This window comes from Dipodomys merriami, unplaced genomic scaffold, assembly GCF_024711535.1.
Source record: "Dipodomys merriami isolate MVZ:Mamm:240054 unplaced genomic scaffold, mDipMer1.0.p SCAF_34, whole genome shotgun sequence".
NCBI classification, from domain to species: Eukaryota; Metazoa; Chordata; class Mammalia; order Rodentia; family Heteromyidae; genus Dipodomys; species Dipodomys merriami.
Window position 1 is genome coordinate 5,017,153 of NW_027204937.1, and position 131,683 is coordinate 5,148,835.

General features: G+C 38.6%; 3 protein-coding genes across 4 annotated transcripts in view; 1 reads left to right on the top strand and 2 right to left on the bottom strand.

Moving 5' to 3' along the window:
- Nucleotides 1-25,611, top strand: part of Hook1 (hook microtubule tethering protein 1) — a 50,769-nt gene extending 25,158 nt beyond the window's left edge. The window contains exons 9-22 of the mRNA XM_069987167.1: nucleotides 2,093-2,259; nucleotides 3,560-3,700; nucleotides 4,541-4,742; nucleotides 5,911-6,021; nucleotides 7,687-7,774; nucleotides 7,857-7,917; nucleotides 11,095-11,235; nucleotides 12,315-12,408; nucleotides 14,133-14,167; nucleotides 14,523-14,605; nucleotides 15,188-15,288; nucleotides 17,772-17,873; nucleotides 19,924-19,992; nucleotides 21,943-25,611. Coding sequence (XP_069843268.1) covers nucleotides 2,093-2,259; nucleotides 3,560-3,700; nucleotides 4,541-4,742; nucleotides 5,911-6,021; nucleotides 7,687-7,774; nucleotides 7,857-7,917; nucleotides 11,095-11,235; nucleotides 12,315-12,408; nucleotides 14,133-14,167; nucleotides 14,523-14,605; nucleotides 15,188-15,288; nucleotides 17,772-17,873; nucleotides 19,924-19,992; nucleotides 21,943-22,113 — 1,566 coding nt within the window. The 3' untranslated portion in view covers nucleotides 22,114-25,611. The remainder of the gene's footprint in view (nucleotides 1-2,092; nucleotides 2,260-3,559; nucleotides 3,701-4,540; nucleotides 4,743-5,910; nucleotides 6,022-7,686; nucleotides 7,775-7,856; nucleotides 7,918-11,094; nucleotides 11,236-12,314; nucleotides 12,409-14,132; nucleotides 14,168-14,522; nucleotides 14,606-15,187; nucleotides 15,289-17,771; nucleotides 17,874-19,923; nucleotides 19,993-21,942) is intronic.
- A 42,529-nt stretch (nucleotides 25,612-68,140) lies between these two features.
- On the bottom strand, nucleotides 68,141-89,594 carry Cyp2j2 (cytochrome P450 family 2 subfamily J member 2). Its single transcript, XM_069987047.1, has 9 exons — nucleotides 89,383-89,594; nucleotides 85,846-86,008; nucleotides 81,400-81,549; nucleotides 80,826-80,986; nucleotides 77,805-77,981; nucleotides 76,089-76,230; nucleotides 72,434-72,621; nucleotides 71,051-71,189; nucleotides 68,141-68,428 (listed from the first exon to the last, which is right to left on the bottom strand). Exons 1-9 carry the CDS (start codon nucleotides 89,590-89,592, stop codon nucleotides 68,250-68,252), a joined length of 1,509 nt encoding a protein of 502 aa, XP_069843148.1. The 5' UTR covers nucleotides 89,593-89,594; the 3' UTR covers nucleotides 68,141-68,249.
- A 3,969-nt stretch (nucleotides 89,595-93,563) lies between these two features.
- LOC138803319 (cytochrome P450 2J2-like) lies at nucleotides 93,564-121,597 on the bottom strand. Of its 2 annotated transcripts, XM_069987168.1 has the most exons (9): nucleotides 121,367-121,597; nucleotides 112,941-113,103; nucleotides 111,094-111,243; nucleotides 110,549-110,709; nucleotides 108,329-108,505; nucleotides 106,260-106,401; nucleotides 101,064-101,251; nucleotides 98,065-98,203; nucleotides 93,564-94,626 (listed from the first exon to the last, which is right to left on the bottom strand). In XM_069987168.1, exons 1-9 carry the CDS (start codon nucleotides 121,574-121,576, stop codon nucleotides 94,448-94,450), a joined length of 1,509 nt encoding a protein of 502 aa, XP_069843269.1. In that variant the 5' UTR covers nucleotides 121,577-121,597; the 3' UTR covers nucleotides 93,564-94,447. The 2 variants fall into 2 exon arrangements, with proteins under 2 accessions (XP_069843269.1, XP_069843271.1); XM_069987170.1 differs by lacking the exon at nucleotides 112,941-113,103 and having other exon boundaries at nucleotides 121,367-121,448.
- Between the last annotated feature and the right edge of the window lie 10,086 nt (nucleotides 121,598-131,683).

The window sequence follows — 131,683 nt, forward strand, 5'->3', positions numbered from 1 at the left end:
ATCTTACATGAAGGTCTCCATTTTAATTTCCTTAAACATACAGTATTGTTTGTAAGGGGGCCTCAAGTGTTTTTAATAAAATGACTAGATTTAAGTTTTTTTTAGTTGTGCCAGCATGTATTTTCATTTACATAACTCTGTGAACTTAATTACAGCTACTGAAATTAACAGAGTAGCAAACTTACCAAACAATATAATGAATGTCATTATAGATTACCATTCTAAAAACTAGGCTGTTAGTAAAATCATAAAATCTTGTCTTTGGAAAAGTCATACCTATAGTTGTGAAGTTTTAAAGATGTCTTAACTGAAAAAGAAACAATTGGAAGAGTAAAAATTTATTATATATTTCTTGTTATAAAGGTAGTATACAGGGGGGTTACATTACAGTTAGGTAAGTCAGAAAATGAGGACATTTCTTTCTGAACAGTATCACCTCTTCCCTCACTTTCTCTGTTTTTTCTCTTCCAATCTCCCTTTCCCACAAATTGTGCTGTTCATTTTCAACATAGTATCTAGTGAGTATCCTTGCTGCCTTTGTTCACTCTTTGTCCCACCATTTCTGTGTTGCCCCTTACCTTCCACAAAACAGATAAACTTGCATACATGAGAAAAGGTACAGAAATCAAAAGCAGTGAGAAAGGACAAAACAACCCCCCAGCCTCCCCAACATAGCAAAAAAATCTTGTTTCCATTTCTTGGAGTTCGTTTCGATAAACATCATTTTATATGATCACACGCACATAGCTATTGAGCCTTTGTGATCCTCTCCTAAGAATATCCTCCTTTGGTTTCATTGTGTGAATGTTTATTCTGTATTATTTGTCATGTCCAAATGTTATTTTTTGTCTTTTACCATCTGGTATGTTTATTTGTAGATTTGTAGGCGCATTCTAGTTACAACAAAGGAAGGAAACAAGGCAACCTATGCTTCTTTGGTTCTGGCTTACTTTTTTTGTATAAGTCTTTCCATTTCCTTACAAATGGGACAATATGATTCTTCCTGATGGAAGCATAGAATTCCATTGTGTATATATAGCACATTTTTTAAAATCCATTTGTCCACTGAGGGGCAAGATTCTGTATGTTGGCTAAAAACATGCTTATTTTAAAATTATGACTTACTAACTGGGGGAAAATGAAGGAAGGGGTTCTAGTGTCCAAAAAATAAATATATTCATTATCTGATTTATGAAATGTTAGCCCCTCTGTACAACAACTTAATAACAGTAAAATTATATTTTAAAAAGTTTAAAGTGTGACTTTAAAAATGCCATGAAGTGAAGATGTAGTTCTGCACTTACATGTATATTATCCATTTTATCCCATAATCAAACTGTTGCTGAAACTAATTGAAAAGAATTTACCTTTTTGTCATGGACTCATTAATTTTTGTCATGGACTAATTAATTATTCCCTGAAAATGTAATATAATGGATACAAAATTTAATGTAATGGATAATTTCCTACTATGAACTAAAACAATAAATTTGGCTGAGTAGGTAAACAGTACTGTGAAAATTATACCTAGATGTAGGAAATTTTTTTTTAATTCTACATATTAACTCAATTTTAGAGACTTAGAACTATTTTCTTCCCAAAACCAAGTAGGAGCCCTAGCATCCTAAGATAGTCTTGCTCTGTTCTCTTCATATAGGTACTGATTTGGTTTCTTTTGTAGTTGATTTGAGCCTTCCAAACTCAGAATACCAGAGTTGGAAGATCCTTTGAAATTACTGTTTTCATGGCCTACACAGAATTAGAATTCTGAACTCTGAATTCTTTTTTTTTTTTTTTTTTTTTTGGTCAGTCATGGGGCTTGAACTCTAGACCTATGCACTGTTCCTCAGCTCTTCAGCTCAAGGCTAGTGCTCTACCACCTCAGCCACAGTGCCACTTCCAGTTTTCTAGTGGTTAATTGGAGATAACATTCTCATGGAATTTCTTGCCCAGGCTGGCTTTAAACTGCTATCATCAGATCTCTGCCACCTGAGTAGCTCGGATTATAGGTGTGAGCCACCAGCGCCCGGCTCTGAACTCCTAACTCTTAAGAAGGTTTAATTAATGCTGCTTATATTCACATATTTTTTAGGTGACTGCACTTCAAGATGAGAAGAATTCACTGGTTTCTGAAAATGAGATGATGAATGAAAAACTTGACCAGTTGGATGGCTCATTTGATGATCCAAATACAATGGTTGCAAAAAAGTACTTTCATGCACAGTTACAACTAGAACAGTTACAGGAAGAAAACTACAGGTAGCATTGTAATAGAAATTATTTTATAAAATTACAACTGTTAAGATTTATACTTGTTTAATAACTGCATGGTACATAACTTGTTCCTGCCTCACACAGTTCAGTTGCACAGAAGGATGTGTATATAAAATTAAAACAATTTCACAATTCAAAGGACCAAGGTACATAGGCAATCCAGTAAAAAGATTGCAGGAAGGCCAGATGTAGTAGCTCACACTTGTAATTCCAACTACTCAAGAAGTAGAAATTAGAAGGAATGAAACTTGAGGCCAGCCTGAGGAAAAAGTTTGTAAACTCCTTTCCCTATCTCAACAAAAAAGCTGTGAGTGGTGGTGAAATGCACCTTGAATCCCAGCTATGCAGGAAGTGATAGGTTGGAAGAGTCTGAGACCAGCCCTGGACAAAAATCTGAGACCTTACCTGAAAAATACCTAAAGCAAAACAGGGCTGCGGGCACGGCTCAAGTGCACTTGTCTAGCAAGCATAAGACACTGAATTTGATTCTTCAGTACTGCAAAAAAAGAGATGGTTTTCATTTTAATGTTCTTATTTCATCTTTTCAAAGTCATCGTTCTTACCTTCAATGTACATTAGTGGTCTCTTACATGCTTAACCATGTACCATTGTACCATACATATTTTGATAACCATTTCATATTTGCAGAATGGATTGTAAGGTCAATTTCTTATTAGAGCTGGACCTTTTAACTATTGAATGTAAACTGTCCAATAAACTTTCCTATTACTTTCACTAAATACACGTGTGTGTGTGTGTGTGTGTGTGTGTGTGTGTGTGTGTGTGTGTGTATGTATGTGTGTGTATAGAACTGTTTTATGCCTTTTATACCTTTGCAGTTATTTTACAGATTTGCAGATTTTTTTTCCTGAATCATTTCTCTGAATGACAGGAGACATGCTTATTGACTTTGTCCTTTATACTTCATTGTCTATTTCCTAAAGACTAGTGCAATCTCTCATAAATCAGACTCTGGTCATAGAATCAGGAAACTGGTTACTGACAACGTATTATCTAAACCACAGATCCTATTCAAATCCATCCGTTGTCTCAATGCCTTTTTCATTCTGCTTCAAAATCTAACTCAAGATTATACATCATATTCAGTAATAGATTCTTACTCAATAGACTATAAATCACTATTTTTACTTTGTCATTTCAAAATGAAGATCCTGAAGATATCTTAATTATTTTAGGTTTTTTTTTTCTCTTTTGAATGAGATGCTAAAAAAGAAAGAATGATTGAAATTATACTATAAATCCTCACTTGCTTTTTCTGTTTCAGGCTTGAAGCTGCAAAAGATGATTACAGAGTTCACTGTGAAGAACTTGAAAAACAGCTGATTGAATTTCAGCATAGAAATGATGAGCTGACGAGCCTTGCTGAAGAGACAAGAGCCCTGAAAGATGAAATAGATGTCCTTAGGTATGGCTTGTCTAAATGTGATTATGTTACTTCTAACTTATTCCCATGCATCAGACATTGAACAGTTTTTATCCAGGCTCCTACTTGTTACTTCTTTTATGCTTATTAACTGGAATTGCAGTTTAAAGATTCTTGATTCTTGTTAGAAGAGTTTCACATTGGAACCCATAAACCCAAGTGATATCTTTCCCTTAAAATTATATAAGCATTTAGCTTGGTTGCCTTGTATATTGTTTATGTTTTGTAAAAAAAATTTTGGTGAGGAAATGAATTCTCACGATGGACATATTTTCACATAGATAAAATAGAGATAGATATAACTGAGAATTTTAATGTTTCAGGAAGGATTGTCTTTGGTAATATAAAATTTGTATTTAGCTTTTGTTTATAAAATATTACTCAAGAAACAAACCAGCCACACTATATTTTCTGTTAATTTTCACTTATCTTTGCTCTAGTACAACTGGTCAGGGAAGTGAAATTCTAAAGAGAAATGCTTTGCTAAACAAATTATGAATTGAGCCAACATTCCAAATATCAAACATTTTAAGTATAATTATGTTAAACGATATATATAAAAAAGAACCCCAGAATATGCCTATAAACTAGGGAATGGTTCAGAATTTTTCAGTTACACCAACAAAACCATCCTTTCAGGCTAAAAACAGTTTGATAATGTATCAGATTTGAAGCATTTTTATTTTTATGCGTTTATTACAAAAATATTAAAATTCAAATGGTTTTAGGTCCAGCTCTTTGGAAGATTCATTTTATAGCTAAGATAAAATTGTTGTGTATATACTAGTGTTTTTACAAAGTAATGCTTGATCATTATTATAGGGCTACCTCTGATAAAGCAAATAAACTGGAATCAACAGTGGAGATATATCGTCAGAAGCTGCAAGATCTAAATGACCTTCGTAAGCAGGTGAAAACACTACAGGAGACAAACATGATGTATATGCATAATACTGTCAGCTTAGAGGAAGAATTAAAGAAGGCAAATGCAGCACGAACACAACTAGAAACATACAAAAGGCAGGTAAGAAAATATCATAAGAAAATATCATGATAAATTTAAAGTTCAATTTGGTACTTCATTTAATCTGTAAAGAATGATAGTGTAGCATTTGTAAGCAAATAGAAAGACTAAGTAAGCCAGACCCAGAGAAACAGAGGCTACATGGTTTCCCTCAGTTGTGGTAGCTAGAATGTACCTATACATCTCTAAGTAAACACACTGGGTGGTAAAATTAAGCTGAAGTGTAATAGACTCTATAGAGAGAGAGCACACATAGTCTCACTCTTAAAATAGACTGTATCAAAGCCACAAAATAAGTCCCAGGAAATGGATACTTGCAAGAGTGGAGATTGGTGCTAAGGGGAGAGGGATAGAATGAAATGGGGAAGGGGAGAGTATGCAGGCAAGAATTCATTGTTGTATATGCCACAGAACTGAGAAATATAAGGGAAGGGGTGAGTTGAAGGAGGGGTAAAGATATTGAAGTGATGACACAGATCAAGATATTTTGTACTCATAAAAGGCAAAAAATTCAATACATAACCTAAAATTAAGATAAGTCAGGGAGAAGGAGTGGGTTTGGAAAGATGGGTGAGAATGTTGGAAGGGATGACATTGATCAAAATGTACTATAAACTGCTTTGGTGAATGGCCACTCCTTTGTACGACTACTTAAGGATAATATTATTTTTGATATATAACTAGGAAACATAGATGGTATAGACTGGAACTATATCGAATATATTTTGTTTTAGTATTTTCTAGTGATCCTAATGAAACCATTAGAATAGAAAGGATGGTTTGTAAAGTTATTGTATAATTATTAGTTGAATATTTTGCATTTCATATTCTTGTAATAGTTCAAAGATCAAGAATTTTTTCTTCCTAAGGCCATTTGGTTATTTCTAATATTATTTGTAGGTCATACAAAATTATCTGTACAGGTAGATAGGCCTTTTTATCCAATGAAAAACATATATGTCTGTCCTTTCTTGTACCAAACTATTTTGAGGCCTTTGTATGGCCTGAGGGCTAGATATTCCTCAACGCTAATGCTGTTTTCTAAGTATTTTGAATTAGACTGTAATTTTAGTAGAGACATTTTCTTTCCTGTATTTCATTCACTTAAAGTATGTGATTATTACACACTCTTCATTTTTGCTTCTTTTTTTTTTTTTTCCAACAAAAGGTTCAGGACCTTCACACTAAACTTTCCTCTGAATCCAAAAGGGCAGACACACTAGCATTTGAAATGAAGCGGCTTGAAGAAAAACATGAAGCTTTGCTGAAGGAAAAAGAGGTAATCAAAAATGTATTTGATGAGGGACTTTTCATTCTTTTAGAATGGTATTGATATCTACCAGTTCTTACTTTCCTGAAATAGAAATAAGAATTGGAATCAAATAGTTGATATAAAATGAAGTCTCAGAAAATTGCTGTTACCTCCTCATTTCATTTCTAAATATGTTTTTTTTTTTTTTTTTTTTTTTTTTTTTGTCGGTCGTGGGGCTTGAACTCTGGGCCTGGGCGCTGTCCTTCAGCTCTTCAGCTCAAGGCGAGCGCTCTACCACTTGAGCTACAGCGCCACTTCCAGTTTTCTGGTGGTTTATTTGAGATAGGAGTCTCACGGTCTCTCCTGCCCGGGCTGGCTTTGAACCGCGATCCTCAGATCTCAGCCTCCTGAGTAGCTAGGATTACAGGCGTGAGCCACCAGCGCCCGGCTATATGTTTTATTTTTAATTGGCATGTGTAAATGATACATAGGGTTCAGTGTGATATTTCACCACAGGCATACAATGTACACTAATCAAATTATTACTGTTTTTCCAATCCACATCCTTTTCTATTGAATGTTATTCTATGGTTTAACTTTCAGTGTATACAAAGAAGAGAACATGTGGTACTTGTCTTTCTGACTTACTTAACCTAATACTCTAGTGCCATCCATTTTATTGGTTCAGTATTTCGTGTCTGTGGTTGTATATGTATTTTTCATTTTTTAATCCATTCATTTGTTGATGGACATGGAAAGCAGGTTTCTAATGATTATAATAGACTTTAAGTTTATTTATAGAGTTCTCTAAATTAATAGACAAATTTTCTATGGTTTTATTGTATTTATGGGAGAGGAATTTTTGTAGATACTCATGTCTGCCTATAGTTATTATAGTGTTCAGAGATGGCTAGGGCATTTGTCAACTGCAACCTAAGGAACTCTTTAATAAGTTACCTTTACTTTTACATTGATTTAATGAACTTACAAGGTTTTGTTTACTGACTTGAAACATAATAATGTTTAAAATATGATTTTATATTTAGAAGTACTTTGTTGTCTTGGAATATAACATTAAGTACAAGTCTTTTGTTTACAAAACAGGTTTTGTCATAAGTGTAGGCTCTAAAATACTAAAGGAAATACTGTTATGCTATCCTTGGGAAATGGTGTTTTTCTGAAATTAACTTTCAGGATGATAGGAACCATTTCCTCGAGCAGAACTTAACAGTAATGGTAAAACAAATAACTCGTCTACTGCATGTTTTGCATGCCAGCCATTATTCTAGATTAACTTCACCTCAATTCATTAATTAGAACATCTTTTCCATGATTTTTTGTATTAGTGTTCAATTTTGAAGATATACAACCTAACACAAAAAAATTATACAAGTTGCTCAGGATAATACAGCTAAGAAACAGTGAAACTGGAATTCCAACTCTGATTGATGTGTCCTCAAAGTTGATGCTCTAAGTTGTTATCTATAATGAAAGTTACTCAATTGCATATATTTGATTCAGAGATAAATATGATGGTGAAGAAATCAAAGCCATGATTCACTGTGAGATACACACATAAACACACACACACACATGCATCTTAAAACTAAAACATTTTAAATTCAATAATTATTAAATTCAATTGTAAGCCCAAAGTGTTAACAGTGGCTGAAGTCAACAATTGTTTTTCAGAGGCTGATAGAGCAGCGTGATACTCTGAAAGAGACAAACGAGGAGCTTCGATGTTCACAAGCACAGCAAGACCACCTGAACCAAACTGGTGAATTCGATTTGATTTTTTTAAAAAGATTTAAAAACAATGATTGAATTACTGAAACACTAATCTATTATTTGTTGTTTAGATTCATCTGCTACAAAAAGTTATGAGAATCTTGCTGCTGAGATTATGCCAGTGGAATATAGGTAAATTTATTTCAATTGATTGATAATCAATACTCAGTATTAAAAATGTCATTTCTTTTTATTTTCAAATAACATGTGTAAACTTTTCATTTTGGGAATTGGTTTGATACTATACAAACTAATGCCAAAGGTTAAGTAACATGCTCAAGACAATACATCTAAGAAGCATAGAAAGAAATAGGAGATGAGATGCACAGAAAGCGAGAGGATTGAGTAAAAATTTAACAAAAAGTTAAGATGTTCCTTTTCACTGAACTTCTATCTTGGCCTTTAATGTTGTTTACTTCTAGACATTTTGAGTAATATACTATTTTATAGTTTTCTTGTTTTGTAGGAACAGTTTTATTTATTCAAAATTAGTCTACTCTTTATTTTTGTTGTTGTTTTCATATTTTAGCTGGTCCTGGAGCTTGAACTCAGGGCCTAAGTGCTGTCCCTCAGTTTTTTTGCTTAAGACTATTCCTTTATGGCTTGAGCCTAGCTCAACTTCTGGCTTTAAAAAAAAATTTTTTTTTAATTTTATTGTAAAGATACTGTACAGAGGGGTTACAGTTACATGAGTAAGGTAATGAGTACAGTTCCTCTTGAGCATTGTTACCCCTCCTTTGTTTTTCTTCAGTCATCCCTTCCCCCTCCACCTCACCAACTTCTCCCTCCCTCTCCCCCACCAGGTTGTAGAGTTGGGGTTTGTTTTGTTTGTTTTGTTTTTTGTTTTTTGGGGTTTTTTTTTTTTGCTTAAACTCTGGGCCTGAGCTCGCTGTCCCTGAGCTCTTCCTCAAGGCTAGCGCTCTACCACTTGAGCTACAGCACCACTTCCGGTTTTCTGGTGGTTTATTGGAGATAAGAGTTTCTCAGACTTTCCTGCCTGGGCTGGCTTTGAACCGTGATCCTCAGATCTCAGCCTCCTCCTGAGTAGCTAGGATTACAGTGAGCCACTGGTGCCCGGCTAGAGTTCGTTCAGCTCAGTAATTATAGTTTTATTTGTAGAGTTGGTTTTATCATCTGTGACTGTCACAGTTATCACTATCTCATTTTAGAACATTTTCATTACTTCTAAGACCTTATACTTATTAGCAGTCAGTTTTCATCCCTATCTTCCTGCTAGATTCTAGCCATATACAACCAATACCAACTTGCTTGTTGTGGATCTTTCATATACATAGAATCATATATGATGTGGCCTTCTTGACTGACTTCTTTTGCTTAGTGCAGCATTTTCAGGGTTGTTGATTTTTAGTTTACTTAGTTTTTAATTTGTTGTCTTAACAACAAATATGTTATTATAGGTTGTTTATGTTATATATTGATGTGTATAACTCACAAGTTCCTTGCATGCTTAACTAGAGAGTGACATGCACTTTTAAATTATTAATATCCAGTCATAATGGAATTACCCTTTCAGTTCATTTTCATATGCTTGTCAGTGACAAATTAAAATGAATGTCAATTTAATCTTTCTAAATCAGACATCTTAATTTAAAACATTTCAAAATTTTTCAGGAGCAAAAGTCCATAAACTCACTAGATGGCACTCTAATTTTAACCATGATTTTTCTTGTTTTTTTTTTTCTGTCATGGGACTTGAACTCTGGACCTGGGCACTGTCTCTGCGTTCTTCAGCTCAAGGCAAGCACTCTGCCTCTTGAGCCATAGCACCACTTCCGGTTTTCTAGTGGTTTATTGGAGATCAAAGTCTCATGGACTTTTATGCCCTGGCTGGCTTTGAACCATGATCCTCAGATTTCAGCCTCCTACGTAGCTAGGATTACAGGTGTGAGCCACCAGCACCCAGCTACCATGATTTTTTCTTGGTAGGTGGTAAGGTCATGTAGTATGTTATAAAAATAAACTAGCTGTATAAAGTTCATGTAGCATAACATTGCCTTTAGACTAGGTTTACCTATATCATTTAAAGTTTAAAAATTATCAGAAAACCAAAAACATTACAGCAGACAAACCTCTGATGAAGTGAATGTTAAATATGTAAGGTGTAAATAGCTACTTAGCTTTCTCAGTGAGGATTCAATCATTATGATAAAATTGATTTTAAAAAGAGCCATGTAAGCTTGTATTTTAGAGTTACAGTGCTGCCATTTATTGGAACAGAAGTTGGAACAGGTTGAAATAATTTGGGACAATATTGTTGGAGAGGGGAGAAAGTATTATTTTCCTATTTAATATCAAGAAGAGATTTTTTATTTTAATGCCTAAATTGCATTTTGAATGTATGTATATTGGAAGTGCCAGCCGTGAGTAAAAAGCCAAGTGAGGACACAGATTCCTGAGTTCAAGCCCCAGTGCCTGCATATACACAAAAATATGCATAAATCTTTAATTATCACCCCCAAAATTTTCTGATTACTGTCATGAAAGTATAAAAGTTTTAGCAAACTAATTTCTTACATTTATTGATTTTTACTTGCATAGTTTCTAAGAATATATAATTTCTTTCCATGAGTATTTCCAAGTTACTAAAGTCTTATTATCTAGGAATGTAATTATAATAATTTAATCATATATAGTGTAGTACTTGATTTTGAGGAATCGAATTCCATGTACATGATTTTTACTTGTTTCATTAATATTTATTTTTTATTTTTTATTTATTTATTTTTATTTATTTATTTTTTTTGTCGGTCGTGGGGCTTGAACTCTAGGCCTGGGCGTTGTCCTTCAGTTCTTCAGCTCAAGGTGAGCGCTCTACCACTTGAGCTACAGCGCCACTTCTGGTTTCCTGGTGGTTTTATTGGAGATAGGAGTCTCACGGTCTCTCCTGCCCGGGCTGGCTTTGAACCGCGATCCTCAGATCTCAGCCTCCTGAGTAGCTAGGATTACAGGCGTGAGCCACCAGCGCCCGGCATTCATTTATTTATTTTTTTATTTTTTTTAAGGTCGTGGGGCCTGCATTCTGGGCCTGGGCGCGGTCCCTCAGCTCTTCAGCTCAAGGCTAGCGCTCTACCACTTGAGCCACAGCGCCACCTCCGGCTTTTTTCTTTTTGCTTATGTGGTGCTGAGGAATCGAACCCAGGGCCTCAGGCATGCAAGGCAAGCACTCTACCACTGAGCCATCTTCCTAGCCCCTCATTAATATTTTTAAATGTTCATTATTAACAGGACTTTCCTTTTTGAAAAAGCATATAGTAACTTTTTTTAACTAAAAAATGTTTTCAATATTAGGGAGGTGTTCATTCGTCTCCAGCATGAAAACAAGATGCTTCGCTTGCAGCAGGAAGGGACTGAGAATGAACGCATTGAAGAACTGCAGGAACAGCTAGAACAGAAACATCGCAAGATGAACGAACTGGAAACTGAACAAAGGTAACTGCTTTTTTTTTTTTTATTGTGAGAATACCATACAGAGGAGTTACAATTACATGGGCAAGATAATGAGTACATTTCTTACCAAGCATTGTTGCCTCCTCGTTGCTTTTTTAATCATCGTAAGTCATGTGATTTAGTTACCTCTTCTCGAAATCAGGACCTATGTAAATGGAAATTATCTTTGCATTATTTAGAAGGAGTTTGGCAGATAATGGGGGATATATAGCTTTAATTTGCTGAAGAAGCCAATTAATGTATTTTATTAGAACATATTATTAGAACACAAAGTAATGTTAATAGGCTTGATTAACCAGGTTGCTTATTCTTTTAATTTTATTAGATAGCTTCATAATTGACAGAAAACCTAACAAAAGAATAAGTCACAGTTTGTTTCTGTAGTAGAGTGGATAGATAGGGCAGATTGTGAATCCCACTTCTGTATTACCTCGTTAACGGACTGTGGGAGAGCTATTCAAGCTCATCCTCACTGTCCTCAACTGCCAACTTCCTAACCCTGAACTGTACACTTACCTGTTACCAATTTGATGATTAAAATTATTTAGAAGATTGATGTAGATGATAAACACATGAGTACATGATTATCATGTTAGTGATAATTGTAGTAGTGAAGTGTTGTATGTAATGAACAGGAGTGTGTGTCAGTCATATCCACATGTAACATCTGTGTGCATGTGTATAGATGAAAAGTAGAACAAAATAACTTGCTGGTAAATTCTTGTGAATAACTCTTAAGAAGAGTTTTAAAAAATCAAACTTTGCTAAGTTAAAGTACATGGTAGTTTCCAATGTCAATTTGTTTAGTTTATATCAGAATCCATGAAATGATTGGAAAATTGTGACTTTTGTATTCTCTCAAAACACTGAAATTGAAACAGAAAAAGATGCCAAGCTTCTACTCATTAAAAAACCAAATAAAGGAAAATTGACTTGGTTTTCTAATTTTTCAACCAGTGAGAGTACAGTGCAGAAATATGTTTTTGCCTTAAATGAAAAGAGTTGGATATCTGTGCCTTCAAGAGAGAAATAAAAAGTTGTTAAAAATGTTTTGCTCATAGGCTGAGCAAAGAACGCATTCGAGAATTGCAGCAGCAGATTGAAGACCTCCAAAAATGTTTACAGGAGCACGGCTCCAAGTCTGAAGGCGAAAGTGTAAGTAATAGAAAGCATAATGGTTCTACTGTGTATTGTTTCTCTATAATTGCCCCATGTACTCAAATTAATCTCGCATTTGAAACTGCAGCCTTTATCCTTGAGGGTACCCCTAAAATACCGTATATATCTGCATAACAGATGCATTGATTTTGCCACTTGAAGCCTGTAGGTTGATCATATACATTATATGGTGATTTCTATCTCTCCTACTTAGTTACACCCACCTAAGTTCACGATAATTCTTGATTGGAAACATGGGACAGTGAGTCCTTTGCAAGTTTTGAATGGGCTCCAGTAGTTCTCTAGGAGATAAGTCCAAATGAGAGTGATCAACAATCAGAAGCCTTCTAATAGGAAAATAAATTATTATCATGACCCTTGAGAGACAGCACATCAGTACTCCTAAAGGCATCAACCCTTATTTCATACCTCCTTCCACACTCACAGTCTTGACAGACACTATGCCAGCAGACATTAGCAGACTTAGATGAATTCTAGCCTAAGTCTAAGTATGTCTTGAGAATTTTCTCATAATTAGAGCTTATAGTTTGAGCTCTAAATATGGGTAGGAAAGGAAATAAAATAACTATTGAAAAGAAGGGTGTATTTACTTTAAAATAACAAAAAGGGTGGGGCTGGTTTTATGTTGAGAGACATCAATTCTGATTAGGCAGGGTATTAGATACTGATGGGGGAGGAACTTGCAGACTATGTAGAGATGAGGAGAACAATTGAAAGGGTTGCATTTCCTTTCTATTTTTATATACTTTATATGATTTTCTCTTTTTTCCCTGGGGGCTTGGAACATAGAAATCGTCTCATGCATGGCGGCATCTCATATGTGCATATATACGGTATTGTACTCTCTAATATAAATATTTTTAAGCCACCGATCTGTTTGGGGATTATATTTTTAGATTGCAGTGTTTGGTTTTAAATTTCTTCATCTTTCATTTTAAATTAATAATTGCCCAAATTATATTTTTTAGCCTCTATATGTTTATCTTGGCACATGTACACTTACTGCAGAAGTGCCATTGCAATCTGAAGTACTGTGTGGTGTTTGTTTTTTTAATTTGTTTTGGTTTTTGCTCTTCTGACCCTAGATGTCACTACAGTAGCCTGGGTTGGCTACACACTCATCATACAGCCTAGACTAGTCTTAAACTTGCAGTTCTCCTGTCTCAGCCCTCCTGAGTGCTAGGATTATAGGAATGTAGTCAGATAAAGTGCTTCTATTTAAAACAGGGTATTTTACATTTAAGTTTGGTTTTTGAAAGAAATATAGTTATTTGATTTTTTATGTTAATATTTACATTTATAGTGATAAACATTTTTAATATGAAGGTAGAACTTAAAATTTGTAATAATTTTGAGTGATTCTGTAGAGACTTTAGTGTTTGATACTCCACAATATATCACATTCAGCTTGCATTTGCTATTCAAACTCAAATTTAATTTGAATTATGTTACAAAAATATGAGACATTTCTTTTTGTTACCAAAGTCTTTCATTTCCTATTGCCTTTCTTTCCTCTTTTAATGTAAAAAATACAAAATTTATGCTCTTGAAAGTATGCTTTTTACAAAATATACAAAATTCAAAAGCATGTGTAGTTTTACATAGTTCACCTTGAAAAGGTTGGTAAAGAAATTTTGATGTCTGGAAAATTTGCCTTTGTTAAAATAGTCATCTTACAGGAACTTTTTTTAATTTTGTAGTCCAGCAAACTAAAGCGGAAGTTGGAAGCTCATATGTAAGTAAAATTGATGTTTCATTTCAAATAGGAGAACCAAAAGGTTGTAGAAACTTCTGGAATTTGTGTCCTTTTCTGACTTGGTAAATTAAGGTACATGCCCTGATACAGAATGCTTACCACTGCTGTCAAACATGGAAATTAACATGTTCATGGCTCAGCCTGCCTGGCAGCCACCTAAACTTCTGCATTTCACAACCTCTATGGTAGATAAGTAGAATCCCCATTTCATAGGGGAGGAAATGAAAGAACAAAAAGTGGCCTTCTACAATTCTACCGATGTTACCCGGGTGTAGACCAGTTTTCATCCTTAGGTATGTTTTACTCCAAGCTCCATGCTCTTTCTACTACTTAGGGAAAAACTAACAGAGGTCCACGAAGAATTACAGAAGAAACAAGAGCTCATTGAAGATCTTCAGCCAGATATAAATCAGAATGGTAGGTATTTGTAAAAATTTGGATCAGACTCTTATCTAAAGATCTTTCCTTTCTAGTTAAAGGATACATGAGCTGTGTATACATCTTTGTACAATGTGTAGATACATATATTGCAAATAGGAACCATGATAGTTTTTGTGCTTAAGCTCATTAAGATATGTCATCTGAAAGCAATGTAAAACTAAAAACATCAACTGATTGGTATATAGGAGTATCAAACATTATAATATATTCTAGAATTAATATTATGGAAATTTGAATAAAATAATTTCAAAGAAAGTTTCAAACAATAGAAGTATGCTTTGTTTTCTGTCATAGTAGGGCATGCATTCAAAATCATATTTGTTCTTTATTCAAACTGTTGATAGAATAATAGCTGAATTAGAGTATAGGTGAAGAGTTACTGAAGATGTGCTTAGTAGCTCAAAAGTTTTGATAAGAATTCACTGCAAAGAAGAAATGAAGTTTCCTTTTAAGTTCTCAGTCTTTGAAAACTAAGTTTGATGTACATAGTATTTGGTGAGAATGAAATATGCTAAATAGGAAGTAATTATTTATGTTTCATTTTATTTTCACTGCAAGTCCAAAAGATCAGTGAACTTGAAGCTGCTCTTCAGAAGAAAGATGAAGATATGAAAGCAATGGAGGAACGATACAAAATGTACTTGGAGAAAGCAAGGAATGTGAGTGATTTATTTCACACAGCTCAAGCCTCTGTGCTCATATTTCAGTTGGTTCTGTTTCTCTGACTGTCCTGCTTTTGTGTCCATGAAGAGTCACTGCTCTGCACTAATTTGCGTGTCAGATACCTCAGGTGTCTTTTTGTCAAGCCTCAGAGTCAGATAAAATAAACACATTGCTTCAGGGGCAGCTTCAACACTAATTAGAGTAACTCACTAGAGAATGGGACTACTGTAACTTAATGGAGTTTCATTTGCTCTTGGCAAAATTTTATTTACTGGAGTCTTAGCACTTTTCTAAAAATAATATTTGCTAGAGTCCTAGTAAAGCTTTTGTGAAATTTTTAACTTTTTAAACTTGTTACTTTTTAAACTTGATTGAAATTATTTTATCCTTTTTTAAAGACTGTCTCACTGTAACCGAGGCTGGACTTAAATATTTTACCCTTTATACCACACAGTTCAATACTGTTCTGATGTTCACTTGATTAAATTCTTCTTGTTTCTTATATCATACTTTTTAGTAGGTATTGTTTTAGTTTCATGGGTACAGTTTACAAGTATTTGCTTAGAGAGTATTCATCTACTTTTTTTATTCATTGGATTAAAGGATTTTATGATGCACACATATGGTAATATATCTTCTTTTCTTTATAGTTGTTTGCATGTAAGCTGTAGGCAACATATTATGTGTAAAGTTTTCTTTTATTCTGGTTAGTGAACTTTTTTTCTTAGAAATAGAATTATGACATTCTTAAAGGGTATAAGAGAACAGTGATAGTAAATTCCTCTTTGGCCATAATTGAATATTATCACTTTAAAGAGAGTTTATTGCTTTGATGAATATGATTTTTTTTTCTTTTATTATATGAGACAAAGTTAAAGAAGTAGTTCGAGAGAAACAGATACCCAGAATAGGAAATTCAGAATATATAAGAATATCACAGGGGTTGGAGATGTGATTTGGTTGGTAGAGTGCTAACCACTGAGCCAAAGTGTCAGGTACAGAGTTCAAGTCCTGCTGGACCTAAAAAAACATGGCCATGATAGCCATACTTTTTATCATATAGAGATAGCATTATGGTTTGTTCTTTATAGCTAATTTAAATTTTTTTATGTGAGCTGAGTGCTGGTAGCTCATGTCTGTAGTCCTAGCTACTCACAAAGCTGAATCAACCTGGGCAGGCAGAAGACTCTTACCTTCAATTAACCACCACAAAAGCCAGAAGTGGACCTATGGCTCAAGTGGTAGACTGCTAGCCTAGAGTAATAATAATAATAAAAATAATAATAATAAAATCAAGGACAGGGCCCAGAGTTTGGGCCCCAGGACTGGCGCGCGCGTGCGCGTACACACACACACACTCTCTCTCTCTCTCTCTCTCTCTCTCTCTCTCTCTCTCTCTCTATGTACTGAGCTTTTATGATGTGAACTTCATGAAGGCAGGCCTTGCAACCCTGTGTCCCCAGCCCCCCACTGTATCTGCCATATAGTTGACACTCAGGAAGTGATTTTTTAATTCATTAACCCCAGCAATCATTTGGTATCATACCTCTGGCCTTTTCCTTTATAAATATCTTACCTCATTGAAAATTTGAAGTCTTTAAAAATAGAAAAATAGGGCTGGGAAGGTGGTTCAGTGGTAGAGCGCTTGCCTTGCATGCATGAGGCCCTGGGTTCGATTCCTAAGCACCACATATGCAAAAAAGAAAAAGAAAAAAACGGAAGTGACGCTGTGGCTCAAGTGGTAGAGCACTAGCCTTGAGCTGAAGAGCTGAGAGACAGCATCCAGGCGCAGAGTTCAGGCCCCACGACCGAACCAAAAAATAAATAAATAAAAATAAAAAAAAATAATTTTGCCTATAATTTATACGGATTTTTTAAATCAAATTGGTTTCTTGACAGAATGCTATCTCCATATTTAAAGTCTTCGTACAACATTCTTATCAAATATCTCCTTTTAACCAACTTTTAGTACTTCATCTAGGTATGTGACACAGTGCTCTTCTGTCTTCAGGTAGAATTATCAGTGTTGGTTAGTCTGATATAGTTGGTTACATATATAGTAAAGTGGTAATGACAGTAAACAAGACTTTACCAAGAGTTTGCTAAGAATTGCTTCATACCATTAGTCTGTAAAATCAGCAAGCTCTGTAATTTTCTTATTTTCCATTCGGAAAAATATAAAAGACTTACTTCAGGATCTCCGTGCTCAAAGGTTGGGCAGCAAAAAGGCTGAGCAACTCTCTGAGTATTGATACTTAAAAAAATTTGTTTGGATGGTAAGGTTCTCTCCCCTTTTGCAATGAATTTTTATGCTATTTCCTGACTATAGTAAATGATTTTATTGTAAATAAACTACCTTTAGCTTCTGGATGACTTTTTGGTAATTTTCTACTTCCATTTACAGTTTTTATAGAGTATATTCTTAATGTTTTTTGCACTTTAATAAAAGATATAGTAAATATAAATTTTCTTTTAACAGGTAATAAAAACTTTAGATCCCAAGTTAAATCCAGCTTCAGCTGAAATAATGCTACTTAGAAAGCAGTTAGCGGAGAAAGAAAGAAGAATTGAGATTCTGGAGGTAAAGCTTCTATCTTCTTTTATCTCTTACTTTTACTTTTGTCATATATTTACCATTAATGATAAGGCATCATCAAATGTTAGAAGTAGAAGTACACATTTATTACTGCTTCCCTAGCCTAGTAGGTTGGGGTAAAACAAGGTTTCTATGCCCTTTTTATTTGCTGGGTTGTTCTCTTGCTGTCTAATGGCCAGTCGTATGGCTATACTTGCCTTTTTGTAGAGTGCTGCTATCATGCTTCTATTAAAATTATGCAGAAGTGATTTCATTCAGAAAAAGAAGGAAAAGTAACAGAAAAAGAGGGGAAAGTAATTGCTTGCCTTCTCCACAAAGTACTGTCTGCCTTTAGTTATCTAGGTTTCTTGTCTTTCGTCTGAGCCTAAAAATCCTTAGCTGGGATGTTTTAGGAAAAGAAAGTGATCATGTAATTCCAGTTATTCCCTCATGAGCTAAAGTAGCAATCATGATTATTATTTAGAGTTCTAACAATAATGGCATGACATTAATTATCTCTGCAACTAAAGTAGCAATTACATAAAGTTATAGTAATATATAATGCATAATCTCAGTTTTGCTAATGGTTATAGTATTTTTATAAACTCTAGTATGTCAGTATGAAGTTGTGTGATCTTAGGTTTTGTAATTTTGTGTGCTCTAGTTTCTTTTGCAAAGTGTTTTTACAAAACTAGTAATTACTGGGGCTGCTCCTCAAGCCAATATATTCTGGCCTAGAAATGATTGCTGTTTAAATTAACTAGGAATATTCAATTTTAGAGAAACACATTGTGTTCATGTATCTTTTCTGGGTACTGTTCTTGAGCAAGGATGTATGGACTCTAGTGGAAATATTTCATCACAGCTTTGACATCATCTCTTTTGTACATCCAGAATATATACAAGCTTATGCGTGCTGTTCAGAACATGTCTGAAAGGCACCGGAAAGGATTGTCTTCATAAGAAATGCAGTTTATTCTTCTAGATCCAACTCAAATGTCTTTTCCTCTATAAAACATTCTATATAATGTTTATACAGCAGCAGTTCTAAATTCCACAGTGAATCAATGTACTTTAACTCCTGGATTTATCACAGAGAAATGGGTTTTATTTATTTATTTATTTTGGCATATGTTTGAAGTAGACAAAGCTGTATCTTCAGCATTAAATATTACATGAATCAGAGGTTATTGGCAACATATCTTAAAGTCCTCACCTTCCTACTATGGTCCTTAGTTTGTACTTCTGTAAAATAGTAAGGCAGCTGGATGATCTCTGAAGTATCAGTTGTTGTTTTCTCCACTGCAAATCTTTGAAGTATGTCCCCAAAAAGTACAATGATAAAATTTTTTCTCTTAAATGTAAAGTTTTAAGAAAAAGTATGTCTACATCATGTAAGTGTTTAGTTTCAGTGTGTTCATCTCTACACACTGCAGAAAGAGAAATACAATATAGACAGCAGGAGGCTGCCTGAACTTGAATGATGTGCTTTCTACATCAACAGCATCAAGCAAGTATTTCAAGAGTATAGGCCAACTCTATCAATGGAATTGCAAAATTAGCTGTGTTCAAGTAATTAAGAAAAGTATATTAGTATCTACACTGTTACATAAATATTTCTACAGAGAATACAGACCATCAGGAATTGAAAAAGAACTATTTATGCTAAGGATTGCAAGTGATTTTTATTGTATTCTTCCCACTTTTTAACTTTATTCTATTACTCTTTAGTCTTGACTCCTACACAAATGAAGCTCTGTCTTGATATTGAAGCCAAGATACAGGGAACCACAGTGTAAAGAGTCATTTTGTGTGTGTGTGTGTGTGGTGTGTGTGTGTGTGTGTGTGTGTGTGTGTGTGTGTGTGTGTGTGTGTGTGTGTGTAAGAGAGAGAGAATTTTATGAAACTGTTGTGACTTGGTTTGCATTTTGATTACTGCATTGCCTTACAAATGTACATTTCTTATTCTTTAATAATGAAACTGGATACATGTTTCAGTTTATGAAGTATTTAAGCATTTATGGTGTTTTAATGATTCTCATATAATTTTTCCCAGAGTGAGTGTAAGGTAGCAAAATTTCGCGATTATGAAGAAAAACTCATTGTTTCTGCCTGGTACAATAAGGTGAGTTGAAATTTAACCAATTATTTGAAGTCTAGGACATTGTTTATCAAACTTTGACCAGGAACAATACAAAGAGATATATCTTATGCCATAAAGTAGACTAATGTGTTTAAAGAACTGAAACAAAAGTTATTCTGACATTGTACACTGCATATTGTTTCCTTAAATGTTGATCGTAATTGATTAAGTTCATGACTTTTCAACCTTTAGTTAATACATATATATGCACAGGCATAACCATATTTTAATTGCTTTATTTGAGATGAAACATTCATTTGTATTCATAAAGGGTTTCTAAAAAATGCATAATGCAAATTCTTCAAGCAAAACTCTTCAATAATTATTCATCTGTCCTACCAAAAAGAAAATAGTATGAAGTAATTTGAATGTTGTGTTGTAATTATTAGCATTAGTAGGATATGGAGCTGTATTTCATGCTGGTCACTGGTTGCTCATGCCTATAATCCTAGCTATTCAGGAGGCTAAGATCTAAGGATCACCATTTGAAACCATTCCAGGCAGAAAGACTTGAGACTCTTACCTCCAGTTAACCAAGAAAAAAGCCAGAAGTGGAGCTGGGGATCAAGTGGTAGATTGCTAGCCTTGTGCCACAAAGCTTAGGGACGACATCCAGGCCAGAAGAAAAAAACAGTGTTAGATTTTGTGATGTGTGAGGTTTTCTTGAATAGTCTAATCTGAATAGGTAGTAATTTGTATTTGTTGTTTTGTGTGAGGATTATCAGTGTATACCCTTAGGTGGATGCTGAGCTTCAGCACATTGCAGTAGTGCTCTTTCCCTGACTAGTTAGCATGCTTCCCTTGCGCTCAGTGCTTTGCCCTCCTTTCTCTGTATGGTAAAATCTGACTTAATTTAGAAGGTCTGTAATTTTGGTGAGGTTTTCTCAGAACTGTTCCTTATATATTAACCACTCTAAATGAGATCAGGGAGTGTACCTTTGTTGTTCCTCTGTGGTCCTCTTATGCCTAAGTCAAAAAGGTATAGCACAGCATATTAACTAATTGTCATCATGAGCTCTAATGAGAGAGTAATGCCTTCCCTGATAAATAACCAGTAAATCCACAGATTGCACTTCAGAAACCATCGATTTAAGATTTTCTTTCTTTTTGGCTTTTTTTTTTGTTGATCCTGAGGCTTGAACTCAGGGCCTGAGCATTGTCCCTCAGCTTTTTTGTTCAAGACTAGCACACCCTAACTTGGAGCCACAGCTCCATGCCCAGTTTTGGGGTGGTTAATTGGATATAAAAGTCTTACGGAGTTTCCTGCCTGGTTTGGCTTTGAACCACATAATCATAGCTCAGCTTCCTGAGTAGCTAGGATTACAGGAGTAAGCCATGAGCACCTGGCCAATCTAAGCTTTTCTATGTGTTAGTTTGTTCATAGTTGGTGGAGTGATAGCCCTAACATAAAAATTTTGCTTTAGAATTTCTTCCTATTTCTGTAATTAAGCCTAATTCTTATGCTATTTTAAGCTACTCATTATAGTAATTTCAAGTTTAGTGAAAAGAAACTGGGTTTAGTGCTGCCTTACTAAAATTGACATGTACAGATTTAGTCAGCTTTTAGATTTTTATTTTTTATTTATTTATTTTTTGTCAGTCTTGGGGCTTGAACTCTGGGCTTGGGCACTATCCCTTAGCTCTTCAGCTCAAGGCGAGTGCTCTTCCACTTGAGCCACAGTACCACTTCCGGTTTTCTAGTGGTTTATTGGAGATAACTCTCATGACTTTCTTGCCTGGGCTGGCTTTGAACCATGATCCTCAGATCTCAGTCTCCTGAGTAGCTAGGATTACAGGCGTGAGCCACTGGCGCCCAGTGATTTTTATTTTATTGTGGGTTTCTATAGTTATTTTGAGGATTAAATGTGAGTTCTTTGCAGACTACCTATTTAGCCAAATTATTTATGTATATATGCTTTTGTTCCTGTCTAGAGTCTAGCGTTCCAAAAACTGGGGATGGAGTCTCGGCTTGTGAGTGGTGGTGGTACGTGCAAAGACTCTGGCGCGTGCACTCCTGCCCGGTCCTTCCTAGCACAGCAGCGGCATATCACCCACACCCGAAGAAATCTCTCTGCAAAAGTTCCTGCCACAACTTCCGATTAAACAGCAAAGGAAACCATAAACAAACAGAAGTGCCCTTAAAATGTTTGTACCTTTCAACAACAACAAAAAAGATTAAGATGCTTGACACCAGCTATTTTAAAATCAAAACACATCAAATTAATTTTGCCAGCTCACTTTAAGAACAAGGTATAGAATTGGCTATCTCTTTAGGGGGAGCACATTTGAATAATTGGAATATATAATTAAGCACATGTCTCAAAGATTTGTCTTTCAGGAGTATTTTTAATGTTTTTAACTATCAGTAAGTTAATTTGCACTTTTTAATCTGTAGTATGTAGTTTTGAAATGGGTCTAAATTCATTTTATGTTTTTGTCTATATAAAAAGCCTTGAGATAGGCACCTAGAGAATCATAAAACTAATTTATTTTGGCTTATATATAAGGTTTTACTTCTGCTACATCTGTCTGGGTATATTTTGTCATGCTGTGGAAGGTATAATGCTTGAAAGATTTGCCTGTTGTATTAACTTAGCTATAGTTAAAAAAGACTGAAGAGGTCACAGTTTCCTGTGTTCCTACTGTACACAAGGGCTTCTGAAGAGTTTGAAATGTTAAGGGTGGGAAACAAACTGACATTTCTAAGAGGTGCCTTTCTGATAGGAAGCAAATTGAAATTGTGTGAAAGATTTTCACACTCTTTAATGTAATTAATAAGGAGTTTAGCTACTCCTCTTAAGCATAAAACCATCATGGATTCTGCTTTATAAACGAATCATGATGTAATCATTTTATATCTTCATTGACAAGAGATGTTGCAGTGACAAAACAGCTTAGCATCAGTTTAATTTTTCTTTGCTTACTGAGGAGTTTGTCTTGGGCTGAGCTTGTAGTATTCATTTCTGCCCAAAGTTGGTATTTTCAAAGGTGTTACTTTCTAATTTAGGGTGTCATCTTTAAAAATCACAATATTGGAATGTTAGTGAAGTTGTGTTAAATCTCTGTTGTTCAGTATTGTAGCTACAGCAACATGTGGCAAGTTAAATAAAATGAAAAGTTGGATTATGTGATTGTATCAGTAACATCTTTAGCACTCAGCAGCCTCCTGTGAGAAGTGCCCACTGCAGCGGACATTCCAAATACAAATTGTGTTCATTGGACAATGTCACACTAAATCTTTTTTATAACCTGGAAATAAATGCTCTTTGACTTTGGATCAAAAAAATCGAAGAAATATTAACTATAGCAGATAAAAAGACAGACTGATTTGTGACATAATTAGTATCTTACATTGGGTATGGTTGAATACTGTATATTGTATCAACCATAGTTAATCTTTTTAGTGGTGGGCCTACCAACAGTTACATCTAAAGATCAAGAATCTTTCTTTAACTGAGTTTTCTTTTCTTTTTTTAATTAACTTTATTTATTTTTTGATTATATGGTATCAAGGCATTGAACCCAGGGCTTCATGCATGCTAGGCAAGCACTCTACCACTAAGCCACATTTCCAGCTCAAAGATCAAGAATCTTTTTTTGGGGGGGGGGAGGGTCCGGTCGTGGGGCCTGAACTCTGGGCCTGGGCACTGTCCCTCACTCTTCAGCTCAAGGCTAGCACTCTACCACTTGAGCCACAGCACCACTTCCGGCTTTTTTTCCTTTTTGCTTATGTGGTGCTGAGGAATCGAACCCAGGGCCCCATGCATGCAAGGCAAGCGCTCCACCACTGAGCCACCTTCCCAGCCCCTCAAGAATCTTTTCAGTGAAGGAACAGATGTAAAATGTTTCTCTGCTGTGTGAACTACATGATCTTTGTTGTAAATACTGTGTCCTTAGTGTGAAGGAAGGTGTACCAATATATAAACAAAATGGGTATGTCTAAGGTTCAGTAAGATGTTATTTACAACAGCTGGTTGACCTGTGGTCTAGATTTTTTTCCCAGCCTTTCTTTTCATATGTGAGTGTTGTCTCATTTGCAGTGTTACCATTTAGATAATGGGGTTTAAAATTTTTGCCACGTAATTTTCTTTTAACCACTGAAAACAAGAATTTAAGGTTTGTGTCTTTGAGATTCAGGAACATCTACTAGGATACTGTGTTTTATCAGGGTTACTTCTGTTGACTACCTCTGTAGGTGTTGATGTTTGTGTTCTTTTTCTATCTGTGAAGTTTTGTTGTTGAATTTTTTTGTATTTTCTTGTAGTGTCTGTGACTTGCCTGTGACTTTTAGTGAAATGAAGTAAGACAGTGAAAATATTCTAGCATGTTTCTTAAAATTTTCTAAATATTATAGCATTTTGGTATATTTTAGGTATATCTGCTCCGTTGGTGTTTCTATTTGCTACTAATTTAGATTTTACAAGCTCCTCAAGCTTCCCATTAGTGCAATTTATTGTAACAAATCAACTTCCATAAGTTAGTGTTTTCCAATTCAATTCCTCATTAATTTTTAGTTATACTTGGAATTTCTAAATCATGTAATTTTTGAGTAATGGCATGAAATTAAATTCCTTTTTTTTCTTAATAGAGGAAAAACAAGTCTGATTTTTCATTTTCCTAGGTGATAAGTTGAATTTAAAATGTTGGATATGAGTATTTATATAAAACTAATGTAAAGTTCTGTATTACTGTAATTAGTCAGAAATTCAGGAACTGATCAGAAGTGAGATTGTTTTCCACATCTGGTTAATAATGAGATTGACACCCTGTGGGTGGTAAAGCATTATAAATATTCATCACGAACTATGAGGTATACAAACCTGTGTTGTAAGGGAGGCTTAAATTGAATGCCCTGGTAATTATGAAGACAGACCACAGACCAATCTGGAAATGATCTTTAATTCTGAGCATTTGCTCTATGAATAGTCATTTCTCTTTTTAAAGTATAAGTATACTAGAGTGATGTTTATGCTGAGATTAACTTAATGTATTGAGAAATATTTGAAGTTTATTTTTTCAATGAATAAGGCTATGATTTAGTATAGTTAAGAATGTCTCATCTAGAAATACAAAATTGATTTCTCCCTCACAAGGCATCCCCACTTTGGGTAATCTGAATGCTATGTAATGCCTCCATACCACACTGTGTCTGTGCAGTACTCATCTGCAGCATGAACTCAGAGCGCCCTGTCTTTATTTGGTTCTCACTGGGCATATTTAATGAAAAACATTCCTGTGTAAAATGTGTCAATGTGGATGTTTGCATACATTCTTACTGTGAATCTGTACGTGGCAAAAAGGAATTTGGAAATTGTAAAGCACAATCTATAAAGCACTCGTGCAGTAACTAAGCTGGAGATAGCTTACATGTAACATTCAGTTTGTTAAAGGTCCTTCCTATTTTCTATGGCAAAGTCTTTGACACTTGAAAAATAGAAGCAATACTTGATTTATTTTTGTAAGTATCTAGAATATTATTTTAAATGATGACGATCCAATATAATAGTTGTGAAATGTATTAAGTAAATAAACTTTCTGCTTCTGTGTCTTTCAGTTGTGATTTGTTCTAGTGGGCACACATACACATTTATGTGCTGGAATAAATAGAGAATAAAAAGTATTATTTTATGAAGAAAAATAATTGCATTAATTGTTTTGCTTTAAAAACATTTTTGGAGGTAGAGTGTGTTTCTGGTGCTGTGGTTTGAACTCTGGTCCTTGGATCTTACTCAGCTTTTTCACTCACAGCTAGCACTCTACCACTTGAACTATACTTCCACTTTCAATGTTTTACTAAATGGAGTTTCCTGAATTTGTCTTACTGGGCTGGGCCTCAAATCATCATTCTGAGATCTTAGCCACCTGAGTAGCTATCATCATAGCCACACCAGGACTTGAATTTCTTTTAAATTTATGAATGAAAGATGTATAAAGGTAATGTTTGGTGTGGCCTTCTGTATCTCCAGTTTCACCACTGGAGTGTAGGCTTCTTTCATATGTGGACTCCAGAACATAGATACTGCTGTTTATCCCTTACTATCAATTCTTTCATTCTTCCTTTAGTAATAAAACCCCAATTTTTAGTTTGTTACATTATAATCCAGAAAATTTAAAAAAACAACCACGACTGAACCTTACTTTTCAGACTCCTTTATAACTAGGTGGTAGTGCATTTTACTGACTTCTGGGATTGTGAATGGTTCTGATATGTTGCATGCCACAATATTGGGCATCCTTGGTTGGGTTCATGTGGTTCACACTTGTAATCCTAGCTATTAAGGAGGACAAGATCTGAGGGTTACAGTTTGAGGCCAGCCCTAGCAGAAAAAAATCTGTGAGATACTTATTGCAGTATCTGTTGAGATGCTGCAATAAATTAGCAAAAATCCTGGAAGTGGAGTTGTGTCATTCATTGGTAGAGCATTAGCTGTGAGCAAAACCACCCAGGCCTGAGTTGAAGGCCAGGATGGGCAACCTCCTCCTCCCCCCTCCAAAAAAAAGGGACATACTTTCCCTAACCCTTTGCCTCCTAGTCTGGTGTGGCATGTGCTTGAAGCAATCTTTAGATAACAGTTAAGCAATAAGGAAGTTAAGTCCCAGAAATGAGTCTTTAAGCAGATCAGCTATGAATTTCTAGCCCAGGAATTATTTTATTAGCATATTAGTTGTATACAGGGGGAAACATGCATACAATGGGTTCTTTTTTCCAAGTAGTTTTATAAAAGAGTTGCTGCTTAACAATCATCTCCTGTTCTCATTTGCAGAAAGTAGCCCTCAAAGAGATGTAAGAAAGGTTGTGTTTCAAGGTGGGAAGGGATTAAAAAAGAGGGAATGAAGAGGTAAATGTGGTCAGAGTACTTTATACACATGTGAAAAGAAAAATAACCACAAAAAAACCTATTGAAGTTCCAAGAAGGGCAGGGGCAGGGAGTGGTGGAAAAATATGAGGGGGAGAGTGATCTGATTTCTCTTTGTTTAAACTTTTTATAAAAGTTATTTGAGGGTTCTTTTTTCCACCACCCTTACATCTTGAGATCTATACAGAATTGTTGAAATGGACATTGCAGTTGATTTTAGAAAAGGTCAGGCATTAAGAGCCCATGTTCTTGGAATGTATCTTGGGAAAGTTGAATTCCCACTGTTAAAAGATTATTCAGTATTTGTTTAAGGAATCTTTACATGAAGTTCCCACTGAAGATGTTCAAGGATGGATGGAGACAGGTCTCACTGTAGGTAGAACCTCAAGATCCCCCTCCCCCCAAAAAACTATCCATTTATATTTCCAAACTACAGCAAATTGTTTTGTATCTAGTTGACTAAGAATTCTCAAGAGGGTTCTATACTTGCCCTGAACAATAAGGTGGCTATTAATCCTGCATATTTAAATGATTTTTTTTTTTTTTTTTTTTTTTTTTTTTTGTCGGTCGTGGGGCTTGAACTCTGGGCCTGGGAGCTGTCCCTCAGCTCTTCAGCTCAAGGCAAGCGCTCTACCACTTGAGCTACAGCGCCACTTCCGGTTTTCTGGTGGTTTATTGGAGATACGAGTCTCACGGTCTCTCCTGCCCGGGCTGGCTTTGAACCGCGATCCTCAGATCTCAGCCTCCTAAGTAGCTGGTGGCGTGAGCCACCAGCGCCCGGCTTAAATGAATTTTTTTAACCACTAAAGATGGTATTCTTCAGACATTCTATCCCCTTTTGGAGTGCTCCATAGTTAAAGATGACTGAATTGCTGCAGTACTGGACAATGCAGACAATAGGACATCGCTTACAGAAAGTTGGAGTGGGCACTTTCAACCTAGACATCTAGCTTGAATATACTGTCTGAATAACTGCAATGAAATTATTCTGAGCCAAATATGATTACTGAGGCCCTGGAACATGGATTCAAATTACCCAGAATAAGGAGCTCTGAACTGGAACAATTCAATCTAACATTTGTGTTATGCTATGACATTATTTGTTCTGTTCAAAAGTCTGTGTGGGTTTGAAATGCCTCCTATAGGTGAGTGTCTATATCATTACTAAGATTTGGGAAATACTCTGCTATAATTTCATTGAAACGCCTTGTACTAAAGCTCCTCCTACCCTAGGAATTCTTAAGATCTGGTTTTCTGATTGTATCCCAGTGTTCCAGTAAGCAATTATAGCTATTTTTTTGTTATTGCCTGAGTGCAATTGGCTTCCCATTTCTGATATTGTTCTTTCTGTTAGATTTTGCCTGCTGATTATCCTGTTAACTGTATTTTTTATCCAATTCATTGACGTTTTATTTCTAACATTTCTGCTTTTTCTACACAATTTTCATTTTCAGCAACCATGTTGCTTTCTTAGTATAAATTGATTTTTTATTATTCAGATACTAATATTTATTTATTTAGTGGTCGTGGGGCTTGAACTCTGGGCTCAAGCTCTTCAGCTTAAGGCACGTGCTCTACCACTTGGGCCACAGCGCCACTTCCTATAAATTGATTTTTTAACGTCACTTATCCGTTTATTTGTATCATCTCTGAGGTCACTGATCACTTTAAATTAGACCTTTGAGTTGTTATCTGATGTTACAGCTACTTATCTTTACTGAGTTGTAAATTTTTGGAGACATATTTCCTTGCTTCATCACATTAAATGTATTTTTGTGTTGTGCTTCACATCTCTTTATGTGAGTTTTTACAGTTAATCATTGTTCATTGTGAGTACATTTCTTTTTGGACTGTCAACCCATCCCTCTTAAGTGTTTATTATATGAAAATTACTATCAGATTTTTAAAATTCATTAAAGAAGAAATGTTGCGGGTTCCTTGTTATTATAAGGGTGATGTACAGAGTGGTTTCCTTTTCATAAGTCAGGCAATCAGTACATTTTTTTTCTTTTTGTACAGTGCCACCTCTTCATTCTTTCCCTGCCCACAACTTGTATAATTGATTTCAGCACAGCATCTACTGAGTACCACTGTTGTATTTGTTCACCCTTTGTCCTTCCATTTCTGTGCCTCACCTTACCTCCCCAAAGACAGAGAAGATGAAAAACGTCTTGTTTCCATTTCCTCAAGTTCATTTCAATAAATATTTATTGTACAGAGGCAATTATTCAATACACAGAGGCATTGAATCTTAATGTTTCTCCTTAAGAAGACCTTTTGGTCTCACTGTGTCAATGCCTAGAGTCCTGTGTAATTTATTGTGTCCCATTGCATTTTAGCTGTAGCTTTAGCATATGAGTTGTGTGTATCTGAGCTTGTGTATCGCACAACATTTGTTCTAGTTCCATCTATTTACTCTGCAGTTGACATTCTTTCTAATGACTGTGTAAAATTGCATTTTTTGATCCATTCATCTATTGGAGGGTCTCTGGGCTGTTTCCATAATGTAGCTATTGTGAATAGTGCAGCAATGAATATGGATGCACAAATATCTTAGTGCTATTCCGGTTTGTGATGTTCTGGGTAGATGCCCAGTAGTGGTATGGCTGGGTTGTAGGGAAGATCTATGTTTAATTTTTTGAGGAACCTCCAGACTCTGTCCAGAGTGCTTTTATTACAACAGAGCAGTAGGGTTCCTTTTCCCCCCACATCCTCACCACCATTTGTTGTTTGAATTCTTCATGCTGTCCAATCTAACGGGTGAGATGGAAGCTCAATGTTGTTCTAATTTGATTTCCTTTATAGAGAGGAATGCTGACCATTTCCTCATTTGTTTATTTGCTCTTCTGAGAGCTCCTTTGCCCATTTACTGATTGGTTTATTAGTCTTTTGTGGGCAGGGGTTAATTTCTTGAGCTTCTTGTATATTTTGGGTATTAGGGCCCTCGTCTCATGTATAGCTGGTAAAGATTTCCTAGTCTTTTGGCAGCTTTCCAGTTTAGTAACTATGTTTTTTTCTGTGCAGAAACTTTTTGTTGTGATGTTATCCCATTTATCAAGTCTCTCCTATCTGCTGTGCCCCTGGGACTCTCTTCAAAAAGCTTCTGCCTATGCCTATAAGTGCAAGAGTTTCTCCTGCTCCCTTTTGCAGTTATTGTAGTTTCAGGTCTGACATTGAGTCTTTGAGCCACTTTGAGTTGATATTAGTGCATGGTGACACACAGGAATCACATTTAGTTTTCTGCATTTGGATGTCTAGTTTTCCCAACAATTATTGAAGAGGGTATCTTTTTTTTCACTGTATATCTTTGGCTCCCTTATCAAATATCAGATAACTGTATGTATTTGCTTTTATTTCTGTGTCTTCCCATCTGTTCCATTGATCTTTGAGTCTATTTTTGTGCCAGTACCAAGCTGTTTTTGTTGTTATAGCTTTGTAGTAAAGCTTGAGGTCTGGTATTGTGATACCATCAGAATTTTTTTTTCCCCGTTTCTAGAATTGCTTTAGCCATTTGACATCTTTTGTTGTTCCATGTGAAATTTTGGATTGTTTTCTCTATCTTGCTAAAGAACTTTATTGGAATTTTGATGGGCATTGGGTTAATTTTTGGCAGTATGCCCCCAAAACGATTTTTTCTCACAATATTGATTCTACCTATCCATGAACTTGGAAGGTCTTTCCATTCCCTGATGTTATCTTCAATTTCTTCAAGTTTTTATACTTTTTACTATACAGGTCTTTTGCTTCCTTGGTTAGGTTTATTTGCAAATTTTTTTTGAGGCTCTTACAAATGGAATTGTTTCCCTCATTTCCCTCTCTGCTTGTACACTGTTGCTATAAAGAAAGGCTATTGATTTTTGTGGGTTAATTTTGTATTCTGCTACTTTCTTGAAGCTATTGATCAGCTCCAAGAGCTTAGAAATGGAGTTTTTCCAGTTCTTTAGATAGAAGATCATATGATCTGTAAATAAGGATAATTTAGAGTTCTTTCCTTATGTGAATCCCTTTTATGTCTTTTTTTTCTTTGTTCTGGTTAGGAATTTTGGAACTATATTTAAGAGGGGTGGAAAGAGTGGACATCCTTCCCTTGTTCTTGATATGTGTTCTGTCGTATATAGCATTTATTATTCTGAAGTATGTTCCTTTTATTTCTACCACTTTCAGAGCGTTTAACATGAATTGATGTTGAATTTTGTTGAAAGCTTTTTTTTTTTTGGACCTTTTGAGATGATCATGTGTTCTTGTCTTTGGCTCTATTAATGTGATATATTACATTAATTGGTTTATGTATATTAAACAAAACTTGCATCTCTGGGACTAAAAACCCCTTGATCATAATGTGTGATTTTTTTTGATGATGAATTCTGTTGGCTAGTGTTTCTTTTCTTTCCTTCCTACCTTCCTTTTTTCTTTCTTTCTTTCTGTCTCTTTTCTCTCCCTTCCTTCCCTTTCTTTCTTTCTTTCTTTCTTTCTTTCTTTCTTTTCTTTCTTTTTCTTTTCTTTCTTTCTTTCTTTCTTTCTTCCTTCCTTCCTTCCTTCATTTTTTTTTTTTTGTTGTTGGATATGGAGCTTGAACTCCATGCCTGGGTGCTGTCCCTGAGCTCTTTTGCTCAGAACTAGTACTCTACCACTTTGAGCTGTGCACAGCCCCACTTCCAGTTTTTTGAATGGTTAATTGGAGATGAGTCTCACTGGTACTTTTGTGCCCAGCCTGGCTTTGACCAGACCTGAGATCTCAGCCTCCTCAGTAGCTAGTGTTGTTTTCTAGTTAGTTTTGGTTACAGATGTGAGCCACTGGCACTCAGCTATGGGCTAGTATTTTATTGAAGCTACTTTCATTTGTGTTCATCAGAGGGGTTGGTTTGTAGTTCTCTTTTTTCACTGGATCTTTCCTGTTTGGGGGTGAGTATGATCCTGGCTTCATAAAATAGATTTTTGGATTGATCCTTTCTATTTCACAGAAAAGTTTGAGGAGTACCGATGTTAGTTCAACTTTAAAAGTCTTATAGAATTCAGCTGTGAATGAATACACTGGGCCTGGGCTTTTCCTTGTTAAGGACTTGATTACTTCTTCAATCTCATTGCATTTTATGTGCCTGTTTCAATGGTTTATATCTTCTTGATTCAGTTTAGGAAGTTTGTATGTCTCTAGGAATGTATCCATATGTACCTGATTTTTCATCTTATCTAAGCATAGATTTTGAAAGTACTCCATAATCTCTTGGATTTCTTGGATGTATATTGTAATGTTTCCTTTGGTATCTCTTTGTTGATTTCAGTCCTTTCTCTCCTTTTCTTCGTCAGTTTACTTAGTGGTCTGTCAATTTTAGAGATCCAGTGGAGACTGTTCTCTGATCTCTGAGTTATAGGACCCCAGAGACTGTCCCTGGGGTTAGAGGCCCACCTCTTCCATTGCATTCCGGTGTTAAGGGATGGGCCAAGCTCATTCCCATTGTTAGAGGCCTCACAGAGACTTCCTGGGGTTAGAGGCCCTGCTGCATTGGGAATTAGGAGAACTACTGAGCCTGTTCCTTGGTTTATAAGCCATGGCACACTTTTGCAGTAACCTTGTGGAGTCGCTTTGTCTCTGAACATGACTTTCCTGGTGCACATTGCTGTGGCTGCCCCATCCAGTTCCAAGATTCAGCTTCTGGACTACAGGTATGTCGTTGCTGTTTGCTGGTGAGGAGTGGCTGGAGGCCAGTGAGGGGGGAAAAAAGAAAAGGGAAGAGAAAAAGCAAGGAGAATTGGCATGGCTCCCTGGCTGGGGCCTGTAGCTGCAGCATAGCTGTGCTGGGCACCTGCTTTGGGTTCTTTGTGTTTGTTTTTCTCTTGTAGAGGCTTCCAATGAATCTGCTTTGTTGGTGTCAAACTTAGATTATTTCTAGTTTGTTTGGTGTGGTCTCTAGAAGTGGAGTTCTGTGCTACACACATATACACACACAGAGCCAAATATTTATATTTAAATTTTTATTATCCTTAATTCTTCAAGGGAGTTGCCATTCAAAAAAGCTGTTTATGAGTACAATGTGTCTTGATCAATGTCACTCCTTTCATCCATCTCCCCATCCCTCCCAACCCTACTCCTTCACTCAATTTTGTAGGATATACATTATTTTTATGACTATATTCTTCCCCCTTTTTCTCTTCATTTTCCTACCCATTTTCTTTTGTTCCTCCCATTTCAAATACCCATATCCTGGTGTTTATTTTGGTGGATAGTGAGTTAGCTTTTCTAAGGAAGTAGAATGTTTAGATTCACTCTTGAACCTACCATATTTTGAGAAACCAAATATTGAAAGAAAGTAACTGATTGAAACGCACAGCTTCTTTTTCCATAACTGTAGTGGGACTCATGTTTTTGGAAGATAAACTGTGAGTTTAGCAATGGTTAAAATTATAGTTATTAAAAATTAAGTAATAGGAGTGAGGGCTGGGGAAAAAAGAAGTTAGGGAGAGATGGGGAAATGTATAGTAAATAGTAGTGTGAAAGCACTTTTATTATAGAGAAATACAAAGTATTTTCAGAAGTAGAGAACAAAACAAAGTGACAAAACTACAATTTAATGAAGTATAAGTCACAGGTGAAAAGCAGCACAAGCCAGTTGATTTTTCTTGTTAATGAGAGGTGAGGGTACAAGCTGGGGTATGTCCAGTTTTCCAGTGTTGTCCAGCCTTTGTTCTAAGTGATCTGTTTGGTATCACCTCAGAGTTCTCTTTTATGAGGGGCTCTTCCGAAAGTCGAGGTATCTTCTAGACATCCACTGTCCCCTGCAAACTCACTCTGCCCTGGATTGTCCAGGTGTTACCTGTGTGCAGTGTTTTCTGATCAATTAAGCTTCAGGACCAGGTTCAATTTATGAAGTGAAATGGGGTAGGTCCTGTGGAGAAGCGGCGATTCCCAAGGTTTTGGGCTGCTCTGAGTACTGATGGAGGTAAAGTGTGGCAGGTGAGGAAGCAGGGGATAAGGGGTGGAAGCTGAGCACACTCAGCTTCAGTCTTTAACTTTCTGTCCTTTCTTCTCATCTCCCTTAGGCATTGGTAAATGTATGCCTCCTTTTTCTTCATACTGTTTTCTTTGTTCCTTATAGCCAAAACGTCACTAAGCAGTTTTTAAATTAAAAATCTATTTACTAGATGCTGAGCACCAAGACAGGCATGAACACACACGCATGCATGTGTGCGCGCGCTCACACACACACACATAATTGCGGGCTGATTTTTCAGTTTGTGGATCCTTTTCTCTGCTTCACCAAATAGACTGCTAAGCCCCTTTAGTAATTTGAAACTTCAGTTATATTTTCAACTCTAGAATTTCTAGCTATTTGCTTTTGAAAATCGTGTCTCATTTAGTGAGAAGTCCTTATTTGAAAATAGTTTTTCATTTAGTGAGACATCAGTATTGCACTTAGTTTTACTTCATAGATATGATTTTAGTTCTCTTTATATGGGTAAGTAGAGTTTCTATCTAATAAAATCCAGTGCCTGGGCTTCCTCAAGGGCAGTTTCTACTACCATCGTTTTCTCTTTTATTACATGGTTAGTCATTTCTGGTTGAAAGTCTGATATTTTAAATAATATGTGCAAACTGCAGAACTCCCACAAACCCCCAGAATCTATTACTGTTGATCTAATATGACTTGTTTAGAAATTTGCTTGGGACTAACCCTATAAAACACACCCGCATCATCATGAACAGCTACTGGATTCTGTGTTCTGTCAGTATAGCATTCTATTGCTTTTAGACAAGTTTCCTTCGTGTTTCTCGAATTGATAAAATTCCTCAGTCAAATTTTTCCATATGACTTGAGTTATACCTTCAATCCTTCAGCTGAGAGCTTTATTACAATATCTTGGCCCTCATCCTTACTGACTCTAAAGCTTATAAAGGATGAGTGATAAGGGTTTTTGTAATTCTTTTCCTGGGCATGCACGGACTCCATGCATGTATACTGTCTGCTAGATTCCTAGAAATATGTCATTGAAATCCCAGTGGACATATCTTGGTTCTGTTTTCCTGTCAATCCCCTAAATGAGGAGCCGTATTAACCAGTATTAACCCAATATTGCCACCCCAGGTCACTGTAATATTTTGCAATAGTCATTGATTCACTTAAAGATACCCTCTATAGGGTGGTTTGCACAGAACAAGCTTGGAGTAGGTCAAATACAGTCATGAAAGTGAAGCTTCAAATAGTTCACATTTTCTTAGGCTGGAGCCTTTAGAGGGCCCTAAACCAGTTTTCTCCTTCCCAAAGCAGCTTAGTGGTTGATAGAGTTGCCATGCTTGTGAGATGGTTACTTCCCAGAGATACTCCAGAGCTAAGAGAAGAGCTCATTATACACTATTATAACCTGTGCTCAGAATATTATTAGACTTCAGCTGATATTCACAATCCCTGAGGTACTGACTTCCACTGTTTTTGTGAGTGTTCTCAGAGCTTCTCTTTGAAGGAGTAGAGTTTTGGAGAACTCATTCTACTCTTTCTTGAAGTTCCATCTATAGGCAGGTGTTTTAAAGTAGAATTGACTTTTTTTGTCAGTCATGGATCTTGAACTATGGGCCTGGGCACTGTTCCTGTGCTCTTCAGCTCAAGGCTAGAGTTCTACCACTTGAGCCACAGTTCCTCTTCCGGTTTTCTGGTGGTTAATTGGAGGTAAGAGTCTCATGGATGTTCCTGCCCAGCTTGGCTTTGAACCATGATCCTCAGATCTCAGCCTCCTGAGTAAGTAGGATTACAGGTGTGAGCCACCAGTGCCTAGCTAATTAGCCTTTCTGAACCATCTTCAAAGTCCATATTTCCATGAATGCAGAATGAAGGTGCATGGGTGTAGAAGGGTTTCTGCATAGTGACAGACAAATCTATGATATGCTTCAGTATTCATGTTACTTAGTTGCTCATTTAATATTTTCTGAGCATCTCCTGTACATGGAAAACTAAGTGCAGCACCTCTGTGAGCAAGGCACAAACGTCTCTAAAAAGCTCAGTTGAACTGTGAGCTATGTAAGCTAGTAAGTTTTTAGGAAATGGAGGGAGGAGCAAATGAGTTAGGGAAAATATTGAAAGTTGACATTTAAGCAGTTTAGCAGTCTGCACATATAACAAATCAATGTCTTGCTGTCAAGTAATTGTATAAAGACCTGATCTGAAAAGAGCTGGCTTATAAGTGAAGAAATGAGCTGAGATCAGATCACAAACATACCCAGCTCAGGAGCAAGCTAACTGTTCTAGCTGTGTAGCCTCTGGGAGGTCCACCTAGGTTATAGCAAATGCACCTCGGGGTTTATCATGTATCCGTCTGTCTAAGAGTTTTGATTATCCTGTAGTTAATGGGGAGGAGCACATATTGTTCTGTGAACCTGGGGAGGAAAAAGACAAGTTTACTTGAAGAAAAGCAAACTTAAATAACATCTCCAATAGCATAACAGTGCAACTAGAGTTATCTACCATAAACACAGTGACCTTATTACTATAATTTAATTGCAAAGCACAGCTATGAGATAGTGATTATGCATCTTATTTTTGATGATCAGAATCAGGATAAGGCAGGTGTTTAAGACAGCATGTGGTAGGTAACAGTGCAGTCATGAAAAAGTCTTAGTGGCTAGCCCCCCAAAAGATGTATTTTTCACATATTTTCATCTTGAATAAACCATGACTCTTACAGCTCTGTCATACTAGACTAGGCAGCAAGAGCGTTATTATCTAAGATGGTAATGATTTCATGGCAGAGGAAAAAATATATACGTGTATGTGTGTGTGTGTGTGTGTGTGTGTGTGTGTGTGTGTGTATATATATATATATATATATATAGAGAGAGAGAGAGAGAGAGAGAGGTATTAGCTAGCTAGGAGGTGGCTTGGAATGTTTACTTTCATTTTATTGATGGATGCCAATCAATGCTTTGTCGTTGTGTATAATCACCTCACAGGGAGTAGTGACACAGGAATAGACACTCTAGAGAGAAACTGGAGCTTTTAATCATATACTCTACCACATAAGGATTATTGATAATAGTTTGCAAATAAATAAATTCAGTCAAATAAATTCAGGAAACTAATATGACTAGTTCACTGCAACATGAATGGAAATAACTGATAAAACCAGCAATTGAATTCAAGCTACCTTAGGACCTCCAGTTCATCTGACTTTCTTTGAATTCTTCTCATGTGGTTTTATGTTCATGAGAGATGTGATATTTTTGTACTCTTGATGTATTTGAGCAAAGAGTGATTATGTTCTGACCCTAATAGCAGTTATAGGCATTTTCAATGGTTTGGCATCAACTCCTGAAAGGGATCTTTTGCAATGGGGCCTTTTTTTTTTGGCTTAGTTTAATTTCCTACCTATTTCAAAAAAAAAATAAAAAGTATTCAGTTTACCAGAGCAGTACCAATAGCTCATGGTAGATGCATGAAGACCAAATATCCATCCAGGGCACCTACCTGTTCTTGAGAAGTAAACATGGGGAAATGGGATAGGTGTGTCTCTTCCACAATGCCTGCTGGGACAGAAGACAAAGGGGGAACCAATGCAACAGCGATAATCACAAGACAATAATTAGAAATGATCTGTACAACTGGGGGAGGTGCTGGGGGAGGGAAAGAGGGAGAAAAATGAGGGAGGGCATAACAAGTTAGACAAGCAATGTAATCACTACCTTATGTAACTGTAGCCCCTCTGTGCATCACCTTGACAATAAAATTTAAAAAAATAAAAGACACACAAGTTCGGACTCCCCCATTGTGTTCCTGAAAAATTGTAATGGCTGTGAGCATTAGATCTGTTGTTATTGGGGTGAAATGACTAGGAGGAGGGAGTAGTGAAGAGGTCTGATTAGTGACCATGGGCCCACCCTAGCTGCAGCTCACAATCATTCTGCCTGTTGTGTTCATTATTATGGTTATTATTTTTTTCTTTTATGCTGATCTCTACTATGTTCCAGGCTTGGTAACATGAACATAGCTGAGAAAGAATACTGTTTCTGAACTCATGGTGTATAAATTGTATTTGGGGTGGGGCCAAAACTCCGAGGACTTTATTATTAGCAGCCCATCCCTTATAAGGTCATTATCTCCCCTCAGTGATCAGTGGAATTGAGCAAGACTCAGTCATTTTAGATGCTCTGAAACCAGTGGGTGGTGGAGGACTTCAAGAAGTAAACTAAAGATACAAATTTTTTCTACATTTGCTCCCCAAGCCCACTTCCTAGGTTTAGTTAACTGAGCTCATGCTTTACTAAGAACTAGTCAAGATACTTCTTTATGTAAATTATAGAAATGACTCCCATACCTGCCTGGGAATAGGGGTTATCCTTACTCTCTACTTCCCATAAGAGCATTCAAGGCAGTAACAAGGTAGACAGTAGACAGCACTAGCCAATGGGAAAAGTTTCACATCAACAAGTCTTCTGTTACTGATTCTTTTGGGTCATACAGACCCAAGCTGTTGCAACAGCCCAGAGGCAAATACATGTCTATGTAAGGTAGCAAGGAAGAGGTACATTGTAGCTTCCCTTTTTTGTTTGCTTCTGCTTTACCTATCATTTTAAATCAATTACAGCTCAGGATTCTTACCAGAACTCTCTTTAGGCAAGGAGTTCTCATTTTATTTTCACATTTCAAATGAAAGATAAATGACTGCATGAGTGATTCGTGCAGGGACTATAGGGAGGCCACAGACCTTCTGTTTCCCTCTCTCATCCTGCCCTGGGGATAGCATAGAGCCTGGCTGGGGCCAGGGTGACACGACCTCTAAAGTTCATGCTCAGCTTCTCATTCTGTGATGGTTTGGAAATGAATTATTGCACAAGAGAAGTGAAGACAATAAGAAGTTCATAACGAGCTAATTGTTCTCCAAGGGTAAGCTCACGTTTCTGCAAGACGGAGAAGGAAAGAGACAAGTTACCTTCACGGATGGTTTGGAATTTGTATCTCCAGTTACCACCTGTGCCATCTGATCAGACTACAGCAGCATGACCAACAATTTACATAAGTCTGACATCTGCCCGGATTCACAGCAGCACAGAAGTCAAATGCTTTCAGGGATGAATCAGTTTTGAGATGAAAGTGTGTGTTGGGATAAATCAGAAAGTAGGTGGCTTTAAATTTCATCTAACAAAGATGACAATATCCAGTTGGGCACTGGTGGCTCAAATCTGTAATCCTAGCTGTGATGGGGCTTTCTCCCAAAGCAAGTACCATCATTTCATGGAACCAAATGGACATGTTCCACAATTATAGATCTGATGGGTCAGCATCCTGCAAAACAAATGATTGCCCCCTCAAATTTCCCCTGAGGGGTGGTAGTTTCCTCCATTCAAACAAGACTTTGTATGACCAGAAATGAGAGACTAATCAACCAGATAACAGTTTGACCAAAACACTTGACTATATATTCATCTTGCTTGACTAAAGACACACTGAAATGCCCTATCTCCCCCATCAATTCATTTATATGGAGTATTAAATTACTTTCCTAGTTGTTGTAATAGTTTTTTCTATTTAATTTCCGAGACAAGTGGCTAGAGCTGACTTGCTTAGGGTCCCTAAGTATCAAGTCTGTGTCCTAGGACTATAGCTATTCACCATCTAACTATAGCTTGAGAAGACCTCAGTGACTTGGCTGTGCCTTCTTGTTTGAACTGCCTGGGCCTCTCTCCTTCAATGACTTCATCAATGAGGGCTGTGCTCCCAGTATGGGCCTGAGGCTGGATGCTATTTCCCACAGCCCACTCTCAGACTGCCCTGGCCACATCCCACTGTTCCATGAGACCACCTGGGGATTGACAGATAGAGATTCTGTTCAGGTTGAACAAACTAATTAGTTCCTCTAAGTACTTAGGACAGTGTGTCCATATTTGTGATAAAATCTTATTTTACGTTCTTTTTTGAACTGTACACTGAATCTAGATAAACCAAACAACAGTTTATGCAACAAAACAGTCTTTTAAAATAACACTAGAATAAGAATGAACATTCTAGCTTACATGTAATTGATCTAGTTTTTTCTTTAAAAATAAATAAACCTTTCCAGGCTCATGCCTGTATCACTAAGCTACTCAGAAGTCCGAAATCTGAGAATCATGGTTCAAAGCCTGTCTAGGCAAGAAGTCAGACTCTTCAGTTAACTATTACACAGCTAGAAGTGAGCAGGGAGCTGATGGCTCTATGCCTGTAATCCTAGCTACTCAGGAAGCTGGGATCTGAGGATCACAGCTCAAAGCCAGCCCAGGCAGAAAAGTTCATGAAACTCATATCTCCAATACACTACCCAGAAAAAGCTGGAAGTGATACTGTGGCTCAGGTAGTAGGGTGCTAGCCTTGAGTACAAAGAGACTCAGGCCCTGAGTTCAAAGTCATAGGACCAGTACAAATAAACTAATACCAACAACAAGGATTACAATTTAAAAGATGATCTTGGACTGGTGGTTCAACCTTGTAATCCTAGCTGCTCAAAAAGTGGAGAGTGATAGAATCACTATGGACAGCCTGGACCAAAGGCTTGTGAGAAATCCCTCTCAGTCAATAGTGTAATTACATATGCTTGCCATTCTGCTATTCTACCTTCCCAGGCCTAAATTGGAGAATTGAAGACCTGAATCACCTAGACATACACAGGAGCCCCTATTCCAAAAACAATTAACTTAAAAAAGTCTGAGGATGAGGCTCAATGTAGTGGTAGAGTACACACACACACACACACACACACACACACACACACACACACACACACACACACACACACACACACACACACACACACACACACACACACACACACACACACACACACACACACACACACACACACACACACACACATCACAACACTTTACCTTCAATTTTATTTTTTCATTAAAAATTGTTCATAATGCTAAGATTAAAACTCAGCAACATGTGCTTGTTATAGACACACTACCACAAGAACAAACCCTCCAGTCCTTTTTTATTTTTAGGTTATTTTTCAGGTAGGGTCTTAGGTTTTTGTCTTTTGTTTTTTTCCCAGGTAGGCTTCAGATTATGATTCTTATACCTATGCCACCTGCTTAGCTTTGATTACAAATGTATTCCATCGTTACTGTTCCCAGTTCTTATTTTGTATTTCCTTATATTAAAAATAATTATGAATAACTGAGTTTCCATAAGGTTTGTATGTTTGTGAGAAGGTTTGTTTGTAAATGAAGTCTGTAATAGACAGTGTGTAATACCATTCTCAAAACAAAGCACCAACTGGGCGCTAGTTAGCGTGCATCTGTAATTCTAGCTATTCACAAGGCAGAGGTCTGTGGATCTCAGTTTGAAACCAGTTTGGGCAGGAAAGTCTCCAAGTAACTACCTAAAAGTTGGAAGTGGGATTGTGGCTCTAGTTGAGCTATCCTTGAGGAAAAAAAAAGAGAAAGTAAAGAAGGGATAGCCCCCTGGTCCTAAGTTCAAGCCCCAGCAGTATTACAATGATTGTATTTTTATTTTTAAAAAGAAGAAGCATCAGTGAGTCAGTCTCTGTGGGATGCTATTTTATTCTAAAGACTGTGCAGATGGGGAACTGTTTTAAACAGATGTAGAAATAAAATGCCTATGGTGTGGAAGCGTTGCAATATGAAGAAAAGATATTCTCTAGTCATCGCATAGTTTCAAGAGCCCTTCTTCTTTTGAATGGATTTCTATTAGGATTCCTCTCATCCTAGTTGCAGTTACTCGATGAAATCCTTCTTGTGGAAAGCATAGTAGCACATCTTTCTAGCTTTTCAGCATTTCATGGATCTGATGCCAGAACCAAGAAAGAAAAGTCATAGTAATTGGAATACAAAGCTTAAACATTGTGCTGTAGGAGAAAATGTAAAAACTGTTGTGAACAAGAACTGGAAGGGATTACTATACCCTGTATCAACTGTTACTAAAGTGACTAAGACTCTTAGGAGAGGTACAGAAAGGTACAATGCCTATGTGCATCTGATTATCCAAAGTAATTTTGTTGTTGTTGTTGGTCATGGGGCTTAAACTCTGGGCCTGGGCACTGTCCCCCAGCTCTACCTCTTGAGCCATAGAGCCACTTTCAGTTTTCTGGTGGTTTATTGGAGATAAGAGTCTCACAGTCTTGCCTGACCGGGCTGGCTTTAAGTTGTGATCCTCAGATCTCAGCTTCCTGAGTAGTTAGGATTACAGGTGTGAGTCACCAGCACCCAGCCAAAGTAATTTCAATTGAACTCCAGGGAACAAAAAAACAAGAGGTTTTTCTTTCTTTCTTTTTTTCCTGTTTTTGTTTTTTTTTCCAGTTTGTTCTCTTTGTTTATATTGCTTTGGGAGTGTAAAGGAACACACAGAAGTGGAGGGACAAATGCGGCAATGGTACTCACTAAACACTATGTTAAAAAAGAACTATAGAACTTGTGGGAGGATAGGGGAGGGGAAAACTGGGAGAGAGCCAGGGAAGGGGCAACATTGTCCAAAAAGAAATGTACTCTTAGCCAGGTGCTGGTGGCTCACACCTGTAATCCGAGCTACTCAGGAGGGTGAGATCAGAGGATTATAGTTCAAAGCCAGCCCAGGAAGCAAAGTATGTGAGACTCTTATCTCCACTTAACCACCAGAAAACTGGAAGTGGCACTGTGGTTTAAGTGGTAGAGTGTTCACCTTGAGCTGAAGAGCTGAGGGACAGCGCCCAGGCCCAGAGTTCAAGCCCCAACCAACAAAAGAAAAAAGAAGAAGAAATATACTCTTTGTCTGACTTATGTAACTGTAGCCTCTCTGTAGATCACTTTTATAATCACCATTTGATAGAATCAATGACTAGTGCAATGTGTGCAAAGGTGACCTAGAAACAGCTGAAGGAAAACAAAGAGGATAAAACCAGGAATAGACCAAGCACATCAGGGCAGCACAGCATGGCAGCACACATGGCCCGGTAGAGCACAGCATGGCTGTGATGTTTTTCAACATGAGGTCCAATTCCATTGCTTCCCTTTCTGAGGTGTAGTCTCATCAGCAGAATATGATACTGCCTCAACCAATTAAGGTGTAGCTTATTAAGCTCCAGAGAAACATATTGTCATGCTGCCTAGGGTGTAGTTTCTGTGTAGCACTTAGTCATTTTCAAGAGATGGCGTTAGGTAGAACATGAGCAACAGCTTTGGATAAATCTGGTTGACTTGGAATCTGAGCTTTGGCAGATGAGTTTATTTTCTATATTTGGACAGCAGTTTGTTTCACGTCAGGTGACGTTGGGATGTATGCTCCACGAGGGCAGATAGTTTTCTTTTTCTATTTTGTTCATTCTCAGGACCACAGAGATGAAAGCTTGATACAGAAGAGATGTTCAGTAAAGATTTACTGAATTGAGGTTATCTTCTATAATCAGAACCACATACCTTATGGTTATATCTTGTAACTCGCAAAAACATTTTGCTGTTGATTTTTATCATGTTAAAACTAAGAACACCCTCTTGTAACTCTCTGGCTAAGAAACAGAAACATTTCCTGTGTCCATTCTCCTTTTCTGCCAGTTGCAAGCCACATTCATTTGCTAACTGGACATTAAAAAGTTAAAGTTAGAAAAGACAAAAAGACATCTTCAAGGAGTGTTTAGCTTGTCGGAATCCAATCTCATGAAGGCACTAGCATTTGGGGTCTAATGCCCTAATAATACATAGTTAGCTCTTTTCCCTTGCTACCTCCTTATTTCCTAATTGAAAATCAGCTCTATTTCTGTATGAATAGGCAGGCTTTACTAAATACATTTTGGAGTTTACAAACTTCTATTAGGATGGTGGAAGTCTGAACATCTTTGTGAGGAAAACCCAGGATTTGGGTTTCTTTTCCCCAGTGTTGTTGAAAATAGATCAAAGGAAGGAAATTTCCAGGAGGGCTAAAGATGGCTTAAGAAGTAGGCCTAATGTGAAACCATGGCTGATCCAGGGAAAGCTGGTCGGCAACTGTGTCAAAACGCAGCAACACTGGACAGGGTCATCTGGTGACATCTCAATGAAAGCCAAAGACTACAGGAGGGAGAGTAGGGTGAGGAACTCTGCTGTCTATTCATCCCAACTCACCCATTCAGAAAGGCAGAAAGGATTCTCTCTTCTTCAACTGTCCATTCTCCAGAAAATGCTGTGGCTCAAAGGTATCTGGAGTGGCACATGCTTTTGGGGTCCCTGTGCAATGCAGTCAAATGGGTAAAGATCATGGCCTCTAGAGAAGAAAACACAGTCAGAGCATGACACCGCTCCTCCATCCCACTCATGCAGAAGGGAGGATGTCCTCTAGCTTCCGTTCCAAGGTCTGCTCCTCCTCGTATGCTCCCATCTACTCCCCACTATCTGCTGGGCCCAATGCCCAGACCTTTGCCTTCTGTGCAGGGCACACATGTGAATGATAGATTGGAAGTTCCTGCTGGCTGAATGCATCTTCTATTGAGGCCCAGCTTGCCGTAGGGCTGAGAGGAGACATACCAGAATTCAGAGGAAAGAAGGTAAAGGGTGGTCACGAGCAATGTCTGCTCTGCTGCTCATGAAGTGTGGACCATGGCAACTTTACTAAAGGAATGCACTTCTTCTTCCTTTATTTTTTTGTCTGTTCCATTCTCTTCTAGACATGAAACCAATTACTGCTTCAGGGTTAATTCTAGATGAAATATTCAAACAAAGGAACCTCTTCCCCAGCAAGCACAGGCCTAGATCCCCAGAGCCACCAGAGTGAGTCTCTCCGTCCCTCCTCTACTTCAGCCAACCCAACAATGAGGCTGGTCCTTCATTACATCTGCCTTGTTCTCCTAGGGATTTAAGTTGTTAGTTCAGTCAGAGTCATACTAAAGGAGGAGGTAGAGTTGTAAATGAAAGTAGGTATATCTTGATATCAACACCATGGCTTTTAGCCTCTGTTGCATATAATCAGTTAGACTGATTAGAGGCAATGCTAAAAATCTATTATACAAGTAGTCTCTGCAGGTGGGTTGGATCACTGGAATTAATGGATGGTTATACAAAATGTAACAGCCTGTAGAATTCAGATGTCAACCTCTCAAGAAGCTCAATGAGTAAGGAAACATGCAGAAGCAGCATTTATAGTTCTGTAGTGACAGTCACTAAAGAATGTTCACTGGGTTTGTTCTGGTTCAATACCTGTTCCAAAGAATAACACATTCCGAGGGTAATAGATGAACGGTATCCACACAAGCTTACAAAGATGACCAAAAAGGGTCATTCATAGAAAGGGAAGTAATGTTAATTGTGCATTTTGGAAAGAGGACAGTAAGTGGCAATGGAGAGCCCTTGCAAACAGAGTAGTAGGTGGTCTTGATCAGAATTTAATGAAGTCAAAGAATTTAGCATTGGAAGTACAATGGGTAAAGCACTTACCAAGCAAGCTCAAAGCTCTAGGTTCAATCTCCAGTACCATAAGCTGGGAAAAGAGAGAATTTATCCAAGATAAATGCAGGAAAATTGAAGGGAGATTCCTTTTACGACCTAAGTAAATAAAGCAAGTCCTGTGGAGGTTCACACAGCACTAGTTCTAGATCCCAACTCTTGTCACTTCAAGATTCAGAAATTTCATGCAACCTTAATTTCCCTAAGCCTCAATTTTGCAATCAATAAGATGGGAAACACAATCTCTCTGAAAACTAAAACACAATCTCATAGTCTACAACACAAAATGATTGCTTAAAAAAGATTTCTAGCTGGGCGATGGTGGCTCACACCTGTAATCCTACCTACTCAGGAGGCTGAGATCTGAGGATCACAGTTCAAAGCCAGCCCAGGTAGGAAAAGCCCATGAGACTCTTATCTCCACTTAACCACCAGAAAACCATATGGAGCTTTGGCTCAAGTGGTAGAGCACTCGCCTTGAGCTGAAGAGCTCAGAGACAGCACCCAGGCCTAAAGTTCAAGCCCTACAACCAACAAAAAAGAAAGAGGGAAAGAGAAAAAGAGAGAGAGAGAGAGAGAAAGAAAGAAAGAGACAAAGAAACAAAGAAACAAAGAAAGAAAGAAAGAAAGAGAAAAAGAGAGAGAAAGAAAGAGAGAGAAAGGAAGGATTGAGTTCCAGGAAGATGGCGGAGGAGAAGCTGGAGGCTAAACAAGCTCTCACATAGAAAGCAGTTTTAGTGTTCCAGTGAACAGTCCTAAGCCAGAGAATCACACCAACTGTGCCATCACAGGACAGAGAGTTAGGCCAGAGAGGGAAAACCAGGTAAGGAGACAGATCTGAACACTTGCCAGCAGCTGTGGCTGGGCGGCAGCGGTGGCGACAGCGGCCGTAGCTGCCATACCTGCAACATAGAGAGTCTGGGACAAAGGCACCAGACACAGCGGGCGAGCAGATTCTACTCAACACCAGCAAGAACTGACAAGGAGCAGACATCTTCATCCTACAGTTCGCAGACCAGAGACAACCCAGGAACCAAGACTCCAGCGTGAATAGAAGCCAGACATCCTCACTCCTTCTCTGGGAGCAGAGGAGGGAAGGACACCCCTCCCCCTCCACTACCGGAGATCTCCATCTTTGATACTGACAAAGGCCAGGCTGAGCAGCTAGCTCCAACACAGGCCTTGGGAGAAAACAAGAGTCATTTAGCAGGTCACAAGAACCTAATATAACCTGCCAGGTTCAGCTCCACCCAGGGAAAAGTCACCCAGCTCTCGGGCTGCCAGTCCCAGGAGTGACTTTCTTCACTGGGCTAACAGAGCCAGAGGATGCCCTTCCCTACAGCAGCCTTGACAATCAATTGAAATTCAGTAAACATAAATCCTGAGAATGGCTCCAGGCTGGACTCTGTGAGTTTCTCAGAAGCTAGCTCCTCAGGGAAAAGCTGCTGTTTGCTGAAAGGCGGTAACTCTACCCAGAACCTAACCTCATCACAGCAACTCCAAACTTGAGGAAACAGCCATCTCCTTCTGTTGTGATACTCAAAGCAGATCTCCTTCCCATTGAACTAGCTTGGGAGGAGGATCACAAAATCCTGGGTAAAGCAGAGCATTTTTCTGCCTGCTCCAACAATCTGACTTAAGAAACCATCCAAGCCACAGGAAAATAAAATACCACAGCAGACCAGAGACTCCAACAAGAGACTGGTTACCCCATCTCCCCGCCCCCACCCCCAAAATCAAAGAACTCATTTTTTTTGTACCTTTTATAAAAAAATTTTTTCTAAAACTTTTTAAAAATTTTTTAACTTAAATTTTTTGTGTTTTCCATTAACTTTTTTTTTCTTCTTATAATTTTTATGTTAGGAGTATATGTGTGTGTACTTTTTTCTTTGATCTTTTTTTCTGTAAAAAAATTTTTTTGTTTAGCTCTACTGACCATTTGATCCTTTTTTCTCTTTACTTCACATTCTTTTCACTTTTTCTTCTCTTTCATACTTCTTTGCGTGACTTAATTGCTGTTCTACTCATCCTCAGATATACCCATAGTTGATTATTAGACCTTAACCCCATTGTGTACACACTTAATCCAGAAATTTATTACTCAATTAAAACCTCTTAGACTTAAATTCCTTAATAGCAGTATTTAATGTATTTCTTTTTTTTTTATTGTGAAAATACTGTACAGAGGGGTTACAATTACATGGGCAAGATAATGAGTACATTTCTTTTTTAAAAATTTTATTTTATTTTATTTGTGAACATACTGTACAGAGGGGTTAGAATTACATGGGCAGGATAATGCGTACATTTCTTACCAAGCATTGCAGCCCCCTCCTTTGTTTACCCTTCACATCCCTTCCCAGCCTCCCCCCTCCCCTCCCCTCCAATCCCAATCCTTCTCCTTCCTCCCCCTTCCCCCCCCCCCTGCACCGACGTTGTAAAGCTTGTTTTGGACATGACAACTTGTACTTCTCATTGTTGCAACAGGTCCACCTGTATCCTTAAACAGCAGGGGTTATACTGTGGGGGGGGGACATACAAAGCAACAAAAAGATAATCTCATAAATGCATTAGAAACACATGCATGAAAGAAGAAAACATTAAAATACATATCTAAGGGTTCATTTTCCTGACATCACATTATCTGACCTTTTCCGCTTGACTCATACATATACTAGATATTACAAATAAGGGAAACCATGGGACCTATGTTTCTTTGGGCCTGGCTTACTTCACTTGATATAATTTTTTCCAAGTTTTTCCATTTCCTAACAAATGGAGCAATGCCATTCTTTCTGATGGAGGCATAGAATTCCATTGTGTATATATACCACATTTTTTTGATCCATTCATCTATTGAGAGGCATCTGGGTTGGTTCCATATCTTAGCTATGGTAAATAATGCTGCAATAAACATAGTTGTGCTGGTAGCTTTAGTGTGGTCTTATTTGTAAACATTTGGGTAAATGCCCAAAAGTGGGATTGCTGGGTCATAGGGGAGTTCTATGTGAAGTCTTTTGAGGAACCTCCATACTGCTTTCCAAAGTGGTTGAACAAGTTTACATTCCCACCAACAATGAAGTAAGGTTCCTTTCTATCTACATCCCCTCCAGCATCTGTTGTTGTTAGAGTTCTTGATTTTTGCCATTCTAACTGGAGTGAGGTGATATCTCAATGTTGTTTTGATTTGCATTTCTTTTATGGCTAGGGATGTTGAACATTTCTTCATGTGTCTATTGGCCATCCTTCTTTCTTCTTCAGAGAAGTTTCTCTTTAAGTCATTAGCCCACTTATTTATTGGGCAGTTGTTTCTTTGAGGATTTGTTGTTGTGGGGTTTAATTTTTTGAGTTCCAAGTATATTTTAGATATGAGACCCTTGTCCGTTGTATGGCTAGTAAAGATCTTCTCCCAATCCGTGGGCTTTCTATTGATCTTGCTAGCTATGTCATTTGCCCTGCAGAAGCTCTGCAACTTCATGCAATCCCATTTGTCCAACCTTTCTTTGATTTGTTGTGTTTCCAGGTCTCTATTAAGAAAATTTCGGCCTGAGCCAAGGAGACCTAGGGTTTCTCCTATTCCATCCTGTAATGTTTTCAGGGTGTCTGCTTTGAGTTCAAGGTCTTTGATCTATTTGGAGTTGATTCTGGTGCAGGGTGATATATAAGTATCTAGCTTTAGTTTTCTACAAGTAGTTAACCAATTTTGCCAGCACCATTTACTGAAGAGGCTGTCTTTCTTCCATTCTATTGTTTTAGCTCCCTTATCAAAGATTAGATGGCTATAGGTCTGTAGGTTCATTTCTGGGTTTTCAATTCTATTCCATTGGTCCTGAGGTCTGTTCTTATGCCAATACCAAGCTGTTTTGATTATTAGGGCTTTATAGTAGAGTTTGAAATTTGGTATTGATATTCCTCCAGCAGTGTTCTTTCCGTTGAGGAGCGTTTTTGCTATTCGGGGTCTTTTATTATTCCATATGAATTTTTGAATTGCATTTTCTATTTCCTTGAAGAATGAGGTTGAAATTTTGATAGGTATTGCGTTGAATTTGTAGATAGCCTTGGGAAGTATTGCCATTTTCACAATGTTAATCTTTCCAATCCAGGAGCATGGGAGGTTTTGCCATTTTTTAAGTTCTGTGTTGATTTCCTTTTTTAAGATTTTAAAGTTTTCATCATAGAGGTCCTTTACTTCTTCAGTTAAGTTAATTCCTATGTATTTTATTTTTTGTGGGGCTATTACAAATGGAGTTGCTTTCCTAATTTCAGCCACACTTTTCTCATTGTTGGCATACAGAAAAGCCATTGATTTTGGGGGTTAATTTTATAACCTGCTACTTTGCCAAAGTTTTGAATCAGCTTGAGTAATTTGGGAGTGGAGTCTATGGGATTCTTTAAATACAAGATCATGTCATCTGCAAAGAGGGAGAGTTTTACTTCTTCTTTCCCTATTTGGATCCACTTTATGTCTGCATCTTGTCTTATTGCTGTAGCTAGGCATTCTAATACTAGATTGAAGAGAAGTGGAGAGAGTGTACATCCTTGTCTTGTTCCTGAGTTAAGAGGAAATGGCTTTAGTTTTTCACCATTGAGTATAATGCTGGCTGTAGGTTTGTCATATACAGCCTTTATTGTATTGAGGAATGTTCCATGGATTCCTAATTTTTCCAAAACCTTCATCATAAAGGGGTGTTGGATGTTGTCGAATGCTTTTTCTGCATCTGTTGAGATAACCATGTGGTTCTTATCCTTGCTCCTGTTGATGTGATGAATAATATTAATTGATTTGCGTATATTGAACCAGCTTTGCATCCCTGAAATGCATTCTGTTTGATCGTGGTGTATGATTTTTTGGACGAATTGTTGAAGTCGATTGGCCAGAATTTTGTTGAGAAGTTTTGCATCAATGTTCATCAAAGAAATGGGTCTACAGTTCTCTTTCTTTGATGAGTCCCTGCCTGGTTTTGGGATGAGGGTTATGATGGCTTCATAGAATGTGTTCGGTAGTGAGCTTTCTCTTTCAATTTCATTGAAGAGTTGGAGGAGTATTGGTGTGAGCTCTGCTTTGAAGGCCTTGTAAAATTCCACTGTAAAACCATCTGGTCCTGGACTTTTCTTAGCTGGGACATCTCTTATTGCTGTTTCTATTTCAATGCTTGATATGGGCCTGTTAAGATAGTTTAACTCATCTTGGTTTAGTTTTGGCGTGTCAGTATTTGCTAGGAAAAGGTCCATTTCTGTCAAGTTCTCAAATTTATTAGCATACAGTTTTGAGAAGTATTCCCTTATAATGTTCTGAATCTTGGTTGTTTCTGTGGTGATGTTTCCATTCTCATCTCTGAGTTTATTAATTTGGGTGTGTTCTCTTCTTTTTCTGATAAGATTTGCTAAGGGTCTGTCAATTTTGTTAAGTTTTTCGAAGAACCAACTCTTTGTTTTGTTGATTCTTTCTATAGTTGTTTTGGATTCTAATTCATTTAATTCTGATTTAATTTTGATTATTTCTTTTCATCTACTGGATTGGGGTTTATCTTGCTGCTCTTTTTCAAGGAGGTTTAGATGTGTCATTAAATTGCTAGTTTCAGATCTCTCCAATTTGTTGATGTAGGAGCTCAGAGCTATAAACTTGCCTCTGAGTACTGCCTTTGCCGTGTCCCAGAGGAGCTGGTAATTTGTGTGTTCATTTTTGTTGAATATCCTGAACATTTGAATTTCCTTTCTAATCTCTTCCATGACCCACTCATGATTCAGCAGTGTGTTGTTCAGCCTCCATGTGATACCGGACTTTCTTTGGTGGCTTTTGGTGTTGAGTTCTAATTTTATTCCCTTGTGGTCAGAGAGAATGCAAGGTATAACTTCAATGTTTCTGAATTTAGACAAGTTTGCTTGTGGTCTAAAATGTGGTCTATTTTAGAAAACGTTCCATGTGCTGCTGAGAAAAACGTGTATTCTGATGTTGCTGGGTGAAATGTTCGGTAGATGTCTGTTAAGTCTAGTTGATCTATGCAGCTGTTTAGATCTGCGGTTTCTCTGTTGAGTTTTTGCCGAGTTGATCTATCTAGTGGGGAGAGTGGTGTGTTAAAATCCCCAACAATTAATGTCTTTGGATCTATATGGGATTTGAGGGAAAGTAGTGTTTCTTTGATAAATTTGGGTGCTCCATTGTTTGTGAATAGATATTTAGAATTGTAATATCCTCCTGAAGGAGAGATCCTTTAATTAGTATGTAGCGACCTTCTTTATCTCTTCTCATGAATTTTAATTTGAAGTCTATTTTATCTGATATTAGGATTGCAACTCCCGCCTGTTTATGGGGGCCATTTGCTTGGTAGATTTCGTTCCAGCCTTTAACATTGAAAATATGTTTGTTTTTACGGGCAAGATGTGACTCCTGCAGGCAGCAGATAGCAGGGTCTTGTTTTTTAATCCATCAAGACAGTCTATGTCGCTTAATTGGAGAGTTCAGTCCGTTAACGTTAAGAGATAGGACTGAGAGGTATTTGGGAGTTCCTGCCATGTTATCCACCTTCTTGGGGGCTGCGAAAACTGGGTTCTTCCTATGGTTCTTAGATTCTCAGTTTGGGTGCAGTTTCTTTGCCTTTATTGCGGTCTTGTTGGTTTTCTATGTGTAGGACATCTTTAAGAATCTTTTGTAGGGCTGGTTTGGTGGAGATGTATTGTTTCAATTTTTCTTTGCTATGGAAGGTTTTTATTTGGCCTTCAGTTATGAAGGAGAGTTTAGCTGGGTACAGTATTCTTGGTTGATAGTTGTTTGTTTTTAGGGCATGGCATACATCATTCCAGGCTCTTCTTGCTTTGATTGTCTCTGCTGAGAAATCTGAGGTGATTCTAATTGGTTTCCCTTTATAGGTGGTTAACCTTTTCTCCTTGACAGCTTTAAGGATCTTTTCCTTGGTCTGAGTTGATCCTGTGTGGATTATAATGTGACGGTGGGATGTCCTATTCAGTCTGGTCTATTTGGGGTTCTAAAAGCTTCTTGTATCTGAATAGGCCTATCTTTTTGTATGTTTGGGAAGTTCTCTGCTAGGATCCTGTTAAACAAATTTCCTAGACCATTAACTTCTGTTTCTAGGTGCTCCTCTACACCCATTATCCTTAGATTAGGCCTTCTGATGGTGTCTTCCAGGTGTTGGATAGATCTATCATATTTCTTGGACTTGTCTTGGATGGTTGTATGTTCTTTCTCTATAATATCTAAGCTGTCTTCAATCCCTGAGATTCGATCTTCTGCATGTTCTAACCTGCTGTCAAGACTCTCTACTTTGTTTTTTATCTCTTTTCCTTCTAATTGGTCAGCTTTGATGGCTTCAAGTTCTTTGTTGAAGCTCTGTTTTAGATCTTGTATGAATTTCTTTACTTCCTTAATTTGGTGTTCAGTGTTTATTCTCAAATCACTTAGTTGATTGGTTATGGTTTCTTTGGACTCCCATTCCTTCTGTTGGGTTCCATTCAGCATTCCCTTTGTGGTGTCCCTGACTTCCTTCAGCTCTTTGTTAATGGATTCCATGAATGCCTTTAGTGATCTTTGTGTATTCTCTACCTGGTCTCTCAATTCCTGAATTACTCTTTGATTAGCTTCCTCCCATTCGTGGGATTCCTGCAATTCTCTTTCCTCCCATTCGTGGGATTCCTGCAGTTCTCTTTGAGTGTTCTCAGCCTGCTCACGCCATTCCTCCCTTTCTCTTTGAGTATTCTCAAGTTGTTCATGCAAATCCTGTATCAGTTTTTGAGTAGCTTCCTCACGCTTATGATATTCCTGTATAAATTTTTGGGATGCCTCCTCTCTCTCCCTATCACGCTCATACCGAGTCCTTTGTAAGTTGTCAGACTTCTCATTTATCATGTTTGCCAGCAGTGTTTGTAGAGCTATTTGGGAACTCTTCTCTCGATTATTCATTATGTGTTCTGACCCCTGATTATCAAGATTGGGAATTGAGATACCCGGATTTGCCATTTTCTTGTGTTTTTCCGGCTTACTCTGCCCATTTGAGATGAAAATAGCACCAGTTTTGTGCTAGAACACTATCTTAAGGCAACCATCAACCAAAGTTTGCATTTGTACAGTCAATTGTACAGATACAATCTAGTTCAACAGGTACATCTATTCAACATCAAACAACTAGATGTTAATGGGCTTCGAACCGCAGAGAAGAATTTGGAAAACCAGAAATTTTTAGGGTTAGGGAGAGATGTGGGTAAAAAATAGGAATAGATTGGTGTGGGCAGGCCCAGGGAGAGTTAACTATGGCCTAATCTCAATGTAGGAAATAGGTTGGGTAGGATGCAAGTAGAGAGAGAGAGAAAAAGAAGAAAGGGAAAGGGAAATGAAAAGAGACCAGAAAAAAAATAGAAATGTAAAAATTAATATAATTATGGAGATTAAAAGACCATCTATTTAGAGAGGAATGTGAATATGAGAGAAGGGGAGGGACATAGAGGAGATGTGAAAAACTAAAAAAAATGCTTAAAATATTGTATAGGTATAAAGAGGTAGTACTGCTATCAAGGAATTTATGTCTCAGAGGTTTTGAATTGAGTAATAAATTTGTGGATTAAGTGTGTACACAATGGGGGATAGGGTCTACTAGTTAACTACGGGGTTATCTGAGGATATGCAGGACAAGAGTTAAGTCATATAAAGAAGAACAAAAGAGAGGAAGAGGTGAAATGGATAAGAAAGGGAGAACAAAGATCAGAAGTTCAGTAGAGCTAGACAAAAAACAAAAAGATAATTAAGAAAGAAAGAAAAAGAGAAAGAAGGCAAGAAAAGAAAGGAAAATGCACATTCACGTATTCCTAAAATAAAAATTATAAGAGGAAAAAAAAAGTTACTGGAAAACAATTATTTTTTCAAAAAAGGCAAAAATTAAAGATTAATAAAAGTTTTAGAAAAGGAAAAAAAAATTTTATATATATAAGATACCAAAAAAAAAAAAGAAAAGAAAAAAGAAAAGAAGAAGAAAAAAAGTTCTTTGATTTTTTTTTTGATTTTTTTGGGAGGGGTGGGAAGAATCCTGTATCTCCCTTTTGTCTGTAACCAGCCTCTTGTTGGAGTCTCTGGTCAGCTTGAGGTCCTGTGGCTTGATTGGTTTCTTAAGTCAGTTTGTTCGAACAGGCAGAAAAATGCTCTGCTTTACCCAAGATTTTCAGATCCCCCTCCCAGGTTAGTTTAATGGGAGGGTGACCTGCTTTGAGAATCACAAAAGAGGGGGATGCAGTGATGAGGCCAGGTTCTGGGTAGAGTTGAGGCCTTTCAACAAACAGTAGCTTTTCCCTGGGGCTATTTTGTGAAAAACTCACAGAGCCCAGCCTGGAGCCATTCTCAGGGTTTCTGTTTTTCAATTGATTGTGGAGGCTGCTAGAGGGAGGGGCAGCCTCTGGCTCTGGTTACCCAGTGAGGAAAGCCACTCCAGTGGCTGGTGCCTGAGCTGGGTGACTTTTCCCTGGATGGAGCTGAGTCTGGCAGGTCACTTCACCGTTAAGTGCTTGTGACCTGCTAAATGACTCATTTTATTCTAAGGCCTGAGTTGGAGCTGGCAGCTCCTCCGAGCTTTGTCGGTATCCAAGATGGAGATCAGCGGTGCTGGGGGGGGGGAGGGGTGGCCTTCCCTCCTCTGCTCCCTGAGAAGGAGTGAGGACGTCGGGCTTCTACTCATGCCGGGTCTTGGATCCTGGGTCGTCTCTGGTCTGCAAACTGCAGGATGAAGATGTCCCCTCCTTGTCGGTTCTTGCTGGTGTTGAGTAGAATCCGCTCGCCCGCTGCGTCTGGTTCCTTTGTCCCGGACTCTCTGTGGCTCAGGTATGGCCGCAGCTGCAGTCGGCACTGCGACCCTGCCGCTGTGGCAGCGGCTGCTGGCCAGCGCTCAGATGTGTCTCCTTGCCTTGGCTTCCCCTCAATGAGTACATTTCTTATCAAGCATTGTAGCCTCCTCCTTTGTTTCCCCTTCCCATCCCTTCCCATCCTCCCCCTGACTCCCACCTAATCTTCCCCACTTCTCCTCCCCCCACCCCGCACCAAAGTTGTAAAACATTTTTATCTTTAAAATTTTCACATCTTCTTTCTATCCCTCCCCTTCTCTTATTCTATCCACATTCTTCTCTGAAAATTACATTTTCAAATTTGCATAATTTTAAGTATTGCACTTCTTAATTTTTAATTTTTGTTTTTCTATTTTTTCTTGTCTTTTTTTACTTTCTCTTACTTCTTTTTTTCTCTCTCTCTACTATCATTCTATCATTCTATCTATTTCCCACTTTGAGATTAGGATTTAGTTAACTCTTCCACTGCCTTTCCACATCCCTCTATGCCTATTTTTACCTACATCTCTCCCTAAACCTAATAATTTCTGTTTGCCAAATAGTTCTTTGCAGTTCGTAGTCCATTAATACATGGTTGTTTGATGTTGAATAGGTATATCTGTTGAACTAGATTGTATCTGCAGACTTTTGACTGTGCATCTACAGACTTGGTTGATGCTTGTCTTAAAATAGTGTGCTAGCACAAAACTGGTGTTACTTTCATCCCAGGCAGGGCATCCTGGAAAAACACAAGAAAAATGGCAAGTCCAGGTATCTCAACTCCCACTCATGATAATCAGGGGACAGAAAAGATAATAATCCAGAGGAGAGTTGCCAAAAAGCTCTACAAACACTACTGGTAAACATGGTAAATGAAAAAATTGAAAACCTGCAAAGGACTCTGTAAGAGTGTGATAGGGAGAGAGAGGAGGCAAAACAAAGGTTAATACAGGAATATCATAAGCGTGATTGATTGATACAGGAATTGCATTAGCAGCTTGAGAATACGCAAAGAGAAAAAAAGGAATGGTGTGAGCAGGCTGAGATCAGTCAAAGAGAAAGTCAGGAATGGCGTGAGCAGGCTGAGAACATTCAAAGAGAACTAGAGAAACTGCATGAACGTGAAGAAGCTAATCAAAGAGTAGTACAGGAATTGAGAGAGCAGGATGAGAAATCAAAAAGATCACTAAAGGCATTCATGGAATTCATAAACAGAGAGCTGAAAGAAGTCAGGGAGACCACAAAGGGAATGCTGAATGGAACACAACAGAAAGAATGGGAGTCTAAGGAAACCATAACCAATCAACTAAGTGATTTGAGAATAAACACTGAACACCAAATTAAGGAAGTAATGAAGTTCATACAAGATCTAAAACAAAGCTCCAACAAAGAATTTGAAGTCATCAAAGCTGACCAATTAGAAGGAAAAGAGATAAAAAACAAAGTAGAAAGTCTGGATAGTAGGTTAGACCATGCAGAAGGTCGAATTTCGGGGATTGAAGACAGCCTAGATATTATAGAGAAAGAACATACAACCATCTGAGACAAATACAAGAAATATGATAGATCTATTCAACATTTGGAAGACACCATCAGAAGGTGTAATTTGAGGATAATGGGTGTAGAGGAGCACCTAGAAACAGAAGTTAATGGTCTAGGAAATTTGTTTAACAGGATCCTAGCAGAGAACTTCCTAAATATGCAAAAAGATAGGACTATTCAGATACAAGAAGCTTTTAGAACTCGAAATACACCAGACAAGAATAGGACATCCCACCGTCACATTATAATCCACACAGGATCAATTCAGACCAAGGAAAATATCCTTAAAGCTGTCAAGAAGAAAAGTTCAATCACCTATAAAGGGAAACCAATTAGAATCACCTCAGATTTCTCAGCAGAGACAATCAAAGCAAGAAGAGCCTGGAATGATGTAAAGATAAACAACTATCAACCAAGAATACTGTACCCAGCTAAACTCTCCTTCATAACCGAAGGTCAAATAAAAACCTTCCATAGCAATGAAAAATTGAAATAATATATCTCCACCAAACCAGCCCTACAAAAGATTCTTAAATACGTCCTACATATAGAAAACCAACAAGACCACAACAAAGGCCAAGAAACCACACCCAAACTGAGAATCCAAGAACCATAGGAAGAACCCAGTTGCTGCATCCCCCAAGAAAGTGGATAAAATGGCAGGTACTCCCAAATACCTCTCAGTCCTATCTCTCAACATTAACAGACTAACTCTCCAATTAAGTGACATAGACTGTCTAGTTGGATTAAAAAGCAAGATCCTTCTATCTGCTGCCTGCAGGAGTCACATCTTGCCTATTAAAACAAACACATTTTCAATGTGAAAGGCTGGAACAAAATCTACCAAGCAAATGGCCCCAATAAACAGGTGGGAGTTGCAATCCTAATATCAGATAAAATAGACTTCAAATTAAAATTAGTGAGAAGAGATAAAGAAGGTCGCTACATACTAATTAAGGGATCTCCCCTTCAGGAGGATATTACAATTCTAAATATCTATTCACAAACAATGGAGCACCCAAATTTATCCAAGAAACACTACTCAAATCCCACATAGATCCAAAGACATTAATTGTTGAGGACTTTAACAAACCACTTTCCCCACTAGATAGATCAACTCGACAAAAACTCAACAGAGAAATCACAGATATAAACAACTGCATAGATCAACTAGATTTAACAGACATCTAATGAATATTTCACCCAGCAGCATCAGAATACACGTTTTTCTCAGCAGCAAATGAAAAATTTTCCCAAATAGACCACATTTTAGACGACAAAGCAAACTTGTCCAAATTCAGAAATATTGAAATTATACCTTGCATTTTCTCAGACCACAAGGGAATAAAATTAGAACTCAACACCAAAAGCCACCAAAGAAAATCCTGTAACACATGGAGGCTGAACACACACTGCTGAATCAAGAGTGGGTCATGGAAGAGATTAGAAAGGAAATTCAAATGTTCAGGATATTCAACAAAAATGAGCACACAAATTACCAGTTCCTCTGGGACACAGCAAAGGCATTACTCAGAGGCAAATTTATAACTCTGAGTTCCCTACATCAACAAATTGGAGAGATCTGAAACCAACAATTTAATGAGACATCTGACCCTCCTTGAAAAAGAACAGCAGGATAATCCCCAATCCAGTAGCTGGAAAGAAATAATTAAAATTAAATTAGAATTAAATGAATTAGAATCCAAAAAAATAGAAAGAATCAAGAAACGAAGAGATGGTTCTTCAAAAAAAAAAATAAATAAAATTGACAGACCCTTAGCAAATCTTATCAGAAAAAGAAGAGAACACACCCAAATAAATAAACTCAGAGATGAGAATGGAAGCATCACCACAGAAACAACCAAGATTCAGAACATTATAAGGGAATACTTCTCAAAACTGTATGCTAATAAGTTTAAGAACTTGACAGAAATGGACCTTTTCCTAGCAAATATTGACACGCCAAACTAAACCAAGATGAGTTAAACCATCTTAACAGGCCCATATCAAGCATTGAAATAGAAACAGCAATAAGAGACCTCCCATCAAGGAAAGGCCAGGACCAGATGGTTTTACAGCGGAATTTTACAAGGCCTTCAAAGCAGAGCTCACACCAATACTCCTCCAACTCTTCAATGAAATTGAAAGAGAAAGTTCACTACCGAACTCATTCTATGAAGCCATAACCCTCATCCCAAAACCAGGCAGGGACTCATCAAAGAAAGAGAACTGTAGACCCATTTCTTTGATGAACATTGATGCAAAACTTCTCAACAAAATTCTGGCCAATCGACTTCAACAATTCGTCCAAAAAATCATACACCACGATCAAACAGGATTCATTTCAGGGAAGTGAAGCTGATTCAATATACGAAAATCAATTAATATTATTCATCACATCAACAGGAGCAAGGATAAGAACCACATGGGTATCTCAATAGATGCAGAAAAAGCATTTGACAAGATCCAATACCCCTTTATGATGAAGGTTTTGGAAAAATTAGGAATCCATGGAACATTCCTCAATACAATAAAGGCTGTATATGACAAACCTACAGCCAGCATTATACTCAATGGTGAAAAACTAAAGCCATTTCCTCTTAAATCAGGAACAAGACAAGGATGTACACTCTCTCCACTTCTCTTCAATCTAGTATTAGAATGCCTAGCTACAGCAATAAGACAAGATGCAGACATAAAGGGGATCCAAATAGGGAAAGAAGAAGTAAAACTCTCCCTCTTTGCAGATGATATGATCTTGTATTTAAAGAATCCCATAGACTCCACTCCCAAATTACTCAAGCTGATTCAAAACTTTGGCAAAGTAGCAGGTTATAAAATTAACTCCCCCAAATCAATGGCTTTTGTATATGCCAACAATGAGAAAAATGTGGCTGAAATTAGGAAAGCAACTCCATTTGTAATAGCCCCACAAAATTAAAATACCTAGGAATTAACCAAAGAAGTGAAGGACCTCTATGATGAAAACTTTAAAAACTTGAAAAAAGAATCAAAACAGAACTTAGAAAATGGGAAAACCTCCCATGCTCCTGGATTGGAAAGATTAACATCGTGAAAATGGCAATACTTCCAAGGCTATCGACAAATTGAATGCAATACCTATCAAAATTCCAACTTCATTCTTCAAGGAAATAGAAGAGGCAATCCAAAATTTCATATGGAAGAATAAAAGACCCCAAATAGCAAAAACGCTCCTCAATGGAAAGAACACTGCTGGAGGAATATCAATACCAAATTTCAAACTCTACTATAAAGCCATAGTAATCAAAACAGCTTGGTACTGGTACAAGAACAGACCTCAGGACCAATGGGATAGAATTGAAAACCCAGAAATGAACCTACAGACCTATAGCCATCTAATCTTTGATAAGGGAGCTAAAAAAATAGAATGGAAGAAAGACAGCCTCTTCATTAAATGGTGCTGGCAAAATTGGTTAACTACTTGTAGAAAACTAAAGCTAGATACTTATATATCACCCTGCACCAGAATCAACTCCAAATGGATCAAAGACCTTGAACTCAAAGAAGACACTCTGAAAACATTACAGGATGGAATAGGAGAAACCCTAGGTCTCCTTGGCTCAGGCCGAAATTTTCTTAATAGAGACCTGGAAACACAACAAATCAAAGAAAGGTTGGACAAATGGGATTGCATGAAGTTGCAGAGCTTCTGCATGGCAAAGGACATAGCTAGCAAGATCAATAAAAAGCCCACGGATTGGGAGAAGATCTTCACTAGCCATACAACAGAGAAGAGTCTCATATCTAAAATATACCTGGAACTCAAAAAATTAAATCCCCCAACAACAAATCCTCAAAGATACAACTGCCCAATAAATAAGTGGGCTAATGACTTAAAGAGAAACTTCTCTGAAGAAGAAAGAAGCATGGCCAATAGACACATGAAGAAATGCTCAACATCCCTAGCCATAAAAGAAATGCAAATCAAAACAACATTGAGATACCACCTCACCCCAGTTAGAATGGCAAAAATCAAGGCTATCTACAAATTCAATGCAATACCTATCAATATTCCAACCTCATTCTTCAAGGAAATAGAAGAGGCAATCTAAAAATTCATATGGAACAATAAAAGACCCCAAATAGCAAAAACAGAAAGAATAGTGCTGGAGGAATACCAAATTTCAAACTCTACTACAAAGCCATAGTAATCAAAACAGCTTGGTACTGGCACAAGAACATACCTCAGGACCAATGGAATAGAATTGAAAACCCAGATCTTTGATAAGGGAGCTAAAAAAATAGAATTGAAGAAAAACAGCCTCTTCATTAAATGGTGCTGGCAAAAGTGGTTAACTACTTGTCTATTGTAAATAGTGTGACAGTGAACATGAATGTACAGACATCTTTATTTCAACTTATATTCCTTTGGATATGTGGCCAAGAGTGGTTTAATTGGATCCTGTGGTAGTACTAGTTTTATTTTGTTGAGAAAACTCTGTACTGATATTCATAGTGGTTACACTAATGAACATTCCCACTAACAGTATAATGATTTATTTTTCCCCACATCATTGCCGGCATTTATAGTTTTCTTAATGATTGATTATTATACTGATGGACTGAGAGAGAATTTCAATATCTTTTTAATTTGCATTTCCTCTATGGCTAAGAAGCTTCACTTCTCCAATAGTACCCCTTCTGTTTAAATGAACTTGTCCTTGTTTGGCATGAGTATTTAGGTAACTTACTGGCAAGTGGGTTTTGATTATTTTTAGTGTAATTCTTATTCATATCACCTTTTCCTCTCCCTTAGAAGGGGAATGACTGGGTCAAATGGGAGTTTTATTTTAATTTTTGAAGAACATTCATATTGATATCCATATTGGCTGAACTAATTGCATTCTCATCAACAATGATTAAGGGTTCCTCTTCTTCTGCATCTTTGCCAGCATTAGTTGTATTTTTCCTTTCCTGTTTAGACTGCAAATCTGCTCACTCTTGAATCTAAGGCTATTTTTCTGACTCTCTCTCTCTCTCTCTCTCTCTCTCTCTCTCTCTCTCTCTCTCTCTCTCTCTCTCTCTCTCTCTCTCTCTCTCTCTCTCTCTCTCTCTCTCTCTCTCTCTCTCTCTCTCTCTCTCTCCCCCTGTCTCTCTGTTGCTGCCCCTGCTGCTTCATTTCTTCCTAGATCACTTGAGGACGGTTTTCTCTGTCCCTGTTCTACTTGCAAAAGCCCTCTGTGTCCTTTTTCTAAAAAGACTGTTCATGACTGAAACGTCAATGCCTGTTTTCTTCTTTCTTTTGTTCCTGTCCTAGGCTCTGTGGTTGCCTGCCCTTTGCCTGGTTGGGCTTTCTGCCTGCTGAAGCAGTCCTTTCCTTCTGTTTGGTTTTCCAAAGCTGTCCACATTCTTTTTTTCTTTGTCCTTTTCTTTTTTGTAAGTATGTTTCTATTGGTTTACTACTGAAGCCTTAATGAATTCCACTGCCATCAACCTCAAAGATAAGTGGCATGCTGGCTACTCCCAGGTACCTTATTGGAGATGTCAGACATAGGTAGAAGCCATTAGTCAACCATCTTTCTTTAATCTCATCTTATTGTTTTATGGCTGGCCTCAAATTCACCATCCTCTTGTCCTCTTCCTTCAACCACTCAAGTGTCTGCCACCATGCCTGTTTTTCTTTTTTTCTTTTTTCCAATTTTAGAGTGTAGAATTGAATAATGTTAACTTATTTACCTTCTAAAGCTGTAACCCTATATCCCCTAACACTGCATTTTTCTTCCTACCAATCCAGTTTTTGTCTCAACAAATGCGATAACTCTAGACAATCACTCATTTCAATGGAATACTACAGTATTTTTGCTTTTGTTACTGACTTAACTTAGCACAATGTCCCAGAAACTGAACCATCTATTGAATGAATGAGCATTTCACTCTTTTACGGGATAAGCGGTATTCCTTTTGCACATGGTAATTTTCTGTTCATGATTTATAAACATTTGGGCTGATTTGACCCTTTGGCTATTTGAATATTGCCACTAAGAACATGGGTTTAACTTATACCACTGTAATCCATTCATACTATAAAGTCTTTGTTTCAGAAGCCATGTGGTATATTCAACTCATCTGCTTTTAAGTTTAAAATCTTGGGTAAAAGCACATTTTATGAAATGGCTCAAAGTGCATATACACAAATTCTACAGTCACATGAAGTATGTATTTATGTATCTGTACAAAAAAACCAAAGCATATCCAGAACATGATAAATTATACAGGGCTCTGGGCACTCACACACAGTGAGACCAAAGGAGGACACTCTCAGGGGAGGAACATAAAGGTGCCATGCTCTGTGCCTCAGATCATATAAGATAAAATTTATTGAAATAAACTCCAGGAAATAGAAACAAACAAAAAGTATAATAAATATATTGTTATACATAAGAAACACACTGATCTTCTCAATTTTATTTTTATTTCATGGCAAAAATAGTTGGCTGTGAACCTTTTTTTTGGTCATGAAGCCTGAACTCTAGGCCTGGGCACTATCCCTCAGCTCTTCACCTCAAAGCTAGTGCTCTACCACTTGAGCCACAGAGCCACTTCTGGCTTTTTCTGCTTATGTGGTACTGAGGAATCGAACCCAGGGCCTCATGCATGCAAGAAATGCACTCTACCACTGAGCAACCTTCCCAGCCCACACATTTGAATCTTTATACCACAATAGTATTCAATCTCTTCTAGCATTTGTAGGAGGAAACAAAGCTAACAGCCACTCTGCTTAAATGGACAACAGTCTGTAGGGAAGATATAGATAGATAGATAGATAGATAGATAGATAGATAGATAGATAGATAGATAGATAGATAGATAGATAGATATAGATATAGATATAGATATAGATATATAGATATACATAAATAAACCTAAATATGGATGTGTTTAAATATAAATACATATGAACATGTACATATAAATACAAATATGTATAAATTACATCCACAGCAATGAAGGTGTGTTAGAGCATCTCTGGTTCTCTAGCTAGTGTCTTCCTGGAGGAATGGGTAGGAAAGACATGAGGGGATTTCCCTATGAGAACTAAGGACTTACCATATAGAGAAATTGGGATAGTGCCCTTCTAAATACAGGGAAACACAAGTGTCGTGAACTAGAAGCATAGGAATGATATCAAGAGAGCACAATGTAAGCTGGGCACCAGTGGCTCACGTCTGTAATCCTGGCTACTCTGAAGGCTGAGATCTGAGGATCATGGTTCAAAGCCAGCCCAGGGAAGGAAAGTCCATGAGACTTTTATCTCCAAGTACCCAACAGAAAACCGGAAATGACATTGTAGAGAGCTTGCCTTGAGCTGAAGAGCTCAGGGATAGCACCCAGCCCAGAGTTCAAGCCCCAAGACCAATGAGATGGATAGAGATTGTGGGGAGAGAGAGAGAGAGAGAGAGAGAGAGAGAGAGAGAGAGAGAGAGAGAGAGAGAGAGAGAGAGAGAGAGAGAGAGAGAGAGAGAGAGAGAGAGAGAGGAGAGAGAGAGGAGAGAGAGAGAAAGAGAGAAAGAGAGAGAAAGAGAGCAAAACCAGCATATAAGGTGGGTAAGGCAGAAGCTAGCCAGGTAGAAGAGAGCACATTGGAAAAGCATGCAATGAAAACTTAGAATGCCCTACTAAAGAAGAGAGAAAGGCATGACTAGATTTTTTTGGGGGGGGGTCCGGTCATGGGGCCTGAACTCTGGGTCTGGGCACTGCCCCTCAGCTCTTCAGCTCAAGGCTAGCGCTCTACCACTTGAGCCACAGCGCCACTTCCGGCTTTTTTCTTTTTGCTTATGTGGTGCTGAGGAATCGAACCCAGGGCCTCATGCATGCAAGGCAAACGCTCTACCACTGAGCCACCTTCCCAGCCCTGCATAACTAGATTTTTTATGTGAGACTGTAAATCTTTCCTGGAACCCATCACAATTTCAATGGATTTCACTGTTTTCTTTCTTGATATTGACCAGGAATTCTAGAATATTTGTACCACCAGGTGCCGTTGATCTCCTCAAAGAAATGTGAACAATGTGCCCATTCCCAAATGCATATCACTTCATGACTACTATACCTATAACATTTTTGTCATGCTGTACTGTGGTCCCCATATGATCTGTATTTTTCAGAAGCACTATACTGTCCTGGTCTATACACGCTTACCTTGGAATTCTGGGTTAATAACTATATACAGCAGACTCCATGTAGCATTGAAGAAGTTGTTTCAGTTGCAGCAAAGAAGAGATCCAGTGTATTGCAGATGAGATTTTCTTCAAGGAAAGTTGTAGAAGCCTTGTCCCCATACTGGATAGGTCAGTGTATTTAAAAATATATATATATGTTATCGAAACAGAGATATTTTGCCTTAAGGGAAATTTGGTAAGAAAGATCTTCATGAAAACCAATTTTCCCTTGGGTTCGTTAGAATCAGCAATAACTTTGGATGTCATCCTGCTCAGAATTCTGAAGGTTGACAAAAGTTTCAATTACTTGGGAAGATAAAAATCAAGTTAATGATTTTCTTTTTCTCTTTTTAATGATTTTATTAGCATATTTTAATTGTACTTGGGGGAGGAGATTCATGGTGACAATATATCCTATCAAACACACCTCTTCCATCTCTTTCCTTTATTCATCTTGCTCTTTCATCAAATAATTTCAACAGGTTTCACTGCATGCATATTCAAGTATATTAAGTACTTAGACTATATTCACCTTCATTTACCTGGTCCATTGGCCTTCCTTTCTTCTGATGTTACCCATCTCCCATCTTACCCTGTTCAAAACAACTGTTTTGTTATGCCTATAACTTGGAAGAAGCTATCAGTACAGTGAAAAGAGAAGAGATGGTGAATGAGGCCAACTTGTCCCAATCATACCACTTACTAGCTCTTTGACCCAGGGCAAGTCACTTTACATTTCTCTGCTTTAGTTTTATAAAATAAGAAGGATACATATATCTTATGATGACTTTATCTACATGTGAGATGAAAATCTACATAAATGCTAAATAAATGTTTGCACCAATACCAGAAAGAACAGAGTAAATTCATCTATGTACAACCATCTCCCCATTAACTTTTTCTACATGAATCCTTTCTGATTTCACTAATCAGACAGTCATATGGGTATATGATGACACAGACATGACTGCGTCTTATTAATTGCTTGTGGCCCATCTGCCTGCATTGCTGCGGTGACCCAGGGAACAGTCATTGGCAGGTAGGCTGAGAGTGTGGAGCTTGTGAAAGTATTAGCATACTGTTTTGCCAAACTCCAGCTATCCAATGACAATGAGATGAGATGAGATGTAATGAGATAATTTCTTAAGACACAGATTACTTTGCCTCTGATGGTTGAGGATGTTGTTCACTTACTTATTGGTGGACATGATAACTACAATCTATCAATTATTTATATGTTCCTCATCAATAGCCCTCAAAAATACATGTCAATGATTAGGGAAATTATATGCAGAGAAAGGACTTCAAGAGTTGATGATACAAACATTGGATAGGTTTAAAATCCAAGATATATAGCTTGAACAGTGATCAAAGCACAACAACAGTGTCACTGTCCATTTTCATTCATGGGTTAGCCACAGAATTTGACACTCAGGAAGAACTGCTGTTTTTGGAAGCCATGGATGACACAGTAATAGATGAGGATGTGTTTGCAAGACTGGTTTGATCAATGAGGAAACTTGAGCTAACATTTGAAAATATAAGTGTCCTTACTATGGACAGAGGTCCAGTGGTGTTCCAGCTGGTTTTATTGTGTGTGACAGCATCACACACCAAGTAAGTTTCTGTGCTCAGTTGTTGCTCTTCAGCAATGTGATCTCAACAGTAGTATCATGTACTAATTTTGTCAAAAGCAGAGGGTTTAACAGCTGCCGTCTTAAGGAGTTATTGAATAATCTTGACTCTGTGAATGGTGATCTTATTTATCACTGTGAAGTGTGATGGCTGAATCATGGGAATATATTTATGGACTGAAGGCTTAATTTCCATAATAAATAACTAAAAAAATTAAAACACAATATATAATAAAATGAATTAAGTAGACACTTTTCATTAAATGCAAAAGTACAAATGACCAATAAACTTGGGAAAAATGTTCAATATCCTCATTCATAACAAAAAAATCAAAATTACATTGTGGTTCTACCTTTCCCCAGTTAGAATGGCTATCACCAATAAAACAAATAGCAGAAAAGTATTGGTTGAAAAGCAAGCTCTTACTCAATTGTGGTGGGAATTTAGCTTAGTATAGCTACTATAGAAATCAGTTTAGAGGTTTCTCAAAAAAATTGGAGGGGCTGGGAAGGTGGCTCAGTGGTAGAGTGCTTGTCTTGCATGTATAAGGCCCTGGGTTCGATTCCTCAGCACCACATAAGCAGAAAAAGCTGGAAGTGGTTCTGTGGCTCAAGTGGTACAACACTAGCCTTGAGCTGAAGAGCTGAGGGACAGTGCCCAAGCCCAGAGTTCAGGCTCCAAGACCAACAAAAATAAAAAATAGAAGTTGAACTGTCATATGACCCAGCCATGCCAGTTCCTATTATATATCTAAAAGAATCAAATAAGTTTACTATAGAACTATGTGTACTCCTGTTTACTGTGGCACTATTCATAATACTGAATTTGCAGAATCTCCTTAGTTACCCATCACTGGAAGAATGGATAAACAAAACAAGAGAAAGGGCCAAGGCCATGAAAGTAAAATTGGGATTATTTGGGAGGAGAGGAAGAAGGGAAAGTGGGACAGAGCTAGATAGTATAAGAGAATAATAGAGGGAGTGAATATAAGCAAAATGCATTATATATGTATATGGAAATGACATGATGAAACTCTTTACTATGTACAATATAATGCCCAAGAAAGGGAAGAAAAGTTTTCCACATTTGCTTCTCCAAATATATTCCTTACATCTGGTAACTGGAGTCACATTCTACTGGACCCTGAGTCCATGGCCATAGTCGTGCTTCCTTAGAAACTGCATTAACATGTGCTAATGAATAGGAATCAACCTAACTTGTGACTTCCTGAAGAAGTATGCAAGTCAGTAAAGAAGTAATTTTGTACAGTTCTAACAAGGGGAGAGCTTACAAGGCAGAATGCTGGGGATTCCGCAAAATCTTATTTTAACTATGTTATATCTTTTCACTACTTTGACCTGATCTCTTTCAACAAGTCAGAAGGAAATACATTGCTATGAAAGGCAGAAGAGAAGGAGGCATATAGTAGCTTACATTTTATGCAACACTTTAGGATTTGCAAGCCATGTCAAATGTATTATTTATTTTGGCTGTGAGAGAATTTTCTTTCTTTCTTCCTTTTTTCTTTTAGTCAGTGTGGGGCTTGAACCCAGTGAGAGAACTTTGCTTAAGGAAGGAATTGTCTTTCTTTTTTCACAACTTGTGTGAGAAGATAAATCCTTATCACATAAATAATTTGTCCAGGACCAGTTTGGAGGAAGTAACAAAGCTGGGATTCGCATTCCGTTTCTTACTAGTCAAAGAACTCTGATGGGTGCTCAGAAATATTAGCTTTTATTCTCTCCCCTGACACAAAGACAGGCCCCAGTGGTTTCAGAACCCATGCCTTTTCTTCTCGCCTTTCAAATTCCTTTTCCAGCAGCATCATGCCCTCAGGATTGCGCAAATGAGGTAGCTGGGAGGAGAATGGGGGATGCTCATTCTAGCTTTCAGGCTCAGCTTCTCATTCAGGGGGGGTTTGAATGTAAACCTTTGCAGAAGAGAAGTGAAGAAAATAAACAGTTCAGATCTTGCCAATTGTTCTCCAAGGCAAGCTCTCTTTCCTGCAGAAAAAAATTCAAAACATAAATTAGATTCATAGTGGTTTCTAGGCATTGGTGTTCTTCACTACCTCCTTCAAAACCTAAGCAGACCCTGGGCTTTACAGCCTGCCACTTGATCTTAGTCTGACATCCACCTGGCTTCACTGCAGCACAGATTGTTGATCACCAGGTGTCAAATTCCTTCAGGGGAGAGGCCATGCTGGGGTGAAGGGCAATGGGTATGTAGGGCAATGGATATGAGAAGCTTGAGTCGAGTGGGGGCATCTCCTCTACAGTTGTTCAAACGTCATTCCATGGACAACAATGAAATGAACAGACAGTAAAGCAGAAATAAGACTGCATGGGTTCCTTAAATGGAACTCCAATGTATACGCAATGGAATGTCAGGTTCCTAAAGTATAAGTTACCTTTTTCTGTGCCTATTTCTAACAGAGACATAGAGATGACTTTTTTTAAATTACTGACTTCTCAGATAGGTCTAATGGACACCTGAAAACTAAATAAGGCTTGATGTCTCTGCCTTCATTTCATATCTCTCCTCTTTTATTGATTTTGAGTTATATTCCAGTTCAACTCTGCACATAGACCTGTCAGTCATTTAAAGAGTCTAAAATGGATAGTCCTCCTCATTCATGTGAAGACACCAACGCATTTGTAACTAAGATATTTTCAACAAATTGACAAATGCTATCTTTTACAATGTCCTCTGGCCTGTCCCTGAAGTGGCACCAAGAACTCTTTAATCATTTCCTGATAGCCTCCAAGAACAGAGCAGTCTTGTGGGCAGATTTCATGAGGCAGGAGCTTCTTCATGGGAAACAAATGAAACCCTTCCAGGGTCACAGGTACAAGAGCAAATGAAGATTGCCTCTTGATAGAGGATGAGCAGAAATGCAAAAAGAACTTATTGTTCTATCTCATATTAGCCTAGAACAACTATCAGCCAGCTGACCCTCTAACATCTAAGACAGACCAACCAAAAGCAGCAGAGCCATGTGTCTGACCTCTATGCTTGTGAAGAATCACATGGTCTTACTAACACTTAAGAAGCTTTTACTTGTTTGTAATACAGCAACGTAGTGCCTCTTACATATGGAATAAACCAGTGAAACTCAAAGCAGAAGGGTGGTGTATGAGAAGCTGTGGTTGTCCTAGAAGATACAAGACACAGACTAGAAGTACACAAACTTGAGTTTGGCCCAGTTGTACCAGGTCTTTGGGCATATGATCTTGTAAGGAACAAGTTCTGTCTTACTTTGAGTTAGCTGGTATTAAAGGAAGAAGATAGTAGTCATTTCTCCCTATAATTATAAATGATTGGCTTGCTATGGGATAGTATGAAATAGTTTATTTGCAATGTAAGTCTGTGATCAAGAAGGTGACATACAAGTCTCATAGACACAGACCAGCAAAGACCTTTTGTTATTGATGTTGCCATCTACAAATCACAAGAAAGGTTGCAGTTGTATCTACTCAATTTTTTAGTTGCACACCATAGACATGGACTAACTAGGTATTTTAAACATAATTAACATTAGAAAGGATGGAAGGATCTCTTTAGGAAGTACTTATAGGTCAAAACTGGATCTAGTTAAGCTACTGGCATTTAGTCATTGTTGCATGCCCAAATGGTAAGCAGGTAGTCTCTTTCCTTTGCTGCATCCTGATCTCATTAAAATCAGCTCTATTTCAGTGTAAGTGAGCAGCCTTTAAAGCGAACTTGGACCAGTTGCTGGTGGCTCATACCTGTAAGTCCTAGCTATTCAGGAGGCTGACATCTGAGGATAGTGGTTCAAAGCTAGGCTGGGCAAGAAAGTCTATGAGACTCATCTCCAATTAACCACCAAAATAGCCAGAAGTGGAGTTCTGGCTCAAGTTGTAGAGCACTAGCCTTGAATGAGAAAGTTTAGGGACAGTGCCCAGGCCTTGAGTTTAGATTCAGGAACCAGGACTGGCGGAAGGAAGGAAGGAAGGAAGGAAGGAAGAAAGGAAGGAAGGAAGGAAGGAAGGAACGAACGAACGAACGAAAGAAAAGAGGGAGGGAGGGAGGGAGGAAGGGGAATGGAGGGAGGAGAAAAGGAAGGAAGGAAGGAAGAAAGAAAGAGAGAAAGAGAAAGGAAGAAAGAATGAACAAACAGAGGAAACAGAAAACCTCGAAAAAATCGAGGCAGGGTGGAGTGAGCCTGTAATTCCATTGTTTGGGAGATGGAGACAGGAAGATCCAAAGTTAAAGCTCAGCTTGGCATACATTGTAAATTCAAGGGCAGCCTGGGAAGCATAGGAATAACCTATTTCAAAGATTTAAAGCAAAAACAAACTAAAAACTCTGTAAGGATGGCAGGTGTTCAACTTCCTTTGTGAGACTCAATCAGCGATTGCTGGAAAGAGAACAAGGAGGTCATCTCCATGAATAATGAAGTGTGACAGATTGTAAACTGACTAAGAAGTGAGGCTGGCATGGTCCAAAACAATGTCCAGTGCAAGCAATGATGGTCTGTGACCAACAGCAAATTGGGCGTACTGGACATGGCCATCTGGGGACACCCCAATGAAGACTACTGAGAGAAAAGGAGAGGGTGAAGAAAGAGCCCTGCAGTTTTTCTCATGCCCATCACAACTCACCCATTCCAAAAGGCAGAAAGGCTTCCCTCTTCTTAAACTGTCCATTCTCCAGAAAATGTTCTGGAGTGAAGGTGTCTGGGGTAGCCCACTCCTTGGGGTCCCTGTGTAGTGCAATCATATTAGGGAATATCACAGTGCCCTAGAAGAGGAAGAGGAGAATTAATGCTTGATGCATGGAGCTCACTCATGCAAAGGGTTGGTGTCCCTCTGGCTCTAAAGTCATACCCTGAATTCTCTCCATCCTCATTTTCTGCTTAAATGATTGACCTGCTAGGACCGAATTCTTTTGCAGGACAACTTAGAAGGATGGATTGGAAATGCCTGCTTAGAATCATACCAGGGTAATTAGATAATTGATTCCAGAATGAGTCTTCTCTATAGGTAGTAGAGTAGAAAAAGTATGTTTCCTTCATTCTTCTTCTTCATTCCTTCCCCTCTGGGGCCAAGGACACCATTCCCAGTTGCCATGACAAGTTTAATAGTGCATGCAGATATCTGTCAAAAGGACCTGCTCTTCATTCAGGAACATGAAAAGATTCACAGAGTCACCAGAGTAAGCCATTCCCTCCCACTGCCTCAGCCTATCCCATCAGCAAGGTGGTCCCATTGCTTCACACGTCTCTTAATTCCATCTCCTCAATTCCTGTTTCCCCCTGCTACCCAGTGCATGCACCTCGACAGAGTCCTGCAAGAACCTCATGCCACACAGCCTGCTCTACACAGTGAAAGCAGGTAACTCAGTCAAGTCACTGCAGCCACCTACTCACACTTCAAATTTGGAACACTGTAAAGGATTCCCATCAGTTTGACTGCAAAGTCTCATCAGCCAATCTGCTAGGGACAGTTTTCCCCACTGTATAGGGGGAATTGTGGCAGATTAATTAAAACATATAGAGCTGCTACCTCAACATGGAATCTATGAGTTGGGTTTAAATGCATCTTAGATAAAGACATTAAAGATTTCACATTTTAGTACTCTTGACAAGAATGTCAAGCAGAACTTCCTAAACAGAGCTTGCCAGATCTCACTAGTTTTCAGAGATGCTCTACTAGGCAAACTAAAAAGGGTCTATGGCAAAATCTGACAGAGAATGGCTACCTGCTCAGTACCCTCAGAGATTCACAATGCACTATAGAGTAGTAAGAATACCCAGAAGGAAGACAGCAAAAATATCTCATCTTTGCTGACTGTATTTGACCTGAGAATCTTCCTTCCTCCACAGTGTTAATATCCAACTAAACACATGGAAGAAAACTTGAATAGTGTGAATAAAAGTCTATCACTTTTCCCATCGAAGTTATTTCTTCACACAGGATTACATACAACGTTTCAAGTTCATGGTCTTTGATGAACTCAAAATCCACTATGAGAATGGGAGTTACCCTTGGCAGTTGGTATCCAGTCAAAGTAGTATCCACTGTGACTTCCCTGGGAGCGCCCAAGGGGAAGATATTGCCCATTCTTAGCACCTCATGGATGACAGCATTGGTGTAGGGCATGGACTCTCTGTCTTTCAAGGTAGGTTGCTTCCATGGGCCAACCACTTCATCAATCTCAGCTTGTATTTTTTCTGGAAGGAAAGGGAAAGTCCTTTAACCCTTTCCACTTGTGTGCTTTATTATAGTTTTGCAAGAACATATTGTAAGATCTCAATTGTATTGCAACTTGTGTCCAGACTGCCAAGAAATAAACTAGACCTCAACCCTTAAAAAAACACTGTTTATTACAATTTTCCCTGAGCTTGGTTACAGAAGAGTAGAATAACCAGGATCAGCATGGGAAGCTCATAGTAGGAACTTACTATTTCATGCTTCTATAGCATCATATTGTAAATTGGGTGACTTGTAACTAGTACAAGTTTAGTGGTCATCATTCTTATGCATGGGGAGTTTAAGAATAATTGCCTAGTAGATATGATATGTTGCCTGGTAAGAACCCTCATTTTTACTCATAAAAGTCCTCTTCTTGCCATATTCCCCCAAACTGAAGGAGCAATATAGGTCTCTGATTGATCTTTAATATGGGTATTATTCTTCATATGGGCCAGACATACCACCAAATCTCCATCATTACTCTGATAATTAGATTTCAATGTTTAAGTTTGGTGGCAAGGTCTCAAAAATTCACACCATGGCAGACCTAGAGTCTCAGTTCTCAAGGGGATATATAAGAATGTAAAGTGGGCAGCAAATTTTTACACTATGTTATTCGCTCTACATTATTTTGCACTAAATTATTTCTGTACATTATTTAATTTCATTTTCCTCATCTGAATAGAGCGAATGCATTTACTTCAGCTCAAGGATGTTTTGAGATGTGTGGAAATTGGGATGATGAAAATAACAAATGACAAAATTTGTTAGCTCTTCTCCTATGTTTTCTTCTTTTTTGGGGGAATATGGTAACACAGCTGACACCTGTATTTTTCAGATGGCTTTGTGATATGCATGAAAATATAACTAAGTTCTAGTCAATAGGATGTAAGAAGTGAAGTTTCATTCTTTTTTTTTTATTTTTTTTTATTTTGGTCGTGGGGCCTGAACTCTGGGCCTGGGTGCTGTCCCTCAGCTCTTCAGCTCAAGGTTAGCACTCTACCACTTGAGCCACAGCACCACTTCTGGCTTTTTCTGTTTATGTGGTGCTGAGGAATCAAATGCAGGGGCTCATGTATACGAGGCAAGCACTCTACCACTGAGCCACTTTCCCAGTCCCTGAAGTTTCATTCATGAAGCAAGACTTGAAAAGCAGGATGCTGATTTCCTTCTTTTTTCCCCCTACTGCATGTGGAAATGTAGTTGTCCTGATGAGTCATTTTAGTGCCAAAGGGCATTGTTCTAGACTCCAGAATGCCACATTGAATCAAGATTGAGGGCTGTAAAGAAACAATTCAGATGCTTTTTCCTGAGAGAGAAATCTGTGTCTGTCATTTGCTCTACCTTGAAATTGCATGTCTCATAATTTTTCTTGTTAAAAACTTTTATTTTTGCTGCAGGTTCTCCCAATGTACCTCTGGCTATCCCCAAACCCACAGTCCTCCTGTAATAGTCTCCTAAGTATTAGGGACTCCTGCCCCAGAGGCAGAGACCAACATATGTACCTTGTCTTAACCTTTTTTGTTGTTTTGATTAAAAGAAAAACATCTGGACATGTAGCTCAGGTTAGGCTCAAACTCAGTCCCAACTCAGTCTCCTGAATATTAAGAATCAGAACACTGTTCATTTGAACTATTTTTAGTCTAGAGTTCATATATGTTCACAGAGTTGTACAGTAAACACCAGAACTTCCTCATCTTGTAAGAGTGAAACCTTATAGCCATGAAACAATTCATTTTCCCCTCCACTAACTTGTCACCCTTCTATTTTCCATCTGTATAAACTTAACTATTCTATATAATTTTTTATAGAACTGGGTTTGGTCCTCAGGGCCATGTGTTTGTTAGGCAAGCACTCTATCATTTGAGCCACAACCCTAGCCCTAGATAACACATTCTAGTGGAATACTGCAGTATTATGCTTCTTTGATCAACTTATTTACTTTAGCATACGGTTCTTATGGTTGATTCACAGTTAGCTTTTAACAGTTCGCTACAATGAATATTGCTCTGTGAATATGGGTGTAAACTTCCATCATTCAGAATGTGGAGACTTTATTCCAGAAGCTTGGTATATATCCTAATGTTTTAAACTCTAAAAAATAAATCTTTAGACAAAAATGCATTTGATATCATAACCACACAGGTAAATATACAAATACAAATTATAAAGGGTACATTTATGTGTGTATGTGTTTGTGTGTGTGTGTGTGCGTGCACACACACATACACACAGGTATGCATGCGTGCATACGGTAGTGGAGTTTGCATTCAGGGCCTCATGCTCTCAGAATTTATGCTCAAGACTGGTGCTATACTACTTGAGGCATACCTCCACTTCAGCTTTTTCCTGGTTAATAAGAGATAAGAATCTTACAGACTCTATTGTTTGGGCTGGTGTTACATCTCAATCCTCAGAGTTCAGCTTCTTGAGTAGCTAGGATTACAGACATGAGCTACCAGCACCTGGCTGTTTATGCTTTACATGTAAAAGAATTGAAGCATTATGAACAAATTTATCCTAACTGAGTGGGAAGTACTCTAATCTTCTTGATTCTATTTTTTATTTTAGGGAAAATAATTGGCATTGATCTCCTCAGTGAATTATGACTTGTTAGTAAATTGAACAGCTTGAACAGCTGTGCAGTTACAGTTCCAATCTACTGTCTGGTCAAACTGTTCTAGAACCTGAAGAAAGAAAAATGTTGGGGAATAGCTATTCTCTTTGGAGGAAAGAGGTGTATATAATGTGTGATACACACAGCAATGGAAATGCATTAGGGAAGGACTAGAGGAAGAAAATGCTCATCACTGTTAAGCTCTTAACTTCTTGTAAGAGTGGAGAAAAATCTTAAGGGGGGTATAACTTGAACAGATTTCTGTAGAAAAGGGATAAATCTACTATATGGAGAAAAGGGGAAAGTAAATTCTTGGTTAAAAGGTAGGGATACCAAAACATAGAGGCAGAAATAGGGACAATATAAGAGAATGACATGTAATTTGGAGCTGTCATGTAGAATGGCTAAGGGTAAGGCTAGACAGCACTAGTCTAGGGCATATCAAAGAACATGATAGAACAGACTTAAGAGTTTGAACAGAATGTAGAGGATAATGAAAAGCCATTGTTAAAGGGAGGGGAAAAGTCTAAGTACTTACGTGAGAATGTAACTCTTCCTTGGAAACCTTCACAATACCAATGGTGAAATTACTTCTTTCATGGCTTCTTTCCCTCTCAAGTCTGGGCTTCTTTTGAGCAGGGACTCTCCAATATATATCCTTATCAAAATCCTCATAGAAAATGTGAGGAATTTGGAAATTCCAAAATTCACATCACTCCATGAGTATTATATTTCCCTTCCACTATGCTATTCTTTGTCATATTTCTGAGCGGTGTGGTCCAAGAGCGCCATTCTGTCCTGACCCAGGTACAGTTGCTGCACACATACCTTGGACTTCTTGGTAGAAGCTGACAAACAGAAGACCCCAGCGCAGTATCATGGATGTTGTCTCAGTTCCAGCAGTAAAAAGATCCAGTGTGCAACAGATGAGGTTTTCTTCATGGAAGCTTGAGGTGTTCTTGTCTGTGTGCTAGATAATACAGTGAAGTGTTGATTGGTGCAGTGTATTTCTCATTGCTTCAACACACAGGGGCTTTGCCATTTGGAGAGAATTTGGAAGAAAAGAGCTAATGAAGAAATAATTGAGCACCTTAGGAAACAACACTATAATGCATAGTTTGGGGGTCCAAAGTCTGACAAAAAAACTTCCCTGTGGGTGGATGCAAAGCATGGCTACTATGTTTTTTAAATGCACAGTTTGGAATAATCTATTAGTATAGATGAATGAGAATGGGATGTACATGAGACGGACATGGCTTCCAATTTTAGCAACATTATTTACTAGTTCTTAGACCTAGGATAAGTCATTCCACATTGCTCTGCATCAGTTTATAAAATAACACAGACAGTCATCTCTAACAATGGTATTATTCACTATAGGAGATGCTAAAGACATATAACAAATAATCAACAAATGTTTGTGCTGATACCAGCAAGGATAAAGTGAATTCTTTGATGTAAAACCATTCTGTTTCCCCATTAATCATTTCTGCTTAAAACCGGCATCATTCCATCAATCATGTCTCTATCATTTCATATTGTTTTCCAAAGCTTCATTTGTTAACATTTATCTATGTTCATTGTTCCACATCTATATACCTTATGCTGGTTAAATTTCCTCCTTTGAAGATAAAACTTAATTAATATGCCAGTAGGGTAATAAAAGAGATGAGAGAAATTCTCTATCCTGCCCAACAGGAGGAACTCATAAACTCATGAGCCAAAGATGACATTGATTCCGTGTTGCACATTAATTAGCCAAAAAACCATTAGTCTCTTAGATCTATTTGTTTTCCTCGGTGGGAATTGAGAACTAAAGTGGGTACTTGGCTTCCTACCCAATAATAATAAAACAAAGCTCTAAGACTCCTGTGATTTTTCTGTGTGCATATAAGAGCAAAGAGGAGAGGAGTGGATGATTTCTTTTTTAAAAAAAGGTAGCACCACAAACAAAATGCCTATCAGTCTTTATCATTATTTGGAATAGCTTCAGCAATTTTTAGGTAATGGTATTCTGAATTTCTGAAATTCTTACCTTTTAATTTGAAATTCAAACTACTTTTAGTAATCATCCACAAAAATGTCCACACCCTGTGCATGTTACCTGATATACCAAACAGGACTTTGCAGATATGATTAAGTTAAATGTCCTACAATAGGAATTATTCTTATAGGAGTGAGGCAAGTTAATCAGAGCCAGAGAGAGAAGACACAAATGAAATCAGAGATTAGGGAAGAGAGAAGGCACTATACTACTACTGAAGAAAGAATGTGAGCTAAACCAAGGAAAATCATCTTTGAAGCAAGAAAATTAATGGAACAGATTCACCATAGAGCTTCCGAAATAAGCTACTTGACCAATGCCTTAACTTTAACCTAGTGAAACGGACTTTGGATTTGGTTACCTGGTTTGATAAGAAAACAAATCTGTGCTATTTTAAGCAACTAAGCTAATACTAACTTGTTGCAATTGCAAGTAGAAACTAACATAGCACTATTTCTTCTTTATGAATAAAATTTTGGAAACATTTGTTTTTCACCCACTTTTGCCATTTCATTGAGGTAAGCATCAATGAGGTCTCTCGGTTCAGCAGGATTCCAGTCTTCTTTGTGTTTTTCAATCACACGAGAAACAAACAATTTCAGTTTTTCCCAGTTGGAGAAGAGAGTCTGGTGTTGTCCAGGAAGGAATTTCATTATCCATGGGAAGATATCATAGAGCTAATTGGGGAAGAAAATGAAACAAAATCATGCACTATGGTACCATTTTCTACTTTTAAAGACAGAATTCTGCCTGTTTTACTAAACTGTCTAAACTTTAGAGTAATCCTTGATTTCTCTTTTCTCACTTACTTCTCTGTTAAACATTTGCGTTCCCTCATGCCAAATATACTGTGCTTCAGACTACTTCTCCACACCCCAGTTGCTCCCCTCATCTCTGATCTGGATGCTGTCTAGTGTTCATTGGATTCTTGATTGGATTTGTGATGTTATCACAGCTTATTTTCTATTGGGTTTTCAGAAGAAGAATAATATAACCGCAGGACTTCCGTTCTTGACTCATAATCCTCAATGACATTCTATCATACTTGTCTTATATCATTCTTCATGCTCATAAGCCCTTGATAGCATGTCTCTGAGGACCTGTCACCTCCTTTCTGTCATTTTTATGCTGAATAGTTGAACCACCTTGGTTGTAGATCACACTGCTGACCGTTTTAGGACTTTGTGGTTGCTATTAGTTACCTCTGAAATCAGTATGACAACATGGGTCTGTCAGTAAACAGAATACTTCATTTATTGTGTGTGTTTGTTATATTGCATCTCACCTGACTTATTTATGCACCTACATCTACGTTTTCTTCCTCCTGATCTGGTTCTTCCGGTCTTCCTGGGTATTTGGTTTTATAGACAGCTACATAGAGGGATGCCTCAAAAGTAAATTAGAAGAAATCACCCCATGGCAGGGGTGGGAGGAAGAGAGAGAGAGAGAGAGAGAGAGAGAGAGAGAGAGAGAGAGAGAGAGAGAGAGAGAGAGAGAGAGACAGAGAGAGACAGAGACAGAGACAGAGACAGAGACAGAGACAGAGACAGAGACAGAGACAGAGACAGAGACAGAGACAGACAGACAGACAGAGAAACAGAGAGACAGAGAGACAGAGAGAGAGACAGAGAGAGAAAGAGAGAGAAAGAGAGAGAGAGAGAGAATAGAAGAGGTATGGGATTTTTTTAAAGTAATGTTACAGAAAATAACCGAGCAGATGAAAACTTTGAAAAATAATTAGTGACATTTGTTTCAAAGTACACTTCAGGAAAGAAAATATCATTAGACTTCAGAAAAGGAAATACTACTGGACAAAAAGACTAAGTTTTTATAGATATTCCTTTTCATTAGAAAAACATCAATGTAAGTGGGTATTCAAGTAGAAATGTAACTATGTCAAGGTAAAAATTGAGAGAAACGTAAGAAGCAGCATCTACCTCCCATCTTAGCAGGAAATATCAAACCTGAAAAATCTTGCCAGAACAATTACAATTTAGATGTCTTAAATTTGCTGCAAAAATGGAAATGAAAAGCAGTAGCACCACAGAGAAACAAATGAGGTAGGGTTAGCTGTGTGCTATACTCACAGTATGGGAATATACTGTGAGTGATTCAGGACTGTGTTTTTGCTACTTTTATATATATTTACAACTTTCAAAACTAGTGGGTCCTCTCCTAACTGAAACAATGTTTTTAATAATGTACAGACAGTGATTCAAAACTGAACCTCCTAACCAGGATTAAAAAATATGCACATGTGCTGGGCGCCGGTGGTTCACGCCTGTAATCCTAGCTACTCAGGAGACTGAGATCTGAGGATGGTGGTTCAAAGACAGCCCAGGCAGGAAAGTCCATGAGACTCTTATCTCCAAGTAACCACCAGAAAACTGGAAGTGGTGCTGTGGCTCAAGTGGTAGAGTGCTTGCCTTGAGCTGAAGAGCTGAGGGACAGCGCCCAGGCCCAGAATTCAAGCCCCATGACAGACAGAAAAAAATCCACATGTGTGCATGCACCCATTTACACATGTCCATATGGAAGTACTGAGGTAGCTTCAGTCACCAACCTAGTGAAAGAAAAAGTCCAGAGGGCTAAACTCAGTACTTGACTTCACTTTTCCTATAACAGTGTTTTCCAAATTGAGTAATGTAACTGAGAGAAAAAGAAACTGAGTAGAGTTTTATTTATTTTATTTTTAAATAATGAGATTTGAACTCACAATTTTGTGATTACTAGATAATACTCTACTGTTTGAGCCATTCCTCTAGCTGGTTTTGCTCTGGTTATATATATATATATATATATATATATATATATATATATATATATATATATATTTATTTATTTATTTTTGTTCTGGTTATTTTTGACATTTTGGTCATGCTTTGTATCCAAATCTGGGCCTTGATCCTCCTATTTATGCTAGCAATTGCTTCTGAATCACTGGCATGAACCACTACTGCTTAGTTGAGTAGAGTTTTTGATAGAATAAAAATTTTTAATGTATATAAATTAAGGTATAGGACCCATCAATAAGTGTGGTCCAAGTAGAGTGGCACATTTTACAATGTACTTCTAGTCTACACTAAAAATCCCCATAAAACTAGTAGAGATCAATTGTAAAATGAGTTGCTGAGCTAAGAGTTCACTCAGAAGGTTCATGTGGAGAAGGGGGAAACAAATGTTCCAAGGGTCTTAGAGAGAGAATCGCAACCAATAACCATATTGTTCTTTTTAAAACACCAGTCTAGGTGAATATAGATAGATCCTGTAAAAAAGCTAGCATTTCTCATGAATATTAGGAATGCTTTTGGTAGTCATAATTATTCAATGAAATTATAAACAGATGGATTTTTACAAAACTCTGTGTTCAATTCAATTTTAAGATATTTAATTTAGGTTGGAAAACTCCCCATTTCCCCAATACCCCTAGCCCCAGCCCCAGCAAACAAAACCCAGGAAAAACCTATGTCTGAATCAGCAACAATATCCTTCATCAAGAAGTAGGAAGACAAACTACTTACCTGGCAGTGCAGTGATGCCTCCAAACACATGATCTCATCCAATGTCTTCAGCAGCTCCTGAAACTGATCATCCTGATAGTCAAATCGCTCCCCAAAAGTGATGGAACAAATTATGTTGGAAACTGCATTGTTGACCATGAAGTGTGGGTCAAAAGGCTGTCCTAGACAGAATAAGGAAGAGATCCATTACATTGGGTTTTTGTTTCCATTCTTTATAAGAATCTCGTCTATATAAGGGGTACCTATCAGAGAACCACGTAAGAGGTTCTGGCCGTAACACATTAACAGTATCTGGCATCTTGTAAGAACTTAGTCAATGCTAGTCAAGTCAAATTGATGCTTGTTTTTATAAGTGCATTCAGCAGTGCATTTAATATACTTTTAATGTGTTTAATATTAACAATCTCAGGACAGGATCACTGATTTAGATGTTCATGTTTCTGTCTTCAGTATCTAGCTCACTGTCAGATACTAGGACCTGCGCAGTAAGTTTACTAACCAAGGCAGTAAATATGTAACGGTTCAATGAATGGATGGCCAACAATGGCCTGCACCTGTTTTGTGGTATACTCACCTTTCTCATTTTCTATGGCTTCACCAAGGTGCTGGGCTTCCTCCTGAATGCGTCGCTCCAAGCTTTTCTTTCCTAAACCAAAGTTCCTTAGTGTTGCCAAGGTGAATCTTCTTTGTTCCTTCCATATCTGGCCATTGGACATGATCAATCCTGGGATAAAGAACACCAACATTATAGCATATCAATTCTGGTGTATCATTGGCAAAGCCAGGTGCCAGTAGCATGTGCCTGTAATTCTGGTTACTCAGGGTGTTGAAATCTGAAGATTATGTTTCAGTGCTAGCCTAGACAGAAAAGACCATGCCACTCTTCTCTCCATTTAACCAGCAAAAAGTCAGAATTGGAGATGTGGTAAAGTGCCATACTTGAGTAGAAAAAGCTCAATGATGGCAACCATGCCCTGAGTCTAAGCCCCAATATCAGCACAACAGCAACAACAACCCTTACTCCTCCTACCAAAAAAAAACAAACAACCCTTAGCAAATTAAATATAAACATATGCCAAATGGAAAAAGAGGGGCTATAAGGGACCTAAAACAATTCAGAGAAATAATGACTATGCACATAATGGCTAACATTTACTGGCAGCTTGCAACCTAGGGGTTTTTAGTATTTTCATTTCTTACTTAAGTCCATAAAATTCTACAGGTTAATTACCACCCCAAGGGCACATTTTCTCTAATGATAAAATTGAGGAAAGTGATTGTAGAGTAATATAAACTTCACTAGTGCATATACTTAGTAGCTAGCTAAGTAAGAGTTCAAATCCAAGTCTCTGAGAGTTTTGATTAGTGGTCACATAAGTATAGTTTATTGTTTATGTTGATTCAAACACAAGGGATGGAGGCACTCATGAAGCATTACCTTTCAAATCATTACCATTAAGGAGGTATGGCAAGGCTTTCTAGGAGAGATCCTATCTAAGGAAGACCTTATACACTGAAGATATAACTCAAGGAAACAAGAAGATGAAGATTTCAAATAGAACAGCTGAAAAAATGTGGAGGAACATCCTGAGAAGCTCAGCCAATCATCATTTGTTCCATGGCCCAGATAATACGAAGCTGCTTCTCATTTCTTTATTTTGAGAGCACTCCTTGATACCTTTAAACATCTTCCTGGGCCTATATGATTCCAATAAAATGGGATTTTTATTAAATACTTTTTTATTGTAAAAATAGTGTCCAGCGGAGTTACAGTTACATGAGTAAGGTAATAAGTACATTTCCTATCAATCATTGTTACCTCCTCCTTTGATTTTCCCTTACCAACCTTTCCCTCCCCACCTCCCTAACTCCTCCCTTCCTCCCTACAAGTTGTAAAGTTCATTTTCAACAGAGTGTCTTGTACATCTCATTGTTACAATGAGTCGACCTGTATCCCTATTTAAGCATTTTGTTTTTTCCCTTCCCCTCCCCAAATTAGAAAAGTGTACATACAAGATGCAGGACACCAGAATCAAATACAGTGAAAACAGGAGTTATATCATAGGAGAAGAACATACAAAAGAAACAAAAAAATCACATAGTTCATTATAAGTATTTTAAAAACAATAGCAAGAAAAAAACCCACTTATGTTCCTGTCTTGGGGTTCATTTCACTTAACATCATCTTATATGGTCATATGTAAATAGCTTTTGACCTTTTCTGCTTATCCTAGACACATACTAGTTATTGCAAATAAGGGAAATCATGGGACCTATGTTTCTTTGGGCCTGGCTTACTTCACTTAATATAATTTTTTCCAAGTCTTTCCATTTCCTAACAAATGGGGCAATGTCATTCTTTCTGATGGAGGTATAGAATTCCATTGCATGCATACACACACACACACACACACACACACACATTCTTGATCCATTCATCTACTGAGGGGCATCTGGGCTGGTTCCATATCTTAGCTATGGTAAATAAGGCTGCAATAAACATAGTTATGCTGGTAGCTTTAGTATGGTCTTGTTTGTGATCACTTGGGTAAATGCCCAAAAGTGGGATTGCTGAGTCATAGGGGAGTTCTATGTGGAATCTTTTGAGAAACGTCCATATTGCTTTCCAAAGTGGTTGAACAGGTTTACACTCCCACCAACAATGCAGTAAGGTTCCCTTTTGGCCACATCCCCTCCAGCATCTGTTGTTATTAGATTTCTTGATTATAGCCATTCTAACTGGGGTGAAGTGGAATCTCAATGTTGTTTTGATTTACATTTCTTTTATGGCTAGAGAAGTTGAGCATTTCTTCATGTGTCTATTGGCCATCCTTCTTTCCTCTTCAGAGAAGTTTCTAAGTCTTTAGCCCACTTATTTATTGGGCAGTTGTTTCTTTGAGGATTTGTTTTTGGGAGATTTAATTTTTTGAGTTCCAGGTATATTTTAGATATAAAACCCTTGTCCGTTGTATGGCTAGTGAAGATCTCAATCCATGGGCTTTCTATTGTTCTTGCTAGCTATGTCCTTTGCCATGCAGAAGCTTTGCAGTTTCATACAATCTTATTTGTCCAAACTTTCTTTGATTTGTTGGGTTTCTGGGTCTCTATTAAGAAAATTTCAGCCTGTGTCAATGAGCCCTAGAGTTTCTCCTATTCCTTCCTGTAATGTTTTCAGGATGTCTGCTTTGACTCTGAGGTCTTTGATCCATTTCGGGTTGATTCTGGTGCAGTGTGATATATAAGGGTCTAGCTTTAGTTTTCTGCAGCTGATTAACCTATTTTGCCAGCACCATTTGCTGAAGAGGCTGTCTTTCTTCCATTCTATTTTTTTTTTAGCTCCCGTATTGAAGATTAGGTGGCTATAGGTCTGTGGGTTTATTTCTGGGTCTTCAGTTCTATTCCATTGGTCCTCAGGTCTGTTCTTGTGCCAGTACCAAGCTGTTTTGATTATTACAGCTTTGTAGTAGAATTTGAAATTTGGTATTGATATTCCTCCAGCACTGTTCTTTCTGTTAAGAATCGTTTTTGCTATTTGACATCTTTGATTGTTCCATATGAATTTTTGAATTGCTTCTTCTATGTCAGTGAAGAATGACGTTGGAATATTGATAGGTATCGTATTGAATTTGTAGATCGCCTTTGGGAAATGGCCTTTCTTATTAAACCCAGAAAGCCCTATCTAACTCACATCATGTGTTCCTTCAGAAACTTTGGAATCTCTTTGTAGAAACACTCAATTCTGATAGAGCTCAGGATCACATATTTCCAGATTTTCTCCCTAATCCTCTACCACCAACCTTTCTTATTTCTGCTAGTTAGTTTTCTTACATAAAATCTTGAAATGATGGAGATCTTTTACATTATGTCCAGGCAATGGGGCAAGGTGATGGATGAGAAATGTCTACCATTTCTATTCTGAGAATGAGAAAAGTTTGGTAACACAGGAGAAATTAGATTCATTAGAGATACTCTGGTTCCCTATGTTGATGGTTGGGTGGGTTAGTGCCCTCATCCCAAAACTCTCTCTTAAAAGCAAAAATAGGCGAACCCAAAATTAGCATACAGAAAGAAAATTTTAAAAACCAAGACAGAAGTTAATGAAATGGAGTCTAAAAAAAAACTGTACTAAGAATCAGTGCAACAAAAGATGATTCTAGTGGCATACACAGCTGGAATGGTGTGCCACCAGACACAACATACTGGGGCCACTACCACCACATTTTGTCACCACTGCCACCACTGCAACAGCCATGAGCACAGCGAGCCTTGAGCTGCTAGCTTCTGATCCAGTTGCCCCTAGTCGTGCTCTTCCTACCTGCACAGACCCTCAGGCCCACTCAGCTCTACCACCATCATAAATGCACAATACCCAGTGTCAAAATGGGACATGGAGTATCCTAAGGCTAAAAACTCTCTCTGAAGAATAATTAATAAGCAAAAATGACTTCAGTGGTAGAGGTTCTAAATCAAAACCCCTGTACCACACACACACACACACACACACACACACACACACACACACACACACACACACACACACACACACACACACACACACACACACACACACACACGAAAAAGAAATAAATAAAAATAATGCTTAGGTAGATGATCAGAGTCTTGGTTCCAGCTTTTAAATGTGTTACGTTATTTCATGGTAGTTTTAAGTAGTCATGCCAGTCTGTTCTTGCATGGACTGCAAGGCTGGAATTCCCTGGGTGGTGAGGCCATATAAACAGGGAATAAATAACTAGAGACGACAGAAGGAAGCAGTCACAGATTCATCTTCTGAGAGAAGAAGCTTGGAAAGGGAAAGAAGAAGAGAGAACCTATTCCTCCCAATAGAACTGGGTAATACGGTTATTTCCTCATCAAAGTATGCAGAAGGATTTGGGGCAGGACATAGATGTCCTCAGCTGGCAGCTGGGAGCTGAGGATGGTAGAGAACTATAAACACAGACGTGCTCTTAACAGATCATAGAACTTCCAGTACACGCTTTACTGTGACAAAGAAGCTTACCGTACTTATGAAAGGTACGTTCTCTGTGAGCGGAGATAGGACGGTTCACAAAGTTTTGTTCCATGTGACCACATACTTCTTTGATTAAGGGCAGTCCTGTTATAACCACGGAAGGTATAAGACCCAAATCCAGGCTTAAAAGGTTCCCATATTTTTTCACGTACTGAAAAATAGTAAAATAGTAAAAACTGAATGTGTTTATATCTTATGTTCAAGGATAGTTGTCAGGTGTGTAGCTAAAGGAGCTCATGTTGTGTTCATGTGTGTGTGGAAGGGTGCACCTTAGTCTCATTCAAGGCTGTTTGAACACAATTATGTATGATCATGTGCACATGCGTGTGCTCCTGCTCACAATAATGGCTTTATAAATATTCTCTTTAGAGAGGCTAACTGTGCAGAAAAATGGGTAAGGCATAGCAGACAATGACAATTACTATAGTGATGGTGTGGTAGAATTTAAAATTTTAAGGGAGGGTACTTTATCAATGAGCCTCCAGAAATGGTAGAATTAAAGAAATTCTACCAGAGCCAGAGACCAGAGTGGGTGATAGGTCTGATAAAGCATGTCTGACACACAACCAACATCTGGTACAACAGCTGGAACCTAGCATTTACATGTATCACAACAATTAAAAGTCAGGCAACATTGGCTCATGCCAGTAACCTTAGTTACACAGAAGGCTGAAATCTGAGGATCATGGTTCAAAACCAGGCTGGGCAGGAAAGTTCATGAGACTCTTATCTCCTACTAACCACCAAAAAGCCACAAGCAGAGCAGTAGCTCAAGTGGTAGAGCACTAGCCTGGCGCACAAAAGCTCAGGGACAGCACCCAGGTTGTGAGTTCTATTCCCAGGACTGGCACACACGACTGTGTGTGCCTGTATGTGTGTGTGTGTGTGTGTGTGTGTGTGTACATAAATCTGATGGAAGGCCTATCAAGTTTTTAGTACTAATATGTCCTAAGTGAAAGAATATAAATTTAATTGTAATTAAATTAATCATTTAACTCAATTTGCTTTACAGTAAAAATTATAAAAATGCAGCAGATGAGGGTAGACCTTTTTAATTCTACTCCCCTGTAGTACCAACAGCACCTTATTCTGAAGGCTTCTGTTTTATATTTTCATTACTCCTGTGAGAGTGGCTTACACAAAGTATAGAGTCCCAGGCTAGCTCTATAGAAGGCTAATAACCTAGAGCAGACAGTCAGAAACTCACCAGGCTACCCGATAAAGGAAAAAATATAGACAGTACCCAGAGACAGTTCCATAACATGATATACAAAATATCCAGTAGATACTATAATCCAAAATAAGTCTCCTTACTGTGTAATAGTATTGGAGCATCTATCTTAATCAGACAAAACACAGTTTGGAATTACAGGATAATAAATACTTTAATAATGAATAATTAAAGTAGCTGTTTTTAAAATGTTTTAATAAAAATTGCTGAAACAATTGAGACAAAATGTTTCTTCTCAAGAAGAAACAAGATACACAGATGAGACAAAAGGAAATTTAGAGCAGAAAAATACAATAAACTAAGCACTACAAAATAGCTCAATAAAAAGTAGTAATGCCAAATATGAGTGAAAGTGAAGAGAGATTAATAGAAAATATCTGATCTGAACAACACAGAGAAAATGAATTGGAAACAACAGGGTCTAAGCCTGAGTGGTATTTGTCCCAATATTAAGAAATCTCACAGTTGTGCTCATAGAGTACAAAAGTTCCATGAAGAATATAAGAATAAACATTGTGTGTGTGTGTGTGTGTGTGTGTGTGTGTGTGTGTGTGTGTGTGTGTGTGTGTGTGTGTGTGTGTGTGTGTGTGTGTGTGTGTGTGTGTGTGTGTGTGTGTGTGTGTGTGTGTGTGTGTGTGTGGTCCTAGGGCTTGAACTCAGGACCTGTGTACTATACCTGAGTACAAAAGTTCCATGAAGAATAAACATTGTGTGTGTGTGTGTGTGTGTGTGTGTGTGTGTGTGTGTGTGTGTGTGTGTGTGGTCCTAGGGCTTGAACTCAGGACCTGTGTACTATACCTGAATTTCTTTAGCTCAAGGCTAGCTCTCTATTACTTGAGCCACAGCTCCATTTCTGGCTTTTTAATTTTTTTAAAAAAAATTATTGGAGATACGAGCCTCACAGACTTTTCTGTCAGGGCTGGCTTCGAACCATGATCCTTAGATCTCAGCTTCTTGAGTAGCTGGGATTACAGGTAAAAGCATCTAGTGCCTGGTAGAAAACTATTATCATGCATCATTAAATGAACCTTGATATATTTAAAACAATTGAAATCATATGCAGTATATTTTCTGACCATAATGAATTATACTAGAAATCATTAACAGAACAATAATAGGACAATATCCAATAACATTTTCATGAGCAAGGCAGAGTTTTAGGAGTTTAACTTTATCATTCTGTGAATAATTCTTCAAGTAGTACCACCACTGACTGTTTCTGTCCTCGTGGGATAGAATGTTGTCCCTGCATATGCAAAGACATTGGCAATGTTCAAAACACCCTGTGCCTTACTAGGGATAGGGAACCATTACTGGGTCTTGCACAGACTCCACCCTGTTGAATATTTCCTATTGAATCTTCCTAAACATCAGCTAATGTCTCTCCAAGATGTTGGTGCTGAGAGGCAGAATGGTCAGCTGAGGAATCTTGAATACATTTAGATGTTTGAGAGAGCATCAAAGAGTAGGTAGGAGTCCTGAGAGATAGGAAGTGCTGGGCTGGAGATGTTTATATAGGGGGATAGAGGCTAGGTAAGAAGGGTCCCAGCACTGCTAAAAAACGTGAACCCCACTTGTAGGCAGTGTGTATGGCACTGAGAAAGTTGTAGGTTAGGACTAATTTTCAAGTGATTTCTTTCTTTTTCTTTTCTTTTCTTTTTTTTTTTTTTTTTTTTTTGGTTGGTCATGGGACTTGAACTCTGGCCCTGGACACTGTCCCTCAGCTCTTCAGCTCAAGGTGAGCTCTCTACCACTTGAGCCACAGAGTCACTTCCGGTTTTCTGGTGGTTAACTGGAGATAAGAGTCTCATAGACTTTCCTGCCCAGGCTGGCTTTGAACTGTAATCCTCAGATCTCAGCCTCCTGAGTAGCTAGGATTACAGGTGTGAGCCACCAGGGCCTGGCTACAAATCACTTCTTTCTTTAGGAATCACTGCAGAGGGGTCTGGGGAGAGGCCAGAGGTCTAGGGGCTCAGTCACTGGAGGGAAATAATTCAGCTGAGCAATGAGAGGATTTAGATATCTCTCATTTATAGAGGGTGGAGCCCCGCAGAACAAAGTGTACTTAAGGATAATAACCTAGGACGAGGTAATCACATTGTAAGATGAGTCAACACAACACGGTTTAGCAAGATAGCACACAATTAAGGGCCTTAAAGGAAAGAACATATCTGTCAGACTTAAATAGTAAGCACAGAATTCCAGAGCAGCACTAGAAAGAGCAGGTAGATCCATTGACAGGCCAGGAAGAGGGGGCTCCAAGCAGGTTCGCAGGTGGCCAGTCGCCTTCCTACCTGCTGAAGTTGCAATTCCACTTTCTTCAAGTCTAAGTGAAGTAAGTGGCCCACAAAAGGCAGGCGCCTGGGCCCTGGTGGGTAGTTTTTTGGTCGCTGGCTCTTGAGGAAGTCAGCAAGGAAAAGAAAGATGACAGTCCCCAGCAGGAGAGTCTGCAGATGGAGAGTGGCCCAGAAGGCAGCCACCAGGGAGCCCAGGCCTGCCAACATGGCTGTGAAGTCCACAGGCTCCTCTGTGTCTGCCCTGTCACCACCCAGGAGCTCCTAACTTTTCCTCTTCCACTTCTGGCCACGCCCCCTCTATACTTAGCTTCTCCCCACCACACCCCACCTCTCACAGCCAAGCTCCTCTGGCCTTGCAGGGTCCATGTCCTCCTGCCACTCCAGTTGCTGCTGTCTGCAGGGCAGCCTCCTCCCATTTGTCCTCAAGCAGGATTCTCCACTCCACCATGCATTGCATGGGCCTGCTCTGGCCTTACCCTAGCGCCCCAGGACTCTCTGAACCTTCTCTTTTTCTTTCTCCTCCAAGGTCCTCCTCTCCCAACAGCATCCTGTCTACCTCTCTGCTTACCAGCTCAGTCCTGTATTTTGTATCCCCAGGAAGAACCCACACTGAGCCCCGAAACGCCAACTAAGGGATTGTTTTGATCGAATTGACTGTCCATCTTTCTCCCCAACATTGCGGTGTATGACATAGGACATAAGATTTCCAGACATCTCAGATATTTCAGTTGCTTTTTTCCAATCATCATCTTGCTCAGAGATTGCAGTCTGCCTGGTGACAACAGATTTTTACATCAATCAGCCCCCCTACAGCCCCCCCCCAATTACACATCTCAGGAAAACAGAGGTTAAATCTGGAGGGCAGCATACAGCTACAAGCCCAATACTTAGGAGATGAAGGTAGGAGGATTTCAAGTTCTACACCATCCAGAGCTCTTAACAGTATTCTTACAAACAAAGAAACATTACTTTTTTTAAAGAATAGAAAAGGAAAGAAGAAATTGGGAAACAGGTTCAATATTAAGTAGTATATGGTGGTGAATTTGTGGGCAGAAACATCCCAAGAGGGGCTGTGATTCGAAGTTTTTTTTTCAAGATTACAGAGCATTGCATTAAAGTCTCCACCAGGCTTCAGGGTCTTTACTAAGGAAGCAGCTCCTCAGAGAACATCAGCATCACATTGCGTAGTTACACAGAAGGCCCGGGGCTGTGAATAAGTCTCAGTGCAGTGTGGGAAACTTTGCGACACTTAAGTGGCACACAATGTAACACAGAGGATGAAGTTGTGGTTGGATTGGACTCTTAATCAGGCTGGGGTTACTTATGAGTAGTATCTGTTCTTTACACATGATTAGTTAATTCATTTGGGCTTATGATTTTTTTGTTTGGGAAATGCTGCTGATTTGTCTATAAGTATTCTATATCTATGCAGATTAGCTATACTTAAGTCAGTGTTGGTGATTTTCAGTGTGAGTGATTTTCTTTTTTAAAGACCTTTATCATTTCCTCTGTTATGTTGTTTTAAAAATATATTAATTCATTGTAATTCTTTTTCTCTAAAGAAGGTCATTAGTGGTGTCACCCCTATATTCCTTATCTTTGAACTCTCTTGTACTTTGAGTTTCTATTCGGTTTACCTAAAGTTTTCCCAATTTAATATTTTTTTCAAAGAATTAACTTTTGGTATTCCATGTGTATTTTTTTCATTTCTCCATTTCATTTATTTCTTATTGAATTACTTATTTTTATTCATTTGTATAATTTCCTTTCTTTCATGAACTTCTTAAATGTAAAATGATAGACAATCTTTTTAAATGTACATGCTTAAGATAATATGTTTAAATAATGTTAGTTGATTTCCACAAGTTTTAATACATTGTGCTTTTATTTTAATCATGTCAGTGTGTTTTCTAGCATACTTAATGATTTTGCTCGGACTCACTGGTAGTTTTGGCCTTTTTTTTTTTTTTGTCAGTCGTGGGGCTTGAACTCTGGGTCTGGGCGCTATTCCTCAGCTCTTCAGCTAGCACTCTACCACTTGAGCTACAGCGCCATTTCCAGTTTTCTGGTGGTTTATTGGAGATAAGAGCCTCACGTACTTTCCTGCCCAGGCTGGCTTTGAACCACCATCCTCAGATCTCAGCCTCCTGAGTAGCTAGGATTACAAGCATGAGCCACCGGTGCCCGGCCCTTGGCATTTCTTATTTACTTCTAAATTATTATTTAGGATCTTTTCATTGTTTAGTAGTTAGTAAGGGATGAAAGACACCCATTTGTGTGTCTTATAGATGGGCAGTGTACCAATAAATTTTGTTTTTGTTTTTCTGTGAGTGTCTTCATTTCCCTAGTGTTCTTTTTTTTTCTCTTCTTTTTTTTTTTATTGTGAAAATACCGTACAGAGGGGTTACACTTACATGGGCAAGGTAATGAGTGCAATTCTTATCAAGCATTGTTACCTCCTCCTTTGTTTCCCCTTCCCAACTCCCACCCCCCACCCCAATACACACCCCCTCTCCCCTGCCAAAGTTGTAAAGTTCGTTTTTTGACATAACAACTTGTACATCTCATTGTTGCAATGGGTCCACCTGTATCCCTATTTAAATGATTTGTTTTGCCCTTCCCCTCCACAGATTATACCAACATCAAATACAGTGAAAGCAGGGGTTATACCGTGGGGGGAGGGACATACAAAGCAACAAAAAAATAATCTTATGAATATGTTCGAAACAATCACAAGGAAGAAAAACCTTTATTGAGTGCTAACCTTGAGCTGAAGAGCTCAGGGACAGTGCCCAGGCCCAGAGTTCAAGTCCCATGACCAACCAAACAACCAACCAACAAAAACACATGCCCCTTGTGTTCTTATCGCATAGATTTTCTGGGTATAGGACTGTTAGATGCCTGCATTGTTTGAACACTTTCAATATGTCATCCCACTGTGAAATAGTTTCAAGTGAGCATTCAGCTGACAATCCTAACACACTTCTTTCTTTATGTTTTCAATATCTTCTAATTGTCTTTGGATTTTGACATTGATGCTGGTATATCTAAGGGAAGATCTCTTTAAATTTATCCTAGATGTAATTTGTGGACATTGCATCTGCTGGTTAATACTTTGCATTAAATGTGGCTATTTGGGGCCCATTGTTTCCTGAGATAAAATCTTTCAGCTTCCTATCCAGCTTTCTTTCTTTCCTTTTTTCCTGTTGGTCGTGGGGCTTGAAATCTGGGCCTGGGCACTGTCTCTCAGCTCTTCAGCTCAAAGCAAGCACTCTACTACTTGAGCCACAGCATCACTTCCAGTTTTCTGAGTGATTTATTGGAGATAAGAGTCTCACGGAGTTTCCTGTACAGGCTGGCTTTAACTGAGATCCTCAGATCTCAGACTCCTGTGTAGTTAGGATTACAGGTGTGAGCTTATCCAGCCTTCTTATTGTTTCCTCTCATGCACTTCTAACACATTTAATGACTTTCCATAGTCTCAAAAGGCTCAGCATGGAGCTGGGAAGGTGGCTTAGTGGTAGAGCGCTTGCCTTGCATGCCTGAGGCCCTGGATTCAATTTCTCAGCACCACATAAGCAAAAGCAAAAGACCAGAAGTGGCGCTGTGGCTCAAGTGGTAGAGTACTAGCCTTGAGCTGAAGAGCTGAGGGACAGCGCCCAGGCCCAGAGTTCAGGCCCCACAACCGGACCCCCCCCCCAAAAAAAAAGCTCAGCACATTTTATTTTCATTTTTATTTCCTTTTGTTCCATAGACTACATGAATTCATCAATCAATCTTGAAGTTTACATTCTTCCTTCTGCCAGTTCAAACACATTGCTAAGTCCTTCAAGTAAGATAGAAATTTCTGTTATCACATTTTCAACTCTAAAACTTCTAGTTATTTGCTTTTGACAATAGTTTCTACTCTCTCATTATGATTTTCCATTCAGTGAGAAATCATTCTGACACTTTCTATTCTATAAGCAAGGTTTCTTAAAGTTCTTTAAGCATATATATTAAAAGCTTCTATCCAATGACTGGGGTTCTCCAGGAGCAGTTTGTAATAACTGCTTTTTCTTAACCTTATGAATGAATTATGGTTTCCCTTTCATTGCATGGTTCATAAGTTTTGTTGAGAATTCTGGAATTTTAAATGATATGTCAAACTCTAGAAATGAGACACAGCACACATTAACTTAAGAGCTATTATTTTTATTGCTTCATGTTTAGAGACTTTAAGTTTGTAAAAAAAAAAGTCCCATTTTTCGTCACAATCAATCATTGGATTCTCTGTTCTGCTAGCATACTGTTCCATGGATTTGAGTCCATTTTTATCACATGCATTGAACTCTTTTATCATGCATTCTCTCCCAAAATTCAAGGTGTAGGTTGGCTTATACCATTTAATCTGCAACAGAAAGCTCATTGTTCTATCTTATCCTACAATTCCTACTTAAACTTTCAAGGTCATCTACAAGTGAGAGACGAAGTCATTTTAGATCTTTTTCAGTCCATGCATGTATATGGCCTTCCAGATTCTTAAAAATATGTTGGAGTTTGGAAGCTTCACTGGGCATCCCAGTCAACATCAAGATCATGTGTGCACAGCTCTGAGACATAGGAGAGGCCTTTTGGCAAACTCTGGATTTTCTCAAAGTGCCATGTCTGACTCATTGATTCCTTTTCAGCATGTTCACTCGAGCTGTCTGAACACCTACACACAAATACATGTCTATGCAAGAAAGCATAGCTTAGTTTTATGATGTGATTATGGTTTACAAACCACTTTAAATCTAATATATCCCCTGATTCTTGTAAAAAAAAAAAACAACAACTTTGTTTCGTCAAGAAATCACGATTCTCCTGTCACCTCAGAGATTTAAAGATAAAACACAGACCACATAAATGATTTGCACAAAGCTGATAGGGAAACAATAGTAGTGTGGAAAATGAGACTCTGTATACTTTGACCCAATTCCTCTTATCTTTCTTCTAACCAAGCTTCATTTTCTCCCTTTATATCTGATTGGGCACACACCATTTTTTCTTGGTCTCCTTTCAATTTCCTTCTCCTACAACCTCATGGTCTAGGGATGGCACAGATGCGGTGGTTCACTGGGGAAAGTGTGAGGCCGGGTCTGAACTTCAGGCTTAGTTTCTCATTCTTTGGAGGTCTGAATGTAAATTTTTGCACAAGGGATGTGAAGAAGATAAAGAGCTCAGACCTAGCTAATTGTTCTCCAAGGCAAACTCGCTTTCCTGAAAAAAAAAAACAACAAAGAAAGATGAGTCATTTTTACAGTTGCTATTGGAGCCTTCAGGGACTTAGCAAAAATTCTTTTTCTGCCTTTTACCATTTTCTTTGCTGTTCAGTGTGTGGTATGAGCGACCATATATCCATCTTGAAAACTCCTAGACTCAAGTCTCTGATTTAGAAATCTGGTTACTCATTATCTTTCATTTTGCAAGGTCTCGGGGTCACAGGTGAAATTGCCTGTGGCAAATTGCCTGTGATCCCAACGCAGTCTTGAATATGGAGCCTCCTCCTCTCAGCTCATACCCAGAACTGCCTTCATCATATCCTGCTTTGTTACATATGCAGATATATGGACAGAAGGAAAGAGATACTGCTTAGCTTGGTCAATTTCCCTACCATGTGTCCCTGTTTAAAATACAAGTTATTTTTATTTTTTATACTATGCAGGATATATGTCTAGCTCTGTCATTTCTCTTGGCTTTATGCTGATCGTACAGTTGGAACTTCAGTCACTCCACTGGAATGCTTGAATGCCTACCCACTTTCACTGCACCTTGGAGTATGTACTTATTATACTTTCATTTTTACCAGGGCTCACAGTGAACTGTTTGCCTTGAGACTTAATGCAGGCTTCAGAGTTAGACTTTTCTAGAACAAGATATATGTTGGTTATTCCTGCAGCTCAGACAAATGCATATTTCACTCTGAGATGAATTTAAGGTTTTGGGAGACAGTGGCAGAAAGCTACCCTTAGAAAGTTCAAGAAAGAATGTTGCAAAGTAGTTGAATGTTAAAAATAAGAATGTGGTAGAAAACCCAGACAGCAGTGTTGACCATTTCTTGATGCACTGAATTTTTTTTTTAGGTTCAGTTTTACTGTTCAATAAAATAGGTTCTATTCTTCCTCAACTTCTTTAGGATTTCCAAGGTAATTGCTTTCCATCTCTGCATTTAATTCTTTTCCATCAGAAAGAGAGATGACAGCAAAAGGGCTCCAATTTCCACCTTGCCCCAGGTAATGTCATTTGTGGTATGATTTCAGAGCTAACCCCCAAACCCCATCAGATGTAGGATTTTCTCCTTCCCTTGAACTGGGGCTGGACTTATGACTTGAACTGGCCACAAGAAGACAGTGGAAGAAATGATGTGCCAGTTCCAAGCTTGGATATCAAGAGACCATGGAAACAGCCAGGCTGGCTTGCTAGAGGATGAGAGTAAATGTGAAAAGAGTATCACTTGTCCAGCTTAGGTCATCCTCGAATAGCTTCCAGTGAACTGGCCCTCTAATATAGAAGACAGGTAGGATCAGTAAAGCTGCATATCTGACATTCATGCTTGTGTGAAATAATGCATGCTTCTTAAATAATACTGTTTGGGACTATGTGTAATGCAGCAATGTAGTATCAACATATATAGTATGCACTCTGTGACTTTAAAGGGGGCCTTAAAGAGTTAGGCAGGTCTGGAATTGTCATGGGGAGAGAGAATTAAACTAGGAGTATAAAAATTCGAGATGTACACACCCTGGTCTACCAATCCATGACATTCGATAGAAACAACTTTGTCTTATTGAGTCAGCTTACATGAAGAAAGAAGAATACAAACCTTTTTTCTGTCATTATTAACCACAGGGTGCCCAGAGGAAAGTATGAGATTATCTAAGGCAATTGAATCTGAATTTGATTCTGCGAAGATTCCCCTCACCACAAATGCAAGAGACAGGAGGTAAAAGCATTTCTAGGGTTTCAGTGTTTCACAACCTAATGCAAGAATCAAGAGGAGTAGTAGTAATTGAAGTATATTGAAATATATCTGAAACTTTAGGCTTTAAATACAAAACTTGAAATTGTTGTCAGCGCAAAACTGGCACAAGTTCCTTCAACTTCTATCAGCCTTCTGATTAGAATGAGTTGTGCAACAGGAACCCAGAGATAACTTAGAAAAAGATGAGGAAAGAAAAAGAACATATAAATAACCAGGACAGCCAAGCACAGGGTCAAACTCCATACAGTCAAATTGCAGTTACTCCCCGGCCTGAGTCTAACATTCATTTGCAGCAAATGAGACTGCTTCATAAAAGTAAGGTATAATTTAAATTCTAGATAAGTACATCATCATCAATCCCACTGTGAGGGTTCCAGATAAGTTTTATTTATCACAGAGACAGTGCCAGGTAGATGATAAGATATAGCTTTTGATACATTTGGTTACTATGGAGTCTTAGCAATGTTACATAAATTTATTAGTTTACTTTCCTTTTTTGCTTACCTTAGTTTCCTTATCTCTAAAGTGGTTTTTGTAATTTGAACCTTGTAGGGTTACATGGCTCTACATAGTCCAACTTTGATTGATTTCTGTTTCATTGACTAATATTCTTCAAAGATGACTTCTTATCATATAATAGTTGCTCAGTAAATAGTAATGGCAGTAATGATTGTGGAAATTACTGAAATAATCTATGCAATATGTCTAGCATAGTGTCAGGAGTAGGAAAATGCATTTTGTTATTTATTTCATGATGTTATGGCTTATGATACTCTCACAAACTAGATGGCTCAAAAGCATAATAGAGAGTTCACTGTTTTCACTCTATATTATGCATGTATATGTATATATACATATGTATACAAATGTAGGTGATAGAATTCTGGGTGCCAGTGGCTCATGCTTATAATCCTAGCTACTTTTGAGATCTGAGGATCATGATTTGAAGCTAGTCCAATCAAAGAAGCCATCTCCAATTAATTATTCAAAAACTGGAAATGGAGCTGTAGCTGAAAGTGGTAGAGCACTAACCTTGAGCAAAAAGAGCTCAGGGACAGCGCCCAGTCCCTGAGTTCAAGGCCCATGACCAAAGAAAGAGAAGGGGGAGGAGTTATATCTTTCAGGAAATAAGTACAGGTTTGAACCAAATCTAGTTCAGGTTCATTTAGAGGCAGCATTAGACATACTGCCTAATGTCCTAATGGCACATAGTGTGCCCCTATCTTTGTAGTCTCCCCAATGACTCTTTAAAAAAACATTAAAATTATTTAAAGTTGATAAATTTAGGGGTTGGAAGCATCACTCTGTAGTATTAGCCAATGGCAAAACCATCAGGGACCAAGTTCAAGTCCTGGATTCGGACCTAAATTTATTTTTAATATATAATCTTAAAAGCTATAAGATTCTTTGTGAGCAACATTCAGGGTTTGGATTTCTGTTTGAAGTGTGGTGGAGATCAGACGCAAGGGGGGAAAAAGTCTCCATGAGAGGAAAGAAGGAAGCTTTGAAAATGAGCCTGGTCAGAAGCCATGCTGGACTCCCAACTACAGCAAGATGAAATTGCCCTGGGCAGGATCATGGGATGATATGCAAGTAAAGCAGAGGACTGCAAGAAGAAGAAGAGGGGAGGATGTGGGTGGAACTCTACTGCCTCACTCCTGTTCATCACAACTCACCTATTCCAAAAGGGAGAAAAGATTCCTTCTTCTTAAACTGTCCATTCTCCAGAAAATGCTCTGGATTGAAGGTGTCTGGGGTGGCCCACTCTTTGGGGTCCTTGTGTAGTGCAGTCAAATTGGTTAGGATCATGGTCCCCTGGAAAAGGAAGCACAACGTTGGATACCTTGGAACTCACACAAGTAGAGCGGCAGTGGTCCTCAGGCTCTGTTGTCCAGGATTGCTCATATCCTGAATTCCTCACATGTATCTGCTTTCAGCTGATCCCAATACCACAAACTCTCTGTTTTGTACAGGACCATGTAGAAAGAATGTGACAGGTGGTCAGTCCATATATGATCAAAATCAGTTATGCTGCTTGTGATAGGAGGCCCATTGCAGTTAGACAATGGCTGCTTCTCCATCCCTTCTCCCAGAGTTGAGGATGCTGTACCTAATATCATCACAAGCTTCCCAAAAGAAACAGATGCTCAGGGAAACAAACATTGATGAATGCAAATTGCCTGGGGTGAGCAGAGTCAAGCTTTTCCTGCCACTGCCTCAGTAAAGCAGTCTTTCTTTACATAAGGCTGGTCCTCCTTTATATCTCTCTGGATTTCATCACCTAGATTCTTCCAATTGTTACCTGAGTTCAGGCACCTTGCTCTCCTAGAACTTCCACTTATGTCCTCATCCTCTACTTCACATGCTAAGGACAAAGTTCTATGAATGGTATTTAATTATGTTGCCTTCCCTTCCATTCTGCAATGTCTTCCTTCCACTCTGAATGGAAAAATGTCTCTTTACCTGAGACACCTGTGCCATTCTTCCCACTGTCCAAGCTCCTGCTATGGTTGGATTAACAAAAAATAATAACCATCATTATGAATATGAAGCTCCACGTGTTTAATGTCATTTCACCCCTCCATAGATCCAGTGAGGTGGATTTAAATGCCTTTTGGAGATGAAGTTCAGGCTGTTAGAGGTTGAGTAATGTCCTCAGAATCACAGTGTGATTAAACTGTCGGGTTGAACCATCACTGGAAATACATGTTGAGTCAAAGCCATGGCTCCTAGCCTGCATTTCATATTCAACTAGATTTCTCAGTGCCCTGGATGGTTATTAAAATGGAAGCAAAATTTTTTCAGTAGGAGTTTTGTAAAGGAGAGGTGGATCACTGGAATTAAATGAATGGTAAACACAAACTAAAGAAAGCAAAAGCAGCTGAAAAATTGCTTCCCCCCCACCCCCCCGAGCCTCCAGCCCGAGCGGCTCAGTGAGTAAGGCAACAGAAGTTGTCACCAAGCAGTCTGCTGGGTTTGCTCTTCTGCTTTTAGCTCTGGAGACTGTCCCAAAGAATGCCATCCAGAGGGTGTTAAACAACTAGACCCACACAGGCTGACCAAGAAGATCAGAAACAAGGGAAGATAATGCAATTTCACACTTTGGAGAAAGATACTAGACAACCCGTGCTCTCTACAGAGATCTAGAGGACACTAGGGCACCTGTGAGAGCTCTCTATGGAAATCTTAAGGGTCCTGTCTGTCAGGGATCTGTGAAGTGTGGAAATATTCCCATTCATGGGGTTATTTAAAGGAATGTAAAGTCTTTAGCTTCCCTTAAGTGTGGTTAGGCTAAGGAGTGGAATAAGAAGGTCATTATGGCCTTGATCATACTAGCATCTTATCTTGCTCAGGATTTGGTACAGCTCAACTGACTATTTACCTAGCAAGTACAAGGTCCTGGACTCCCCCAGTATTGTAAGGAGGGAAAATACAAAACAACAAAAACAAACACACACACACACACACACACACACACACACACACACACACACGCACGCACACACATGCACACACACACACACACACACGCGCGAGCGCACGCGCACACACACACACACACACACAGCTTCTTCAGGGAATTTGACAGGAAACAATGCAGAAAAATGGAAAGGAAATTCATTTTAAACTTAAAGAAAGACAAGTTTTGTTTTGTTTTGTTGTTTGAGAAAGTACCGGGAACTCTTTTATCTGCCAAGAGCCATTTTCCATGTTTATGTTTGATAGCACTGATGCTCATGTTGTTATGAAACAATGCTCCTATATTTAGTTTAGTTCAAGTCTCATCTGAGGTTGCTTTGGCAGAGTCAGATCAATGATTTTTGTGGGCCACTGGAGTAGACATTCCCCAGTTCTTAGCTTGTGAAGGATAGACAGGTTGGTTCTGTATCTTTAATCCCCTGAATTTGAGGTGGAGAGCTCTCATGCAAGCTTAACTTACCTGAGCCACAAATTCCTGGTCAATAAGATAGGAATCATAATCTTTGTAAAAACAAACAAATAAGCAACTAAGTAAGGCAATTTATATGAGGCTAATAGTCTACAGTGCAAAATGATTACTTAAGGAGTATATGTTCCTTTCTCACCATTTCCAATAATTAATAACACAGAGCTTAAACCAGTTTCCTTTGTGAGAAGAAAGTGCCCACCATGGGCACTGCTTTAAGAGCTGGAAAACTCCCCGTGGCAACTTTATAGTAGAACCACTGTCATCAGTGTGTCATTAGACCCAGCAGGTCTCCAATGCAGAAGATCCTACACAGAAATTGGCAGTACTCTGGTTCTGAGAGATGCTCTAGCTGTCAAAGAAAAGTGTTTTACATGGCAAAGTATGATGGAATGGTTGACTGCTGTCTGCTTAAGGAGAGTCACAGTGCACATTAGCATAGTAACAATGCTAAGAAGTCACATAGAAAAAAAAACTAAAGAAAGAAAATGGAAAAAAAAGGAAAAAAGAAACAAATCCAGGATTCCTCTAAGCATATTTGGCCCAGGAATATTCCTTTGTCCTTTTCACATAATAGTTAAACATGTGGCACACAAGAGCAGATAAAACAATCAAACCCCTCATTTAAGTGATTTCTTGGAACACAAAATACCTGTCACTTTTCAGTTTCAGGTTCATTTTGATGAACTCACACAGAATTAGGATCTGACCCTGGTAGTGCCTGGTTACCTTCGGCAGGTGGTACCCGGCCAATGTGGTATCAGTTGTCACTTCCCTGGGCACATTCAAGGGGATTATGTTCCCCATTCTCTGTATCTCGTGGATGACAGCATAAGTGTAGGGCAGGGATTCTCGGTCTGCCAAGCTTGGCTGCTTCCCCCGGCTAACCACTCTGTCAATCTCTGCCTGTACTTTCTCTGGAAGAGAATAGGAAGTTCTGTTACTTTTACAATTTTTATTTTGGTCATGGGTCTTGAACTCTGGACCTGGGCACTGTCCCTCAGCTCTTCAGCTCAAGGCTAGTGCTCTACCACTTGAGCCACAATGCCACTTCCGGTTTTCCAAAGGTTTATTGGAAATAAGACTTTCCTGCCTAGTCTGGCTTTGAACTGTGATCCTCAGATCTCAGCCTCCTGAGTAACTAGGATTAGAGGAGTGAGCCACCAGCACCTGGCTTCTTTTACAATTTATTCTTTCTTTCTAGAGTGGTCTTCTAGATCTCACTAATGGTACTTCAAAAAAAAGGTGACCAGATTGAAAATAAACAAAATGATCCCTAACCCACTCATTGGCTTATTAAAAAAAAGTGTCACATCTTTCACTTTCGTAAGCAAATGAAGTAACAAGGAATGAAGGCTCAGGAATGAAGTAACAAGGATCCGCATGGCTAAGCTCACAGTAATAGCTTATCTTGTTTGAGCTGCTATATCAAAATGCCTTGCACCCAGTGGCTTGTAAATAGCACAAACACCACATCACTTGTAATTCTGGAGCTTGTGAAGTCCTGTCTCAATGCACCAGCAGATGTGGTGTCTGGTGAGGACCCACAGTCTGCCTCACAGATGACCCCTCCTGCTGTGTCCTTACATGTTGCAAGGAACAAAGCACCAATCTGATACCTCCTCAGTAAGATCACCGATCCTCTCTTATGAGGATTAATCATATCCCAAAGACATCACCTCCAAATGCCCTCTTGTAATCCTAGCGACATAGAAGGCTGAGACTTGGAGGATTGTGGTTCATAGTCAGCCTGGGAAGACTAGTGCATGAAATTCCAGCTCCATTTTACTAGCAAAAAGTCTTGCTGAAGTTAAAATGTGTTTGTGACTTCAACTAATACCACTGTCCAACAATACTGTGAAATTTGTGAAATTTATGTAATCACTTAATCTCAATAAGGAAAGAAAAAAGAAACAATTAAGAATCACTATTCAAAGCTAACTCAAGACTCTTATCTTTAATTAACGACCAAAAGTCCAGAAGTGAAGCTGTAGTTCAAGTACTAGAGTGCTAACTTTGGACAGCTCAGGGACAGCTCCCAGGCCCTGAGTTCAAGCCCCTCTGTACTAACAGAAAAAAATCATCCAGGCTGGTTGTATGGTTCAAGTGGTAGGGCACCCACTTAGAAAGTTACCAAACCCTAACTTCTACCCCCATTACGGCTAACAACAACAAAAAAGTGTCACAACAATCCTAATGTTATCATGTTTTTAAAAATAAAACTTTATTGGAACACACACACACATCTTGCTGAATATGTGGCTCAGGTAGTAGAGCACCAGTTGTGTGGAAAAAGAGCTGAGCAAGAGTGAGGCCCTGAGTTCATAGCCCATTACAAACAAACAAAAAATGAAAGAAAGAAAGCTAGATTGAAAGAAAGAAAAATAGGAAAAAAGAAGTCTCTATTCGAAAGTAGTCTATCGACAGATAGAAGAAAAGAAATGAAGGGAAATAACAGAATAAAATGGTTTAAATAATAAAAGGGGATGAATTTCTAATCCTCTGTGCATGCCATTAATGTGAGCTCAGAGTTGCCTTTCTCTGACCTATTTGGCAAGCTGGCATCCAGTGGGAGCAGTTCCCCAGTTAGTTTGGCTCCTTCTGCTTTCCTTTGTGCTGTTTGCCTCCAGTCAGAGAGTGAGTTTTAGGGGTGCGCTGGTGGTCATTACTTTTCGGAACTGGACTGGTTAGGGCAGATTGTAAACAGACTGCTAGACTAATCTCCAGAGACTCTTGAGTGTCTGGTTCTGGGACAAGGACACACAGCTGCACTGGAATGCTTTGTGACTCTCTCCTTCTCTACCAGAGCTTTACATGAATATACTTCCACTCCTCTCAACAAACTAGAGTCACTTTTCTCCAAATGGAATTACCAAGTCTCTGAGTCAGACTTTTCTCTGCAGCTCGCCAAGTTTTCCTGGTGAAACAAGCTCTTGGTGAACAAGTACTAGGCAACCTTGCTGGATATTCCCAGAGACAGGTGACCACAGAATGTTGATGTCTTATGATCTGTGCTGCTATTATTCTGACTCAAAGTAATTTCCCAACTCTATCCTGTGATCAAATAGGGTGAGGATGAGAGAATCTTCACCATGTATATAGACTAAGTGGTCTCTAAAACCCTGCCTGGCTCCTGCTCAGTATTTAACACAGTGTTTTCTTTTTAGTCTTTCTTTCTACTCCCTCTGTCTGGACAACACTTGGGCCAGAACACTTACAGGATTTTGTTGTTCTTTTTCCATTCTGTCCATTCAACTCTGGCTTCTGATTTCTTTTTAAATAAGACTATATACAATGGAAACTTCAGTGTGTGTTTTCTAAGGCTTCCTTGCCAGGCTGGGCTCCTGCCTGCAAAAGCTGTTCTTCTATTTTTAATTAAGGTGTAGACTATTTTCTAATGAATATAAAGATAGTAAAATAATTGTGAAAAGAATAAAAATCACTTGGATGTAAAATGGTTATTATACTGGATATAGGCAACTAAATATTCAGTAAGCAAGATTATGAGTCACATTTGTTTCATAGTGAATGGGTCTCGTGGTAGAAAATAGGCAAATTAAGTCATTAGGAGCTCATACTTGATTATTAAGTCCTCTTCCCAAATGTTGGGTATATAGGTGTCTTCTACTATTCCTGGCTTATATTAATCATTTTTAGTGTACAGTTCAGCAAAACAAATCACCAGAACTTTTTGGTCTTATAAAACTGAAACCCCATTAAATAACTCTTTGCTCTTTCCTTCCCTAGCATGTAGCCACTAACATTTTACCTTCTGTCTAAGTAAATCTGACTGTTCTAGATCATTCATTTCAATGGAATATTACAAGAATACTTCTTATGTGATTGGTGTATTTAACTAGTATATATCTTCAAAATTGATGCATGCTATAGCCATGAATGGGGGTTTGATTATTTAGTCATTATTATTTAATGTCAGTATTCCATTTCATGTGTATTTCATATTTTGTTTATGAATTTATAGTAAATTAATACATGGACTGTGTTGGTTATAGTTAACAGGAGTGTGAACTCCTAATACTTTAATCCATTCACATTAGAGAGCCTTAGCTCCAGAAGCCAATCTGTATTGAACTCATTATCTTCTAAACTTAAAAAAAATTTTAGGTAGAAATGCATTTTAAAAACAACCTAAGATGAGGGGCTGGGAAGGTGGCTCAGTGGTAGAGTGCTTGTCTTGCATGCATGAGGCCCTGGGTTCGATTCCTCAGCACCACATAAGCAAAAAGAAAAAAGCCGGAAGTGGCACTGTGGCTCAAGTGGTAAAGCGCTAGCCTTGAGCTGAAGAACTGAGGGACAGCGTCCAGGCCCAGAGTTCAGGCCCCACGACCGGACCCAAAAAAAACAAACAAACAACCCAAGATGAGGGGCTGGGAAGGTGGCTCAGTGGTAGAGCGCTTGCCTTGCATGCATGAGGCCCTGGATTCGATTCCTCAGCACCACATAAGCAAAAAGAAAAAAGCCAGAAGTGGCACTGTGGCTCAAGTGGTAAAGCGCTAGCCTTGAGCTGAAGAGCTGAGGGACAGTGCCCAGGCCCAGAGCTCAAGCCCCACAACCGGACCCCCCCAAAAAAACCCAAGATGAATGTACATAAATATATATACATAAAAGCAGCATTTATGTTATGATTCAATATATGAAAGAAGGTATCATGGGAAAATTTATCTTTAGTACCCAAGAAGCACTCTGATCTTTTCTATTCTATTCTTAGCCTAGGGAAAAATAGTTGGTCTTGATAAACTAAACTACTGTATGCCTCATTAATAAACTTTTTGACACATTTTGAAAAACACTACAATGATCATTCCCCTCCCTACCTCTACTTGCTCAAAATGATCCAGAATCCAGAAGCAGACATATGTTGGGAATGGCTGTTCTCTTTGAAAGGATGATAGTCTATGGGGAAGATATAAAAATAAAATGCAATTTGCATGGCATGGGGTACATTAGGGAATCTCTGGAGAAGAAAATGCAAATGAATTCCTAGCTAGCAATTTGCTGGAGGAGTGTTAAAGTGTCTTAGAGGGGTAATATTTGAGCAAATTCCCTTAAAATAGATAATGGGTTTACAATATGGAGTAATTTGAAATATAATTTTATCAAAGTCACTCTGTAGGGAAAGGGATGTTGATGTTCATTACAAAGGTAGAAAGGACATTGTTAGGTCCACCCCAGAAAAATGGCTCCTTCTCCTGTTTTCACTCCATGTGAAACCCCAAGAAGACTCCTCCCACTTTGTTCTCCATGCAAGACTACAAGTGCTCTCCCTAGAAGTCCCTGCCCAGCACCTGTAACCCAGGTACCTGGGGTACCGGGGGGCAGTGGAGGTCCCCCAGGCTCTGAGGTCACTTCCTCATCTACTCCAGTTACAACTCCTTCTCATCTTCCCCTACATAATCTCTCCCCACTGTAAGTTCTCTCTCTGCATGAGAGATACGGTACAGGCCAGTGATTTGGTTCTCCTAAGGAACGCTCTTCTGCCTGATCCCCATGGAAGTCTTCTTTCTCTGATCCTTACAGACATATCAGAGGGTATCATGTACCAGACTAAGAGGACTGAACAACATCTAGGAGGAAGTGGGAAGATTCTACTAAAATGAAAGGAAAGCAACACTAGCTTTTCATATGAATGTGTAACTCTTCATGGGGAATCTGTTTACAAAGTTAATTCATTTCACTCTTCCCTTCTTTGACCTTGGGGTTCTTGCAGGTAGGGAATCTCATATTCATAGCTGCAGAACTGATCACCATCTTCACAGATCATCTGAAGAACGTGCCCATTATCAAGTGTATACCACCTCATGGGTATTTTACCTACATTTCATGCTAGCCTCTGACCCCCATCTGAGCCATGTGTTTCATGAGCTCCATTCTTTGCTGGTCTAGGTACACTGGTTACCTGCTCACCTTGGATTTCTGGGTTTAGGGCCATGTACAGCAGACCCCATCGCAATGTTGTAGAAGTTGTCTCAGTTCCAGCCAAGAAAAGATCCAGTGTACTGCAGATGAGATTTTCCTCATGGAAACTCGTAGTATTCTTGTCTGGGTGCTACAAAGTACAGTATGCATTGGTTTATTCAGAGCATTGGTATTTTCTACAACATACAAGGGCTTTTACCCTATGGGAAGAATTTGGAAGAAAAGGTGTGGAGGAGAAACCGGTTTGTATTCCTCAAGAAGGAGCAATATAGTGGAGCTGTGTCCTGCCCCACTGCTAGGGGACCACAGACAGCTCCAAGCACTCGAGTGGATGAAAACTAAACCAATTCTTAAGCTTGTAGTTTGAGAGAAAAATTTCATTAGAGAGGCAGGAAAATAGGATGCGAATCAGACAAACATGGCATCCGATGTCAAGCATGTCTGTTATTAGGCTACATTATGTGAGATGGAAAAAAGAACACTTGGAAAATAATGAATACATGTATGTATTGATATCCATAGTGAGTAAGAAGCAATATAACCTTTCTATCTCCTCATTCATCTTGCCCAGTTGCAACTTCTCTGTCTCCACGATTCATTGTTTAGGATTTTCCATCATCTTACCCACCTTCTTCTAGACAGCTCATTTTTGTCAACATTGTTCTTAATGTGAATGATCCCTCACACTACACTATATGAGAAGTGAAGTTTCCTCCTCCAGAAGGAAACAATGCTTCTATTAGTATGTCAGTCGCATAAAGAGAAAGAATGAAAGAAATTCACCAGCTTGCTTCCTGAAGGAGGAACTCATCATCAGAACAATCAATAACTGTGACACAAATTTAGTATGTTCATTGGCCAGGGGACTTCTGTGCTCAAAGACAACTCAGTTTGGCTGTTTTCTGGTTTATTGCTGATGACGTTGAAAAGTGTGTGCTATAGGAGCTATCGCGCACACTGAAGTCCCACTGAGACCTTTATGTGAAACTCTGGTATCTAGCTCAACTTTACTCATAGTCTTAAGTGTAGGATGAGAGAAGGCTAATAGATGGCCTCAGGCTGAAGTGATAATAAAAAATGAGCACTGAGGCTCAATTGCTAATTTTTCTTATGAACAGCTCCTTCAGATGTAAGGGCTAAAACATGGGGGATGAAAAGGTAGAATTTTTATTCTCAGGGCCTTTTGCAAAGTGTAAAAAAAATCTCTTATTTTGATTTGTCTTCATATCCCAGAGTTTATGCTATCTTGCACTTCTGAAATAGTACAGATAGGTTTACTCGATGTGGTAGGATAAATCATGATCGCCAAAATGTCCACATTTCAATCCCTGGAATTTGTGCATATTACCTTATGTGCATATTACTTTAGTCAAAAAAGGGACTATGCATGTATGATGAGTTTCAGGATTGTGAGATGAGAATATCATCCTTCTAAGGCATCAACAAGAGGGTTAAATCCAGTTACAAAAGATGCAAAAAGAAAAATACAGATTAGAGGAGAGAAAATACTGTACTCCTATCCTTAGAGATCTAAAAAAGAGCCACCGGCAAAGAAAAAGTAGAGTCTGGGAAAATCATGGACAAATTCATCAAAGAGCTTCCAAAATGAAGCTAATACCTAGAATTAAATGCAAGGGAATTCATTTGAAGCTTCAGTCATCCAAAACTACTTAAGAACCAATTGATGTTATATTATTCCAGCCTGCTGGTAGTAACGTTGCAGCAGCAATTGGAAACTGAAATCTTACTATATCTTCTTCTTCTTCTTTTATTTTTGTGCTGGTCCTGGAGTTTGAACTTAGGGTCTGGGCATACTGTCCCTGGGATTTTTGCTCAAGGCTAGCACCCTACCACTTGAGCCACAATTTGACCACTGGCTTTTTAAATGGCTAATTGGAGGTACGAATCTCATGATTTTCCTGCTCAGGCTGGCTTTGGACATCTATCCTTAGAACTCAGCCTCCTAAGTAGTTAGGATTACAGGTGTAAGCCACCAGCATCTGGCTACTTCTTTTTTTTCTTTAAGAGTAGAACCCATGAAAGATATGTGTGCCCACCTTTGCCATTTCATTGAGGTAAGCATCAATAAAGTCTCTTGGTTCATCAGGATTCAAATCTCTCTTGTGTTTTTCAACCTCATGAGAAATAAATAATTTCAGTTTCTCCCAGTTGCTGAAGATTTTTTGGTGTTGTCCAGGAATGAATTTCATTATCGATGGAAACATATCATAGAACTAATTGAAAAAAAATAAAACCATCATGGGGTAATATAGTACCACTTTTTCTATTTTCAAAGATAGTCTTTTCTTCCACTTCCTTCCAATTCTTAGCTTGAAGTCATATAGCACCATATAAAACCTGGCAATTCTCACACACTACTGTAACAATTTTCATTAGTTTTCCTGATTGAATTCATTACACCATTATACCCTATCTCCTAATAACTTCCCAGAGGAATCATTCAATAGAGCAACCTCGAGGCTTCGGTCCTTGACTCCCAGTCCCCACTGACTTTCCATTATGTTGAATTCTCTCATGATTCTTTAGCCTATAAGCCATCAACAACTTCTGCAGAACTATCACTGTTAACTTGTGCGTTCCAGCCATAGCAGCTTTCTATCTCTACAGCTTGTTTTCCGATTCTTCTCTGTGCATTGCATATTCTTCCAATGCAATGCTCTACTAAGGGCATTGTAAAAATGTGCCTCTGCTTGTTGATCCATTTGAGCTGTTTCTCCGGTTTTGATGTTATGAATAAAGCTGAGTAAAACTGAAATAAATATTCTTCTTGTCCCATTGTTCAAGTAGACACATGAATTCACTTGTCCTGGTTATATATGGACATAAAAGTTATCTGAAGATTTCAAACTGATGGTTGTCCATCAGTACTTGGCAGTATCAATCTTCTGATTTCATAAACTATAGCATTTTGAGATTAAATTTTTATACAAGTCAATATTGTACAATTCTAAAAATGTTGAGTCTGTGGAAATATCTATTCAGTTTCTTGGTCTCTTTTTCTGGAATTTGGGAGACACTTCTAGAGAGAAATTGTCCCCAAGTGCTTAGGTCATTGTTCTAGGCTTCTTTCTTTTACCAGTTCTGTACCTAAAGCTTTCTCACTACATTCACATATATGTTCATTAGTTTGTGGTGTATTTTTTTTAATCCTGCTATCTTCAATATAAGATTTGGCCTCAAATTGCTCATTCTACAATTACTGAATTGTTTTATTGCTCCCATGAGGAAACAATGGTCTTCACCTTTGAAAGTTGCACAAATATGTAGAGTGCATGTAGTCATGAATCACTGTGTGCCATAATCCAACATGTATCAAACATGGCCAATCTTATTTCATCAATGTTCAGGCCCTACTATTTATTGCCTTATACCCTTGAATTTTTGAACAAATTATAGTCACCTAAATTATAATTATGCAGACAATAGTACTCAGTAAAGTCCCTTACTTGATATAACTAATATAACTAATAAAAATATTTTTTAAATAAGAATGAGAATATTTTCTTCTCAAGGTTATTTTGCATTTCTGGCTCTTCACTCCTGGCTATGCTAGTCTACAGTTCAACAATTCCACCTTTTTTCCTGCCCTAAGAGAGCAGTTGAGAGGAAGGAAGATTCTGTGGATACCCAGATGACTTCTGGCAGTGTATTGCCATTGTGGCTGGAATGCACAGGGTAACAGTGACGGTTCTGCAGGGGCTGTTGATGGCTTCCAGGAATGAAGAATAATGTCAGACTTGAACATCTGGAAAGCCATTGAGAATTGGGAGTCAAGGACCAAAGCCTCGAGGTTGCTCTATTGAATGATTCTTCTGGGAAGTTATTGGAGAATAAGGTATGATAGTATAATGAATTTAATCAGGAAAACTAGTGAAAATTATTATAGCAGAGTATAAGAATGGCAAAGCTTTATGTGGTGATAAATGATCTCAAGCTAAGAAGATGCCTCTGAAGGAGGTAGAGATGGGTATGTTGGGGGGAACTTGGAGAGAAAAGACTCAAAGGCAATGGCACTAGTGTTGTTCATTTTAGACCAACCCAGAGGCATAAAAACATATTAAGTGAAACATCAGACTTTGTATGTAGTACACATTTTCATCTTATTTAAAAAGTGCTATAGGTGGGTTTCACATAAAATTATCTCAACTTTAAGTGAATTGATTTTAACTTGAAGAAAAACTTAAAAAGAAGTAAGAACCTATCAGAGAGTCAGCCCCAATATTCTTCTTCAACATCTGGAAAGACAAACTCCTTACCAAGCCCATTATGGAGGCCTCCAAATACACAATCTCATCCAGTAACTTCAGCATCATCTGAAATTGGCCATCTTGGTACTCAAAACGCTCCCCAAACACAATAGAGCAAATGATGTTGGAAACTGCATTGTTGATTTTGAACTGAGGGTTAAAAGGCTGTCCTAATTGTGGAAGAGAGAAGAGATCAGTCTTTGTAGGTCACTATTTTGTTTCTATTTTCTATAGAGTCTAGTGAGGACATACTTACAGAGAGCCACCGAAGAGTCTCTGGACATGACACTTTGAACAGTGTCTGACATACCACTAGATCATCCAATGCCAGGAAAGTCAAAGTGATGATCAATGTTAAATTCAATGGTATGTTTAGTGCTTTTTTATGTACTTAATTCTAGCACTCCTTCAGAAGGTTTGTGTTTGGATGTTTATTATTTTATCTTGAAGCACAGTATTATGGCCGGACAAGGACTTTGATAGCCTGTCAGCATTAGGTCAATGAACAACAAATGGGCCACAATCTTGTAGATCTATACTACAAAAATGCCTACCTTTCTCCTTTTCTATGTCCTCAACAAGGTGCTGAGCCTCCTCCTGAATGCGTTGTTCCAAGCTCTTCTTTCCTAAACCAAAGTTCCTTAATGTTGTCAGGGTGAACCTTCTCTGCTCTTTCCAAATCTGGCCATTGGACATGATCAGTCCTGGGAAATGAAAGTTAGCATTGTAGTATTCCGACGATTTATGTAAATATATTGCAAATGGATACTAATGTGTCATATTCCATAGTCGTGTGTATGAAAGCAGGAGGGACATTAAAGCATATGAAAATTTCAGAGAAACACCTCTGCAGGTGACATGAGTGACATCAGTGGCTTTCAATATTAGTCAATTATAGTAAGCATTTTTCATGTCCTATGAAACAGAACACAAAATTCTATAGGTATATTACCATCCCCTGAGTGCATTAGTGGTAGAAAAACTGAAGATCAGGGCATAAAAAATAAAGTAACCTTTGGAAGATCACACAGTTACTATCAACTAACCAGATGTTCAAATGCAAATCTCCCTTATTTCAAACCCATGATATTTATGTGAAGTTGAATATCAGGCAAGGAAGATCAATACTCTTAAGAAGTCAAAGAAAGATTTTTACGAGAGGTCTTATCCCCAGAAGCCATAAGTCACTCAAGAAAGGAGGAAAGATTAATATTCCATATGAGCATGCCACACAGGGAAAGGTGAACATCCTGCTATGCTCAGATCGTTGTTTGATTCCCAGCACAAGGAGTGCTAGGTTACTTTCAATTGCTTCTCCTCCCTTTCCATCCCCCTCCCTGCCCTCCCCTGCCCTCCTGTCCCCTTCTCTCTCCTTCTCTCCCCTTCCCTCTCTTACATCTTTTTTTTCATTCTGTCACATTCTCCTACTCTCTCTTTCTTTTCCTTTTTAATTTTTGGCACTATTAGGGACTCCACACATGAGTTTGGTAGCCCATGCCCCTACTTTTTGCTTTTATGTTGTTTTTGAGGTAGGATCTCATCAACTTTTCCCATGCTGGACTTAAACTCGTAATTCTCTTACCTCCATCTGTACAGAAGCTAGGATTGCAGGCATACGTCACCATCACATTTAGAGCACTTCTGATTTCTATCTTAGCCTTTATCTTCCCAATGAAATGTTTTTTATTTTTATTTTTCAAATTGAGAGAGACTTTTCAACCTAAGATTTGGGATTTTAATTTCAACTTTTTGTTGTTGGTGATGGTGGTCATGGGGCCTGAACTCTGGGCCTGGGCACCATCCCTCAGCTCTTCAGCTCAAGGCTAGCGCTCTACCACTTGAGCCACAGTGCCACATCCAGCCTTTTCTGATTATGTGGTGCTGAGGAATTGAACCCAGGGTCTTATGCATGAGAGGCAGGCACTGAGCCACCCTCCCAGCCCCGATTTCAACTTTTAAATGTGTAAATTTATTTAATGATCATTTTAAGTATCTAAGTCAACCTGGAAGGTTGGAGAAAGCCTATGTTTCCAAGCCCTAATGACAGAACATAAGAAACTAGAGAGAAAAGAGCAGCAGAAGGAAATATATCTGCATCCCTAAAGGAAGAGGTCTGGAAAAGGGAAAAAAGGAAAGAGAACACACTTTATCCTAGTTACAGTTGGATGATGGTGTTACTTCATAACCAAGAACATGTGATTTCTCCCAAATCTCTATTCAGAAAATCCTGCTAATCTGCTGAGGGGTGCTTTCATAGGAAAGGTAGCCATCCATCTTCCTTCAGCAGATGGCATTTCATAATGGGGCTGGCTTCTAAGAAGTTTGGAAATGATAGTCACAGAGACACTGTTACTTGACCATAAAAGTTTCAAGCACTGTTTCTAGTGGTCAAGAAACTTACCATTTTCACCAAAGACGCGTTCTCTGACTGCTGTGACGTAGCGGTTTATAAAGTTCTGGTCCGAATGAATAAATATTTCTTTGATTAAGGGCATTCCAGTTATAAGAACTGAATTCAAGTTACCAAAATCCAGGCTTAAAATGTTTCCATATTTCTTCACAAACTGAAAAGGAGTACAGTAGTCAAAATTGAGTGTGTACATCTCTGTGTGTCCAGGAATGGCAGGTACATATAAGGGAAGATCTTATCCTGGGATGTATGAGCTCATATGTGTGGGAAGGGTGCACTTTAGTTTGATATGAGTATTTCTGATGTTTTTTCTTCTTGCCACTAAAACACATTTAAATTTGTGTCTACATTGTAATAGATTCATTTACATATTCGATGGGTATGTGTGGAGTGTATACCATGTGTTCATAGAATAAGGCATAAGGATATATAAATATGTGGAATAAACAGGGTCTCAAACATGAAGCATCAATCAAATGTCTATTTTGCCAAGGAAATACTTGCTAGGAGTGGAAAATACAGTGAAAGGTGGAGAAGAGGTGTGGAGAAATCTCTGCAGCTGAGTTAGGTGAACTAATTGAAAGGAAAATGAGTTGAAGCTAAAGTAAAGTAGCCAAAGAGACAAAACTTTCATTTGGGAGCAGAATTTACCAGGTATTAAGTTAGATTTGAAAAAAAGGTATGAATTTGAGATGGCCCTAGGACCTCAGAATTTTTGTAGATGTGGGAACAGAGGAGGATGAGAGGAGATTGGAGAAGACAGAAAGGATAGAGAATAGAAGAGCATGCCCCAGAATATGCACAAGTATGAACGTTTATGCAAAGATGGATTGAAGGACAGCATATGATCAGTATTCATAGCTTTTAATAGCCTGTCTGTCCAAGAGACAGCCCTGAATAGATCCTTCCTCTGCTTTGGTGCTTCTGGATCATGTCTAGTTTCAACCATGCATGGTATCAAACAAGAGAGCTCAGTTCCTCCAGGTATCCATGGTCCTCTTCTCATCTCCATTCCCATTGACTCATACCTCCAACTTGCACTTGGATTCCTGAACCTAAGGGCCCATCAGAGCAGAGGAAATGAGTCCGCGCCACACACACACCATGTTCCACTCACATTAAGAAGACCAAGCCTGAATTCACTGCTTCCTTTTTGACTCAGAGTCCTCTGTTAGTTTCATGTCTAGCACATGCTGTCCTAGCTTGCTAGTCAAGGCAAGGTCAAGAAGCAAAAATCCTTTCTTCTAAGAAATTTCAGATCAAGTAGAATTTTCAATTCATTTCATAAAGCCTGGATGAATTTTTACGGCTCTGCCTACAGGATTTCTTGATATTTTTAGTTATGCACTAAAGAACAGATGAGAATCTCAGATTAAGATAAATGACTCCTAACAGGTAAGGCATACAACCTAGAATGTCAGATTATACTTGGAAGGCCTTCAGTAGTCTGATTGAATTTCAGCCTCCCATCTTTACCACCTGTCATTTGTTTAGTGTATTTCTAGACTCACAGAACTGGTCAGCATAGATAAATGAAATGACCACCTGGAGCCCTAGCAATCCTAAAATGCACTGGATCTTCCAGCCAATTACTTTACATGGATTGTGACCCTGAGATATCTGAGAAGATTTACGAAGGCAGAGCACACTTTTTAATGTACGAGATTAAAAAATTGTTTCAATTTTCTAATAAGCAAAGTGTAGCTGGGTGTTGGTGGTTCACAACTGTAATTCCAGCTATGTGAGACACTTATCTCCAAATGGTGAGATGCTTATCTCCAAGTAATCACTGAAATAGTGGTGGCACTGTGGCTCAAGTGGTAGCCTTGAGCAAGGGGAGTTTAGGGATAGCACCCAGGCCCAGAGTTCAAGCCCTAGCATGGGCCAAAAATAGAAAAAAAAATTTAAACGAGTAAAAATAAAAAAGCAAAATGTAAGGAAGATAAAACAAGATGGTTCAGGAAACTAAAGCAAGCTTAAAATCATAAATAATAATAGAAAAAGGAAGTGAAAGGATTAAAATGTGAGTTATGAATGGCAAACTAAAGCAACAGGAGACAGAGGAATTAAAGTTATAAATGAAACTCCACATCATGAAGTGTTGAAAAAAAGTAAAATGAAGGTGTAGAAAAATAAGTTCTTATGAAGTTCTTATGAAGACTGTGCCATAAAAACCATGTGATGAAGCATGAGAGAGATTTCACTTAGTACAAGTGGTTAAACTGAAGAAAAAAACAGAATAAAGACAAAGAGATGAAAAGACTGTAGCAATTTACCCTCCCACGAGCAGTAGATTAAAGGCTCTGTTACTATGAGTTTACCCTAGCATTGAGCAATGTATGTGTATAGAACACATACATACTCAATATTATTTGTACTTAAAAAATTATGATATAGCCAGGTGCTGGTGGCTCATGCCTACAATCCTAGCTACTCAGGAGGCTGAGATCTGAGGATCACAGTTCAAAGCCAGCCTGGGCAGGAAAGTCTGTGAGACTCTTATCTCCAATTAACGACCAGAAAACTGGAAGGGGTACAGTGGCTCAAGTGGTAGAGTGCTAGCCTTGAGCTGAAAAGCTGAGGGACAATGCCCAGGCCCAGAGTTCAAGCTCTATGACTGACAAAAAAAAAAAAAAAAAGATACATTGTTAAGTATTTTTTGTATAGGATACTCTTTTCCCTATTGATAAGCTACTCTAGATACTGATAGATGAAAGTCTAATTGAAAGTTAAAAATATGATTTCAGGGATCATTATCTGAAATATTGAAATAAAATAAGCAGATCCCATTGCTCATGTGTGTGTGTGGGGGGGTGTGCACATGAACCCATGACTATGTATTCATAGCAGAAAGCACAATGAAGGATAAAATTCTGCCTCTCTTATTAAACTTCATTTCAAAATATCTTTCTGTGTACATATTTATGCTTAAGACCAGTTATATCCAATAAAAAGGAAATCAACCAAGGGAGATGAAAATAAGCTATTACAATAGTGGCCCTTAATAATTGATGAATGACAGAATCTTTAGATGATTCAGTATATGTCATGGATCTCTTCTCTAAGAAACCTTGCATATATCAACAGAATTATCCAAGACTGTGTGCATATCCTTGGAAGTCACACAACCTGATTCTGCTTCCATTTCTTTGTGTAATTGGAGACAAATTATTGAACATTTCTTTGTCTTAGTTTCCAAATATAGAAAATGGAGATGTCATTAGTTTCCATCTTTAGTTATCTTATTGTAAGTAACCACGATAATATAATAAATGCTCAACCCATCATTGTTACTGATATTAAAGGCATGGGAGCTCTGATTATAGTAAAATGAAAGTTGTGGAGGAGCAGAGACCATAGAGTGGGCTTATAGGTATAATCTACTTCATAAATCATGGCTAGCATCAAATCAACATCTGGGTTATGCAAGTTGTAATACAGCATGTCTTTTAAGAAGGAGCATAGATGAAAAATATATTCACAAGTAATAAGTATACCAGGTATCCTGGAAGTTACTTGATATTCATTAATGGGTTTTATATTTATAATAAGCTATTGATTATTGTCATTTTTGAGATGAAGTGTCAGAGATATAGCACACAGCTCCAGGCTCTTTGCAACACACAGTAAGTATCATCCATTACAGAAAGGATGAGGATGTTTCATTTTTATCCTGAGTGGCGGGGTTGCCAAAGTATTAGCTGTTCACATGACTTCCTAATTTCATAAAGCACAGTTCCCAGCCTCTTTAGGTGTAACCAGTGGCAAGTAAGTATTAGTTATATATGTACCTTCTGAATCACAGACTAATGAGAGCTGCTCACTCACTGCTTGCATTTCACTTCCTATAGATCAGAACTTCTAGAATACAGCAATGGTGGACCACCAGGGCCAACCTAGAAGGAACAGACTTTTAGTAAAACCACAAGGAGTCTGGAGACAGAATTCTGATTTCTACCATCCTCCTTTAGAAAAATAATGTGTACTGCTGCCATCCTGTAGATGTGGGCAGAATTTCGATTTCTATCCTTCTATGGTAAATATGTGTTTACCTTACCCTGATTGCTGTCTCCATTTCCTTCTTCCCAAGCTGTGCTGATGATAGTGTGTAATAATCTGTAGAAGTTGTTAAAAAAAAAAAAGTATAGGATTCCAGAATAGCTTTATACATGAACTTACATCTGGACAATAGCGCACAAAAGTGAGCTCTTGTAACTTCAACAAGCTACCTACTCAAGTTAATGATGAACACTAAATCTAAAGTAAAAGACTTATAACATAATATACAGTATGTCCGGATGTAGTCCATAATTACTCATCTGACCAAGAACCTGGAGAATTTATATTTGACTAAATGCCAGTCTTGGAATTCTAGCATAGTAGATATTTTGAAGTGTCTGGACTCAGTGGTTCAAGCCTGTAATTCTACTGCAGCTACAGTTCTCAGAAGACTGAAAACTGAAGGATTGTAGTTTGAAGGCAGCCATAACAGAAAAGTCTTCAAGATTCTCTGTCCAATTAAACTGCAAAAAGTTGGATATAGGTGCAAGAAAGCCCAGCAATGTCAGGCCCTGAGTTTACTCCCCAGTACCAATTACCTCCCCTGCAAAAAAAAAAAAAACAACAAAAAAAAACAACTCCAATAATTATACAAACACTCAATAAGAGAATAGGAATTTGGGGCAAAGAAAGAAAATATGAACACATGAACCAGAGGAGAAGTTTAGGAGAGAAACCAACAATGAGGTACATAAAAAGTCCACTGAAGAGCTCAGTAACAGTAGTTTTGTCATAAGAATCTACAGAACTGAGAAAGCATCTGATCTAAGTAGCACAGAGTGAATGGATTGGAAACAAAGATTGAGCCTCAGATCTTGTGGCCCAATACCAGAACATCTCACATTTGTGCCATCAGAGTCCAAGAGTTCCAAAAGGACAGAGAAGTATTTGAGGAATGAATGGATGAAACTCAGCCATCTGGCTAAGTATAATTCTTCAGACTGAAGATTCCTAACAGCATAAACTTTCAACAGTGTTGAAATAAAAATAAAATTTCTGAAAAGCAGCAGGGCGAAAATCTCCTTACTGCACTCATGAAAACTAAACATATAAATCACAACTGAGATTTCATCAGAAACCACAAAGGGCAGAAGGGATTAGCACAAAATGTTCCAATGTTGAATGTGTCAATATTGAGTGCAAGAGATTGTCAAGCTAGATTCTTAAACCCAGTGAAAATATACCACAGAAATGAAGGTAAAATTAAGACATCTTTAGGTTAAAGAGAATTACGATATTTTCTCCTCAGAATTCCTTTATTAGATGAATCTCTAAAGAAAGTTCTTCAAATTAGAAAAGAAATTATAAGCTTGGAGCATTAGAAATGTAGAAAGCGTGATGGAAAATATAGTAAGTGAGCAACTATAAAAAATTCTTCCCTCACTGTTTTTCAAAGTTACATTTGAATTTAAAGCAAATTATAATACTGCTAATATGCTTCTCAGTGTATTAGAAATACATATTTTAATACATTTATTAAGGGGATAATAAAGAGTTCTAAATATTTATAATATATCTGTAGGTCATTTGAAGTGAGCTTGCAAAAGTTCAGTAAGCTTCATATGGCATTGTAATACTTAGCATAGTCCCAGAAAAACTGATACAAAAAGTTGTGCTCCAATTACTATGGACAAATAAAAGTAGAATTATTTTTTAAGTGGCAAAGTAGCCTATGAGAAAATGGTAAGTGGTAATGGTACAGAAATAAAATACAGAACAATAGAGTTTATGAACTGAAATCCTTACATATGCCAGGTACTGATGTCTGTATTCCTAGCTACTCAGGAAGCTGAGATCTGAGGATTGCGGTTCAAAACCAGCCTGGGCAGGAAAGTCTGTGAGACTCTAATCTCCATTTAACCACCAGAACACCAAGAGTGGTGCTATGGCTTGAGTGAGTGGTAGAACACTTGCCTTGAGCTGAAATGCTGAGGGACAGTGCCCAGGCCCAGAATTCAAGCCCCACCACCGACCAAAAACAAAAAAAGAACAAACAAACAAATAAAAACCTTTACATATCAATAAGCACATTTCATTGTATTATTCACATCTCTTAATAGGTGAGACATAGATGAGAGCAATATTTTAAGTTACATATTTTAAAATGTAAGTTATACAAAGGAGTTACCATTTGACAAATCAGTTTACAACTAAAATGTATCTTGACCTATTTCACCATTTAGATGAGAACAATTTTTAAAATGACCAATGCATATTATGTCTAGAATTATTCATTTTAAATCAGATGATATAAGCTAGATAGAATTAAAGAATGAAGACATGTCATTCACATACAAACCAGAAAAACTTGGCATGCCTAAATTTGTCACATTTGGAAAGAGAAAATTACCATGGAAAAATTAGGGACATTAAATAGTTAAAGGGTTGGTTTTTCAAAAGAAAGTGTTAATCTTGAATTCATACTATCCACAAAAAGAGGGCTTTTTCAAACATGTGAAGGAAAAGCTACCTGAACTGAAAGGAAAAAGAACTGAATGGAGAACTGATCATTTCACATCAGAGGGAGAACTTCAATGTATCCTTTTCAGTAATGGACAGAGTAAGAAGTCAGCAAGTATATCGAAGAAGTTGCTATTACCCAGTGAGATGGAATTAACATCTACAGAATACTCCACTCAAGCAGAGTAGAATATACATTTTTAAAGCCATATGTAATATTTACCAAGATAAATTTTTATTTTCTTAATTAATTTATTTTTAACAATCCTGAGCCTTGAACTCTGGGCCTGGGTGCTATCCCTAAGCCCTTTGCTCAAAGCTAGCACTCCACAACTTGAACAGCACTACTCCTTCTAATTAATCACTTTTGTGATTAATTAGAAATAAAAGTCTTACAAACTTTCCTGCCTGGGCTGATTTTGAACTGTGATCCTCAGATCTCAGCCTCCTGAATAACTAGGATTACAGGTATGAGCCACCAGCATCCAGCCAAGACAAATTCTTACATCATCAAATTGACCTTGATATATTTCAAATAATTGAAATAATATGCAATATATCTCCAAATCCTAATGAAAGCATACCGGATGCCAGTGTGGCAGCACACATCTCTAATCTCTAATCATATCATTCAAGAGGCAGAGGCAGAAGGATTGTAAGTTTGAGGACAGCCTAGACTACATAGAGAGAGAGAGAGAGAGAGAGAGAGAGAGAGAGAGAGAGAGAGAGAGAGAGAGAGAGAGAGAGAGAGAGAGAGGATTGTGAGTTTGAGGACAGCCTAGACCACATAGTGAGAGAGAGAGAAAAAAAGAGAGAGGGAGGGAGGGAGGGAGGGAGACAGAGAGAGAGAGAGAGAGAGAGAGAGAGAGAGAGAGAGGGAGGGATTGTGAGTTTGAGGACAGCCTAGGCTACATAGTGAGAGAGAAAGAAAAAGAGAGGGAGGGAGGGAAGGAGGGAGAAAGAGAGAGAGAGAGAGGGAGAGAGAGATCATATACTGGAGATGGGTAATAATATAAGGATAACAGGAAAGTTGACTTTTTAACACAAACACAGATTTGGTGCTTGCAACTTGTTTCACAGTTTATGACTAAGTCTATCACTTGTACCACCATTGAGTGTTTCTGTCCTAGAGTGTAAATGCTGTCCCTTTGTTCTGGAATCAATAAGCAAGTATTTAAAACACCCCAGGCCTCAGTAGGAAGGAGGAAACAATTACTAGCCATGCCTGAAGTCTAAGCCATTTTCCCTGATGATCCACTGTTTTATTTAATGTCCTTAGTCACCAGCCATGGTGTTCTCTCTCTAAGCTGCCTGTGCTGGGTGTCAGGGAGTCAGCTGAGGACTCTTGAGACCATTCAGATGTTTGTGAGAACAAGAATGCAAAGTCCTGAGAGACTGCAAGTGCTGGCCTGGAGATGCTCATAGAGGTGGACAGAGACTGAGCAAGGAGGGTCCCAGGGACTGATAAAGAAGGTGAAAACCACTTGTAGGCAGTAAGAATGACTAAGAACGTTTCAGCTGGGGATTGACTTTTAAATCACTCCTTTAGTGAGACAGAGGAGACGGCGGGGGGGGGGGGGGGGGGGGATAATGCAGCCAAGGAATGAGGAAGGTGTCTCTACGTGTGCACAGGCGGCGTAGCCTGTTGATGGATCATAACATAAAGGAATCGCATTTCAATACCGTCTGCTTAGCAAAATAGCACAAGTTACATGAGTGAAGACCTCACGTCCTATTTATATTGAACTCATTTCCAGCACCGGGAAGGGCAGGCCCACCGACGGCAGTGCCAGGTAGGGGAAGAGAGCCCAGGGGTGTTACCAGATCGCCAGCAGGACATCTGATCCCGGATGCCCCTTGCCCTGCAGGCCAGGACAGGCACCCTGGTCAGCTCCTACCTTCTGAACCTGGACGTGCGACTGCTCTATGTCCACCTGAAACATATTGCCCACGAAGGGCAGGCGCCGGGGTCCTGGTGGGTAGTTTTTAGGTCGCCAGTTCTTGAGGAAGTCAGCAAGGAACAGAAAGACCACGGTCCCCAGCAGGAGAGTCCGCAGATGGAGAACCGCCCAGAACGCAGCCACCAGGGAACTCAGGCCCGCCAGCATAGCTGTGAAGTCTGCGCTCTGGCGTCTGAATGGCTGCAAGGTCCTGGCAGGTCCCTGCTGCTCGGATTGCCCGTCCTCCGCCACGCCCCTTCTCGAAGCCACGCCCCTCACTTTTGCCACGCCCCTCTCCGCCCCGCCCCTCTCCGCCCCCCCCCCCTCTCCCTGCAGAGTCCCACACCAAGAATACACACACATAGAACCTGCAGAAGAAGGAAGGAGGGAGGAGCGGGGAGGGGGAGGGGGAGGAAGAGGCTGCCAGCTAAGAGATTGTTTTGATCCACAGGAGAGTCCATCTTTCTCGTGGCAACTCCTGGGTGTATGATTTCCATGCATCTCAGCTATTTGAGTTGCACCCTCTCACCCAGTGACAGCAACAGGCCTAGTGAACATGACAGCAGCTCTTTACATAAATTATCCCCCTAGACAGTTATGCAGAAGACAATCTTGTTAGTCTCGTCTTAAGAACACAGAGGTTAGGGCTTGAGGGATGCATATAAATACGACCTCAGCCCTCAAGAGGCTAAGGCAGGAGGAGGATTGACAGATCTACACCAGCCAGAGCTACAAAATGCTTTCCTCCCCCAATAAACAGCCACATATTTTAAAATATGAATAGAAAAGAGAAACAAAGAAATGGGGAAAAAACAGTGCAATCATAAATAGTGTGGTGGTTCTATTGGCAGAAATATCCCAAAAGGGGCTGTAATTTGAAATGGTTCATTTTTTGCAGGTGAGTCCTATGTCATGCATGATACACAGGATGTCGCATTTTCACATTTGAGTCTTAAAAGCAAATGAGGTGCTTGCGCTTATACTCACATTTTTAAAGAAGGAACTAGAAAGCTATATGTGTAAATATCTTTCAGAAAGTTGCAGAGGCGGATGAGGGGGGACCTAGTCTCTTATCTCTGAGCTCTTGTCTCTAACACTTCCCACATGTCCCTTTGGGGGGCCTTAACACAAATGCTGGCTCAGCTCAAACTTGTCTAAGGTCAAGGGAGAACACTGGACACCAAGAATAGAGTTCTGGGGTTCCCTGTTCTATCAGGAAAGTCACACAGACTTTCCTGCTTGAGCTAGCTTTGAACTTTAATCCTCAGATCTCAGCCACCTAAGTAGCTAGGATTACAGGTGTGAACCACTGGTGCCCAACTTTTTTTTTTTTTTTTTTTTTGTGGTACTGGGTCTCACACTTGCTAGGCTGGTATAATACTGCAGAATCATAGCACTGGCACTGTTTTTCACTGTACTTTTTAAAAATTTCTACATGTACTTCATGTATATTAATGCATTACATTTCACAAAAGCAGTAGGAGCTAGGCAGTAAAATTACAATTTCCCTTTTGAACAGTATCACCTCTTCCCTTGCTTTCTCCCAGTTTTTCTCTCCTGCCCTCCTCAAGTTATAGAGTTCATTTTCAACATAGTGTCAGTGAGTATCTCTGCTGCATTGTTTGCCCTTTGTCTACCATTTCCCTGCTTCCCCTTTATCATTCCTCAAACAGATAAACTTGCACATAAGACAAAGGATGCAAAAAACAAAACAACAAAAAACCTCTCTTGTTTCCATTTCTTGGAGTTCATTTTATATGATCATGTGCATATAGCTATTGAACCTTTGTGATCCTCTCCTAAGAATATCCTCCTTTAATCTCACTGTGAATGTCTAGAATCCAGTATAAGTTATCATGTCCAAGTGTATTTTTTGTGTGTTTTACCATTCAGTGTGTTTTACTTGTAGGCTCATTCTAGTTACAATGAATGAGGGAAACCACGCAACTAATGTTTCTTTGGGTCCGGCTTACTTTACTTAATATAATTTTTTCCTTATGAAGATGCATTGGAAACAAAGATTGAGCTTCAGGACTTGTGGCCCACCACCAAGACATCTTACACTTGTGCCAGCAGGGCACAAGAGTCCCCAAAGGAAAGATAGTACAAATCTTCAGATTTAAAAATCCTCATAGCACAAATCCTCATTAGCATTGAAGTCTAGCACAATTAAATATGTAAAAACTGAAAGAAAAAAAGTCTGGAAAGCAGGCAGGGAGGAGAATTTCATTATTCATGAATACTGATATATCATCAGGAACCACAAAGGGCAGAAAGAGGTAGCACAAAATATTCAAATGTTAACTGCAAGAGATTGTTATCCTTGATTCTTGAACATATACTGCATAAATGAAGGTTAAAAACATTCTTTTTTTGGGGGGGAGGGTCCGGTCGTGGGGCCTGAACCCTAGGCCTGGGTGCGGTCCCTCAGCTCTTCAGCTCAAGGCTGGCGCTCTACCACTTGAGCCACAGCGCCACTTCCGGCCTTTTTTCTTTTTGCTTATGTGGAGCTGAGGAATCGAACCCAGGGCCTCATGCATGCAAGGCAAGCACTCTACCACTGAGCCACCTTCCCAGCCCGTTAGAGACATTCTTTAAGTTAGAGAGACTTAAGGATTCCCCCCCCTCAGAAATCCTTCACCAGTGGAATAACTAAAGAAAAGTTCTACTAAGTGCAGAGATTCATATTCCCCTTAAATTTTCCTATTGAAAACCATTGAAGTACCTACTTTTCCAAGGTTATTTCTTGTGAGCAAAACACAGGCCTATTAACTCAAGAGTTTTAGACTGCTTGGAATGCAGCAATATAATATATCTAATGGACATAGGTGGAATATGAGCTCAGCAAATCCTAAAGTAGAAAGATCTTTATATGAGAAGGTAAATTACTTTCTGGTAATACTATTGATAATACTTACTAGTCATACAAAAACTTGACTCCTAGGCCCTGGATCACCAATTCTTTTCCCATGTGATCTTGAAAAACAAACAACTCTGTCTTATTCTAAGTTTGCTTTTGCTATGAAAGAAGGCGCCAATGCCTTTTCTCTGTCAGGTTGCATAAGACTGTATGATTACAAATGAAGCCTGTAATTGAGAGGGTAATATAATTTCAAAAACAAAGCACCAGTGAGTCACTCACTCAATAATGAGCTCTATTCTTAGTTCTACAGCTAGTGGAGATAGGAGAAGGTTTCAGAACCTGTGGGGCTTTTGAAAGATATCCATCCAGACATCACTTGGCATAGAAAATACTTGTTCCTTTGAAGGCATAACTATCTATAAAGATTCCTCTCATCATAGTTGCAGTAGACATTAGGTGAAACTTACTTGTAGAAGGCGTAGAGGGACATATTTCTGGCATTTCTGCTTTTTATGGAATCAATGCCAGAAGAAGAAATAAGAGTAGCTATAGCAATTGAAAGGTACATCTGAGATTTTGTGCTGTGATACAACAAAAACTTGAAAGTATTGTAAACAGGAAGATGGGGGAAAGTTGCCATATGCTGTGTAACCTTTCATGTAAGAGGTGACTTGTGCAATGTAAGGGAAGATGACGGGAACAGAAAGTTGATAGTGAAAGAGGATGTAATTAGAATCAGCCCAAACACACCCACAGCAGTGGGAAAATACCAGCCTTGCAATCACACCCAGAAAAACTGGAAAAACTTCTGGTTCTTCCCTTACTGAGACTTAATGTCATCAGCAACAAATGATGCTGCTTCCAGACACTAAAGCATGGTTTTCAGTTCAGAAAAGTAAATCCTCATGCACCTCACCCCATTTAGTTGTTTAAAGTAGATGGCACTTTTTAGACCTGTTGTGAGGGTGGTAAGAGAGTATTAGAAAGAGCAAAGCTGAGTTAAAAATACTTTATTTATTGTTACTATAAAAGCGATGTACAGTTCTACAAGTAACAGATAAAGAGTATATTTCTTTTTGGACAATGTTACCCTTTTCCTCACTTTCTCCCAGTTTTCCCCTTCTATCTTTACCTACAAGTTGTATAGTTCATTTTCAATATAGTATCCAGTGAGTACCACTGCTGCATTTGTTAACCTTTGGTCCCTCCATTTCTGTGCCTCCTCTTACACTCTCAAAGACATATAAATGAACAAATAGAACAAAAAGAAAAGAAAACATAAACCGCAAAAGAAAAAAATAAACCCCTTGCTTCCATTTCCTGGAGTTCATTTTGATAAATATTATTTTGTATGATCAAATGCCTTTCTGCTACTCTCCTAAGTATCCTCCTTTAGTCTCACCACGTCAATGCCTAGAAACCTGTACAATTTATATGTCCCAGTGTATTTTAGATCTAGCTTCCACATATGAGAGAAAACATGTGTCCTTTGTCTCTCTTAATATGAGCTGCTCTAAGTCCATCCATTTTCTAACAAATGACATAATATTATTCTTTCTAGTGGCTGTGTAAAATGCCATTGTGTCTAGGAACCACATTTTTAGGCTCCACATATCTATTTTAGGGCATCTGGACTATTCCCATAACTTGGCAATTATAAGTAGTGCAGCAGTGAACAGGGATGTACAGGGGTCTTTATGGAATCCTGGTTTGTGATATTCTGGGTAGATGCCCAGGAGTGGCACAGCTAGGTTGTATTGAAGATCGAGGTTTAGTTTTTTATTTAGTTTCATTTTTTTTTTTTTTTTGGAAACTCCAGATCGCTGTCCAGAGTGGTTTACTTTCCCACCGACAGTGCAATAGGGCTTCTTTTCCCCCACATCCACCAACATTTGTTGTTGTTTGAGTTCACAACACTGGCCAATCTAACCAGGGTGAGATGGAATCTGAGTTGTTTTGATTTGCATTTCTTTTATGGCCAGTGATGATGAGCATTTCCTCATGTGTCTCTTTGCGGTTCTTACTTCTTCTTCTGAAAAGTCTCTCCTTACAATGCTGGTGTTTTGGTAAATATGTTTCACATGGAGACCTGGTTCTGCCACCTGAGTTTTATGGATTTACCATTTAGATCTGGCTATCAGTAGTTTCCTCATGTCTGAACTGGAGATGCTAATGTTATCCTTGGTAGGTTGCACTGGGACTTAGGATCTCAGGGAGCCTCCTACCACTGATTTGACAATTTTCTAACTAACCATACCTTTTCCCAACTGGCTGACTAGGAAACAATAGTTTTCTATGCTCCTGAATCTACTCTCCTGTCTTTCAAGTTGCATACTGAAGTAGGGATGTCAGGTCTGGACAACACCATATTGACCACATGGTGAATGGCAGGGTCTGGCATCTCAACTTCATGCTGTGGAAAGGTGATGACCTGCCTTCCACGGGATGGGCCTGCCCAGATCTCTGGAGACAGTGGTGGGGCACTTGGCTGGTAGGTTTCTGAACTTGGCAGTCCAGTGCCTGGGACTGGGAGTGTCCTATGACCCTGACCCCTGCCATGACTTATTTAGGCTCAGAGGTGCATAGGTGCCATTATGCCATGCTGTCTCAGTGTTTGCTTCCTGTCTCTGGTCATCATGGCATCCAATTCAGCTCTCTATCAGAACTGAATTGGTTCATTGGTGGGGTTTTTTTGTTCTTCTTTCCTCTCTGGCCTGTTTCCTGACTGTGTTAAGTGTATTGGTGGGCTTCAGGCCTTGGTAACAACTGATGGCTGGCAGACTGCTAATTATGTAATAAAGACTCCAGGATTTGATCCCTCAAAATGTAGCCTCTTTGATAATTTACTACAATATCAAGTACTAATTACACATTGAAAAGTAGTTAAAATTAGAAAAGACAAAATGATCCCTTCAATGAGTACCTCCAGGGTAGAACCAAATTTATTTGAACAAGTGGCATCTAAAGTCCTTATCTCAAACCCTCATGGGAAGTTGCTTGCCTTTGTCTTGATGTTTTCCCCCCAAACTTATTAGGGCTCAGTACCACTTCTGTGTGAAGAGACAGCCTTAGAAAGAACTTGAGACTTAGAAAAAAAAAACTACTTGACAAAGTTTGTAGGTTTACAAACTTCTTTGTGAGAAAGATGCAGGGGTTTGTGTCTCTCTCTGAAGAATTCAGGAAAATAGACCGAACGGGAGAAATCTTCAGGACAAGCAAGAAAAATCCAAGTAATTGAGGCGGGGAAAGTGGGACTGATAGGAAGCCATGACTTCTGGGAATGCGGGGATGCAGTCAACAGGCAGATATAGGCACACTGAGCAAGTCCTTGTGGAGAAATCCCAAGCAAAGCTGAGGACTACCGGGAGAAGAGGAAGGGAGAGTGAGGGAGGAACTGGGAACGCACTCTCCTACTCATCACAACTCACACTGAGAAAGACAGAAAGGACACAGTCCTCCTAAGCTGTCCTTTCTCCACACATGCTTTAGATGAAAGGTTTTTGAGTCTCTACAGTGTAGCCAAATTAGGATTGTGCCTTACTGGAGAAGAGAGAATAAAGTCAAAGCTTGAGTCCTGGGACTCACATACACAGAAAGGGGTGGTGGGCCTTGGGCTCCATTCTAGACAACTTCATGACCTGATCTCCTCCAAATTCCTACTCTCTGCTGAGCTCAGTCTCCAGGACCTACCTCAGGGGTCTCCTCTTTGGATAGGCCCTTCCATCTATTGCTCACAAATTGGAGTAGAAGGGCCTCCTGGAAATTTTATGAGGGCACATAGACTCCTGTGCACTGCAGGATGGGTCTTCTCTATGGGGAGAGGTCAGTTTGGGTCTAGAAGAGGGAGTGAATATGTGACCTTTTCTGGACAAATAAAAGGACAGGTAGTCAGCCCACATAGGAACAAAATCAGCTGCTTGGTGGAACATGAATGTAACAGCTTTACAAAGGGAAAGCTTTATCTTATTTTCATTCTCTTCCCTCCATGCTCTAGTAACTAGAGCATGGCATCTAGTTACTACTGCAAGATTATTAATAGATACAGGTGCCCAGGAACAGGACCCATGTCTATGTGGCACATGGTAAGATCCCCAGAGCAGCCCAAGCATGGCTTTCTATCTACTGCCCCAACCAAATCAGAGGCAAGCTTGGCCCTTTTAAAAAACACACCGAGGCTGGGAAGGTGGCTCAGTGGTAGAGTGCTTGCCTTGCATGCATAAGGTGCTGGGTTTGATTCCTCAGCATCACATAAGCAGAAAAAGCTAAAAGTGGTGCTGTGGCTCAAGTGGTAGAGTGCTAGCCTTAGTCTGCAGAGCTGAGGGACAGTGCCCAGGCCCTGAGCTCAGGCCCCACGACCGACCAAAACAAACAAATAAAACACCCTTTCCTAACCATTACCAGTGAAGGTCCATCAGAGCAGATTCTTAGATTCGGCTCCTCCCATCACCCTCTGCTCACGTTCAAGCTTCTGAACTCAGTGCTCCCTTTGTTCTTTTGACCCAGAGTCCCCTGTAAACTCCATTCATCTCAAAAACAGGCTGTTCTGTCTTGTTTCTTCTAATAAATGGCAGTGCATATAAGCCAACTACATTTTGAATTCATTCTGAAAATGCCTGGGTCAACTTTTTTGGTGACACAAGAAAGACTCCTTGGCTAATGTAGGGGTATCCAATAAAGACATTGTGGGAGGAGCTAAAAGTCACAAAAATTCAACTCAGTGACTCCCTGAACTGTCTGCACACAACCCAGAAGTTCGGCTTGTCCTTGGGAGGAATTCAGCACTCCAGTGTTGCTCACTGAAAGGAACTTCAGCCTTCCATCTGATTACATGAGAAACTGAATTGTATCACAAAGCAAGGCTAAAGGATCCCTGGAGTCCCAGGTGACAATCCTGAAGTGTGCCAGGTGCTTCTCCACCCATCCCCTGGGCACCTCTTGTACAGTTGTTACTTCTGCTCTTACTTCCTAGACCCTCTTCATTGTCCTTTCTGTCAGAGTCAGTCTTATCCCTTCTGCCACCCTCTTCCCCAGCAGCTCCCTGTCCCACCCAGGCCCTCCAGGTCCTCTCTCCCACCATAGGTCCCTTTTCCATGAGACTTCCCCTAACACACCCTCCCTCTGCAGGAGAGCTGCCATCAATGTGCAGGTCTCTGGATTGCACATACACATACCCCCCCCACAGCTCAGAAAAGGCCATGGAAGAGCGGTTGCTTGTCTACTTCGAAAGTCCCTTTTCCTTAGGCACCATTTAGGGTGTCCATGCATCTCAGAAAGAATCACAGAAATTTGAGCTCATCTTTCCTAATCCCTTCCCTATGAAAGGAGCTATGTGAGCCCATTTTCTAAACACTTCAGTGGCCCAATTCTCCTCCTAAATATAATGGCAGTCACACAGAGCCTTCCTGTAGCCCTTACTGTTTACCATTGGCTGTTTAGACATCTCTTGTTAAGTTTTAAGTTACTGTCTGCATCCATTCATCCCTTAGTATTTACCAGAGAAGGAAGGACATCCTTTAAGTGCCATTTGTAGACAGGTAGATAGCCAATGAATTCCGTTTCTTTTTATCAGGGAGTGGCTAAATTCTTATTTGTTCTTTTAGGATACATTCCCTGGGTATAGGATTTTTGGCTGATGATGCTTTTCTCTTAATATTTGGAGTGTGCCACTCCCAAGTCCTCTAGCTTCCAGAGAGCCCTCAGGGGATGATCATTATGCTGACATACTGTGTCTTGCTGTTTTCAAAGTCTTTCTCGCTTTAGATTTTGACCACTTGGTTAATATATCTAGTTATAGATCTCTTTAAGTGCACAGTACTTGTAGCTTATTGACAAGTAATTTGTTATTTAATGATTTTTTTTAAAAATTAAATCTGGGAATTTGGGGCCATCTTTTCCTGAATAAGCTTTCTTCAGGCTCTTCTTCAATCCTGTTTCTGTCATACACCTCAGTTAATCTTCTCTTGCATTCTTTAAAGTTTAGTCTCTTTACCTTTGTTCTCCTTTCCTTGGGTCCCACATAGCTGTTAATTTTGATTGATTTTCAGATTTACAGATTTCCCCTGTTAGAATACTAGACTTTGCCAGAAAACCACACAGACATCCAGGGGCAGAGAAAAAGAAAGGTTTATTGCAGGAAAAGGAGCTGGCAAGACCCCCTTTCACAAGGGAGAAGGGAGAAGAAGCACAGGCTACTGTCACTGTCTGAGGTGACCTATGTTACCGAGGAGGTCTAGGAGGGGCTAAAAGGAGCTAGGAGGTGGAGACCCTTGTGTGGATGTGAGGGTCAGGGGCTTCATCATGGTGGACTAGGATTTATGGCTGCTGCCCAAATAGTAAATAAGGGGCTGAGGGGCTCGTGTAGACTTATATATGGTGGTAGCTGCCCCAGAGCAGTGCCATCCCAGGTAAAGGGGGCTGGAGGCTGATTATTTACTACTTTTACTAAATGGGCCTAGTGTTGCCTAGGAAGGGAGCATGCTAAGCTGTGGAGAGGGGAAAGAGCATACTAAGCTATGGGAAGGGAGCTCATTAGGCTAACACCCCCTACTGGTAGTTTAAATGTATTTTTAAGCCCCTTATGTAGTACAATGTTTTAGGCATTATATTTCCAACTTTAAAATTTCTAGTTATTTGTGTTTGAAAATGATTTCTGTGTTTTATGATTTTTCCATTCCATGGAAATCATTCCTATAATTACTATCAATTGTATAGTCATGATTTCTTTTTTTAAAATTAAGCAGACGTTTTTATTTCCAATGACAAGCATTCTTAGAACAAAACTTCAACAATGTGAGAATTCCTCAAAGCTCCTGAGTATAGACATGATTTCTTTAGGTTCTTTGAACACACATATTTACAGCTTTGGTCTAGTTAATCCAATACTGAACTTTCTCAGTGACGGTTTCTAGTAACTACTTTTTCTTAACACTATGTATGGGTTATGTTTTCCTATTTCTTTTAACTATTTTGTAGAATGAAGTAGAAAATTTTAAAAAGGAAAATCTTATACTCTCAGAAATAAAGCAAAAATACAATAATAGCATCTAAAAGAAACATTAAAGGTAAGATTGAATAATTTACACATAAAATAATCTTTATCATTAAAATATTGTTAATACAATTTCGAAATGTAAAACTATAATCTTTGACCTTTTTATGGTAAGATATAATGCATGTGGTTCTTATTGAATACTGGCAACCTTTGAGGTATTTTGAAAGCTTTTTTTAAAAATAAAATTAATTTAGTATGAATAAGGTGAGATAGGAGAACCATAGCACAAGAATAAAGATGTTGTCCCCAAATTATCCATATGATAAAGACAAGGTTAAAACCAAGCCACTGGGCTCCTGACCATTATGTTGATCTAACTCTTTAGCTGCTTTACTTCCTAACTGAACTGTGTTTTCTTCTG

Bases quoted from the DNA above. Each gene is read 5' to 3' on its own strand.
- LOC138803319 (XM_069987168.1), bottom strand. From the start codon at position 121,576: ATGCTGGCGGGCCTGAGTTCCCTGGTGGCTGCGTTCTGGGCGGTTCTC. The intron at 113,104-121,366 runs GTAGGAGCTGAC...ACTCCTTTTCAG, and splicing joins CGCACGTCCAGGTTCAGAAG to TTTGTGAAGAAATATGGAAA. The intron at 110,710-111,093 runs GTAGGCATTTTT...TTCCACAATTAG, and splicing joins GGACATAGAAAAGGAGAAAG to GACAGCCTTTTAACCCTCAG.
- Cyp2j2 (XM_069987047.1), bottom strand. From the start codon at position 89,592: ATGTTGGCAGGCCTGGGCTCCCTGGTGGCTGCCTTCTGGGCCACTCTC. The intron at 86,009-89,382 runs GTAGGAAGGCGA...ACTATTTTTCAG, and splicing joins TGGAATTGCAACTTCAGCAG to TACGTGAAAAAATATGGGAA. The intron at 76,231-77,804 runs GTGGGTGAAAAA...TGTATTATCTAG, and splicing joins ACCTCAATGAAATGGCAAAA to CACACAGACAAGAACACCTC.